The 142,596-nt window shown below is 44.5% G+C and overlaps 4 protein-coding genes and 1 long non-coding RNA gene across 11 annotated transcripts; 3 read left to right on the forward strand and 2 right to left on the reverse strand.

The window, feature by feature from the left end:
• Positions 1–1,010: 1,010 nt before the first annotated feature.
• G3bp1 (G3BP stress granule assembly factor 1) lies at positions 1,011–30,558 on the reverse strand. 2 transcript variants are annotated; one of them, XM_020181102.2, is made up of 12 exons: positions 30,403–30,558; positions 14,507–14,619; positions 12,083–12,164; positions 11,126–11,299; positions 8,409–8,499; positions 8,191–8,284; positions 6,128–6,329; positions 4,629–4,730; positions 4,084–4,195; positions 3,737–3,865; positions 3,001–3,110; positions 1,011–2,097 (listed from the first exon to the last, which is right to left on the reverse strand). In XM_020181102.2, the coding sequence occupies exons 2-12, from the start codon at positions 14,599–14,601 to the stop codon at positions 1,891–1,893; spliced, it is 1,398 nt and encodes a 465-aa protein (XP_020036691.1). In that variant the 5' UTR covers positions 14,602–14,619; positions 30,403–30,558; the 3' UTR covers positions 1,011–1,890. The 2 variants fall into 2 exon arrangements, with proteins under 2 accessions (XP_020036691.1, XP_020036693.1); XM_020181104.2 differs by lacking the exon at positions 30,403–30,558 and adding an exon at positions 29,797–30,141.
• A 1,903-nt stretch (positions 30,559–32,461) lies between these two features.
• Positions 32,462–42,023, reverse strand: LOC141417856 (uncharacterized). 4 transcript variants are annotated; one of them, XR_012442502.1, is made up of 5 exons: positions 41,645–42,023; positions 40,339–40,498; positions 36,993–37,195; positions 33,069–33,104; positions 32,462–32,778 (listed from the first exon to the last, which is right to left on the reverse strand). It is a non-coding gene; the product is annotated as an uncharacterized lncRNA (long non-coding RNA). The 4 variants fall into 4 exon arrangements; XR_012442504.1 differs by lacking the exon at positions 40,339–40,498; XR_012442501.1 differs by lacking the exon at positions 36,993–37,195.
• A 162-nt stretch (positions 42,024–42,185) lies between these two features.
• On the forward strand, positions 42,186–57,677 carry Atox1 (antioxidant 1 copper chaperone). 3 transcript variants are annotated; one of them, XM_074057155.1, is made up of 5 exons: positions 42,190–42,342; positions 49,026–49,160; positions 50,178–50,253; positions 53,959–54,127; positions 57,546–57,677. In XM_074057155.1, exons 2-4 carry the CDS (start codon positions 49,158–49,160, stop codon positions 54,081–54,083), a joined length of 204 nt encoding a protein of 67 aa, XP_073913256.1. In that variant the 5' UTR covers positions 42,190–42,342; positions 49,026–49,157; the 3' UTR covers positions 54,084–54,127; positions 57,546–57,677. The 3 variants fall into 3 exon arrangements, with proteins under 3 accessions (XP_020036689.1, XP_073913256.1, XP_073913257.1); XM_074057156.1 differs by lacking the exon at positions 42,190–42,342 and adding an exon at positions 43,558–43,575; XM_020181100.2 differs by lacking the exon at positions 49,026–49,160 and having other exon boundaries at positions 42,186–42,342.
• Positions 57,678–103,184: 45,507 nt separating this feature from the next.
• Sparc (secreted protein acidic and cysteine rich) lies at positions 103,185–126,034 on the forward strand. Its single transcript, XM_020181096.2, has 10 exons — positions 103,185–103,341; positions 112,691–112,760; positions 115,483–115,545; positions 116,159–116,246; positions 117,657–117,778; positions 119,751–119,871; positions 121,524–121,657; positions 122,240–122,388; positions 124,273–124,421; positions 124,880–126,034. The coding sequence occupies exons 2-10, from the start codon at positions 112,704–112,706 to the stop codon at positions 124,906–124,908; spliced, it is 912 nt and encodes a 303-aa protein (XP_020036685.1). The 5' UTR covers positions 103,185–103,341; positions 112,691–112,703; the 3' UTR covers positions 124,909–126,034.
• On the forward strand, positions 112,769–115,528 carry LOC109697472 (small integral membrane protein 12-like). The gene has a single exon (XM_020181098.2). The coding sequence runs from the start codon at positions 114,167–114,169 to the stop codon at positions 114,395–114,397; it is 231 nt and encodes a 76-aa protein (XP_020036687.1). The 5' UTR covers positions 112,769–114,166; the 3' UTR covers positions 114,398–115,528.
• Positions 126,035–142,596: the final 16,562 nt, after the last annotated feature.

The raw sequence follows: 142,596 nt of genomic DNA on the forward strand, positions 1-142,596 counted from the left end.
GACAGCTCCTGCTATCTTGCCTAGGATCTCCTTGAACTCTCAATTCTCCTGCCTCAGCTTCCCAAGTAACTGGAATTACAGATGTGCCCCACCATGCTTGGCTTAATTTATTTACAAGAGTAATTCAGGCTACCTTTTCTTTTCATGACAAGCTTAATATAAGCTACAAAAGTACAAGTTGAAATCCTTCTAATTATCAATGGCCTACACCCAATGAAGTGGCAACCAAAGAATTATTTACACTGAACCCAAAAAAAAAAAAAAAAAAAAAAAAACACCAAAACCAACCATGAGATTCAGTGATCTTCAAATATGTGAGGTATGGCCATCAAATTGGTAACACGACACACTTCATTTTAGTCTTCACTAACCCTTTCACAGCAAACCCACTTTTTCTCATTAACAGCAAAACAAAAACATTTCTATGCCTACTATCCCCAAAGGATCCCTAAAAATGAACAGCTAAAACACCTTAAATTTGACAACATGGTTGCCCAAGTTACTACACAAAGCTTGTTTTACACAGATGTAAACAAAATCTTCACCCACCTCACACACAGCATTCAACAAATAACATACTATATAAAATGAGTATTACTAGTCTATATTGCCAGATTAAATTTTCTTCCAGAAATATTTTAATAAAAATTGGCCAATTCCAAGAAACACCCTCTGCATGTCCGTCAATAAAAGAAAACCTTAACAAAATAGAAAATTTACCATATGGCTATGATTTAAAGAGAAAAAAGTTGCAGCTATTCAAGCACATCAGCGAAGTCCAATGTTGAAGTCACATTCCTTCCATGGGCTATGATTAGGAATCTGTTGGATACCAAAGTAAAACTTAGGACAAACGCTGAACGATTTAGGTCAAAAGACCCCTATGGTAGCATCTGTCCTCAAAGGCATTCCAGTTTGAGACTCGATTTTAGAATAAGGCATAACAAATGTTAACAGAAGACATACAAGGTGATGAAAGAGATTCTACAATTCCCCACATACTCTGAACCTGATAAAACAAATCTAGAATTTTTATTATTTTTCTTTAAACAATTGCCAAGACTGGAGTCAAAGATAAATAGAAGGCACAACAGTTTGCTCTGGTTTTTGTTATTCAGATTTGGAGTTTTTTTTTTTTTTGCTTATTTTCTTTTTCTTTTTACAAATACAAATGAAACATGAAAAAAACTACTTCAAAAAAATCTAACATTTCAAGAAAGTCTATCAGTTGCATTCTAAACATTTAAAACCTATCTCACAATTTAAATTTCAGTGGTAAAAACAGTAGGTTTTAGAATCATTTTGTGATCACATATCAAAAGAAAAAAGTACTATTAACACCTTTTATTCGGATAACTAACACCAGTGAGAATCAAACTTGTTAAATGTTCCAAATGGCATTTTTTTCCACATCAGAAGGTAGTCATGACTCAAGAAACAATTTGGATTATTCCTGCCTCCAAAATGTGTATCAAAGCCTGTATTTGTCACAGGATTTTGAAACATATAGAAAATAAGAAATATTCCAATGAATGAACATACCAAATGTCAGTAATAAACAAGACATATTCCTTTGGGGAAATGGCTATTTAAAAAAAAAAATCCAGTCTGTATATGCAAAGTAAGCAAGGAAATTCAGTCTTTTTTCTTCTTTAAAAATCCATTACTCCTAAAATATCATTCCACAAAATTGGAAGTGAAGGACTAAAAGGCCAGGAGAGGGAAGGGGCAGACACCAGTAACACAAAAAGAAATAAAATTGTACAAACTTAAGCAGTTTATAATTGACTAGAATCATCATACTCCAAGATAGCAAAGGCTGGTTGAAGAAATTCACCATTCTGCAGGAGCTGGGGTTTATATGCTACGTGAAGATCAGTGATAAGCAATTCACTGCCTTGGAGCAATCCCCCTTCCCACTCCAAATCCTGGTTTCTGCACCATGCCTCCGCGGGGAGGGCCTCTCATTCCACCACTCAGCCCACCTCGAGGGCCTCCAGGTCCCCGCAGGCGGTTATCTCGGCGGTCTCCTTCCCTGGCAGCTCGAGTCTTCTTCTCTTCCACATTTAGACGAACTTCACCTCTGAACATGATAGGCTGTAAGAAGATGATCAGACTTACTCAATGCTTTTCTTAAGACAAAGTTGTCATAAACAGTAACTTTCAAATCGGCTAAGTTCTCAGTCTACTTTTGTTTTGAACTCAGAAAACTTATTTTCCCATTAATTAATACCTGGAAATATGGTTAGGTATGTATGCTGGATCAAAAAAGTCACAATCAGCTGGGCACCCATGACTCACACCTGCAATTCTAGCTATTTAAGAGGCAGTGGTGGATTGAGGTTCAAAGCCAGCTCTGTCAAATAAGTATGAGACGCTATCTTAAAAATACCCAACACAAAAAAAGGAGTGGTAGAATAGCTCAAGTGGTAGAGCAACTGCCTAGCAATTGTAAGGCTAAGTTCAATACTCAGTACTGAAAAAAAAAGTACAGTAGACATACATCTCAAATAAAAATGTCGTTGAACTGACCTAAATAAAACTTCTACAAACTAGCAAATAAGACAAAAGTATCACAATACCAGTGAGTGAGGGAGAGCAATGTAAACCAGGGTTTGCAAGTGAAGAGTAAGCTCAGAAGCACTACGCTACACAACATATCATACACCATGGTGGTCAGTCTATGCAAGCTACTTCCATCCTCACAAAAACTACTGAAAGGAATACAGTATATATACACTTCCATCAGTAAAATGAAATGAAGGAAAGGCAAGGTACGTTTGAAGGACACAAGAGTACAAAAGGACTGATCTGAAAGTAGAACTCCCAGGCAGGTCCATCTTCTAGTAATAATGGTTAAACATACTGGAATAAATTTTACATAAAGATGACAGCTGTAAGGATGAATACATTCTAAAAACCTTCCCTCTCGAGTGCTGGGGATAAAACTCAGACTCTCTAGAATGCTAGACAAGACTCTTAATCAGTTCAAGCACTCACCCTGTTGCTGAGGACCTTCTGAACAGGCTCAGAATCATCAAACACAACAAAGCCGAAATTGGGTAACTTCCCGCCGCTGTTGATGCGCAGCTCCACCACATTCCCGTAACCTGCAAGCCAAGCAGTCTCAGGTAACTCAGCCAACTTTTCAATGACAGATGTGCGCTGCCAACACAATGACCTCCACACATGTGGAGACAGCACCTGAGATGTTGCCAAGTACCTCAGAAACTTTGTTTTTTAAAAAAAGGAAAGCACAGGTTGAATGTTTCTTGTCAAAGTATTTCAGGACATATTTTGTAACACTGGTCCATGTATGTAGACACCTTAGGGAAGAGACCCAAGTCTAAACACTTCATTTATGCCTCATACATACCCCTTATACACGTAAAAAAATACAGGGATTTTTTTTCTTTATACAAGACTGCATTTACAGTATGTCTGTGTTCACTCAGACAGTAAGATCAGATATAGAATTTTCCACGTGTGGTACTGCTGACACTCAAAGTTTCACAATTTGGAGCATTCAGTTGTTTGGACTATGGATGTTCAACCTTATCATAATAGTTTGATATGCTGAAAGGTTTTACCTACAGTGGGCTGTTTAAAATATTAAAAATTAAATTCTCCATTTACTTTTTCAACATGACTACTAGAAAACTTAAATCACAGTAGTTTGTCTTCTATTTCTACGGACAATGCTGATGTATTTAGTGTTTAAAATTCAATGACCTACTTTGGAAGAAATCCTTAAGTTCTGATTTGTCCACCTCATGAGGCAAGTTGCCAATGAAGAGTTGGTGACTGTCAGGGTATCTCACAATTCTTCGCGGTTCAACATCACCTTGCTCACCAGCCTCACGGACTTTAAAAAAAAAAAAAAGAGGCAAAAATACTGATGAAAGACTACAGAAGGTCTTCAGAGGACTATTCATATGCAAGATTGCCCTGTGCCCTAAATCAGAGAATTCCACTAACCCTACAGTTTAAGTATAAAATCATCAATCCCCTCCCCTCTCCCCACTCCCCAAAACTCAACTCAAAATCATCCAAATTAGGAAAGTCACCCTTGTGACCTCTTACTTGGCCTGGGTCCTCTCTGTGGAGGAATATTTATTCGTTGTTCTCGAACTCTTTGGTCTCTCTGAGGCCTCTGTGGTGGAGTCTGAGATTCAGGTTTAGACTCTGTACGGGGCTAAAAAAATTTACAAATTAACTTTTGTGTAAAAACAAACTAAATTTTTTTTTCTTGGGAAATTTCTTAATAATTAAGTTTTAAACTAGAAAATGGCAACTATATTACAAAAAAATACATTTAAAAAGCATCCAGGCCAGGCACCGGTGGCTCACACCTGTAATCCTAGCTAGTAGGAGGCAGAGATCAGGAGGATCAGTTTGAAGCCAGCCTGGGCAAATAGTTCAAAAGATCCTATCTCTAAAATACCCATCACAAAAAAAGGGCTGGTAGAGTGGCTCAAGGTACAGGCCCTGAGTTCAAACCCCTGTACCATAAAAATAACCAAAAATAACATTCGGTACCCTTTCCTCTGCCTTTATACACCAGTTCTCATTTTCTAAACCCCTGTTAAATCTCTATGCCTAAAGCACTAAACTCATCAGAACCTTACCTGTGAAGCTGGCACTTTAACAACGTGAGGTGGTATCCCAGTAACTGGAACGGCTCCACTTGGAGGAAGATTCTTACTGGTCACAGATGCCCAAGAAAATGTCTACAGGAAAACATTACACGATGATATTATACAATCAAAACAAAATAAAAGCTGATAAATTTGGTGGTACTTGTTTGAACTCATTCGAGCCACTCCACCAGCCCTTTCTTTCTGCATTGAGATAGTGTCTCACTTTTATTGATGGGGCTGGCCTTGAACCTCTGCCTCCTAAGTAACTGGAATTATAGGCATGAGCCACTAGCACCTGGCAAAAAGCTGTTAACTCTTGATTTCCTGCTCATACTACCTGCATCACTCATAGACAGGACACATTTATAAATATCTTGAGATTCCTTTATTTCACCTACTCACAGATATACTACTAAAATTCTTTGGGACTAGTTGGGCATGGTAGCACACACTTGTAACCTGGCAACTCAGGAGGTTATGGCAAGGAGGGTTAGTATTCAATGGCAGCCTGGACTACATAGCAAAACATGGTATGATAGTGGCTCATGCCTGTAATACTAACTACTCAGGAGGATTGTGGTTCAAAGCCAGCCCAGGCAAATAGTTCAAGAGACCCTATCTCAAAGACAAAAAAAGAAAGAAAACATCATAAAAAAGGGCTGGTAGAGTAGCTCAAGGTATAGGTCCTGAGTTCAAGCCCCAACACCACAAATAAAAAAAAAAATTGTAAAATCCCTGACATAACACTAAAAAAAATCTTCCCCAGAGCATTGAATGAAAAATGTTCTCTGCCTACAGCTAACAATACCCTTGATGAGTCTTAAAAGTAACCGAAAAGCTTCAAACTTTTGAAAATAGATATTCTACTTTTTTTTTGGGCAGTGCTGGGGTTTGAACTCAGGGCCTCATGCTGCTAGGCAGGCCCTCTACCACCTGAGGCACTCCGCCAGCCCGATATTCTACTTTTAAATGTAGTTATATTGAGTAGTTCGTTTCTACTTCTACTGTAAAGATACCCTCAGTGAGATTTCACCATGCTATTTTTCTAAAGGGGGTATGTTATGCAAAATTTATACTGTGTTAGAACCAGCAGATAATAACTTAGAAGTTAAGGGATCAACAGACTAGAGACTGAAGATATAGCAATAACGAGATTTGTAATTTCAGATCTAAGAAGTACCCAAGTTACCTTTGAAGGGAAAGGGGTCACAGGTTATTACTTTTGATGTTACAAAGCAATATGCATCATACCTCTTAGGACCTGAAATATGGTCCAATATATAAGAAATTTCCCTGAACTATCGATCATACAATACATCTGGAAATGTGAACTAAGCAATTATAAAGAGAAAGGAGATTTAAAAAACAAAACTAGAAAGGCTAAGTGATATAAGCATGCTTGCCTAGCATGTGCAAGGCCTTGGGATCAATCCCCAGCACTGCAATAAATAAACTACAGAGAGCAAAAATGAAGACATGTTCCATACCCTCAAATCTTCCTGCACAGTCTGAGCGATGTCTGTAGGTGCTGGAGAGGAACTCTTCTGAGCATCCTCAGGAGCAGTTTCTTCTAATACCGGCTCAGACTTTTCCTCTTGGATTTCAGATACAGGTTCCTGCTCTGGTTCTGGTTCAGGATCAGGCTCTGGCTCAGCAACAGGCTCCTCTATATGTTCTTCCAAGTCATTGCTTTAACAGGGAAATTTGAGAAATATCATTCTGTCTCCATGAATTTAGCAAGAAATTCTCAATCGTTTATTAACTAACTGGTTTACCTTAGCATGTCCAAGGCCCTGGGTTGGATCCCCAGAACCTCCCCCCGCACACAAAAAGTATTTCCTTCTTACCAAAAAAGGAGCTAAAAATTATGTACAGGTTTAAAAGATGTGATTTAAGAAAAAGCACCCAATAAGCAAATCTTAACAGGAATATATTTATTTACTAAACTCTGATAAGCTAATGAGTCAGATCAAAATGAATCAGTGACTTTTTTTCATTAAGTCAGAATTCCAAAACTATTATAATTTACTTATCCTACAACATCACAAAAACTGTCTTTCCTCAGACGCTGGGGAAACTAGAAAGAGGAAATAGCTCTTTTCATTAAGTACGGTGTGTTTTGTAAGATGGATAAAAAGTTCTAGAAATTGGTTGTGCATAGATGTATCATAATATATGGATAACACTACTGAACTACAGAGTTAGAATGGTTAAGACAGCAAGTTTTATGTGGATTTTAACTAAAATACAGCTCTCATAAAAACACAGGAGAGAATAAAGACATTATGATTGAGAACAGTTGTTAAACTTCCACATGAATCACCAGGAATGCTGTTAAAACTGCAGATGCTTTTCCCTCCTCAATTCTAATTCACTAGGTTTGTAGTTAGACCTCCAATGTTTATTTTCAACTAGCAACTCGGGTGAGTAATGTGTTTAAACCATCACTACACCTTGTCAAACACTTGAAAATACCTCTTAATACTGAGTGTTAACACTTAGGGTGTCATATGGTAATAACAACAAGCATTTCTTTTCCTATCTTTTTTTGGGGGGGTGAGGGGAGGAGAAGCAGGCAGGGAGCCAGTAATGGGGTTTGAACTCAGGGATTTGCGTGTCAGGCAGGTATTCTAAACCACCTAAGCCATACTTCCAGCCTTTTTGCTCTAGGTTAGTTTTCAGGCCTCTCAAGTAGCTGGGATAGAAACCCAAGGCCTTGCACATGCTTGGCAAGCATCCTACCACTAAGCTCCTCTAGTTTCTTTTCTTTTTAAATCTCCTTTCTCTTTTATAATTGCTTGGTTCACTTTTCTAGATGTATTTCATAACTGGTAGTTCAAGGAAATGTCTTACATATTGGACCATATCTCAGTGCAAGGCAATTAAAAAACCTAAAATACAAGTCATTCTCACTGTAGAGATGACTCATTTTCAGGTTACTGAAAGTATATTCCTTTCCTAATAAACTTTACTATCATTTTCACTAAAAAAGATGCAATGCCACACTCATTGTGTGAGGCAAGATCTTGCTAAGTAGCCCCAGGCTGGCCTTTTACTCAATTATCTTCCTGCTGGCCTCCCCAGGGCTGGGATTACATGCATACACCACTACACACAGCTATTAATTTTTATGTCTGATCTCTAACAAACACTTTAGCCAGGCATGGTGGTACATACACACCTGTAATCCAAGGTAAGAGACAGAAGCATCAAAGAGTTCATTCAAGGCCAGCTTAGTCTACATAGTGACACCTTGTGGGGTTTTTGTTTATTTTTGTGGTACGGGGCTTTGATTTTAGAGCCTTGCATTTGCGAAGCAGGTGCTCTACCACTTGAGCCATGCCCTCAAGTGTTTTTTTTTTTTTCATCTACCAAGAACACCACAAAACCAAAAAGCAACTGACAGATACCAAAAGCAAAACCTTTTTCTGGAAAATTATCATTACCTTTGAAGATTAATTCTCAGAAGTCTGTTCTCTAAAGAAGGGAAAGACCAGACAATGCAGGCTTTTACTACAGCCCTGTATATGTGAGCAAAATTTTTTCTCACCTGACATTCTGATCATAGAAAGTTCCAGAATCATCAGGTACCACTTCAGGCGTCTGCTGTCTCTCTTCAGGTTCTTCTACTTCTTCCTCAGACTCTTTAGAGGAAAAGACATTTAAAATTATTTGTGCTTACTGAATTCACAAACTCATTCTTTTAAACAAGTCAGATGTCATTTAAAAAATTGAGACAGGTAAGTACCATAGTGTTTCAATACTTACCTTCCTGAGGCTCAGTAACAAAGCCACCAAAGACCTCATCTTGGTATCTGAAGATATCATTATGAACATAGAATTTATTTGCAACAGAGCCCTGCAATGCCAACAAGAAGTTTTTATTCAGCAGACTTAAAAACCCAAATAACTCTACAAGCACTGGTTCTCAACTGTGGGAGATTGTGCCCCCAGCAGACCCTTGGCAATGTCTGGAGTAGCAAACAACAACTACTGAGTAGAAAGCAAGGGTGCTGCTAAATATCCTACAATGCATGTGAATTACCTCCCCCACCCAAAAAAACCAAGGAATTACTCAGCCCACAATGTCACTATCACTGTAAAGAAACTACACTGACACTGAAATGTTTGTTCAAAATATTTGTGCTTACCACCAGATAGGTTCCCAAACCCGTAAAACTCTGAAGTACGTTAAGATGCCAAAGCCAACACCTCAAATTGTTAAGAGGCAAGCAATATATTCCCAACCTCAGCAGACACTTAAAAGTCCCTAACTGTCCATGTCCAAGAATATGGATCCAAGCTCCCAAGACTGAGGCAGCTGAAAAATCTTGCTCACAGTAGGGCTGACAAAGTGGCTCAAGCACTAAGAATGCCTACCATCAAGCATGAGGCCCCTAGTTCAAACCCACAACTGCCCCCCATCCCAAAAAAGGGACATACCCAAGTCCAAGCCCAGCTATTTCCATTTATTTGATTTCTAAGGCTGTTTCCTCATGTGTAAAGAGAGACATTAACATATACCTCCATGCTTTGTATACTGAGATCATTTCCTGTCTAAGCCCCACAAATGCTGTAATTACAGGTGTATACCACCATGCTCTCCAAGTCTTCACACTTTAATAAATGAATGAATAAGATGACTACAGTAATTTCACGTAACTCTTCAAACAGACAAACTATTTTATACTCAAACAGTAAAAACTAGGGTTATTAGGTTTACGATCCAATAAAAAATTATATTTTAAGACTAATCCTAAAGAAGGCTGGAGGCATGGCTCAAGCAGTACAGCATTTGCCTACCAAGTGCAAAGCCATGAGGTTCAAACCCCAGTACTGAGAGAAAAGAAAAAAAAATTAATGCTAGAGAAATACTTCTTCAGCAAGTTTTTAATGAGCCACTTAAGCAGTCAGGTTTCTTGATCCTATTCTGCCTGGACCTGTCTGGCAGAAGGCACAAATGCATACACCTGTGGTCCTTTCATGGTAAACCTAACTACAAAGAACTAAATCTCCTTCAAGAAACAGCTACTTCCAAAACTGGGGATAGAGCAAGGCCAGCACAAGCTGAGCTTGGAACATCACTATGTCACAAAAGTGTCATTCCCCACCCCCCACTGTAAAGATACAAAAGAATTCTGGAAGGGGTTCACACTACTCAATCTGGAATGCTTCAAACATAAAATTAGTAATGGATTAAAATAATATTTTTTTTTCTGGTGGTACTACTAGGGGTTGAACTCAGGGGGTGCTCTACACTTGAGACATACCCCTAGCCTGTTTTTGTTTTGGTTCTTTTTAAGACAGGGTCTCACTTTATGCCTAGGCTGGCCTGGACCACAGTCTTCCTATTTATGTCTCCCTCATAGCGGGGATGACAGGCACATGCCACTGTGCCCAGCTTTTATTGGGTGAGAGGGAATCTTAGGAACTATTTCCCAGGCTGCACTGAACTACAATCTTCCTGATCTCCTTCTCCCATGTAGCTAGGATTACAGGTTTGAGCCACCATACCCAGCTAAAATTCTTTAAACAAACTTTAAAAATCCATAAATGATAAGACAGAAAGGAAAACTCTTTGTAGGAGAATGCAACTAATAAGTTTGTAGGAGAATGTTAAGATTAAATAATCTGCATTTGTTATTATCTGAATTAGTAAACTGACTTCAGCCAAAAATCATCAATGAACGCAGAACAGAAGATGTTCTAAGAATCTTCCACTATTGACATATCAGAAAAGGAAAAACATCTAACTTTACAGTGGCAAAACCTAGTAAACATTACCTTAACTAAGGTAATCAAAGTTAAGGACACACAGCATCATGTGTGTCCTTAATTGAAGTACTACTACTCAAAGACAACTACCATGTGAAGTGTGTACAAAATGTGACTATGCTCTTCAAAAAATGTCAATGCTATGTAAAACAAAAGATTGAAGAACTGCAAAATCAAGGAAACTGGAGCGAAATGATGGCTAAACGCAATGTCTAATCATGTATTGAAAGCCAGGCGTGGAAAAAAACCTATGAATGACATTAGCAGCACATTTTCTTAAATTTAAATATGGGCAACAGAATGAGTCATGGTGCATCTATATTTCCTGAATATACTGGTTACAGAAATCCTTATTCATAGGAAATGCAGACTTAAATATCTGAGCATGAGCAGACGCTTCTTTTCAAATGGTTTACAAGGAGAAAGATATTACCTAAATAGAGAAAGAACTACACGAATGTGGCCAAGTGCTGACAGTCTGTAGGTAAGAAGTACATAGAAGTTAAGTAAGTTTGAAATTTCAAAAAATCTTTTAAAAGACACAACTGGGCTGGAGGTGTGGCTCAAGCTGTGGAGAGCCAGCCATGTAAACCTGAAGCTGAGTTCAAACTCCACACAAAACCCCCAGAAGCCAGAAAGACACACACAACCTTTCACTGTTTTGTTTTTCATATATTCCATTACTGCAGCACCCACATTCCTACACATACCTCAGGAGCAAGGACAAATGTTTGCATGAATCTCCGCAGAGCCTGGTTATTGTTGGAGAGCAGTCCCATCACCTGGACCACCACGCCATCATTCAGAGTAGCGTGTGCATCAACATGGCGAATCTTGGTGTGGCAGTTGGTAAAGTTTTGTGACATCACTTTCCTATGAATTTCCTAAGGAAGCAAGGTAAGAGTTAATGCCTAAAAGGACTCACCACAGTACCTTAATTGCCAACATCAACAGATTCTGGCTGATCCTTTGGCTCCTTCCCAGCCCATACCTGGAAATTCAAGCTGCCAACAATAGGTGCCCTGACACATCCCCCTAATGTGTGTTCTGGGGCAAGTAACACTTGTGCTGCATTTCTCAAAGCAAGGCCCTCAAATGAGCAATAAAACAAATACACTATTATTTACAACCAAAGAATCCCATAATAAAATACTGCAATTACTACTCAAAAAAGTTAATGTCTTAAAATTTCCCAACACAACACAGATAAAAAGAATGTGTTTAAGTCACAATATATAGGTAGACTATTGTCTGTGCATACTCTATTTTGACTGACTACATGAGTCCTTAAAAATTGTCCCAAATTAAGTTGAGATGATACCCATGCTAAAATTAATTCACTTCTACCATACAAATCTTCAGAATGTCACACAAAATGAGTAAATGTGACATCACATAAGCATTTCAATAAACTATCATATTAACCAATAATAATTAATGCCTAAACCAAGAAGTAAATAAACTGGATCTTCAGGTATCAGCCAATCTATAAGCATGTATCCTCCCTCAATTTTATAGACTATTTTCTAATTGCTTTAAAGGTTTCCATTAAAATTTGGGCTGGAGACATGGCTCAAGCAGTACAGCACCTGCATCACAAGTGTGAAAGCCTGCATTTAAACCCCAGTACCATCAAAAGAAAAAAAATTTAAACTTGGTATGCTTACTTTCTGTCCATAGACTGCATCTGCTGGCTTTCCATTTGAATCCAGTCCCCCATGGACATAGGAAGAGTTCTTGCCATAAAATCTGTACAACAGGAAGACAATTTACTTGTCACCTTCAAAGACCCTAAGAGCAGGTATCTATTTTTCAAGTTTGGTACCTATCACCACACTGGTAGACTCTTGAAAGCAGAATGTCTCTCCTTGTGTCACTCGATCAATACTTGCTGAATGGAAATGGATATGGCAAAAGTTCCAAGATCAGGATGATCATGTTGGGACAGATCTTAAGGTTTGTCTCAGGAAAGTCAGTCATGTTAAAAAATAAAAGTAAAGTTCTTATTTTCACAAGGAAGAAAACAGACAGGCTGTGGATAACTGTACTCTCCAAAGACTTTAAGAAGAGTCCTTTTATATCTGAGAATGCATATGAGAAGTTCCCATCAAATGCTTAACTCATGCAGTTAGCATTAGGAGTAGTTTTAAACTATTTCTTGCTGATACAGAATCAACTTCAGACATTAATTCCTTATACCTTTCACCCATCTAAATCCTAAAATATTCCATTTTGTTTAAACAATATCCCAATAGACACACAACATACCCACACTCCAAAACACCCCAAACTAAGGATAATTACTACAAGCATTTCTTATATCTGTCTTCCAGATAAGCATTCTGTAAAGTAAATGAGCCCATACATATTATTGTATCTTCTTTTTTTGGAGGGGGAGATGGGGAGGCAGTACTGGGGTTTGAACTCAGGGCTTTGAATTTGCAAAGCAGGCACTCTACCACTTGAGCCATACCTCCATTCCATTTTGTTCATTATTTTGGAGATGGGGGGGTCTCACCAACTATTTGTATGGGCTGGCCTCAAACCACGACCCTCCTAATCTCAGCCTCCCAAGTAGGTAGGATTATAAGTATGACCACTACTGCCTGGTGTTGTTTTATATCTTCATTCTATCTTCTCTTACCCCGCTAAAAGGGGCAGATCTGGGTTTGCTGCTTTTAAAGCTGTTCAGAGGATACACATCACCTAAAGAATCCATTCACTACCAGCTAAGCCGCTTCATTTCATCTAAGTAAGATGCACCTATCCACCTCAAAAAACAAATGTGTGGAGGGATCTTAGAATACATCACAATACTGATGCTCATCTTTTCATGAGCAGGTTTTTTACACTCCAAATTCAACTTTTAAGAACAGACAATAAAACCTTGACATAAAAAAGAAAAAACAACAACAAAGATTTAAAATGTTTGGGGTAAATTTTTAAGCCCTCTGAGCTTCTAAATCTACAAAATGATGTTAACTCTTACAATGCTTTACCAAAAGGTTTTTATAGGGATGATAAACAGATTACATGTTTTGGAAATTATAAAGTCTACACATCCCCACCCCCACCCTCACCTCCACACACAAGGTATTCCTACTTGCAGAGTAAAGGCAAACCCTGTACTACAAACAAACTTGTAAGTTTTCTTCTATACCTCAGAATCATATAATATCCAAAGTGCCAACTGGTTAAAGTGTAAAGAAAAAAGTTATGGTCCGGCAAATACACATTTTAGAACTTGCACAAAATTCTAAGAAGTCCACATAGTTTTATTTCATGCAACATTATTTGTAAAAGGAAATACTGGAAGGAACTTACATCATTAGGGAACTAAATAATCTCTATAAAGTAAACTGTTGCCACTAAAATTAAGATGATACATGTACTATTTTGAAAGATAACCTCAGATTATCAAGTAAAAAAGATATGAAAGAAGATAGGTTAAAACATGTACATAGAAAAAATTTTTCGTGTGTTATTACCACATTTTTCCACAATTTTTATTCTTTTACAATGCTGAGGATCAAACCCAGAGTTCTTGGATACTAGTCAAGCACTCTACAACTAAGCTACAGTCCCAGTCCTTCATAATTTGTTTTATACTATTTAACTTACAACAAGCATACATTTCTACTGAAAAAAATACTTTTAAATTTTTTAAAGCACATCAGTACAATATAAAATTATGTTATAACAGAATCCTTAGATCTCAATACATTTTAACAAAATAATTTGTAACTGTATTTTTATGTTCAGATTTTACTTTCTGATAATATAGAAGTTTAGATAACACACTCTTTGTTTATAATACCCGTGTATTTCAAAAATTCTTAGCCAGGCATGGTGGCACACACTGCTAACCCAGTACTTGGGAAACTAAGGCAAAAGAATACTGAATTTGAGGCCAGTCTGGGTTACAAAGCAAGATCCTGTCTCAAAACAAAACAGAAACAAAACAAACAAAAAAATCCTTCTCTCATTAATAGTGATTATCTACAGGGTCTCATGTGCAAAGCACTACTATGCAACAAGCTTTCAAGGAATACGACAAATGGGAAAGATCTCCAGAATAAGCACCCACGTACCTATGGAGCATGTCAGGGGCCTGGTTCAGCAGTGTGTAATACTGTCTCACAAATTCCCGCCCGACCAGCAGGGGACTAGGCTTCTCCATAACCATTGCTTTGGTCAATTCAACCTAGGAAAACAAGCAAAAATAAAATTTAAAAAAAAGCATGTCAATCTGAAATAACCATGAAAGGAAAAAAGGCCAAATCCAACTTAAGAGACTCTTAGTTTTAGGGGAGAGTTTTTTTTTTTTTTTTTGTCTTTTCTTTTTTTTTTTGGTGCTGGGATCGAACCCAGGGCCTCAGGCATGCTAGGCAAGCGCTGTACCACCGAGCTACATCCCAGCCCAAGAGACTCTCAGTTTTAGAATGGGATAAACATTTTAGGAACAAACTAAAACCACACAGATCAGGTGAGATTCTGAACACACCAGATAAATATATAAGGAAAACAGATCTTTTTATCATCATCTCAAAAGTTCAATTTTCTTAAAATAGCTGTAAGAACCTCATAGGCATGTATGTATTTCCAACATGTGTCCTGGCTGGCAGCCTGTAGAGTGCCTGTCTAGCAAGTGCAAACCCGAGTTCAAACTCCCAGAATCACCAAAAAAAAAAAAAAAGTCCTATCATCATTTTCTTTACACATTTCCAATTGTAAAATTTTAAACATATTCTTATTTGTGGCCATATTAGATCCAAGGGCAATAATCTTAAAACTACATAGTTTTGACATCCATGTACAACTTACCATATTTCCCAGTTCCTCTAAATCAGATAAAGTTTTGGTATATTTTTAAAAAACAAACAACAAAAAACTAAAATGGCTGCATTCATGAGGCAGGAGAACTGTGAGTTAGAGATAAGGTTGACCCACATAATAATGATTCATAAAATGATTTTACTTAGCAAAATAACCCCTACTAACTAAAATTATGAAGATTTATATAGTTAATACTTTTGAATGCTTAAAGAGCTAGTGCCTTTTTACTGAAAAGAGAGAAAACCATCCTTAAGTTAAACATACAAGAAGACATTTATATAAAAATGTAATTACAGCTGGGTGACAGTGGTTCACACCTATAATTGTAGCTACTCAGGAGGCAGAGAGCAGGAGGATCGCAGTTGGAGCCAGCCCAGGCAAAATGTTCACAAACCCTATCTCAAAAAAACCCATCACAAAAAATAACTAAAATGAAAATAAGAAATCTACTTGAAGCATAAAAGGAGAGATTTCAGAGTTTTTTCCTTTTGAGGCGAGGTCTCCCTATGTTGCTCAGGCTGTCCTCAAACTCCTGGACCAAAACACTCCTTTTTCCTCAGTTTCACAAGTAGCTGGGATTGTAGGCACACACGACCATGTCTGGTTCTTCCAGTATTCTTGAATATCTGCCCACTTACTAACTGTTCCACAGAAACCTAAATCAGCTCAAGGTCTGTTCATTTTCCCAATTACAGTTCCTAGATCAATATGGAGTAGCTCCCCAGTCATGTTAGGAGAATTGTTTGCCTTTAGGCATGATTATGAAGACACCGTACCAAAAGACTAGATCCTAATTCCTAAACAAATGTACAAAAAGTAGACTAACCTGAAGCAGAATGAGAGTTAGATATCTCCCACCCAGCCCTTGGTCTAAAAGAAGATAACTGCAGATTTTCTTACTGGTCTCAGATTCTTGAGAAATTAAAGGTTAGTAAGTGGACACTGGAGATTCGTAGCAGTTTTGTTTTTTGTGGTACTGGGGTTTGAACTCAGGGCCCAACACCTTGAGCCACTCCACCAGCCCCTTTTTCTGAAGGATTTTTTTTGAGACAGGGTCTTGTGAACTATTTGCCCAGGCTGACTTCAAACCTCAATCCTCCAGATCCCTGCCTCCTGAGTAGCTACGATTACAGGCGTGAGCCACAAGTGCCTGCTGATTTCTAAGTTTTGAGACTTCCCATTAGTTCAATTAAACCACAGCAATCTCACATATATAGATGTTAGACAGATTAGATATTAGAATTCACAAACAAATTTTCCTTTCTTAAAAAAAGATTTGAGGAACTGGGGGATTGAGGCTCAAGAGGCAGAGTGCCTGCCTGCCTTAGCAAGTGTAAGGCCCCGAGTTCCACCCCAAGGTAACACCAAAAAAGAGGTAAAGCACTTGCCCAGCACACCCAAGGCCCTGGGTTCAACCCACTACCACAAAAGGGCAAGGAGAGGGGCAGGTTAGGGGCTAAGGGGTGTAATTAAGTGGTGGACCACACTGAAGGCCCTAGGCCAAAAACAAACCCTAATGCATTCAAATGCCTGCCTAGTGCCAGTGGCTCACACCTGTAATCCTAGCTACTCAGGAGACAGAGATGAGGAGGATCACAGTTCAAAGCCAACCATGAACAAACAGCTCCAGAGACCCTATCTAAAAAATACCCAACACAAAACAGGAATGGTGGAATGGCTCAAGTGGTAGAGCGCCTGCCTAGCAAGCATGAGGTTCAAACTCCACTGCCACCAAAAAGATAAATAAAATTTTAAAAGCAAGCTCTTTCCTTAAACAGTTAATTTTTTCAACAGCAGAGACTACATCTTATTTTTAGCCCCCAAAATTTAATGTGACACAGACTCCCAAAAAGTTTTACTTCATTCTCTCACATAAAATCAAGTTAGAATTTCCTAACAAGCAAAGTGATCCCTGACCATGTAATATCAAAACTGGATCATCAGCACTGGAGGTATGGCTCACGTGGTACAGCACTTGCCTAGCAAGTACAAGGCCCTGAGTTCAAACCCAGATACTGCCCCCCACCCAAAAAAAGAGAGAGATTGTCAGATTTTCCAGTGTTCACATTATGGAATAGGAACAAAAGAGAAAACTAGCCTAAGGTGATAGAAATCAAAAATGAAATGACAGGGAACTGATGGCTGGCTAGTTAAGGAATTTTTGTATTTGGCAATGGTTACCTGAATATGTAATTTAAAATTTTTTAAATTGAACTCTCAAATTCTGTATTTTGCTAAATATAATTATGCCTAAAAAACTCTAAAAATGTTCTACATTCAAAAAATCCTGAAGATATCATAACAAAAGCTTAAACAATTAAGGTTTGTTTGGTTTTTTTTTGCAGGGGGAGGAGTTTGGTGCTGGCTCATGAACTCAGCCTTGGCACTCTAATCAACAGAATTAAAAATGTTAAGCTACCCTATAGCACCAATGACTGCACAGTGTTTTAGGAAACTCTTCAGTGATCTAAGATCATATACTAAAAGTTTTGTGAATAACTTGAACATTCTCAGTTTTAGAAAAATAAGTCTATTTGATCATTCTCAATGAAAAATGAAAATGCACAAAATTTGGCAGTATAACCTCAAAAGACTTCAGTCTACACAAATAGTCTCTTATTCTAATTAGAAAAATGTGGTATATGGTGCACACTTGCAGTCCCAGCTACTTAGGAGGCAGAACAGGAGGATTGCTGGCTGGTCCCAGCAAAAACACAAGACTGTATGGGAAAAAACAAACTAAAAGCAAAAGGAAAACCTGGTGCTGGTGGTTCACACCTGTAATCCTAGCTACTTGGGAGGCTGAGACAAGGAGGATTGTGGTTGAAGGCCAGCCTGGGTAAAAAGTTCTTGAGACCCCATCTTCAAAACAACCAAAGCAGAATGGAGTGGGCTTAAACAGTAGAATGCCTGCTTTGTGAGCGCAAAGCCCTGAGTTCAAACCGTAGACCTACAAAAAAAAAAAAAAAAAAAAGGCAAAAGGACTCAAGAAGTAAAGGGGAACCTCTGAGCTCAAACCCCAGTACCAACAAAACCACAGAATGCTACATAAATCGCCTCTCTAGAATTTTTACCCTCTTTTCTGGCTCAAACATGAAATGTGTGGCTACTAAATAACTTCTAAGAAATCTTTAATCTCACTCTGAATTCATCAACTCTCAATTTATAAACAGAAACACACACACAATTTTTTCTCTTGAGACAGGATCTCACTATGGAGCCTGGCCTGGAATTCATGATGCTCCTCTCTTAGCTTCCCAAGTGCTGAGAATACAGGTATGCACATCATGCCCAGCTATCACCTGCCAATTCTAGTAAATCGAAAATAATGAAAGCTAGCAAATTCAAACGAATTTAATCACTGGAAGATGCTCTGCCAGCTACTTACCCACTATGACAATTGTTTTTACAGATGCTGTACATATCAAAGAAAATCTATCCACCCAAAACTATGAAACTACTAGAAGAAAACACAGGGAGAAGCATCTGATGAAAACATGCTAAAAAGTTCCAAAACTCTCCCTCACTTATCAAACACTCCAAAGTATACTGTGTCCTTTCTGAAGAGCTAAGAAAGGTCTTCAAGTATGAACACACTCTGGCCATTCCAAACATAACAACTACATCAATGGACACATTGCTGGGTAGAATATTAAGCATGTACCACAGTAAGGACTGGGAAATAACCTGTTTTTTTAAGGAATCACTTTACTGAGCTGTAACTCACACATGCAATATGAATTGCCATTTTTTAATCATGTGAGTTGTTTTTATTTGGTGGTACTGGGATTTGAACTCAAGGCCTCACACTTGCTTAGACAGGCACTCTACCACTTGAGCCACTCCACCAGCCACAAGCTGGGTTTCTTATTTCAACTGTAAACACCAACTCTCCCTCACGCTCATGTGATGGCCTGAGGAATTCTTAATGATAGGACGACTTTCCCCAACCTGACCACATTGACAAAGCGCCCCAAAAATTCTAATTTGGATATCACTTCTACCTTATTTACACTACTTTCCAAAAAAGAAAAACGTAAAAAAACATAAGCTTTGGGATAAGTTTTTATAAGTCATGCCAAAATAATATTCCAAAGAATGCTATGCACTGAACTGTTCTAGAAAAATCAGAAAAGAAAAGAATTAAGGAAAAATAAGGGGGAATAAAGTTACTTTCAAATAACTTTCTAACCACATTTACAATATTCCCAGTATTTGTGAATGCTATTATTATCTCAAAATTGTACTCTACAAAAGGGACAGGAAAAACTGATTTTGGGGGGGGGGCAGGGAAGGACATGACACTAGGATTTGAACTCAGGCCTTTGGTTTGCAAAACAGGCACTCTACAGCTTGAGCACACCTCCAGTCCATTTGTCCATTTTGATCTGGGAGATGGAGTCTCAAGAACTATTTGTCTGGGCTGCCCTCAAACCACAATACTCCTGATCTCAGCCTCCTAAGTACCTGGCATTACAGATACCACTGGCAGGTGCCTTTAAAAATTATGCTAGGTACCAGTGGCTCATGCTTCTAATCCTAGCTATTCAACGGGCACTTCAGGAGGATAACAGTTTGAGGCTAGCCCAGGCAAATAGTTCAAGAGACCCAGCCTTGAAATACCCAATACAAAAAAAGGCTGGAAAGAGTGGCTAAAATAGTAGAGTGCCTACTAACAAGAGTGAGGCCAAGTTCAAACCCCACTACCGCTCCCCAAAACAGTAAAATATGACAAATGAACCCTGAAACTGAGTGCTCTAGTTTAAAAATGAACATCTGAGAGTCAACAAAAGAAAACCTTCAAAAGTTTCTTCAACCAATTCTCCTTAGGGAAAATTCTGAAACATCCTTCATTAGCTATGACCTTGGGCTATTAACCTAATCTCTCTGCACTGCACTTTTCATCTGTAGGACTGTCCTAATTGTAGGGCTAATTGTGTAGAGCATGTGATTAGTATGAGCAAGGCCCTGCCCTGAGTTCATTCCCAGAGCCAAAAAATACTACTACTGATTGCAAGACTTAAGTTAGTGTCTGATAGCACAGTAAATGTCAGGGATGTTACTTCTTAGTATTAAAACATTTACTAGCCCAGCACCAGTGGCTCACACTTGTAGTCCTAGCTATTCAGGAGGCAGAGATCAGGAGGATCATGATTCAAAGCCAGCCACAGACAAATAGTTTGTGAGACCCTATTTAAAAAAAAACCATGACAAAAAAAGGGCTGGTTGAGTGGCTCAAGGGGTAAGTAAAGCCCTTAGTTCAAATCCCAGTACTGAGAAAAAAAAAAAAACAAAACAAAAACCCCATGTACTATATGAAGGAAAGCATTTCCATATCCCACCCTTTCCTATCACTAAGAATATTTCTTTAATTATTTTTCCAGTGAAAAACAAATGAAGGATCATTTCCTGTGAGAATTATTTGCAGAGAGAGTACCTTGGGCTACAGTAGACAAACACTTCATGTAGAACATTGAAGACTGACAATGTAGCACACAAATACTACATGGAAGACCTGTTCATGTGCCCAGATTCCAAAATGCCCACACCATAAAACCAACTCATTAAGTGCACATCTTAATGTCTTAACTCTTATAACAGATGAAGCAACAGCCTTAGATATGGTTACACTCTGTTATGTATGAAAGTTTCTGAACATGGAAGTCCAACAGTCTAGACTGGGTAGAGCAGTATAAAACTAACCCACTGGAGACTCTGTTTGAAAAATCGAAAAGGAAAACAAAATAAGCAGAGTAATGAGTCTTGATTTATTCATTTCATTCATTATTCATTTAAAAAACTGGGGTTTGGCCCTCACGCTTGCTAGGCAGGACTTTACCACTTGAACCACTCCCCCAATATCTTGTTTTAAAATAAGGAACTTGGGGTAGAGGCTTATCTCTGAAAGATGGGAGAAAGCTCCAGACATAGAATATTTTCTGCACCAAGAAGAAACTGAGGCCATCGTATAGTACCTTTAAAGATTCTCCCCCAGTAATTTTACTGAACAGTGAAGTGTGCTTTCTTTAACTAAGTCTAAAGAACTATAAGCATTTGTTTCAATTTTTATGAGACCAGTAGGCAGAGAAGCATGAAGGCCAACCACATTCCACCTGAATTAAAAATTAAGCTTACTTAGCTGAGCACTATGGCTCACACTTTGATCCTATTTGTAAGGCTGAGATCAGGAAGATTGTAGTTTGAGACCAGACCCCGACAAATAGTTCTTGAGACCTCACTTCCAAAAAGAAAAAACCAGAAACAAAATGGACTGGAGGTGTGGTTCAAGAGGCAGAGTGCCTGCTTTGCATATGTGAAGCCCTGAGTTCAAGCCTCGGTCCCACGTCCCTCCCTAAAAAACTGCATACAGAAGTGGAGTTGTAACTCAGTAGTGAAGAGCATGCCCAGCATGGACAGGTTGTAGGTCTGTTCCCCAGCACAAAAAAAAAAAAAAAAAAGAGAAAATCATACGAACCACTACACTAACCAACCAAGAGCTGAGGTGCAGTTCAGTGGACGGGACACAGTGCAAAGAAAGCTGGTAATTCAGTACTAAATGGATAAAGAAAGCACAGACTTAAATTACCAGTAAAATGCAGATTAACACCTACCACTTCTCAGGTGACACATTCAAATGCTAACACCTCAGTCAATACCAAACATCAAAGAAGACAGAGTGGCTGCAAGACCCATAACACAAAGTGTACTGTATACTAGTACCACCACACCAGAGAGCAAATGTGCAGTTAAACCATTGATGAATAATGGAACTCAGGAGTGTAAACTTCAACTTCGTTCTTTCACTTTCGAACTGAGATCTCAAAATCCCATAGTGTCCCCACTTCACAGATGAAGAAACCTGAGGCTCAGAAGTCACCTGGTTTAAGGTCACACAGCTAATTCTCTTCTAGGTCTTGTCCTCCAAATGAGAACGGACAAGCTCTGATTTACTCACACATGAAAACTTCTATATCTATGATATCTAGTAATAATTATATCAGGCAAACAGTGGATTAGGACTGTTCCTGGCAAATCAAGATAGTCACCCTGTTTATAGCTATCAGAAGGTCTGCATGGAATAGATCCACAAACAATGTTAAAATAAAACGGTAATTGCCAAATACGTACCATATGATACCCTGAAATACACCTATAAATGTAATACATGCAAAGCAGTACCAGATGTTTTCCATTTACATATGTAAATATATTTTGAATAGGATGAACAACAAAATAGACAAATGAATCCATAGAACTTCTTAGGAACAGTTCAGCAATGCACTCATATATATACAACTTATTTCCAACCAAAGTAGAAACATTATTCACAGTAAAAGGATACTCAAGTCCCTAGCTACTTGGGAAACTGACATGGGGAAGGTTACAATTTGAGGATGATGTGGGCAAATAGTTTGAGAGACCCACCTCCAAAATTCCCAGAGCAAAGTGGATTGGAGGTATGGCTTAAGCTGTAGAGGATCTGCTTTACCAGCATGAAGCCCTGAGTTCAAAACCTCAGTACCTCTACCCTCCCCCCCTCCACAAAAAAACACCTCAACTCATTCTTCATATTATAAAGTTTAACTTATAATTAAAGTTAAAGTATAACTTAAGAGCCAGGCATTGTGGTGCATACCTATAATACTATCTATTATTCAGGAGAGGGAGGGAGGAAGATGAAAAGCTCAAGGTCAGCATGGGCTACAATGGTTCAAATCCAAAATCTGGACAGGTGCCAGTGGCTCATGCCTGTAATCCTACCTACTTAGGAGGCAGAGATCAGGAGGATCAGAAGGCAGCCTGGGCAAATAGTTTGTGAGACTGTATCTCGAAAAAAATCCATCACAAAAAAGGCTGGTGGAGTGGCTTAAAGTGTAAGCCATGAGTTCAAAACCCAGTACCACCAAAAAAAAAAAAAAAAGGAAGAGAGAAAGAAAAGAAAATCTGCCTGACCTAGGTTAAGTAAGAATTTTAGGCTACATGCCTGTAATTCTAGCCACTGAGGGGAGGGAGGGAGAGATCAAGAGGACTGTGGTTCAAGACCAGGTTCCACCAAATAAAAGTAAAAAAGCAACCCCCTAAAGGTGGTAGAGCATCTGCTTAACAAGCAGGAGGCTCTGAGTTCAAACCACAGTACGGCCAAAGGAAAAAAAAAATTTTAGATACACCAAAAGTAGTATCCATCAAAGGTGGTAGCAGTCCTGTAATCCCGTCACTAGGGAAGGTGAAACAGGAGTATGGGGTGGAAGTCAAACTTGACTATGTAGGAGACCTTGTCATAAAAACATTTATCAGAGCAGGGCGCTGGTGGCTCACACCTGTAATCCTAGCTACTCAGGAGGCAGTGATCAGGAGGATCATGGTTTGAAGCTAGTCCTGACAAATAGTTCCATGAGACCCTGTCTCAAAAAAAAAACCTTCACAAAAAAGGGCTGGTGGAGTGGGTCATGGTGTAGGCCCTGAATTCAAGCCCCAGTACCACCAAAAAAACCCCGCATCTATCAGAGAACAAATTCATAACACAGACTATTAAAATTAAAGCCTACTCTGAAAAAAGACAGTTAAAATAAAAAGATAAGCCAAAAACTGGGAGTAAATATTTACAAAACACTTATCTAATTTAAAGTAAAAGACTGTATCTAGAACATACTGAGAACTCTCAAAACTGAGTAACAACTAACCACATAAAATATGAACAAAAGATTTAAAGACACTTGACCCATAACTTTCAATGTTAAATGATAATCATCAATAATTACATAAAAAAAAGCGCAGGGCTGGGAGTGTACCTCAGTACTAGAATACTTTCTTGCTAGATAGAGGCCCTAGGTTCAATCCCCAGCACCACATAAAAAGCCAACTCCTCGCAAAGACCTGTGCACACAGCTTTATTTATAATACCCCACCCCAAAAAAAGAGCTGGGAAAGGCACTTTTTGAATAGACAAATTGTGGTGTATCTGCACAGTGGACCAACACTCAGCAATAAAGGCATGTGCACATACCCTGTATGATTCTTCACAGAAAAATTCTAGGGTTGGAGGCATGGCTCAAGTGGTACAGTGCCTATCTAGCAAGCACAAAATGCTGATTTCAAACTCTAGTACCACCTAAAGAAATAACCCCAGTCCCTTAAAAAAAAAAATAGACTAGAAAATGCAAACTAAACTAACACTGGCAGAAATACCCTGGATTTCCTGACAGAGGGGAGGAGAGCAGGTAGTAAACAGAGAATGCAAAAAAGCAAAAAAAAAAAAAAAAAAGGGGGGGGGCCTGAGACTACTTTAGTGCTCATATCTTGATTATTATCACTCTCTTGATTATTGTTTCATGGGTAGATATGCCAAAAATTAGCAGATGACACACTTTAAACATGAGCACCTTACTGTGCAATTTTACCCCACCAATAAAATAGCCTGGAAAGATACAATAAATGCCTCACTGGAAGAAAGGAGTAGGAACCTGTATAGGTAAAAAAGAACTCTTAAATTTCAAAAAGCAATGCAAAAGGTTACCTATCAATTCTCAGTACAATGATATATAAATGGTCTTTTTACTGTTCTAAAAATGTGTATCAAAAACTTAGAAAAAAATATATGCCAAGTGTAGTAACAATGAAACAATATTGTCATAAATTGTTTCAAGGTATGGCATGTATTCAAATATTTAAAATTTGTTTCTTTAAACTGTAAAAGAAACAATGTTTCTCCAGGCCAGAGAAACTTTAATACAGGAGCCAAAATTTGTGCTCAGGACAAAAGTAGAAGCACCCACACCAGGCTTGGTGTCAATCAACTCCCGGAACTCCACACCTGTCACCCATCCTTCAAAACTCTCCTAATGGCTCCCAGGAAAATGGTTGATTCTAGGCCCAGGACAGGCAAAATACAAGATAAACCTGAAATGCCAATAATTAATGCAAGAAATAAATGCTTTAAAGAGATCCCAGTGCCACCAAAAAACAAAATAAAAAATAAAGGAAGGCACTTAAAAGGAAACAGGAGCCAGAAGCAATGCATGAGTAAGCAGAATCAGGATAATATTGGGTGCAATCAAAAGAATAAAAATTAATATCCATGATTCCATGTCGACATAACTAAATCACTAAATTAAAATATGAAGAGTCAGCTGGGCTCCAGTGGCTCACAACTGTAATCTGAGCTACTCAGGAGAACCGCGGTTCAAATTCAGCATTGGGCAAATAGTTCCTGAGACCCTATATCGAAAAAACAAGAAAGACCAGTGGGGTGGCTTAAGTGGTAGAGCCTAGAAAGCCTGAGGCCCTGAGTTCAAACTCCAGTGCCACAAAAAAAAAGAAAAAGAAATTACCACAATAACTTTTGACAAGATGTACTAATAAATGCTAAAACTAAGCTAAGCATAGTAGAGTATATCTACACTGGGGAGGCTGAGGCACAGGATCTTGAGTTGGAGGTCAGCCTCAGTACACAGGAAGACCCTATCTCAAAAGAACAAAGAAAACAAAAATAAATGCTAACAGAGAAAAACTCTAAAGATAAAATTAACTCCTTAAATTATTGATAGCTTTAATATTTGTCCACAAATTGAGATTCTCTTCCCTATAGAAGTCTTACTCCTCCCTACCCTAGTGGGAGCAGGACTTAATGGATACCTTCTAATAAATAGTATTGGAAAGGGAAACATCTAACCTGACAGATGTTACCTCAACCATGTGAACAAGGTTAGACTGGACCAATGATAACTATGTACCTCACAATGGAAATCAGGTAAGAAGCATATATCATCTCTATGGTTTTCTTCCCTAAAAGCCATAAACTTAATCATAGGACAAATCCAAATGAGAATAGTGTCAAGATCATGACAGACAATGGAAGGAAACTCACAGATCAAAGACTAAGGAAATAAGAGAACTAAATGCAAGGTAACATGTTGGAATAGATCCTATAATGGAAAAAGGACATGTATGTATTACAACTCTTCTATAAATCTGAAATTATCTCAAAATATTAGGTTTTCTTGAAAAATGCAAGTTATCAGCAAATTTAACAATTCACTTGTTTTTCTTGAGTATCTTTTCTCCATTCCCAAGTTAAAAAACTAGTCAGTTAAACCGGAATGGTGGCACACAGGCCTGTGATCTCAGCACTTGGGAGGCAAGGTGGAAGCAGGACCTCTGAGCTACATACCAAACTCTGTCTCAAAAACCCAAGACTGGTATGTAGCTCAGTGAAGAGTGCTTTTTGACCCCAGCACTGATGGAAACAAAAACTAGTTAGGTTCAGAATTCAGGTGGGACAAAATCTGTTTTTTTCTTATGAAGATGAAAAGACCAGGGCGGGGGTTGTGGCTCAAATGATGGGACTTCTGCCTAACATGCTAGAGGCCCTGAGTTCAATCTCCAATACCATTTAAAAAAAAAAAAAAAAGGATGTTACTAGTTTATACTGTCTACCTATGAAATCCCTTAAATAAAAAAAATTTAAAAAATAAAGGTAATTTCCTATCCTTTAGATCAAGTAAGATACAAATGGCCACACTCTAGAAAATTCTATGGGTAAGGTTAGAAAATCCATTCTAAGCTTGCATAAACAAATGATGGGAGAAGATTAGAAGGGCAGGCAGGTGCCACATTCAAGTCTTCCAGATTCTGGATCCTTCTTAAGTATTTCTAATAAGGAAATAGCTAGTTGTGGTACTCTAATCAGTATTACAAGTTTTTACAAAATACTTTATAGACAACTGTTTGGGCTTCACAGGTTCAGCATTCTTTTTAGTAAAAATGCAAGAATACCCAAGATTTGTGAAAGCATTTTAAAATATGCAAAGTGGCTGGGATTATGGCTCAGTAGTAGAGCATGTGCTTAGGCCCTGGGTTCAATTCCTAGCACCAAAAGAAAAAAAAAAAAGTCTAAAAAAAATACACACACACACACATATATAAAATTAAAGACTTCATCTACTAGGCCATAGCCTATGAAAGGGATTTATATTGGTCTCTGCTTTGTAATATAAACTCTTCATTCATAGCTCTCAAACCCTATGAACTGGCTTGGAATTCAGTCTTCAAGTAAGGCTGGACAAGGTATCCAAACATCTTTTTTTTTTTTAAAACAGGGCTGAGGGCATGGCTCAAGTGGCAGAGTGGTTTTAAGCCCCTGGTCCTGAATTCAATCCCCAGTACTGCAAAAATAAATAAATAAAATTCTTAAAAAGCTGGGCTGCAGGAATGACTCAAGCAATAGGTTCCAAGTTCAAACCTCAGAACTGCCAATAAATAATAGAAAACAACATTTCTGAGATATGAAAATAACCTAGTTTGGTGCCAGTGTGATGGCAAACTGTAAGTGGGATTACAGCTGCTGAATTTAAATTAAAATCCAGAGCACTGAACAGCAGTATAGGTTTTTCCTACTAACTTTACAAACTAATGGGAGAAGGGCCTTTTTTTGACAATTGTCCTGTTTTCCAGGCAGTGGAAAAGCACAATCTAATTGAATAAAGAGCATACATAAAATGCCCATTTGAATTCTGTGACCAAGTAGTCATTTTTATTAAGTTGGTTTTAGTCTCAAACTCATGCTTTACATTAAATTTCGTCCCTTTAAATGTTGGCCTCATTCATTCTAAGAACCATATACAATTATAAACCTATAAAACTAACCTGTGCCCTTTACTTTCTATGAAAAGTACCAAAAATTGCACAAAAATTCATAATGTAAATAACAACAAAAAGCCCTACTTTAAAGTAGGTCAAGAACACACCTTAGGAAAATCTCCTTATATTCCTGTTGTGGGCTGTCAACTGAGAACAGCAAATGGTGGGAGTTAAAGGACAAAAGACTGCCTACTTTTCTACCTGTTTGAAGCTAAGGTTGAAAGCACTGGGCTCCAGCAAAAAGTAATCTAGGACTTGGCTAGAAAGTAGGGAAGGCTGAGACTTCTATTACCCCCCAAGTTAAGTGCTTCAATTCACTTGTTTCTGACAAATGAACACACAAGTGACCAGAAACCAATTTATGAGATATTCACATTAATATTCCTGCCTTACTGATAACATCTGCCTAAAGCCAAAAACACCAAAGTACTTTTAAGTGTTTGAAGGTGAAATTAACAAAAATTTCCCCCAATTAAAGGGCAATTTCATTCTAATATATTTTACCTCAAGCAGTAATAAAACTAGCTGGACTCAACAATTTAAGTGTAGGTCATTATAATGTTTTAACAGTTGATAAATTACTCATCTTAAGTGAAAACACTAGCCAGCAATCTATCTCTAAATGCAGGTTAACTGGAACACAAGGCAAGTTCCAAGAACAATAGGTTATATCCTAAAGCAATCTATTGTTTATGGTAACATCAACAAAGGTAAGAACTTGTCCTTATGATATTTTGATCCTTTATCTATTTCTACTTCTATTGCTACATTCTGGTAATAAACAAGGGGAAAGTACTTGGTAAAAAGAAACAAACTTCCTCAGTTTTTAATTTTTTATAAAAGTGTACACTGCATTCACTGACTACAAAAAACAGATTGATCCTGAAATGAACAAAACCAGGCCAGAGTCTATGGTACATGTCTGTAATCCCAGCCTGGGCTACATAGAGGGGACTGTCTCAAAAAACCAAAACCAGGGATGAAAACATTCTTTAAACAATTCAGAAGACCTAGTTCCAAAATATTTCTTGTAGTCTTATGTCAAGCAGAAACACGTATGATGTAATGATTTGAATCTACAAACACCACTTATTTTATAAAGCTAAGAAGTGTATTGGGTTTTAAAATTTACAATATGTGAATACACTAGATAATTCAAAATCTTGAAGGTAAGGAAGACATCTTTGTATATACACATAAGTCTAACAGTGTAGATGCTAAAAAAAAAATTAAGTGAATATGGGCAGACTTCTCCACTGAAGAGCTACTGCTATTCAATGTGCTTTCCAGCAAATCTCAACCAATAAAGCTTGATCAAATCTAATACAGGAACTGGGCGCCATCCTTTCTATTCCCATTTCAAATTTTAACCCAGACTCTGAAATATGAAACATCAGTCTGTACTTCGTTTTCTTTTACTATAATTAATCTTCTCAAAGGTCTTTCTCCAAAAGTCTGTCCCGATTTAAAAAAGAAAAAAAAAAAAAAGGAGGCGGGGTGGGGGGGAATTCGAATTCTTCTTTCAGCCTAACTTCCTGCTGGCGGGAATTCACCATCATCACGCTGAGTTCCAAACCTGCTACTTCATTTGCACTCGCTCATTTTCTTCTCTACTTTTTCCAGAAGCTGGTTTGGAAGCACATCTATCAACTCTGTGGAAATTCGGGTAGGAAGGAAGCCCAAGCCCTTTCCCTTTGTCATAATCCCACCTCCAAGCCTGTGTCCCTGGAAGTCCTTACCAGCCTCTGCACAAATGCCACCGCCGTCTTGTCGGCGGTGGCCTTTCGGGCTAGCGCTGCCCCCCAGGGACAAGTACTCGGGGGGCAAAGGAGCTCTGATCCAAACAACCTGCCTCTACCGTCTGTCTGTGCGCCTTAGTCCGCCGGGAGCAGAGAATGATCGTACCTACCTCATCGGGTCGTTGTGCGACCTAAGTGAAGCCGCCAAGTAGCTCAGCACAGCGGCTGGCACGCAACGATGGCTTAGGAAGAATGTTAGCTGTTACTGTCACCAATTCTCCATGCACACGCTGCTCCCTCCTTGCTTACTCCCTGCACTTCTGGTTGGTGGGCTTTAAAGACTCCTCGCACTTCGATGCAGCCCCCATCCCAGATAAAAGCCTCCTCCAGGTCGGGACCAAGGTGCAGCTCCAGGGCCGGGGGAGATAGGAAAGACAGCCCGGCGCGTGACGTAGAGGGCGGGCGGGAAACGCTGGCCAGCAGGCTGCGCGAGGCCCCCAGGTCCCCGAGATCGCTTTGGGGCCCGGGCGGCGGCCAAGGCTCGCTCCCGCCCCGCGTGGCCGTTGGACGCGGCTCGCGCACGCGGCGGGCACGGCCACGCGCTCCGGGCGGCGGGGTGGGGGAGGCGCCGCGCGCCCGCCGCGCGCGCCGGCGGCCGTTGGGGTGGGGGTTGGGGGGACTCGGCTCGCGTGGTTTTCCTCGGACTTCTGTTCTCAGCTTCTCCCCAGCTAGGCCTAGTTCTGGGGCTGCCCTGCCCCGCCCACACCCCGGCGTACCTGCGCGGCTGACCGGGAGAGGAACAAGCTTTGCTCCACAGCACAGAGGGCAGCAAGAATCCCTCACGCAACTGCGTCCGCACACACGCGTGCTCCGCCGCCGGTCTATATAGCCGCACCTCAGCCTAACTTGCTGCGACCAGGTCGAGCAAGCAAATGACCAATCCCGACTACGTCCTTTGAGCTCTTCGAACAGCAATTGGGTACTAACTCAGGATAAAGGCGTGGCTCTTGATTGGCTTCGACTCATGCCTATGAGACTGTGAGAATCTCGCTTCCTAGTAGCGGATTGGCACTAAGAAAAACCAATAACTGGAAGGGACACTGGAAAGAAGGGTGGGAACTTTTTTGACCGATACTCATGGTAGCCAATAACTGTGAGACGTTGCTCTCATTGGTTAAATTCTCTTCTCCCGGGCGGAGATTCGTTTTCCAGGCAGGAGCGGTTGCTCCACAAGGTGGGGCCCGTGTACTTTGGGGAAGTAAACCCCAAGCAACTTGGAGGTGGGCGTCGTGAAGGCCAAGAAAGCGTCTGGCCAATCGCAACGTCGGAAGGAGCTGATTGACACGGGGGGTTGGACTGCTCCAAAGACACAGCCTCAGGGCCGCCGTGCCCTCTGGGGTGTTTTGGAAGCTGTCTTGGCTGCGGTTTCTGTCCGGTTGCCTTTCTTTCCTTCGTTAATCCGGGTCCCAGAGGCCCCTTCTCCACTTTCTCCGCTCAGTTTGGTACCCGGGAAGCAGTTGGCAAAGTTTCCCGGGTTTTTTTTTTCCTTTTTATTACAACTTTTTATTTCCACTCGCTGCCTAAGAGCACTTGCTGGATCTTACCATTAGTCAGCACTAATGTTGGGCGACTGTTAAAGGAAAGCCAAGGAAGAAAGTAGCTCGAGCTGTGTGCGCAAAGTCCTTAGAAAGGTCACACGGGGGAACTCCTGTCGCATTTGCAAACACGCATCGGCGTCCTGGCGGTGCTGCTGCAGGTTGGCCCGATGGCTGGCTCTTGGATGTTTTCGTGAATTCCCCTTTTCCTGGTTACTGAGGAACAGTACATCCTCCGGCCAAGTTTGGGCTCCGTGCAACATCCTGTGCGTCACCACCATTGTCGCTCCTTTTTCTAATCGCTGTGGGTGTGGGGGCTTCGTGTCGTTACGCCTTGAAAAGGTAACTTAGCCAAGTCCCCAAGATTTCCTTCGAAATGCTTTAGGGGCCAACTGGCACCCCAGCCTGCTTCTGTCCAGGACTCAGTGTTTCGTGGGCCCTCTGTTGGACACTACGAGCATTTTATATGGAAACAGGAAGAGACACGCCCCAGTCTTTTCTCATTGCAGGCGAGTGGCCCTGCGGGAGAGTAGCCTGTTAAATTTCGTTGCGGTTTTTGGAAAAGAAGCACGTGGAGCGTTCCTGCTGTGAAACACTGAGGACGAACTGGAAGAAGGGGGCGCCGGAAGCAGCCTGATGCGACCCGGGCAGCGCGTCCCTGCCGGGCCTGGCCAGGGGCTGGACCTCCCGCGGGGAGCCCAGGAGCCGTGTGAAAAGGCCCCGCTGACCCACCAAGTCCCCATTCCCGCCTCAGCCCCGCACACTTGGCCTTGACTGAGCCCCAAGGGCGGGAATCGGGGACGATCAAGGCGCTGTACCTGCTGTCACCCCCCTCAGTAGACAGGGGCGCTGAAAGAGCCAGGAGCTCCCACCTTGGGAAGACCTGGCATGCTCGAGATGCGAAGCTGCGGAAAGTGTCCCGGAGTCGAGGAGCCTCCAAAGACCAGTCAGCCGTGCGAAAGAACTTGGACTTGAATCTGAAGGCGGTGGGGGTGCCCCTGGGAAATTTTTTTTTTAATTTTATTTTATTGTAAGGATGGGCCAAGAGATTTGCAATTTGTTTTGGCAGAAAGATGGAAAACTTTATTCAGAGAACTTTAATAGTCAAATTTCCAGCATACAGACTGCATGCTTACCCTCCCTTAAACCTATGGCTGTACTTCGCTGCTTCTGGCATCTTGAGAGACTTCGGAGTGATAGAATCAGGGCCACGTTTGCCTGCGCTTTTTGTCTGAGCCAGTTTCTGGAGATCAGCTTTCAGATCAGACCCTTGAACCTCAGGTGCTCCCTAGCCACCTCTCTGTTGACCATGTGTCATATCCTGACTTTCAATTGGTGGAGCTTCTGGTTGAACTTGCTTGTCACTGGGCTTCTGGGCAACCAAAGACTCACCCGGACAGGAAGAACTTGGTTTTACTTCTCCACTCATTTTTCCCATAGCTGAGTCTGGGTTGACAGAAAGACAGAAGAACTACCCATCCTGGCACATCTCCCCTCAGCACTGCGTCTGAACGGTGCAGACTTGCATTTTCCAAGATGACTCTCCAAACTGTAACACTATTGACAGCAGAATGGCAAAAATTTTAATTTAGAGATTGGTCATTTTAACCCAGGTGGCCTGTGATGGGGGACAGGACTACTCTTAATCACATTTGGAGTGAATTTTAACGGATAACAGCTCATTTTGCAAGGCAAATTGGCAATGTCTATTAAAATTGTGAATATCTCCCAAAGCAATAATACTTCTTGGTTGACAGCCATATTTGGTTACAAAGGCATGTACTTCATGCTCATCACTTGACAAACTTTGGGGCTGGGGATGTAACTCAGCCATAAAGTATGTTTACCTGTCATGGGCAAAGCCCTGAGTTCAATCCCCAGCACTGTAAAAAAAAAAAAAAAGATATTTGTGAATATATATATATATATATATATATATATATATACATATATGTATGTATGACACATATATATATGACATATACAATATGCACACAAACTTTTTAATGGTAATAGACATGCAATGCAGCAGTTTTAAGAGTGAGGTAGAACTATAGTTAGAACTCTCTTGGTCAGTTGACTGTTGCTTTTGGGCCTGTGTTGAGGCAGAACATAATAGCAGGGAGCACATGGTAGAACAAAATGAGACGAGGACGAGCAGGGTCCCAATATACCCTACAAAAGCATGCCTCTAAGTACACCCTACTTCCTAAAGGTTCCACAACCTCATAATATAGCACCATCAAATGGGAACCAAGCCTTCTACATACGAGGTTTTGGGGACATTTAGGATCTATAGAATAACAGAGGGTCATTAAAAATTTGTATTTTTAGGGTCCAGCATGGTGGCTTGCTCCTGTAATCCCAGCTACTTGGAAGACAGAAGGTAGAGATTGAGAGGGTTTCTATTCAAGTTCAGCTCAAGCAAAAGGTTAGCAAGAACTGTCCTCCCTCCATCTCAACAATAAAGCTGGATATGAGAGCTGGGGCTGTGGCTCAAGTGATAGAGTTCTTGTCTAGCAAGGACAAGGCCCTGAGTTCAAATGTTGCTACCACCAAAAAAGAAAAATGCTGGGCATGGTGGTACATGTCTACAATCCCAGTAATGTGGGAATTGTAAGGAGGTCCAAACCCTCCCTCGGTAAAAAAATGCAAGACCTTACCTGAAAAATAAAGCAAAAAGGGCTAGGGGTAGCAGTAAAGGAAATGCAGATTAAAACCACACTAAGATTCCACCTCACCCCTGTTAGAATAGCCATCATTAGCAACACCACTAACAACAGGTGTTGGCGAGGATTCCGGGGAAAAGGAACCCTCTTACACCACTGATGGGAATGTAAACTAGTACAACCACTCTGGAAAAAAATTTGGAGGCTTCTTAAAAATCTAAACATAGATCTACCATATGATCCAGCAATACCACTCTTAGGGATGCAGCACTATTCAGAATAGCCAAGTTATGGAAACAGCCAAGATACCCCACTACTGATGAATGGATTAAGAAAACTTGGTATTTATACACAATGGAATTTTATGCAGCCATGAAGAAGAACGAAATGTATTCATTCGCAAGTAAATGGATGGAACTGGAGAACATGACTCTGAGTGAGGTTAGCCTGGCCCAAAAGACCAAAAATCGTATGTTCTCCCTCATATGCGGCCAATTAGATCAAGGGCAAACACAACAAGGGGATTGGACTTTGATCACATGATAAAGCGAGAGCACACAAGGGAGGTATGAGGATAGGTAAGACACCCAAAAAACTAGATATCCTTTGTTGCCCTCAATGCAGAGAAACTAATGCAGAGAGTTTAAAGTGACAGAGGCCAATAGGAGAAGGGAACCAGGAACTAGAGAAAAGGTTAGTTCGAGAAGAATTAACTTAGAAGGTAACACACATGTACAGGAAACCAATGTGAGTCAACTCCCTGTATAGCTATCCTTATCTCAACTAGCAAAAACCCTTGGTCCTTCCTATTATTGCTTATACTTGCTCTTCAACAAAACTAGAGATAAGGGCAAAATAGTTTGTCTGGTAGTGAGGGGTTGAGGGGGTAAGGAGGGGGTAAAGAAGGGGGTGGGGGGGGAAGGGGGGAGAAATGACCCAAACATTGTATGCATATATGAATAAAATAAAATAAAGAAAAAAGAAAACATTGTGTAAAAAAAAAGGGCTAGGGGTGTGACTGAAGTGGTAGAGCACCTGCTGACAAGTGTGAGACCCTGAGTTTAAACCCCAGTACCAATAAAAAACAAAAACAAAATCTGTATTTTTTTAAAAAGAGAGAAATATGTATGTCTCTTTAGCTATTAAACCTTGCTGTTATAGTTGTGTGTGCCCTTTTTTTCTGTATGTTTTTGCTGTACATGTGCAGGTTATGCCCAGAAGGGGTCAGAAGAAAGGATTAATGATTGCCAATAAGGAGGTGACCTTCAGCCAGGATGGAAGAAGGGCTTAGCTTTCACTTTGTGCTCTTTGCTACTGTAGGATTTATTTTTAATAATCCTGTGTTATTTTTCAAAAACATTAATGTTAATTATAAATTTTAAGAGTGACATGAGGAACTAAAATATAGAAATTTGGGGGAATATATAGCTCAGCATGTGCAAAGCCCTGGGTTCAATCTCCAGCACTGCAAAAAAGAAGAAGGAGAAGAAAAGAAGCCATCATAGTTCTTTTTCTTCCAGTACTGGGGTTTGAACTCAGGGCCTATGCCAGCTCTTTTTTAGATTGGGTTTTGTTGAGATAGGGTCTCAAGAACTATTTGCCCAGGCTGACTTCGATCTTTGCCTCCTGAATAGCTATGATTACAGGCATGAGCCACCAGTGCCAGGTGCCATCAAAGTTTTAATCCACTGCCTCAGACTTTTTCTTTTGCCCCTTACCATACAAAGATCCAATAGGAACTTTAAGCTAGGTGTGGTGGTTAACTCCTGTAGGCCAGCTGCTCAAAAGGCTGAGGTAGGAGGATCACCTGAGCCAGCCTGGGCAACATAGGGAGACCCTTTTATTTTTATTTTATTTTTTTGCAGTAGTGAAGATCGAATCCAGGACATCTTGCTCTACATCTTGCACTCTACCACAGAGTTACTTCTAGCCCTCCATCTCTTAATTTTTTTTTAAACAATGTGCTATCAAAGAGAACTTTATGGTGACCGTGCCTATAATCACCATGCTCAGGAGGTGCAGGCAGGAAGACTGAATTCAGGCAGCCTAGGCTACATAGTGAAAACCCTGTCTCAAAAACAAAGCCAGTTGCTGGCTCACGCCTGCAATTCTAGCTACTTAGGAGGCAGAAATCAGGAGGATCATGGTTCAAAGTCAGCTTAGGCAAATACTTTATGAGGCCCTATCTTGAAAAAACCCATCACAAAAAGGGCTGGTGGAGTGAGTTGAGGTGTAGGCCTTGAGTTCCAGCCCCAGTACGGCAAAATAGTAATAATAATAACAACTTTCCTGGCTTAGAATACACACATACACACATAATTGAATTCCACCCTTCCTGGGCATTGACTGCTCACAAACACATCATCTCCTCAAAGCCCCTGGGGCACTGTCCATGAACCAGGTACCATGCTTGTATTTTTTTTTTTTTTTTTGGTATGAGGGTTTGAAGAGGGCTTCATGCTTGCTATGCAGGTACTCTCCCACTTGAGCCATTCGCCAGCCCTTTTTTGATTTGGGAATTTTGGGGATAAGGTCACACGAACTATTTGCCCAGGTTGGCCTCAAACAACAATCTTCCTGATCTCAGCTTCTGGAGAAGCTAGGATTACAGGAGTAATCCACCAGTGCCTTGCCATGCTTGTATTTTTTTTTTATAAAGAAAATCTCATTTAATGTTCAAGACAACCTATTTCCCATTCCTCAAATACAGAAACAGGCTCAGAGAGGCTAAGTAAGTAATATACCTGAGGTTGTACAGCTAGGCCTCAAAACTAGGACTTTCCAAGTCCCCTATCTTTTACACACTTGCCAACACTGTCCAAGGAAGGAAGATGACACCCTGAGTACAGAAAAAGGGCAGCGTCTCCTCAGAAAGCCCAAAGCCAAGGATATTTTTCCTTCATTCTTTCAGGCATGACCTCAGATAATGTTGCAGAGTCAGATTTCTACATGGCTTGAGAGTTCTGGGATCCGTGGAAAATCACTGTCACCTGTGGCCAATGCTCTTTGCAACACATTCTGTTACTACATATGAACTAGCCATCTCACTCAAATAGGAGCAGAACTTCAAGTACAAATGACATACCACGTATCAACACCTACCATATTTCAGGCACAGTGCTAAGCAGTTTTTCTATTCATCCTCACAAAAACTGTAGAAAGTATTAACTCCATTTTACAGATGTAGAAACTCTGGCTCACAAAGATTAAGTGACTGGTCCAAAATCACATAGCTTGAAAGCTGTACAGCTGGGGAGCTGGGGTGCAGCTCGGTGGTAGAGCGCTTGCCTAGCACGCACAACACCCTGGGTTCCATCCCCAGCACCAGAAAAGAAAAGGAAGGAATGGAGGAAGGTGGGGGTAGGGGGAGAGAAAGAGAGAGAGAGAGAGAGAGAGAGAGAGAGAGAGAGAGAGAGAGAGAAAGTATTCAGCATCAGGTTTATAACACAATAAGCCCAAAGTCCAATATGAAAGAAAAAAATAAGAATAAAAAATATATAATAGCTCATCTAGACCCCAAACTACTCATTTCAACAGATGGAGAAACCAAGGCAAAAAGAAATTAAATAGGCCAGGAGCCAGTGCCTCATGCCTGTAATCCTAGCTACTCAGGAGGCAGAGAACAGGAGGATCGTGGTTTGAAGTCTGTTGGGGCAAATAGTTCTCGAGACCCTATCCCGAAAAAAATCCAACACAAACAGGGCACAGTGATTCAAGTGGTAGAGTGCCTTCCTAGGGAGCATGAAGCCCTGAGTTCAAACCCCAGTACCACCAAAAAAAAAAAAAAGTTAACTAATTGGTTGTTTTCTCATCAAATTATGAAAAATGAGACAAGCATGGTACTACAGGTCTGTAATCCCAGTACACAGAAGGCTGAGGATCTCAAGTTTGAGGCCAATCTGGTGACACAGCAAGTTCAAGGCCAGCCTGAGATGCATAAAGATCCTGTTTTAAAAACAAAACAAAAACAAGAACTAAGGATGTAGCTCAATGGTGGAGCAATTGCTTAGCAAGTGCAAGGTCCTAATTTCGATCATCACCACTGCAAAAAAAAAAGTGAAAAATGATACTTTGCTAATATCAAATATGGGCAAAGTTGTAGGAAAATAGTTATTCTCATATCTCTAGTATACAGTATAAATTAGCATAGCCTTTCCAAGGGTAATTTGAAAACATCTGTTAAGTTTTGTTGTTGTCTTGTGGTGCTGGGGATAGAACCCAAGACTCGAGTTTGCTAAGCTCACACTCTACCCACTAAGCTACACTCTCAGGCCTCTTAAAAATTTAAATCCACATACTATATAATGTAGCAATTCCACTTTTTCTCATTATGTTTGCTAGGCAAGTGCTTTGCCACCGAGCTACATCTCCAGCCTTTGTTTAACTGGGACAAAATCTCACTCTGTAGCCCAGGCTGGCCTTCACCTTGCAATCCTCCTGCCTCATCCTCCTGAGTGCTAGGATTTCAGGTGTGCACCACTACACCTGGCAGAGCAATTCTACTCTTAGGTGGTGTCCACTATAAAGGAATTCCCACATGCAGCGAACAAAGATGTTCAGTTTAGCATTGTGTATATTTTAAAATAATATCTGTCGGTAAAGAAATGCTAAATTTACTATATTAGTATTCTATGCAGCAGTGAAAAAAATTGAGCTAGTTTATATATATATATATATATGTGTGTGTGTGTGTTTATATATTTGAGAAAATAAGCAATAACATTAATATAAAACATAAATCTCCAGAACATATCACCACCAAAAAGAACATCTTCACTAACCATGGTGGCACGCACCTGTAGTTCCAGCACTCTGCAGCCTGAGGCAGAAGGATTGAACCTGAAGTTAACCAGATTTTTTCTATTGTTCTTTCCCCCTGTCTCCACTTACAAAGAAAGTGACTTTGAAATGGCCAATCTGCTACCTGTCTTTTGTTTGTGCCTTCTTCAGGCCTCCTTGTTGTTGTTTGAGACAACATTTTACTACATTGCCCAGGCTGGTCTAAACCCCAGGATCAAAGGATCTTCCTATCTCAGTCTCCCAAGTAGCTGGAACTACAGGCATAGGCCATCATGCCTGGCTCTTCAGCTCTTTTCTGTCTATAAAACCAACCTGTCCTGTTGTCTGCTCATGTGAACACTTACCTATTTTGGAACAAAGTGTCAACCAATTCTAGAGTTAGATCATTAAACTAAATTGTAAATTTGGTCTTTTATTTATTTATTTACTTATTTATTTTGCAATACTGCGGTTTGAATTCAGGGCTTACACCGTGAGCAACTCCACCAGCCCTTTTTTTGTGATGGGTTTTTTCAAGATAGCTCTCGAACTATTTGCCCGGGCTGGCCTCAAACTGCAATCCTCCTGAGTAGCTAGGATTATAGGCGTGATTCACCAGCACCCAGCTGTAAGTTTGTCCTTTGGCAGTAGTAAAATTACAGTAGGATGGATGCAAGGCAATCTGATGGCAGTTGCTACTTCTGTGGGAGATGTAAGTGATGCAAGGGTCTAAAGGAATTTTCACATTATGAGTATTGTTTTAAAAGTTTTTATATTAAGAAATGTTTCACATACTATACAATTTTTTTTTGTTGGGACTGGGGTTTGAACTCGGGACTTCATGATTACAAAGCAGGTGCTCTACCACTTGAGCCACACCTCCAGCCCATTTTGCTCTGGTAATTTTTGGAGACAGGGTCTCAAGAACTCTTTGCCCTAACTGGCCTCGAACCTCTATCCTCCCAATCTCAGCTTCCCAAGTAGCTAGGATTACAAGCATGAGCCACTGGCACCTGGCCATCTTAAGTGATTTTAAAAGTAAGTTGTCATAAACCTAAGAGTAGTTTCTGGGTGCTTAGTGTACACCAGTCACTGAGCCAAATATTTTATGAGTATTTTTATTTTATGAGTGTCTTTATTTTATAGGGGAAAAATAGGTTCAGGGAAGTGAGCTATATGAAACAGCCAAGAACTGAATTTGGGTTTGTCTGAGTTGTCTCATTAAACATACTTTTGAACCCTGGAGCCTAGAGTACCCTGACAGGGAATAAAGGAACAACAGTGCAGTGTGACAAATGTGCTCTGATCCTTGGCTGAGATATTGGGGGTCCACTAAGCAGTGTTGGGGACATGGCTTGTCTGAAGAGTCCTGTGGCAGTTGCTAGTGCTACCCCTTGAAAGAGCTGTTTCTCCTTCTTCTGGGTACTCAGCAGGATTATCACACTTTCCTGCCTCCTTTAAAAATAGGACTGACTCTGTGCCCTACCTTGGCCAGAAAAATGTGAGAAGTATTACAGGTCCTTCTAAACAGAAATTTTTAGGACCTGGTAATTGATTTGATAAGGCCTCCCCCACCCCAACCAAGTCCATGTCTTAGAGCTCATGCCTGCTGCCATAACAAAATACCGCAAAGTAGGGAATTTATAAATAATACAAATTCATTTCTCACAGTTCTGGAGACTGGGAAGTTTGAGATCAAGGCACTGGCAGGTTTGGTGACTAGTGAAGGCCGGTTCTCTGCTTCTGAGATGGTGCTCTAAGTACTGTGTCCTCAAATGGCAGCACCATACCGACAGTATTGGAATGGGTGAGGGCGAATATTTATTTACCTGGGGATATGAGAATGTAGTTGATAAAACTGGTTTTGAGCTGGGTGTGGTGGTACATGCCTGTAATCCCAGCACTCAGGAGGTCTGAGGCACAGAGATCAGCCTGGGCTAGATATCTCAAAAAACCAAAACCAAACCAAACAAAAAACAAAAACAGCTGGGCACTGGTGGCTCATGCCTATATAATCCTAGCTACTCAGGAGGCAGAGATCGGGAGGATCATGGTTCAAAGCCAGCCTAAGCAAATAGTTCTTAAGACCCTATCTCGAAAAAAACTCTTCACAAAAAAGTCTGCTGGAGTGTGAAGGCCATGAGTTCAAACCCCAGTACCGACAAGAAAGCAAAACCAAAATCCAGTTCTGTTCTATATGACACATCTATGGACCGAATCATGTCTCCCAAAATCCTTTTTTATTTTTGGCTGTACAGGGGCTTGAACTTAGGGCCTCAGGCTTCTTAGGCAGGTGCTCTACCACTTGAGCCACTCCACCAGCCCTAATTTTTTTTTTTTTTGACTGATACTTGATCATCAGCTCCAAGGAATTTTGTTTGTTGCTTTTGATACAGGGTCTCACTAGCCTTAGCCTTGAACTCATGATCCTCCCCAGTGCTGGGGTTAGGGATATGCCACCTTCCCCGGAGCCTTAACTGAATCTTCATTAAGCTCTCCAAGCAGTTACTTCTATAGATAAGAGCTCTTTAAAGCCACTAACTTAGACTGAGCCCTCTGGCAGAGTCCTGGCCGGGAGTATACAAGGACAGAACCACCTTGGTGCTGTGTGGAAGCTCCAAGTCTTCACCTGCCGGTGTGTAAGTGTCCTAGAGCAAGCCTCCTCTATCTGTCTCCACTCCAGCAGTGGGCCTCATTATCTTATCATTCCGTTTCGCATCTTCCTGAGTGCGCCTGCGTCAAGATGAATGAATATCTCTGCCTCCCCAAGCCTACTCTTGTCTTCCTACTTTTGCACATGCTGTTCCCTGCGCCTAAAACATTATTCTCTGCCCCACTCCCATTCATTCATAGCACAAACTTCTCCCTGTTAACTCAGACTTCTACCTGCTCTGCAAGCTTCCCTTATTCAAGAACTGTCCCACAACGCCTCTAGTATGAATCAGGGGCTCTTTCCGTGTCTTCAGGACACTAACCTGGCATTGTCATCGACTGCTTCCTGCGCGCACTGCTAGCTAGGTTTTTCCCAACAGTGCATTCTGGATGCCCAGCACACCCCGGGCCCAGGGCTGGCAGGCATACGTACTGACTAAGCGAATACACAAGTGAGACTGGTCCAGTTAGAGAAGGCCGGACTCTGTCCTTCCGCGGTGTCTGAATCTTGTACACGCTAATGCAAGAATACGCGAGGCAGGCGTCTTAAAAAATGGCCAACAGTCGATGGAGGCTAGCTTAGCAACTGCTCCACCTCCCCTCTCTGACGTGGCTGGTAGACCTCGGGCCTTGCCAGCCGGAAGGAGGCGGCTTGACGGACTGTGAGTCCAGGCCTCTCGCTGACCAGCGGGCACGGAGGGGGCGTGGCCCGGTCAGAGACCAGTCCAGAGAGGCGGGGCCTGACCTACAGCCGAGCCTGAAGGGGGCGTGGCCTAACCAGAGACCCGGCCGGAGGGGCGGAGCCTAATCGGCGGCCGGGTCCGGAAAGGGCGGGGACTAACCAGAGGCCAGCCCAGAGGGGCGGGGCCTAACATACTGCAGGGTTTCTCCCCACCAAAGGGCGGAGCTTTCCGGCGCGCACTGCTGGGTGCGCAACCCGGTCCGCCCTCCGGTCCCGAAGAGGCGTCGCTGTTGTCGCCGCAGCCACCGCCGCCTCCAGCACCGCGTCTCAGTCATGCCGGTAAGTAGCCACGCCGCCCCGCCCGCGCAAACCTGCGGTCCCCGGCTTGCACCTCAGTGGCCGCTGCTTGGCCAGATGTTCCTGTAGGAGGACCTCAGGCCGCTGCCCGAGCTACTATTGTCCCTCTGCTTTCCCATCCCCATCCACCCTTCAGCTTGTGCGATCGTCCAGAAAATCGAATCCGAAAGCAGTTTAATGCAAAAGCCAGGCTTCTGAACTCGAGCTGCAGGGTCTCCAGCGATTGCAAGCCCAAGCCTTCCCTGCATATATGGGAAGGCTGAGCTCCAGAGGGAGGGCAGAGAGCCAACTTAGGGACGCCAGTCCCTCCACCTTCCACGTGGATGCCCCTGCCCGCGGAGCTGGCCTGAGAGACAGCGGTAGTGTGGCGCCCAGCCAGTGGCCATTGCCTCACGGATAGGGCAGGCTTTCAGAGATTCACTTTTTTTTCTTTTTCTTTTTTTTTTTTTTTCACTTCCTTTGCTCACTGTGGCCTACTTCCAGGTCAGCGCTGGGCAACACTGAATGGACACGATTGTTTTCACCTTCCCAACCAGTCACTTTCACAACCTGAAGCCCTGAGTTCCAGAGAGGCTCAGAAACCTGTCCGAAGTTGGGAGGTGCTCAGAGCAGAGTTTGGGGGGAATGTGTAGGGCTTGTCTCGCCTTTGCAACCCATTCAGTCATATGACATGGCTGCTTATGCTTATAACCTCATTTCTTAGATAAGAAATTAAAACCTTGGACAGACTTTGTGGGTTTTGTTGTTTTTCTTTTCTTTCTTTTTTTTTTTGAGACAGGGTCTTGCAATGTAGCCCATTCCAGGTTGGCCTGGAATTCACAAGCATACTGCCTCAGCCTCCCAAGTGCTGGGATTACAGACATTCACTACCACATCTGACTTTTGACAACTTTTTAATAATAATTTTAAAAAGACAAAAGGTATAGTAATTTCTTGAGAGAGCTTTGTTGCTGGGAGTTGGGTAGAACCAGGATTAAGCCCTTTATTTTCAGGCTCCCAGTCTCTCTTGGCCCAGCCACATGGGAAGTGCTGGACAAAACCAGTCCTACTGGCTTGGGAGGGAGCTCTGATCCCATTTGCATTCTTTAGATACTGGTTGGAGTCATGAAGTGTTAATTTTTCTCCAGGGTGCTTAGTTCATGGCTCTGCTCCAAGTGGGTACTCAATCCCGCAGCTGCCCTGTGTCTTAGCAGCCTGTCTTTTGGGATCTGACAGGTGAGTCTGAGGCTCTCTGGGCAGGCAGATCCTTAAACATATCAGGTGTCATCTCTTTTGGGTTTTGCCTGTTGTTTTGAGACAAATCCTCAGCTAATACTAAGTGTAGACAAAGAACCTGATAGAATCAGCCCTACCAGTTGAGCAATCCCTCCTGTGTTGGTGTTAAAGGAGAATATTAATCACCCTGAGACTAGAAGAGTAAACCCCAGCAGGGTTTTTGTGGGGGGGTAGCAGTGAGGGAAAGGCAGCTTGAGGACCACTCTATGCTATGTCCACTTCTGGGGACATTGAGCAGATTGAGAATGGAGAATGCAGTTGGCAGAGTTGAAGGGAGGAGAGTAATTCAAAGCTGGATGGGGAAGAGTGGGTTACCTGAGAGGAGTTTCAGACAAAAGCTTAACAGGACAGGGTTTGGAATCCCAGAAACCTCTGAAAATCTGTTCTGGCTTGCCAGCTGGGTGGCCTCAGGCCAGGTGTTTCACCAATCTGTGCCTTCATTTATTTGTGTGTAAAATAGGGCTAAAAACTGACCTCCCAGGACTGTCGTTAGTATTAACTGGGAAAATGCCAGTGAAATATAGCATAGCCACCAACCTAACCTATCTAATCCCCAAGAATGGTAGTGCCCCATTCCCCTAGGGATCCAATGAAAGGAGAAATGGGATACAACTATAGGTAGCCAGGTTTCAGCCCCATCTTAACAAGGACCTCAGTGGTTAAACATTGAGGTGCAGGTGACTGTGTCCAGCCCAGGCCCTGCTACTTATGAGTTGTATCACCCTGAGTGAGTGATCTAACCCTGAAATCTCAGCTTCCTCATTGTCAAGAAAGGATAATAATACCAACCTTATGGGATCGGTATGAAAATTAGATCAGATACTGCACATAAAGTGTTTAGGATAACACTTGACACAAAGTAGGTACTCATGGATTGGTGCTAGATGTTCTAGGATCCAATATCCTGGATATCTGAAAAAGAATTCCTTCTTTAGAGGGGACTGGACAAAGTGACCCTCTTCCATCTCACCCTTCTTTTTAAAAACTACACAGTTCTTTTTAAAAACTATACAACTTTCATATTTGTTCTAGCTATTTTTTTTTTTCCTTTTTCTTTTTTGGTGATACTGGGGTTTGAATTCAGGCCCTTGTGCTTGCCAGGCCAGTGCTCTGCCACTTGAGCCACAGCCCAAGCAAGAATTGTACAGTTTTCTAAATCTGTTTTAAAGGACCTATATGATATGTGACAAAGCAGAGGCTCTTTGTCAAGAAGGGCTGGGACTGCCCAAAGTCAAGCATCTGGTGGGAGAGAGGGTCTTGAGATTCTCCTGTTAGGAATGGATGAGCGTGCCCATTAGGCCACTCCAAGGCCAGCATGGAATTGTAATATTGGCCTGCTTTCATAAGCTGCTTTCTACTTCTGACCTTTGTACAGTGGATGGTGAAAGGAGTAGTCAGCAGTATCTATTGACCTTATTCATTTATTGGCGGTACTGGGACTTGAACTCAGGGCCTCACACTTGCTAGGCAGGCACTCTACCACTTGAGCCACGCCACCAGCTCTTTTTTATGTTAGGTATTTTCGAGATAGAGTCTTGCAAACTATTTGCCTGGAGCTGGCTTTGAACTTCGATCCTCCTGATATCTGCCTTCTGAGTAGCTAGGATTATAGCTGTGAGCCACCGGCGTCGGGCCTAGTATCTGTTGACTTTAGATCTTTGAACAGCAAAAACTTGTGCTCTTTACTAAAGGTGTTCCTCTTTTCAGAGCTTCCTCTGAAAGGTCAGGGTTATACCAGCAAGATTTCCCTGGCATGAAGAAAGCCTGAGTTGACATCCCCTCCTCAGTGCTTCCTCACTTGTGACTGTCAGGACCTTAGTGAACCCTTGGGAACTTAGCTTTCCTCCTGAGTAAAATAAAATGAATAGCTCCCTTTTCAGGCTGGAATGATACTTTATAAAGAGAATTTGATACACAGTAGCCATGCAGTAGGTTTAGCTCTTATGTAAAAGCTTCAAAGCTTGTTCAACATACAGTTGCAAATCATTGATGAATCTTGATTGCTGGTTTTTCTAGGGCAAGACTCGGCAAATTTTCTAAAGGACGAGATAGTATATACTTGAGGTTTCACAAACGATATGGTCTGTCTAGTGCAAAGGTGATGAAACAAGCTTGGCTATGAGCCAACAGAACTTTATTTGTAAAACCAGGTTGCAGGCAGGTTATGTTGTAGAGCATCATCTCAAACTGTAATGTTAGCAAGATCAACTAGGGTATCTTGTTAAAATAAAGACCAATTCAAGAAGTCTGGGGTGAGCTGGGCACTGGTGTCTTATGCCTGTAATCCTAGTTACTGAGGCAGAGATCAGGAGGATCAACATTCAAAACCAGTCTGGGTAAGTAGTCCTTGAGATCCTATCTTGAAAATACCCAACACAAAAAGGGCTAGCAAAGTGACTCAAGAGGTAGAGTGCCTGCCTAGTAAGCATGAAGCCTGGCCCCTTCCAAAAAAAGTCTGGGGTAGACATGAGGATCTGCAATTCTAAATTCTTCACGGTGTTAGGTGATGTTGATGCTTAGGACAACACTTTATTTATTTATTTATTTACGGCAATACTAGAGCTTGGCCTCATGCCTTTGAGCTATGCCCCAGTCCCAAGACCAGCTTTGAACACAAGATTTTGGGATACCCACTACCAATCTTTCCTTCCAGAATTTATTTGCTTTTGTTTGGTGTTTTCTTTTTTGGGGGGCAGAACTTGGGTTTGCACTCAGGTCCTTATGCTTACAAGGCTCTACCACTTGAGCTATTTGCCAGCCCTCATTTGGTTTTTTCAACTTTTCTTTTTTGGTGGTATTGGGGTTTGAACTCAGGGCTTTGCACTTACAAAGCAGGCATTCTACCACTTGTGCCATACCTCCAGTCCCCTTGTTTGTTTTTTCAAACAAGGTCTCAATAGTCCAGGTTGGCCTTGAATTCACTAATGATCCTCCTATCTCAGCCTCCTGAGTGCTGGTATTATAGAAATGTACAACCACACCTGACTTTAAGGCAGGTTTTACAAATTTTGCCTCAATAAAAGTAGTAGTCTCCTAGTCATAAAAGTTAAATAGTCCAGCACTAGAAAACCAAGCTGAAATCTTAGTTGGTATCAGTTTCCTCTGTAGAGCATGATAATCTATACTGAAAGGTGTCTAGAGACTTGGGAAGTGTTCCAGAAGCCACTGGGACCCATTTTTCTCAGGTGTATAGTTTTGCTCCTATCTGTCCCCACAAGGTTAAAAATGGAGAGTCTACAAAAGTCGTATGTTCTCCCTCATATGTGGACATTAGATCAAGGGCAAACACAACAAGGGGATTGGACTTTGAGTACATGATAAAAGCGAGAGCACACAAGGGAGGGGTGAGGATAGGTAAGACACCTAAAAAATTAACTAGCATTTGTTGCCCTTAATGCGGAGAAACCAAAGCAGATACCTTAAAAGCAACTGAAGCCACTAGGAAAAGGGGACCAGGAACTAGAGAAAAGGTGAGATCAAAAAGAATTAACCTAGAACGTAACACACACACACAGGAAATTAATGTGAGTCAACTCACTTTATAGCTATTCTTATCTCAACCAGCAAAAACCCTTGTTCCTTCCTATTATTGCTTATACTCTCTCTACAACAAAATTAGAAATAAGGGCAAAATAGTTTCTGCTGGGTATTGAGGGAGTGGAGGGGAGAGGGAGTGGCCGGAGTGGGTGGTAAGGGAGGGGGTGGGGGTAGGGGGGGAGAAATGACCCAAGCCTTGTATGCACATATGAATAATAAAAGAAAAAAAAATGGAGAGGCTAAGGCCCCTCCATTTCCACAGAGCTGGCAGAGGCAGGTCTCTGGAAACCTTCACTTTCATGATTCTTACACTGTTGGGAAAATTGGGTTGACTAAAACCTTTTGGTATCCATAAGGTAATTGGGGTCTGTTGGTAGGTTTTCTACCTGAGGTCTTTCATCAAGATACATTGATAAGTCCAGAATTCCAACTGAGTTACAAGTTATGTATCCCTAATCTGAAAATTTGAAATCTGCAATGCTCCAAAACCCAAAGTTTTGTTTTGTTTAGTTTTGTTTTGGTGGTACTGGAGTTTGAACTTGGGGCTTCATGCTTGTGAGGTATGCAGTCTACTGCTCGAGCCACATCTCCAGCCCTAGATGTTGTTTGTTTGTTTTTGAAGGGAAAGAAAAGAGTGAAATGGATGAAGGTAATCAAAATAATCCAATAGTGAACTTTTTATCCAGAAGAACCTAGCACTAGGCTCTAATGTCTTTAATGTATTAGTTACCTGTTGCTCTTTGGTAATTATCTTACAACATAGCAGTTTTAAACAACAAACATTACTCATCAAGTTTCTGAGAGTCAAGACTAGGAGCAGCTTAGCTGGGTGGTTCAGGCTCAGGGACTCTTGGCATTGCAGTGAGGTTGTTGTCTGAGGCTACAGTCCTCTGAAGGCTTAACATGGCTGTTACATGGAGGATCCAGTTTGTCACCATGTGGACCTTTCCAAATAGTTTCTTTAGTGATCATATAACATGGTAGCTGCCTTCCTGTAGCATGAGTGATCCTATAAAGAAAGGAAGGCAGAAGCTACTGTGTCTCTTAGGACATTGTGATAGGCTCAGAAGTCATATTTCCTCAGCTGAATTTTTCTATTGGACATATAGATCAACCCTGGGACATTGTGCAATGGAACTGCTTAAGAGCATAAATACCAGGAGGCAGAGATGATTGAGGCCATCATGAATGCTTCCTGCCATGCTTAAAATCCTGTGTCTATCTCATTCACCATCCTGGAGAAGGGACTGTGATTTGCAGACATGGATACCAAGCACAAAGTCATTAAGTTAGTTATGGTGGTATAGTTAGTAAGTGCCAGAGTTCATATCTGAAGCCAGATCCATCTGACCCCATATATTCTCATTTCCAGAGATTTTTAAAGGTAAGAAGTGTTAGTATACGTAATCCTTATCTGTAAACAAAGAAAAGGACCCAGAAGTTGTCAACCAGCTGTGCCAATCATCCATTCACTCATAAGATATACAGGTAGCTACTGTGCCAGGCACTGTTGCGGTTTTAGGATTGCAGCAGGAAACCATCTTGTGAGAACTTGCCTGCAGACCCTTGATTTGTTAGATATCCTGGAGATTGTAGGATGTCCAGGAGCCCGGGGTCTCTTCCTGCCCAACCTCCAACTCACTCTGCCTGGCAAATCCGTTTCCTGCCCTGGACTCAAGTGCTGCCTTTGAAAATGAGGTGGTTGGATGAGAACAGTAGTCACCACATATCAGAATCACCTGGGATGCCACCAGACATAGTAGTAGATGCTACAAGATGAGAACTTGTAGTCTTTGTAAACTTCCAAGTGATTCTAATGCAGAAAATGTTTCTTTTCCTTTTTTTGGAGATAGGTTTTTGCTGTGCACTATACAGCCCAGTCTGGCCTCCCACTCAAGGATCCTCCTGCCTCTACCTTCTAAGTGCTGAGATTACAGATGTGAGTCACCAGGCCTGGCTAAAAAAGGAGCTCTTATGCACTATTGATGGTAAGTTAGTCTTGCCATTTAGGCACTGTGGAAATCAGTATAGAGGTTCCTCAGGAAACTAAAAATAGTGTGATCCTGCTATACCACTTCTAGTTATGTACCTGAAGGAATCAAGGTCAGCATACAGTAGAGATACCTGCACACCCATGCTTTTATTGGGGCACTATTCACAACACCCAATTATGGAATCAGCCTAGGTGCCTGCCCATCAACCAATGAATGGATAAAGAAAATGTGGTATGTATTCACAGTAGCATTTTAGTCAGCCATTAAGAACAAAATTATGGCCAGGCACTGGTGGCTCATGCCCGTAATCGTGATCTCAGGAGGCAGAGATCAGGAGGATTGAGGTTCGAAGCCAGCCCTAGCAAATGGTTCTGTGAGACCCTATCTTGAAAAACCCTTCACAAAAATAGGGCTTGAGTGGCTCAAAGTGAAGGCCCTGAGTGCAAGCCCCAGTACCACACACACAAAAAAAAGAACAAAATTATGAGCTGGGTGCCAGTGGCTCATGCCTGTAATCCTAGCTATTCAGAAGGCTGAGATCAGGAGGATAGTGGTTCAAAGCAAGCCCAGGCGAATAGTTTGAAAACCCATCACAAAAAAGGGCTGGTGAGGTGGCTCAGGGTATAGGCCCTGAGTTCAAACCCTAGTACCAACCAAAAAAAAAAGAGAGAGAGAGAGAAAAGAAAATTAATGAATGAATGGGCCTGAGTTTGGGGCCCCATATCTGCTAGAGTTCTTGGTGGTCCTGAGACAGAGCCCCCATAATTTGAAGGTATGACTGGGAAAAACCTTTGAAACTAGCTAAATGAACCTATTCATTGCATGCCAGATTCTGCTTTGAGGATTATCTTATTTAGTGCCACTTTTGAGATATGGAAACCTTTAGTTCTGTCACTTTACAGTAGAAAAGACTGGAGCTCAGAAACAGGCCCCCAAGTCTCTGCCCTCTGTGTGGCCCCTGGCACAGCATGTGGGTCACTGCAGGGCTTGGCTTACATCCTTCTCTTTCAGAAGCACGAGTTCTCCGTGGAGATGACCTGTGAAGGCTGTGCCGAAGCTGTCTCTCGAGTCCTCAACAAGCTGGGAGGTGAGTGTGGCCCTCAGTTGGGGGTGGGATGGAGAGGCAGGTATACTGATGTCATGTCTAAATGCCTGCAGCAGAGCAGGGGAAGCTTCAGTTTAGCGTGATAGGGACAGTAAAACTGAAATGTATTGAACACTTAATGTGCACTGAGAACTCTGCCTAGTGGTAGAAGTGGATCACATCACTGAATCCTTACTATGGCAATTTCAGGTAGCTTGTTTGACTATCTTCATTTTAAACAGGAGGGAACTCAAATGCAGAGGGGTTCAGTCACTTGGCCTGAACTGTGGAGCCAGTAAGAAGCAGAGCTGGTATTTGGCACACAGTCTAGCTCTGGAGCCCTGGTAGTGTTAGTTAATATGTTTGTGATCTCCAGTGTGACAACCTGGCTGTATAACATGTATGTCATTTTCCACTAAGACTTTTTTTAAATAATAATAATTTGTGGGTTTTTGTTTGTTTGTTTTTGTACTGTTGGGGATAGATCTCCTGAATACTAGGCAAGTGGTCTACCACTGAGCTACACCCCTGGCCCTAAAATGGTAACTGTTTAGAAAATTAATTTGGAATCAGTTGTATGCAAACCTCTCAAAGCCCCTTTTTTGGACATACTCAGAAAATCATTCTCACCCAGTCCCCATGTCACAGCTGGAGAAACAGAGCCCAGAGAAGGCTAGGGTCCAACCTTATGGCTCAATGAGGTGATAACCTAGTTGTGATCAGAGTTCTGCTTTGCCAGGGCTCAGTCTTGTAACATTTTCTTTTTTTAAAATGGAATAATGAAAACACCCAGTTTTCAGATGGCTCCCACATCAGTCATCCTCAGAGTGGAATTTTACATTTATGGAATGGGGATGTTGATGCTAGTGCCCGGGAGAGGAAGTGACTTGTCTAGAGTCTCACAGTGAGTCAGTGGCTGGCTTGGAGTCCTGCAAACTAGAATCTCAAGTTGAAAGAATCGGAAACCCTGGAAAGAACCTGACTGCTGACTTGCCACATGACCATGGTCCTTCCTCCTAGAACTTGGGTTTCCCTGTGAGTAGTATGACAATGTCAGTCACCTTTTGGTGTGGATACTTAAAAATGAAATTCTGAACCAGGTGCCGGTGGCTCACGCCTGTAATCCTAGCTACTCAGGAGGCAGAGATCAGGAAGATCATGATTCAAGGCCAGTCTGAGCAAATAGTTCCAGAGACCCTATCTCAAAAAAACCCATCACAAAAAAAGGCTGGTGGAATGGCTCAAGGTGTAGACCCTGAGTTCAAACCCCAGTACTGCAAAAAAAAAAAAAAGAAAGAAACTCCGAAACTGGAGGTGTAGCTCAGTAGTAGAGCACTTGCCTAACATGCATGAAGCTGGGTTTCATCCCCACCTACACAAAAAAGCAAAAGAAAAAAGGAAACTGTACACTCATATACACAGTCACATGCTATGGAACAAGCTGGGGGTGGGTCTACTTTTCCTTCTTGATAGCTCAAGGACATTATTGGACTCCCACCCCTCCAGCCTAGGTGTCAAGAAACACAGTTTGAAATCCACTGTATTCAGTGATCCCAGAGTTTCTTCCAGCTCTTGATGCTACTGAAATATTTATTTCTAAGAAAATATTTATTTATCCAGACTGGGGGGGTGTAGCTCAGTGGTAGAGCACTTGCCTAGCATGCACAAGGCCCTGGGTTTGATCCCCAACACCACAGACAAAATTTTCTGAATGAAGATACAAAAACCTAAAGTGTAGCAAGGGCCACATAGCACTTTTCCTCCCTTGGTGTCCATTACATACAGATTCAGGGGTGGTGACTACACCCCTGTATTGTGCTTACGGCCCCTTGACTGGTGCTTGAGGATCTGACTTTACCTTTGGTGGTTTTTCCCCATCTCTCTATTGTCCTTACTTGGCTGGTCTGTTGAGAAAGGTCAGAAGGTTTTCTGAGTTGCTTAGGGCCCTAGAAAAGCAATGCTGGGCCTGAGGAATCAGATGAAAGGTATACTTGGGCCAGAAAAACCATTGAGGCTGACCAACCCCAGCCCCTTCATGTAAAGATGAGGGATCTGAGGCCTGTAATAGGCAGGACCTGACCATAGTCACCTACCAAGTCAGTAGTGAAGCTGGCCTAGTCCCCAAAGGACTTTTCCCTCTGCATTCTTTTGTCAATAAGACTTTCTAGGTCCTCCCATGTGCTGCTGGAGCTTTGAAACAGCATAGCTTTACGGTAGGGCACTGGTTTTGTTGTTGTTGGGGTGGTTTTTGGTAGGGCTAGAGAGTAAAGGAGGGCAGTTTTGTGAAATCTGTTAACATTCAATATATGCCGATCTGTTGCCCAACAGTTTCCATTCTGTGAACTCATGCTATGGAAATATTTGCACAAGTTTGCTAAGAAGGTTCAAGTATGTTTACTGTAGCATCATTGTGATAGCAGTGAAAAAGAAGCAACCTAATGTCCTCCAACAGAGGATTGAGTAATGAAGTAGCTGTTTGGTGCATCCACACCACGGAAGTCTGTAGAATTTGGGAGGTAAAACTCGGGTAGAACCCATGTGTGTGAGATCCTGGGTTTGACCTACAACACTGAATTTTTAAAATTTAGATAAGAAGGTTAGACACAGTGGCTCAAGCCTGTAGTCCTATCTACATGGGAGGCAGAGATCAGGAGGCTTGAGGTTTGAGACCAACCTAGGCAAAAGTTAGCAAGACCCCATCTCAACCAATGACTGGGCATGTGCCTGTCATCTTAGCTATGCGATAGGAGATAGGAGACTGTGGTCCAGGCCATCCCAGGCTTAAAGCAAGACCCTATCAAAAATAACCAGCACAAGCCAGGCTCCAGTGACTCACTCCTGTAATCCTAGCTAGTTGAGTGGCTAAGATCGGGAAGATCAAGGCCAGCCTGGGCAAATAGTTTGCAAGACCCTATCTCCAAAATAACCAGAGCAAAATGGATTTGAGGTGTGGCTCAAGCAGGAGAGTGCCTGCTTTGCAAGCTTAAAGCCCTGAGTTCAAACCCCAGCCTCACCAAAATAAAACAACCACACACACACAAACAAGGGCTAAAGATATGACTCAAGGTGTAGGCCCTGAGTTCAAGCCAAAAGAAGCCTTAGCTAGAATAGGAATTAGCAAACTTCAGCTTGTGGGCCAAATCCAGCCCAACACCTTTTTTCCCTTTTTTTTCTAAACAGCTAAGAATGGTTTATTACATTTTTAAAAGATTGTCATTAATCATATACAGAAGGCAGAAGCAAGAGAATCGTGAGTTTGAAGCCAGCCTGGGTTACATGGTGAGACTCTGAGGGAGGTGTGGCTTAAGTGGTTGAGTGCCTGTCTAGCAAGCACAAGGCCCTGAGTTAGAGCGCCAGCACCACAATAAGACAAAACAAAACAAAACCCAAACTATAGTGAGACCCTGTCTTAAGAAGAAAAAGCAACAAAAATACACAGAGGGTTGAGGACATAGCTCAGTGATAGAGTGCCTGCCTAGCATGCACAAGGCCCTGAGTCCTATCCTTAGCAACGTGCATACAATGTGGAGCAGATTCTGTGTGTGGCTCACAATGCCTAAAACTCTCCCTATACAAAACAAGTTTGCTGATCCTGGCCTTGAGGAAGGGGCAGGGTGATTATGAATAATTTAGGAGCCTGATGTCTTTCTTGCTGTATATGGGAGGGTCTCTGCTTCCTGCCTCACGCCCCATTTCCTCTTCCTGCAGGAGTTGAGTTTAACATCGACCTGCCCAACAAGAAAGTTTGCATCAAGTCTGAGCACAGCATGGACACCCTGCTGGCAACCCTGAACAAAACAGGAAAGACCGTTTCCTACCTTGGTCCCAAGTAGCATGGGCCTGGACCCTGGCCTGCAGGACGGAGTGCAGAGGGCAGGTGGGTGAGGCTCCAGCACTTGAGCAATCCTACTGCTCATAGTTCTTTCCAGGGCAGCACAGGCTGAGTATCCCTTATCTAAAATCCCAGGGACCAGACGCACTTCAGATTTTAATTTCCCAGGTTTCAGAATATTTGCATAGGCTTTACCAGTTGAGCACCTGTAATACAAAAATCCAAAAGCCAAACCTTTTTGACCATTGTGTCATCACTCAAAAGGTCTGCTGTTTTGGAGCATCCCGGAGTTTGGATTTTTAGTCAGCCTTTAGAGCTTGAGTGGGAGAGGGGAGCACCCTGATTTATTTCTCACCCTGTCTACCTTCTTTGGAGTGCTTCATTATTATCTAATGAAAATCACAAGGGCAAGCAACCTTTACAGCCCCCTTTGAGCAGACAGGATGTTATATTCGCAGAATTCCCTTTAGACTTGAGGGGTGCATTACATGGGGTTTAAGTTTAAAGTGCATGACCCTGAGCAGTCAGCCAATCAGAGTTCATACCTGCACCCTGGACCTCACACTCCTATGCTCAAGTTAATTCAGACTCTGCCTTTCTCCCCACATGGGACTGCTGTCACCCTCCTGACTGTGCCCTCTGCACAGATTAGCGCAAAAACAATAGCACACCTAAGCCAGATCTTCGATTTTACATAACCCAAAGGGTCAGGAAGTGTTATTGTGCCACTCAGCATGTCTCAGTAGGGTAGTGCTTGCCACCACTGCCCCTGTCATTCATTTGATTGGCAAATTACAATCAGTCACTTCCCTGATTTGGTCCGGTGCTCTCCCTGTAATGGAGAAAAGTGAGGCCTGGAGAAGGGAAGTAACTTGAGCAGAGCCTCACACAGTTAAGCGCAGAAGCAGGAAGAAAGTCAGGCATCCTGAATTGGAGCTTCAGTGGGCCCACGGATAGTTCCTTAGGCTAAGAGACCAGCTGTGATCACTGGGGGTCCTGAGACCCCCTTGTGAATGCAGCTTTCTTACTTCCTACAGGTGAGCATTTGGAGCCCGAGTCACACATTCTGTGTATCAAGTCCAAAAACATCAGGAACATTGTTTTCTTTGTGCCCTTTCCATCTGTGGGCACAACCCACATTCAGGAACGAGCCAGCATGGATAGTGAGGAGTCTGAGTTTCAGATTTCAGCTATGCTCCCATTTCACACTGTGACTTTGGCAAGTTCAGCATGCCTGGGATTTGGTCCTCCCATCTGTGAAATGGGCTCAAGCTCTACTCTGCTTCCCTGCCTTGCAATCCCCTCACTATGGGGATTCCTGTGGGAATCAGATGCCAGCAGTTTCCACCACATTGAGGAACAGTGTTCCCCATCCTTGGGGTTTTGTGAGGAGGGTGAGCAGGAGGAGCTCAGCCTCCATCTCTCCCAAACAGCCCTGTTTCATGTTGAGCCTCCATGAGGAGCTAGGGATATAGCTCAGTGGTTGTGTGTTTGTCTAGCATGCACGAGGCACTGAGATCCATCCTCAGTACCACCAAAAAAAAAAAAAAAAAGGACAACCGCGTTCTGTCAGGAATGAATAGGAGGGAAGAGGAAAAATCCTCTTCCTGAGCTGAGCTGTTTACTCGGGGGAGCTCTAGTGCAGACATCTTGGTCTGGAAATGTGGCCTGGAGGTGTGAACTTTTTTTTGTACTGAGGTTTGAACTCAGGACCTATGCCTTGAGCCACTCCGCCAGCCCTTTTTTGTGATGGGTTTTTTTGAGACAGGTCTATTTGCCGCGAACTATTTCCCCAGGCTGGCTTGCAACCACAATCCTCCTGATCTCTGCCCTCTGAGTAGCTAGGATTCAGACATGAGCCACCGGCACCTGGCTGGGTATGTGAACTTTTTAAACTAGAAATGTAGTGCTGGCTATCTGTAAACCGTGGATAGCTTCCTGTGTCGTTTTCTCATAGCAGCTTTTTTAGGGAGGTGAAAAGGACAGGACATGCATCTTACCATTTCGAAATACACCAATGGCATTTTGTGCACACAATATTGTACAGCCACCACCAAGGTCTGGTTTTAAAACTTATCATCATTCTAGAAACACACCCCATGCCCATGAAGTACTGACTCCCCACGGCCCTCTGGCAGCCACTCGGAATTTGCCTATTCTGGACATTTCACATAAAAGGCATTATGCAATGTGTGACCTTGTGCCCACCTTTCACTCAGCAAAATGTTTGCAAGGTTCAGCCAAGTTGTAGCTTCTGTCTGTTCTTCATTGCTTCTATGGCTGAGCAAGTCTCCTGGTGGTTTTTATTTACATTACCTTTTTCTTAGAGGAGGTTTCAGACATCTCTAAGTAGTGCAATAATGAATCCCCGGTATCCCTCAACAAATCCAGTAGTTATTAGATCTCTGCCATCACTGTTTTATCTGTGCCCTTCCCCATTCAGTTATTTTGAAGCGAATTCTACCCATCACACAATTTTTTTTTTTGGCGATACTGATGCTTGAACTTAGGGCCTTCACCCTGAGCCACTCCAGTAGCCCAATTTTTTGTGGTAGGGTTTTTCAAGATAGGGTCTTGCAAACTATTTGCCTGGGCTGGTTTTGAACTGTGATCTTCCTGATCTCTGCCTCTTGAGTAGCTAAGGATTACAAGTGTGAGCCACCAGCACTCTGCTCATCAGCCCTTTCTTGTGTTGGGTATTTTTGAGATAGAGTCTCTCAAACTATTTGCTCAGGCTGGCTTTCTACTACAATCCTTCTGATTGCTGCCTCTTGACTTAGCTAAGATTACAGGCGTGAACCACTGGTGCCCAGCCTATCACATAATTTTATCTGTACATAGTTCAGTAACCATGTGTAGTGCTTCAGGAGATTCCAATGCACAGACTCAATTATAGTCACCCAACAAGCACTCAGGTGACACCTGTCTTTAACTTTTTTTTTTTTTCTCAGTACTGGGGTTTGAACTCAGGGCCTTGTGCTTGCTAGGCAGGTGCTCTACCACTTGAGCCATACTCCTAGCCCATTTCATATTGTGTTTTAAGAGGCTCCCCAGTGACCAAATCACAGGGTAGCTTTTATTGGTTATAAAGTCACCTTGTTCATCTTTTGTTTTTACTTTATTGTTGTGGGGGTACACTGTGGCATTTACAAAGGTTCTTACAGTGTATCAACTATATCATTCTTGAATTCACCCCCTCCTTGTGCATCTTGGCACATTATTTGCTTGTAGTTTGCTCATTGCCTTTCCATCATAAACTGATACATGATGGAGGCTATGGGCCGGACATCCTCCAGGCAGCCATGGAGTGCCCCAGAAGAGGGCCTCAGTCATCCTGCTCTTTCCTCCTGGTTTCCCACTTCACCCCTCCACTGCCTCCTGTGCAGCCTTTACTGTGCCTGCAATGTTTCCATGTCCACAGTAGGTGGCGCCAGTGTTTCACTTAACTTTTCATCTCTTCTAGGATGCTGATGTGGCTTCCAGACAAACCTGGGACCTGACAGTGCTGCTCAGCAATGGAGCTCCTGCAGAGACCCTCATTGCCCGTGCCCTCCTAGCTTTCCTGCAATAAAGTCGAGCTGCTTTTGATGGAGAAGCCGTGTCTTGCCTGGTCTTGGTGTTGCTCACTGCTGAATGTTGCTATGCGGCACCCCGTAGATTTTTTTCTTTTTTTTGGTGGCACTGGAGGCCTTGTGCGTGCTAGGCAGGCGCTCTTAATGCTTGAGCCCCTCCACCAATCCTTTTTTTTTTTTTTTTTGTGATGGGTTTTTTTGAGGTAGGGTCTTGCAACTTATTTGCTCAGGGCTGGCTTTGAACTGTGATCCTCCTGATCTCTGCCTTCTGAGTAGTTAGGATTACAGGTGTGAGTCACCAGCACCTGCTTACCTTGCAGATTCTGAATCTTTAGCACTTCCCCTCTCTAGACTTTATTTTTTCTCATCTATAAAGGGAAGGCATTGGGCCAAGTGAATGACTTCCCTTTTTACTACTTTCTTAGACTCCACAATTCAAAAAACAAGTTTATCAAGTGAATTGCATTGGAAAGATATCAAAGGTTAGGGCACTTAGAACAATGGGATGAGCTAGTGTGCAGGCTCCAATACCTCTCAGCTTGGCCACTTAATGTCTCAGTGTCCACAGACAGAAGATGTGATAATAGCATTTGTGCCATGGTGGTTGTGGGGATTAAATGAAGTGGTACGTGTGAGTCACTTGGAGTAGTGCCAGCCAGTTAGAATCACCCAGCACACATTCTCTGTTCACTTCTTTTTGTATATTTTGTTGATCAAAGATTAAATGGCAGTTAGACTTCCAGTCAACCTAAGAATTAGTGCCTTACAGAGTTGTTTCAGCATGTCAAAATAAAGGGAGTGTTTTAGTTTGTGTAGCTTTCTTTTTTTTAAGTATTTGAACCGGCACCTCTCAAACTTTTGCATCTTCTATACTCTCAAAAATTATTGAGAGTCTCAAACAGCGTTTGGTTATGTGGCTTATACCATATTAGACATTGAAACAGGAACTTTTAAAACACATGAAAATCCAGGCACATATCAGGACTAGATGATGTCTAGGTCACTGCATGTTGTTTAGACACTGGACAGCTTTACCGTGCAACTATTATGAGAAAGAGGAAAGTATCTTACAGAAATAGTTTTTATCTGGTGTACCTTCTAGAAGGGTTTTGGGAACCATACAATGAAAATGACTGTTCTAACTACTACTGGAGACCCAATGCTGATGGACCTGGGATAAGACCCAGCTCTGCATTTGGCCAGCTGTGACCTTGGACTAGTCACCTGATCTCTCCCGGAGGCTGTCTCTTCATCACACAATGCATAATACCTGCACCTCAGGGAACTTGGTAGGTAGAATAAGACATTATTTTCACTCTAAACTGGTGTTCTGGCATAATTTTGGTCTTGTTTTGAAACTACTAAACAAGTCTCAGATCCACTTTTGCCTTTGTGGTCCCTTGGGGGCACAGGGACTTCTTCCTTGTGGTATATGGGTTTATTGGCCACTAGATGGCAGTGTGGTTTGATTTTGGCTATCCACAGAGAAGTTTCTGTGGGTTCTGAGGTCAAACTTGAAGATTTTTTTTTCCATTTTCAGTTTTCCCAAGAGACGTGGTTCAGGCTGGCTGGTCCATTGGGAAGCCCAAGTCTTGAGACGTGGATGCCTTTTAAAGGGAGTGGTCCTCGGTGGAGTGGGGGTTGTTCATTTCCTTTGCCTCATATCAGCCCAATTCCTGCCCAGGCTGGAATCTGAGTGCCCAACTGAAGGCTCAGTTCTCTTCTGCAAAGCCCCAAAAGGGCTGGGAAGACTTCACTTCTGTCAGGAGCTCCATGGATATCCATGGGGCAAATGAGATCACACAGCAGAGTGCTGATAGGGTGGGAGCAGTGTGCCAGGACATTATTCATGTCGCCCAGCCCCTGGCCTGGCCACTGCTCCAGGCTTCCCCACTTCTCCTTGCAGCCAGACACTCCCCAGTGCATTCCCAGATGTCTTGCTTTTGCTATTCTGCCGCCTGTCAATGAAATGATCTCTCCAGCCTCCTACCACCTCCTCACCTCCATCCACAAATTCCTTCCTCCCTGGCATACCACAGCCTCCAGAAACCCTGTCCGCATCTGCAAGGCATTCATTTCTGCTCTTGGTCTTCAACTTTATCCCACATGTTTTAGTGTTGTGGCAAAGCTTTCCGTCCAGTGTCTTTCCCGTCCTCAAGGAGCAGGCCAGTGTGTACAAGCGCTTAGGGAACAGTTGATGGATGAGTAACACCTGCCCCTCGGGGAGCCTGTTTAGTACATTCTGCCATTGAACCTCTCACTCCAGCCTTACTTGGTCTCCGTGAGATAGTGGACTGTGACAGCTCCTGACACATGGTAGGGATCAATAAGTGTTTACTGAGTTAGTCTTCCAGAGAAGATACTGGTTTAACCTTTTTCATAGGTTCATGTTTTCATCCCCACCTCCATGCTAGAAGTCAAACCCAGGGCCTTGCACATTATAGGCAAGCGCTGTACCACTGAGCTATATCCCCAGCAGTTTATATTTCTGTCAGATCCCTGCTTGTGAGTTCAGTAGCCTGAGTAGTTCCCAGTAACGGTCCATGTTTTCTGGGCCTGGTGAACAAAGCACCCCCACAGCTTGGCCTTTGTTTGCCTACCCATGTACCCTGGGACCAAAGCCTTGTCCAGTACCAGAGTCAGCAGACTGTAGTGAAGCTGCCCCCACCCTGCCCTGCTCTTTAGGGGCTGGACTCCAGGGATGCTGTACTTCTCACAGTGGTATGGCGTCCTGAGGGAGTCTGGCCTGGCCCAGCTCTCCATCATGCAGAGTAAGCTCAAGCAAGTCTTTGAGTTTTAAGGGGTTTAATTTTTTTATTTTTGGCAGACCTGGGATTTGAACTCAGGGCTTCACACTTGCAAAGCAGGTGCTCTTCCTCTTGAGCCACACCTCCAATCCATTTTGCTCTGGTTATTTTGGAGATAGGGGGGGTCTCATGACATATTTGCCTAGGCTGGCCTTCAACCATGATCCTCCTGATCTCTGCTCCCAAGTAGCTGGAATTATAGGCCACTGGCACCTGGCTCTCTCTTATTTCTCTAACAGCTTTTTTTGAGATATAACTTCTTTCAAAACACTGCACATATTTAAATTGTATTTTTTTTTTTTGAAGTACTGGGGCTTGAACTCAAAGCCTTCACCTTGAGCCACTCCACCAGCCCTTTTTTCTGATGGGTATTTTCGAGATAGGATCTCTCAAACTATTTGCCCCGGCTGGCTTTGAACCGTAATCCTCCTGATCTCTGCCTCCTGAGTAGCTAGGATTACAGGCGTGAGCCACTGGCCCCAGCTAAAATGTATAATTTTTAAGACATAATGTATATCTTTTTTCTCTTCCCCTCCCTCTGCCTCCATAATGTGTATTTTAAACATGCACTCAAGAACCCATCACAACAATCAATATACAGTAATGATCTATTTATCACCACAAAAAGCTTTCTTTTGTCTCCTGACAGTTGCCCGCCCAGTTCCCAGCAACCACTGGCCTGCTTTCTGTCACTAGTGATTACTTAGCATTTTCAAAACTTTTGTATAAATGCAATCAGACTATGTACTCATTTTTGTCTAGTTGGTTTTTTTTTTCATGTGTGTTTGTGTGTGTGTATGTGTGCATGTGGTTTTTGAGACAGGGTCTTGGTATGTAGCTGAGGCTGGCCTTTAACTTCCAATCCTGAGTTAGCCTCTCTACTGCTGGGAGGGTAGGTGTCCACCACCACACTCAGCTTCGATTCAGTTTTATAAACTGGGCTTCTACCCACAGCCAAGTTCTGAACTTCAGCAAACCTAGATTCAAATCACTGCCCTGCTACTTGATAGCTGTGACCTTAGGAAAGGCACCATTTCTTTTGTAAAACTCAGTTTTCTCATCTGTAAATGAGATCTTAATAGTAGCTACCATGACTACTGAATGAAGTAAGATCATCGTGTGCCTAAGTTTTCATAATGGTGATTCCACCATTTGAATAGAAGGAAAATGGTTAGGCCATTTGAAGGCTGAAAAACCTTCACCTTGGGTGATTATTAAAATGGAACCTGGAGGATTGTGCCATGTGGGAAGGGAACGGTTGCTCAGGTCACCACCTCTCTGTGTCATTCTCCTTTAATTAGTGCCAGTCTCTTAAAAAACCCCTCAGTCTGTAATTTCTTGGGAGTGTCCATCAGAGCTGTTTTTAGACTTCCTTTAGGGAAGTTTTTCAGGGGCTGTGGCCGGTGAGTTTAAGTGTACAAAGACAAGTTTCCTAATCTGCTTTTTAAGAGGGCAAGCTCTGTGTATCCCTGTACAAATCTCATGACTACTGACTGCAGCCCTAGAATAAAATATCAGATCCTCTAGGAATAGGCTCCCCTTCCCATGGGCCTCCTAGCCAGAACTATAGATCCCCAGAAGCGTAAAAGCAGGCTTAGATAAAAACAGGCATAGCAAAGTGATTGTTTATCAGCTGTGTGAACTTGAGCACATTGCTAAACTGTCCAGCATCACCTCAGTTTTCTCATCTGCAAAGTGGGAATAAAAAAAATACCTTTTCCCCCTCTTTTTGGTGCTGGAGATTGAACCAGGGCCTCACGTGTCCTGAGCATATACCCTATGGTTTAGCTACATCCTCAACCCCAACAAATCCTCCTTAGAGTGATATGAGCCCTCCATTTGGCTATTGCAATTGTCACTGTAGGAGTTCAGGATTGGAGAAGATCTGGCTGCTGACCTGGCCCTGCCTCTGGTGGCTGGTCCCCAAGACTCAGCCTGCACACTGCCCCTAAGAAGCAGTGCTATGAGCAGTTTGCCCTGCTTTGCACAGTTCTGCCAGGGGAGTTCTGTGTTGAGCCCACCTTTATCTCCCCAGCCTTTCTCACACTGGGGACTGGTTTGCCCTGACATGGGGACATCAGTCTAGCCCTTCCCCCATTGTGGTCCCTCAGAGGCAAAGGCTCTTTTCTTATCCCTGCCCATCCCCCTCCTTCTCTACCTCACACAGAATATTCCAAAGTAGAGAGTTTTGAGTTGACAAGAGCACTGTGTCACTAGTATACTTTGAATGTTCTTTTTTGATGGTGATACTGGGGTTTGAAGTCAGGACCTCACACTTACTAGGCAAGTGCTCTACCACTTTGCCAGTCTTTTTATGTGTTGGGTATTTTGAAGTTAGGATCTCACAAACTATTTTCCTGGGCTGCCCTCAAACCTCAATTTGCCTGATCTCTGCCACCTGAGTAGCTAGGATTACAGGCATGAGCCATCAGTGCCCAGCATGGTTGTATTTTTTTTAATTAATTTATTCATATATGCATATATTGTTTGGGTCATTTCTCCACCCTGCCCCCTTCCTCCACCCTATCCTCCCTTCCCCCATGGATGTATTTTTGATAATGGAAGCTAAGAAAACATGGGAGAGGCCAAGTGGTTCTGGGTCCTCACCTAAACCAGCTTCCCGGGTTCCCATAGAGTAGGGAGAGAGCTGCACTGCGATATGAGAGCTCAAGTTCACTCAATCTGTCCTCACCTGGCAATGTGACTCTGGTGGCATCTATCACACAGGTTATAGCAAGCAGCACCCAGTGTGATGAGCGCTCAGTCAAGGGTGGCATCTAGATTTTACACTTTTGAGGACATATCCCCCAAATCTTTCTAACTGAGCTGGCTGGACCAAGCTTCTCCCAACACAGGCCTGCACCTCCTCTCTCAGTCAGGGACCAGTTTGGAAACAGTTCTCATGGAGGCTGTTGTTTGTGGGTACATGGTTTTACCTAAACAGAACAGAAGCTGTGGTTCCCTGTAACTTCCCAGTAATTGCAGAGGCCAGAAAAGCCATGGAGGACTGGAGGGACAGATTGGAGGCTGAAGCTGGACCAGTAGTCTGAGCCTGTAAAGCTCTGCATTCTCTCCCAGGACTGAGACCCTCCCACAACCACCTCGGCCTCAGCCTCTCCTGCAGCCCACACCTTCCAAGATGGCAGGTGCCTCAAGCAAGTTCACCAGTTTTCCCATTATAGAAGGGAGGAGGATCAGAAGAAAACAAACTAGGCCTGAGTCCTGATAAAGTAGCGGGGGGAAGGGACGGCATAGGAGAGACAAAACCTAAAGAATTCAAAGGTGGAGAAGGTCACTCAGCACTGGGGTAGAAGGTCACTTAGCACTAGGCTGAAGTAGCCTATAGAATCGCATGCAAGCATGTATAGGTTAAACCTTGTTTTTTAATTTTATTGCCTCTGTAACCTGCTTGCAAGAGTACATAAGGTGAGACCCCTTTGTTCTCGGGACTCAGCCTTTGGACACGAGTCCGCTGGGTCTGTGCTGCACAATAAAACATTGCTTCCTGCTAAACTGCCTCAGAATCGCATATCTCAACTCCTGCAACATTTCTTGGGGGCTCATTATCTGGGATTGCGGAGACACAGTGAGTTATCACCTTAGTAACTTCCTGGAACTTTTCCACTAGCCCCCTATATCTAGCCCAAGCCTGTGTATGGCAATAGTCTCTAGCTCTCTTGCTGGGGTCTCCCTCCCTCCCTCCTGCCTAAACAATAAACCCTGTACCAGTGTTTGAGCTGTCTGTCTGCCTATTCCATGTCTCTTATTTTCTAACAGTTTATATAAAACGTTCTAGATGACCTCATGGTTAAACAACTGTTGTCTTAGGTGATTCTAATACAGTTGTACCCTATGTGTGTCTGTGACTGGCCTATTTTAGTTTACTAAAACTGTTCTTTCCCCCTACAACTGATAAAAATCTAAGGTTTTACTTCAAAAATAACTAAACTAATATGTATATATAACCTCTATAGAGTTATAGAGGTTACTGTAAACTGTTGCTAATTCCGATATATTAAATATATTTTTCTCAAGTATATCAAGCCTTCCAAAATACAAAATTTAGATAAACATGGTAACAAAAAGTTAGTGGTACTGATATACTGTTCTGTTAGTTGCTAAATTGTCCATCAAAATTTTAACCATGACTCTTGAGTTTTTGTCATTATAGTTATGATCCTTCTGGGGCATTTACAATCAAGTCCATAAAAAAAGACTAATAACTACCTATGTGTCAACCAGGTTAGCTTTTTAGACATCTGCTTTTGTTAGATTTTGTTTTGTATTGTCCTTGTCTAGAAGTCTGCTGGCTAAAAGCCACTCCTTCTCAGCCTCTTTTTTGCTTAAATTTGGCCAAAAGGGTCTATTTGGCACTGACTCCCACCTGATCTGTTTGTTATTCCCCCCTCCCTCCCAACGTGGGACCAAACAGGCAAAATCCAGAAAAAAGCAACCAATCAAGAAAGATCTTCAGTCAAGCCATATCACCCTGAATACACCCAATCTCGTCTGATCTCAAAAGCTAAGCAGGTTCAGGCCTGGTTAGTACTTGGACAAATCTTCAGAAAGACTGCTCAGAGACAAGCAGTTTGGAGGCAAGGGGGAATGCCATCAAAGTTCAGATGGAGTCACTGGTGCCAGACCTCTCAAAAATAACCAAGGTCAAGAGGATTAAAGAAATGGTTCTTATGCATGTGTGTCTGACATTAAAGCCCTTCCAGACACAAACTCATATTTTTAGACAGGGTTTTCTACTTAGATAGAGACAAAATAACTATTTTTACTGGCTCTAAACATGTCCTTTGATGCTTAAAGATGGTGGTTTTAACTTTTTTTAAAACAATGCATTTTCTTGGACATATATACTGATAATATATTGTTGCCATGGTAATTCTACTCAGTTAAAAAAAAAAGACATTGGGTAAAATAAATAAGTAAATAAAATGTCCACCAATTAAAACCCCATTGGAGGACTGGTGGAGTGGCTCAAGCTATAGAGTGCCTGTCTGGCAAACATGGGACCCTGAGTTCAAACCCCAGTACCACCAAAAAATAAATAAATAAAATAAACCCCCATTGGAGGGGCTATTTTGTTGTTATCTTGTCTACTATTCCCACTGTAGTTAAAGTATCAGAGATTGTTCCTTGGATCCACCACAGTTGAATCAGCCAGCTTCTCTCGAACGGGAATGCATCCCTGATCGGCTTCACCATGAGAGATCACCCTCTGGAACCTGAGCACCCTCCCTCAGCAGGACTCCACTTCCCAGGAAACAACAGGGGACCAAGAACAATGGGACGACAGCCCTGCTCTAGTCACTCCTAACTCTCCAATAGGACAAACGGGTTGTTTTTCACACCAGTTATCTCACTGTAATGCATGTCACTCCTTGTCTGTATCTGTTGCTGTAGTTCTCACCCTAGTCTTCACCATAGGCTTGGCAGAAACTGCCCTGCTGATTGGTCTCACGGTGAAAGGTTTTTATTCGCTCTCTTCTACCTCTTTTGGGCAGGATGCGTAATTACTATTTATTGTTACTGATTTGGTTTAACAAAGACCAAAATACGAAGCCCTTCTTCACAAGGGGAAAGCTGCCCCTAACTACACCCGTGGCACTGTAACCCTGTAAGCCATCGGTTAAACACAGGGAAAAGTAATTAGTGTAAACATAGATAAACAGGGTCTTGACCCTGAGAGTCTGCTACACCTCAAATTAGTAACAGTTACCCATGAGAGTTCCTCACACCAAGTTTTTCACTCCTTTTATAAGGAGTTGAGGAGTGAATTTTCCATCTCTGCCAAAGCTAAAAACTTGTTCCCCTCATTGGCTGAGTCTATAGCCCAGACACTGAATGTTACTTCATGTTATGTTTGTGGGGGGGGCCAACATGAGAGACCATTGGGCTTGGGAAAAAGATTGCAAATGGCCTCCTAAGTAAATCATCCACTACTATGGTCCTGCCAACTGGGCAAAAGACAGCCCTGGGGCTATCGCACCCTATATATATGCTCAACCGCATCATCAGGCTGTAGGCTGTTGTTAAAATTATAACTAATGAAACTGCAAGAGCTCTCAATTTGCTGGTAAAACAAAGCACTAAGATGCGCAATGCCAGCTATCAGAACCGCTTGGTTTTAGACTATTTGCTGGGTTCTGAGGAAGAAGTTTGTAAAAATTTAGCCTAAACAACTGCTGCTTACAGATTAATGATAAAAAAAAAAAAAGGTCATAAAAGAGATCACAGACAGAATGAGAAACTTGCCCATGTCCCCGTCCAGACTTGGAAAGGATGGGATCCCAGTGACCTGTTTGGAGGATGGTTTTGCCTTAGGTGGATTCAAAACCCTGATAGGGAAAATAGGCCTAATCCTAGGAGTATGCTTAATACTGCCCTGCCTGGTTCCCCTGGTGCTGTGGTTTATCAAGACTATTATTAAGGCTTTTAAAGAAAAAAAATTGGCTGCACATGTAATGATGCTATAAAAATACAAACCCCTAAATTAAGATGATGCTTTTTGACACTAGGTGCATCCGAGCATCAAAGGGGGGAATAATGTAGCAGGGAGGAGGACCAGAAGAGAAACAGACTAGGACTGAGTCCTGATAAAGTAGCAGGGGAGAAGGGACGGCATAAGAGAGACAAAACCTAAAGAATTCAAAGGTGAAGAAGGTCACACAGCACTGGGGTAGAAGGGCACTTAGCACTAGGCTGAAGTAGCCTATAGAATCGCATGTAAGCATGTATGGGTTAAACCTTGCTTTTTAATTTTATTGCCTCTGTAACCTGCTTGCAAGGGTACATAGGGTGAGACCCCTTTGTTCTCGGGACTCAGCCTTTGGACAGAGTCTGCTGGGTCTGTGCTGCACAATGAAACATTAGTTCCTGCTAATCTGCCTCAGTCTCAGCTAGCAACCTCCCGCAACACCATCACTGTCTTCTTTCTGTCCAAGGATCCAACTCAGGATACCAAGTTGCATTTAGTCATCAAACTTCTTAATCTCCTCTGATCTTTACAGTTCATCAATCATTCCCCAGTTTTCAGGGTTTTTTTTTTTTTTCTTGGTACTGGACCTACACCGTGTGCCACTCCACCACCAGTAGCCATCTTTTTGTGATGGGTTTTTTTTAAGATAGGGTCTCGTGAACTATTTGCCCAAGATGGCTTTGAACTGCAATCCTCCTAATTTCTGCCTCTTGAGTAGGATTACAGGTGTGAGCCACTTGCGCCTGGCTCCAGTTTTCAGTTTTGAAGAATACTGACCAAGTATTTTCACAGATTGTCTTGTTAATTGGATTAGATAATGTTTTTCTTGTGATTAGATTCAACTTGGGGAATGACGCGTACTTCTTACCACATCTTCTCAGCAGTACCTGCTGTCCACATGACCTGTCCCTGGCAACGTTAACTTTGATCATCTTGGATGGAAGTACTTAATGGGTGGAAAACATTCCACCATGAGAACATACCTTAATCTGTGGAGTGAGGCAGAGAAAGTTCATTAGGACTCCACATCCATTCCCATATCTTCTCCAGGTCATAAGGCTGAAAAGCCAAACACCATATTCACCTAATTTCCTTGTAGCTAAGGTTCTCTTTGAAAATTAGGTTTTGCTGGGTCCCAGTGGCTCAAACCTATAATCCTAGCTACTTAGGAGGCAGAGATCAGGAGGATAGTGGTTTAAAGCCAGCATAGGTAAACAGTGAGACCCTATCTTGGGAAAAAAAAAATCACAAAAAAGAACTGGTAGAGTAGCTCAAGGTGTAGGCCCTGAGTTCAAACCCCAGTACTGCAAAGAAGGAAGAAGGAAGAAGAAGAAGGAGGGGAAGAAGAAGAAGGAGGAGAAGGAGAAGAAGAAAAGAAAATTAGGTTTTATCAACTAGATTCACTCCTGCTGAATTTGAAAGGTAGGGCTTGAGAAGGGTCATGCTCCCTCAGGCTTTGGCTGTTCCATCCCAGGCATGGAAACTCAGTAGGAATGTTGTCCTGTCCAGTGACCAGCTTTGTAGGTGTCAAGAGACAGTTTGCAGTTTTGGCTTCCAGAGCCCTTGGATCACAGCAATAGCAGTGCAGCAGTGACCTCCTGCCTTTCTGACAGTAGTGAGGTGGCTGCTGTCCTTTAGGGCTAGTTCATCTCAACCTCTCTGAGATTCTTTCTTGGGAGTCCAGCCTCAGCCCCTTACTCCAGCCCTTCTGACCCTTTTGGAAGCACTGCATGAAGTTTCTTTCTGAGCTCAACTGATGCCCTTTTCCTGCAACTAAACTGAGCTGGATAGAACAGTTTAGGTTGTTTTCAGAATTTATTAAAACATACACTGCTGGGTATCAGGTATCCAGTTTTTAATTTGGGATAAAATCCTAAAGCAAAATTATTGGAAGAGGCTACTCATTGTGCATACGGGTAAAGAGAAGCACCACAGGAGTGAAGGAACTTATCTGAGATCACACAGGAAGTGGGGGTAGCTAGGTACTTTTCCTTCTTTCCTTCCTCCCTTCCTCCATCCCTCCCTCTAGGATTATAGACACGAGCTATCAGCACCCAGGCCCTTTGTTTTTTGAGACAGGGTCTTGTTATGTAGCCCAGGTGGGGTCTTGAACTCTTGATCCTCCTGCTTCAGCCTCCTGGGTGCTGGGATTGTATGTGTGCACTACCATGTCTGGCTGGGTGTTCTTTCTATTAATCCATGCTTCTTTTTCATGGTCACTAAATGCCCCAAGCCTAAAGTTTATCAGATGAAAAGTCTCAACTCACATTCATCCAAACAATTTGTGAGAGACTAATTTGCCTGTTCAGTAAGGCTTCCATCTCTTTTTCCTTAGTAGAAGAACCCATTTTATAGCTGAACCTGTTGTAACCTAAAACAAAGACTACATTTCCCAGGCTCCTTTTTCTCTAAGTGTGACATATGACTAAGGATGCTAAGGAGATGCAAGGACATTCTGTGGTGACTCTTTAAAGTGAGTTGGTGCAGATAGAAAGCCCTCCCCCTCTATCTCCTTCCTGCTGCCTCGCTGGAACTCCAGTAGCCGAATGGGACCATGATGTGACCTAGAGGATGGTGCCTGGACCTCTGAAGATGATGGCTCCTATCCAGAGGACTAGGCTGCCTCCCTCTAGACTTAATTCCTATGGGAGGGTGAAATGACCTTGTTTTTTTGTCACAGCTGGTTACTGCGGACTCACTGACATAACACCCTGAGCCTAACACTAACTGATACCCTTCGCTTCCCTAATTTCCCTCCCACAGTCACCTTCATTTGCCCAGCACACTAAAGGTGCCAAAGGCCTGAAGCCAGCTTTTGAAATCTGCAGCAGTTGCCCTCACAAGGTCCTGTCTTCTTGTGGAAACTTGAGTCACAGTAACCCTCTGAGTCTCAGTTTCTCCATCTGGAAAAGGAAGACGTTGATCTAAGTCAAGGGTTGGCAAACTATGGCTTATAGACCAAGTCCAGTTTTTAGAGGCGAAGTTTTATGGGACCACAGTCATCCTCATCTGTGTTTTATTTACAATGGCTGAGCTGGGGAGTTGCAGATGGCACCCTGACTATCTTGTCCCTTACAGGAAAAGGCCATGTTTAGATCATTGATACCAAACTGTGTTCTGTGTTAGGAGACCTAAGGATTGCAGGAGGCACCTCAGGGGACAGAGGGGAGCTGATGGTGGGGCTCTCAGCCCCCAACAGCTTTCTACCAAGAAGGCTTTTCTTACTCATTAAAATCAACTATCAGATGGAGCTGGGTGCCGGTGGCTCATGCCTATAATCCTAGGTCTCAGGAGGCAAAGATCAGGAGGACCACAGTTCTAGGCCAGTCTGGGTAAAATGAAAGCAAGACCCTATCTCAAAAGTACCCACCACAAAAAAGGGCTTGGTGGAATGGCTCAAGTGGTAAGGCACCTGCCTAGCAAGTGTGAGGCCCTGAGTTCAAACCCCAGTATTGCCCAAAAAAATCAACTAGGTGGATTTTGCTTAAACATTTTTTATGGAAGTTTCCAAAAATATACTAACATCAAGTGAATAATATCATGAAAGCCATATGTTTATCACCCAGCTTCAGTAATTATACCTCATACCCACTTTTGGTGTGTCTTCTACTGCCTGTTTCCCCCTTGGATTGTTCTTTTGTAAAACAATAATTTATTAGCATAACTTAATTGTACAAAGGGTTTTCATTGTGATATTTACATACGTGTATGTAGTGTACTTTGGTCAAATTCACACCGTCTATTAACCCCTTCCCCCCTTTTTTAATGATACTGGGGTTTGAACTCAAGGCCTCATGCTTGCTAGGGAGGCACTCTGCCACTTGAGACACTCCACCAGCCCTTTTTTGTGTGTTGGGGATTTTTGAGAGCAGGTCTTGATTTTTGCCTGGGCTGGCCTCAAACCTTGAGCCTCCTGATCTCTGCCTCTTGAGTAGTTAGTATTACAGGGATGAGCCACTGGCACCTGGCTTTTTAACAGTTTTTAGTGGGTTTCCTTGTGTCCACTAGATTATTCTGAAACAAACACCAGGCTTCATATTATTTCACTATTATATTTCTAAAAGATAAGGAGTTTGTTTAAAAAATGCAAAATCTATCCATCATAACACTAAAAACTATTGTAAATTTGAACGGGGGTTTGAACTCAGGACTTCATCTTTGCAAAGCAGGCACTCTACCACTTGAGCCACACCTCTAGTCCATTTTGCTCTGGTTATTTTTGGAGATGGGGATCTTGAGAACTATTTGCCCAGGCTGTCTTCCAATCACAATCCTCGAAATCTCAGCCTCCCAAGTAGCTAGGTGTGAGCCAGCTGGTGAATTTCTTAATATCATAAAATATCCATTCAGCATTCAAATTTACTCTATTATTTTTATTAGTTATTATTTATTCATTTTATTTATTTTGTATGATGGAACTGATTGAACTGGGGTCTCTAGCTTGCAAAGCAGGTACTCCACTGCTTTAGGCACACCTCTAGTTCCTAGTAGTTATTTTTTAACCTGTGTTTTGCTCAAATTAGCATGTAACATCCATCCATTGCTTTTGGTTATTATGTTTCTCAAGTCTGTCTGCAGCACCCCAACCCTGTATATTTTTTTTCTTGCAAACTATTTGCTCAGAAAGTTAGGTCTTTTTTTTTTTTTTGCAGTACTGGGGTTTGAGCTTAAGGCCTACAGCTTGAGCCACTCCACCAGCCCTTTTTTGTGCTGGGCATTTTAGAGATAGGTTCTCAAGTAGTATTTGCCCAGGCTGGCTTCGAACCGAGAGCCTTCTGATCTCTGCCTCCTGAGTAGCTGCTAGCCGTGAGCCACCAGGCTCAGGATCTCCCACTATTCTAGATTTTACTGAGTAAATCCATGGTGCAATATGTTCCTCAGTCCCCTGAATTTCCTATAAATTATGGTTAGGTTTAGGGTGTTTTTGTTATTGTGGTGGTGGTGGCGTTTTTTTGTTTGTCTGGTTTTTCGAGACTGGGTCTTGATATATAGCCCAGCTGACCTTGAATTTGAGATCCTCCTGCCTTGGTTTATTGGCACTCACCTTTGGTTTAGGTTTGAGCAGAGCCATGTTTGATTTTTTTTTTTTTTTCTTTGCTTAGAACCCTTCTTCTTATATCACATCAGGAGGCAGGTAACATCTGCTCATCTTTTTTTTTTTTTCTTTTTGTCTTTCTTTTTGTAATGTCAAAATTGATATTGTCAGCCTAATCTACTCACTTTAAAGGTCCCCATCAGTTCCTTACCTTCTGGCTTTAAGCTTTTTCTCCACCTCCTCCTCCCCCCCACCCCCTTCCCCTTCCCCTCCCCTTCCCATCCTCCTCCTCCTCGTCCCAAAAGTTATCCTTAAAATGTGATGAAAATCAGCCCAGTCCATCCATTTTCTTATGATGAGGTACATAAATACATAAATAGATAAGAATTCACAAATTTCATTTTATTGTGTATGGATATATCCCCCACTGCACTCTTGATCTGATCTGAGGTGGGAGGTGGGGGGCGGGGGGGAGAGAGAGAGAGAGAGAGAGACCTTTCCCTTTTCCCTTTCCCCGACTATATCTTGACACAATTTCGCATCAGTCCCTATAGTTTCACCCTTTTATTTAAATTATAATTTATAATTACTGGTTTAATTTCACTTTCAAATATATTGGGTTAACATGGGCTAAAAACCATTTGTTTGTTTTTTCTGAAATACAGTGTTGATTTCTGTTAAGTATATGCTAATCAATTTATCCCTTTGCCTGGGATTTTCTGTTTTGCTCTTAAAGTCTAGTATCTCAGGAAACCCTTCAGTTTGGGGCAAACCAGGATATTTGTTCGCCATATTTAAATACCAATTAAACATTAGACAACTTTAAATAGAAGGTGGTAAGTTTTACAGAAATAAGACATGATCTTAGTTTTTGCTTTAAAATGGATCCATGAACCAAATATTGTGCGTGTGAAATAAGGAACTGCCCAGGGTGTCTGCTGTTATTGCTGGGACATGCCTCGTGCTAGTGGATGGCTGAATAGTATTCCATTGTATAACTTCACTATGGTTTTATTTACCTTGGTCTCTACTAATGGACATTTAGTTTCTTTCCAATGTTTTCCTATAATAAACAAATCTGCCATAAATGTACTCATTTATCTGTTCTGTAAACCGGCAAATTCTGCGTAATAATTTGTTTTGAAAATAAGGTTTTCCTGCTAAAAACAAAACTCAGAAAGCCACAGGATTAAAGGCTCTTTCATCTTGGGCCTTGTGTGAGTTTCTTTTCCTTCAGGTGATTGGGCTGGGGATGAGTTTAAAATGGGAAGGCAGCCAACGCCCTGGGAAGGGAGCCAGGCAAAGGGTAGAGGCTTCCTGGGGTGCATGAGGGAGAAAACAGCTCGTGCTGTGGTTCCCAGGGCAGAGGGGCTTGTTTGTCAAGGTGGGTGGGAGAGGAGTTGGCCGGACTTGGAGGGGTGCAGTGTTGGCTGGGACAGAACAGAGAGACTGGGGCCATTCAGCTGTGCTCTGAAAGAAGCAGGGAAAGGGAGGAAAAACAAGCCCAGACACACACTGGGTGGCTGCTGGCTGGCCAGGGCTCTGGTACAATAAGTCTGGTGCCAGGCTGTGGGGCCCAGCCAGCTCTCCCCCGGGGAACCCACCCCAGATTGGGTGGGTTGTTTCTTGGAGCTACAAGGAATGGATTTTTACAGAGTTTGGGATAAGTCAGTATTTTTCCAAAGTGATGGGCTTCCTGGGGCAGAAAAGTGACTTTCCACCAGCCATGTTGCCTATCCTGTGTGTACATTCTTCATCCCTTAAAGGGGTGCAGGGTCACTTGCCAGCTATTCTGTGCAGAATGTCGTTAGCGAAACACAAGGTCCCAGAGTCAAAAAAGTTTGAGAAATGCAAGTCCAACAAAGTCCAACAAAGTAAAATTGTTTACTGAGAGAATTCTCAGAGCCTTCGATGTGCTAATACTGTGCTTAAGAATTTTCACAAAAGGCAACGTGTGCATCATTTCCTAAGCTTTTCATCCCTGGAACACAGAACACATAATAACATCTTTGCTCATGGTGATTGTTAATTTTAACACATAGGATAAGGCGGAAGCCAGCAGACCTGTCCTTAAACATCCAAGGATCTAGGATAGAGAGGGCTATGGGATCTGGCCAGCAAGAGGTCTTAACTCTGCCATGTCCCACACAAATGTACAATGGGCATCCTTGACAATGTGAAATAGTTGGCTTTCAGGAGCATGAGCGATTCTCGAGAAACTGAGTCAAAAGCAACTGCATACTTGTGAGGACGGTACAGTGAATATGGCGGGAGAGCTTGGGCCAGCTCCAGGTCACCTATGCATCATACTTCTGATCTCCAGAGATTTGGAGACTCTCAGCCCATTGATCTCTGGGGGCCTCTGCATGTCAGGCCCAGTGCACATAGCATGATGAGGGAGAGGCTCCCATGCTGGCTTCCAGGGAGGCCTGAGAAAGTCACTTCATCCGGCTGGCATCCCCTTGCTGAAGCCTTAGTTTGGGTAAAAATGCAAAGCCATCTGGGAAGAACCATTGCCAAGGTCCTTGGCAACCTCCTTCCTCTGAGATCTGTATGGAAAGAGCCAGGTTCCATGTTGGTTGAGGATGGAGTGCCCTATACTACAGGCTGTATTTGTAAGTCTTTCCTATCCTGGGATCATTGGACAAGGCTGATACCTTGTATCTGGGCCCCTTCCCCTGAGATGAATTGGAAGATGAAATGCTAAGAGAGAATCTCAGTCCCAGTTGACTGCCACTAATTTGTTGATTGATCTTAGAAAGTCTTTCTCCATGTATAAATATATCAAACACCATCTTATACAAACTAAATATATACAATTTTTAAATGTCAGTTAAAAAAGAAAGTTCAAACTGGGCATAGTGGCACATGCCCATAATCCCAGCACTCAGGAGGCTGAGGCAGGAGGCTGTAGAGTTTGAGACCAGCCTGAGCTACATAGAGACCCTGTCAAAGAAGAGAGACAGAGATAGAGATAGAGAGAGAGAAGAAAGAAAGAAAGAAAGAAAGAAAGAAAGAAAGAAAGAAAGAAAGAAAGAAAGAAAGAAAAAGAAAGAAAGAAAAGAGAGAGGGAGGGAAGGAAGGTAGGGGGAGGGAGAAAGGGAGGGAAGAAAGGAAGGAAAAAAAGAAAGTCCTTTTCCCTCTTGGAGCTTCACTTTCTTTGTCTGTAAAATAAAGATCCCAGACTATTTGTTATTTGCTGACTCTTTGATCAGAGGAAGCATGCCATATAAAACAGATGAAAGTGGTCTTTGATCACAATGTTTTGAAGGGAATGTTCCATCATTCCCTTCCCATGTGAAGTGTTTACAAGTCAGGACGGGAGTTAGCTGTGCTTGGGGAAGGGCACGCGAGAGCTTCTGGGTGTCTGTGCAATTCTATTTCTTGACCCGAGTGGCAGTTACAAGGCTGTCCTTAGAGTTATTCAGGATGCTATAAAAGCATTACATTACCAAAGCATCATAAAGTCACCCACTGAAACGCAGTGTGTCAGTTAAGTTTGGCTGCAAGAAGCAGAAAACGTCTCTTGGATGTAAACAAAGTCTGGAGGTGAGCAATCCAGGGCACTTCATGTGAATAAGGAAGTCTGGTACCTTAAGGGCCATCACGGACCCAAGTCTCATTCCGTCTTTGTCCACCATCCTCAATGTGAGACTTCCAGTTCAAAGTCCAAGATGGGGATTTGAGTTCCACCACTGTGTCTACCATCAGAGCCAACAAGAAGAGGGATAAGAGGGACAACACGTCAAGGAAACCCCCAGAAGTCACATTCACAACCTTTACTTACATCCTGTTGACATGGATGACATGTCAAAACCTAATGGCATGGCCTTACCTAGCTGTAAGAAAGGGGCAGGGAGGCTGGAGATTAGTCCTTAAACTGAGGGGCCCTGGGCCCACCCAGTGGTAACTTTTACAAGAAAGGAAAATTGGAAGTGTAGATTTAGGGAACATCCGGTCAAATCTGATGCAATGTAGGACTGGATTTTGGTCTCTGATGTTTCAAAATTTGATGGGTGACTTTTTTTTTTTTTGAGATAAGTTCTTGTTACGTAGCCAAGTCTGGCCTTGAACTCAAGACCCTACTGCTTCAGCTTCCTGAGTGCTGGGATTACAGGCATGTACCCCACACTGGATTCAGTCACAATTTTAAGCAGGTTTTTTTTTTTTTGGCCACACCGGGGTTTGAATTCAGGGCCTCACACTTGCCAGGCAAGCACTCTACTACTTCAGCCAGTCCACCAGCCCAGTCACAATTTTAAATATAGCTTCAAGCATACAAAATGAGATGACTTATAATAGTTTGGGGCCCTGTTGAAGTACTCCTTGAATGTGGTTTTAAAATTCCTGCACTAGAAACTTCCTAAGAACACTTCCAGCTTTGACATTCTGGAATTCTATGGCTGTCTTGCCCCCAACCTTGAGCCTCCAGAGAGCTTTCTCTTAGGGGATCAGCAGGCCTTTTAACTTCAGGCTCGTTGTTTGCCTCAAAGAAGCTCCAGCCAAGTACCTTGAAAAGCTCTCTGTCATTTGGCTGGTTCTTCCCCCTTGAGCTGGGAGGTTCCCTAAGGAGATATAGCTTAAAGATGCATTGAAAACTCAGTTTCCCAGCAGTGGCCCCTTCTCAGGGGATGGTTAGCTTTCCCTCCAGACTCTCAGAGATTGTTACAGCAGAAGTCTCCTCTTGGTTCAGCCCTTTCAGTTTTCAGAGGTAAGCATGAATTCAGAGAGGCACAAATTTACTGGAAGTGGCCAACACCTTAGAAGGAGGCTGGGTCTGTACTTTCTGGCAGTACTGTTGAACTCAGGGCCTCATGCTTGCTAGGCAGGCTCTCTACCACTTGAGCTGTATCTCTAGCTCTCTGGCACTTCCTGTTACAGAATTATCACAGCTTGAATTTAATATACACTTAATGTGTGCCAGGCCCTGGGCTAAGTATTTCACAGGCATTATCTCATCAAACTCTCACAACAACCTAAAGAAATAGGTACTTCCCCCCCCTCTATTTTATAATTGTACAGATGAGGAAATTGCAACCCAGAGAAGCAAGTTGTTCAAAGTCATCTCCCATTGTTAATGGCACTGGTGGAGTCTGAGATCAGAAGACTTCCAAATTCTTTGTGTCCCGCCAGGAAGAATCCATGGCAGGACATGTGGGTGTAAATGGAGTTTATTAAAAGTTAGGGAAGGGAAATACAAAAGAGAGCATGGTGGGCGCAGATGGAATCTGCAGGCAGAGAGCGTCCTTCTCTTTCCCTGGTGCTTTTAAAACTTAGGCTAATCTATGGGAAGGGAGGAACGAGGTGATTCCATCCAATAATCAATGAGCGGGAGGGGCATAGGTGGCCCCCGGCCAGGTGAGGGTGGTCTGGGCCTTTCCTGAGTCAGGTGTGGGCAACCTACATACACATAGCATATTAAGTCATATATAATGTTTTTTAAGAGTCCAGAACTTTCCCTAACTCTAGCCTGTTTGGCCATTACTTGAAGTGTACAGAACTCGAGCACAGACTGTGGTCCTGCAGGGCCTCTGTGCTGTAGACAACTGGCTCCCGTGGTGTGAAAAGGACAGATGTTACTGTGCGGTAAGAACATGACCCGATTCCGTGCCCTGCCGCGAACTCCCGGAGAGCTCGTTCAGCCCTTGGCACAGGGCAAGTGCCCAAGGCATAGATCTAAAACTTCCCCAAGGCAAAAGCCCACCCACGGTGAGGTAGGCAGGGTGAGCTGGTGTTTAGGAGCCATCTGCCTCACCCTGTGTGTGGGGATCAATCCTCCAGCACCGCAATCCCACCAGATGGGTGAAGGAGCTTGCCTAGCAGAGCTGGGACCATGACTTCCCCAAAGACAGTGTCCTCTCCGGGCTGTGCCCAAGCATCAGCCTCAGGTCTCCCTGAGGCTTCTGGAAGCCCTTTGTGCCATATCCAATGTGGCACAGCAGGAGGACTCTGCCACGTGCCACCCCTTGCCATTCCCTAGGCAAAGGAGCCCAGGAAACCATTTACCTGGACGCTGGGACAGTAGGAAGATGTAAGGGTGGGCCACACTGCGGGAGCCACTGTGGCCCTTCAGGCTTCTCCTTGTCCTTCTGCAGTCATGGGAGGTGGACGAAGGATGGAGTGAGGAAATGGATCTGAGAAGAGACTGCATCTTGAAGGAAGTTTTAAAAAGATCTAGGAGCAGAGGGTGCTGACTTTGCCCTTATTCTGACAACCCTTTGGAGAGAAATATTGGGTTGGGGGTGCTGGGTAGCCAGTCCAGAGGGGGCAGGGAGATTGGAGCAGCAAAAAGGGGCTAGTATAGCTGACCTTCTGCTCTGTCACAAGCATGATGCTGGAAGAACCCACAGCAGAGCAGCGTTGAAGAGAGTAGTCTCACCATCACAAATTACTGAAAAGCTCCTACAGGGGGAGGAGGGGGAGAGATGAAGGAGAATTGTTGAGGAGGTGAATTCATGTATGAAATATTTGACACCTTGTAAGAACCTGTGTAAATGCCACAATGTCCCCCACCCAGCACAACAATAAAGGGGGAAAAGAAAAAAGCCCTCACTTTCATATCTCTAAGAGCATAAAAGGAATCTAATTAATAATTCATAGGAAAATCCATTTCCTTTCAGTCTCCTTTTCTCTCGTCCTCTCATACCTGTTGCCTAACTGCTAGAAAACTCCACAAAACACCAGGATGTAGGGATGTCTCTTCCCTTCTTCTTACTAAATTAAAAAAAAAAAAACTTGTTTAAAAATTTTAATTTCAAGCCAGGTGCTGGGGGCTCACGCCTGTAATCCTAGCTACACAAGAGGCAGAGATCAGGAGGATTGTGATTCGAATCCAGCCTGGGCAAATAATCCTCGAGTCCCTATCTCAAAAATAACTAACACAAAAAAGGCTGGCAGAGTGGCTCAAGGTGAAGGCCCTGAGTTCAAACCCCAGTATAGGAAAAAAAACTAATTTCAAAATAATTACAGATTGTCAAGAAGTTGAAAAGCTTGTAGAACACAAAGGCTCTTACCTTGTTTTCTCTAGTGGTTAAATCTTACATCATTTTCTCCTAGGTTTTTTTTTTTTTTTTTTTTTTGTGGTACTGAGGTTTGACCTCAGGGCCTCAAGCATACTAGGCAGGTGTTCTACCACGTGAGTCATGCCTCCAGCTCTTCTTGCTTTAGCTAGTTTTAAAAGAGGGTCTTGCATTTATGCCAGGGCCGGCCTAAACCACCATCCTCCTGGTAACTTCCCGCATAGTAGGAATGAAGATGCATCACCAGGCTCAGCTTTTGTTGTTTGAGACAGGGTCTTGAGAATTCTTTGCCTGGGCTGGCCTCTAACCAGGATCCTTCTGATCTCTGCTTCTGAGTAGTGGGGATTACAGATGTGAGCCACCAAGCCCGGCTCCTCCTAGTAAATGTTAATAGCTTATCTACTCCTTGCAACAACCCTGTGAGTATACTATTGTTGTCATTTTATGTTTGGAGAAATTGGTGCAGAATCAGGACTGACATTCAAATCTTACTGACTCCAAAGTTTTCTCATGCTCAAATTAAGTCTCATTCCTTTTCCCCAGCCCAGCCCTGGTGCCCTCCAGGAAAGAAGAAAACTGAAGAGGCCCAGCCCCAAAACTTACGCAGTTTTTCAAATTCCTGAGAAGAGTAAGGGCCAAATCCAGCTTGCTAACATTGGAGGAGTCTCCCCTGCATAGCTGGACTGTAGAGTCATCACAATTATTTCTCTGACCCAGACAGCAGCCCTAGACCCTGCCTGGGCTTCTTTCTGAAGCCAGAACAAACTTTCTGCTCCACTCAGGCTCCTCTTTGTCCCCTCCCATGGCTTCCCTCCTCTTTCTGCCTCCTACTTTGACGTTCCTCTTCAGCCACAGGTGACTTCACCCCTGCTTCACATGAGGAATAACATCCCCTTTCTCAAGGAATCAATCAGAAATCAGATTTCTAGCTGTGTGTGGTAGTGCATGTCTGTAATCCCAGCACTGAGGCCAGCTTGGGTTACATAGAATGACTCTGTCTCAAAACCAGAAAATAAAAAAGGTCATGGTAGAAGTTGAGGACAGATGTTACAGAGGAAGGGAGGGAAGGAGAGAGGGAAAAAGGAAAGAAGGGAAGGAACTGAGGACTTGAGGGGGATAGCTCAAGAAGTAGCCTGGTAAGTGTGAGACCCTGGGTTCAATTGCCAGTATCACAAAAAAATTGAATTTTTTACTGAAAGTGACAAACTATATGTCACATAGGAACTGTGCACTGTCATGTGTCACAGAAACTTGTTCTCAGCAGTTGTTCTCTCACTTTGACACAATCTGGATGCTGAGGAGATGTCAAGTACATCATGGGACAGTGACTCCTTGTGGCTTTCTGTGTCTGCCATCTGAGAGGGCAGGAGAGGGATAAAGGGTGACCTCCCTCTTTTCACGGTTTCCCTGAGCTCCGTGCACTGGTTTCTGCTCGCAAGTTGTTGACACCGCTCTGGTGCTGTACATGGAGCTCTCTGAGCAGCACCGGCGGGGGTGCTGAGTAGGCAGAAGAGGAGAAAGGATGGAAGAATGGTGAGCAGGTCAAGCGCCAAGCCCAGGCCAGTGAGGACCAGTCTCTCTCTCTCTCCCTATCTATCCCTCTCTCCCTCTGTCTGTCTCTCTCTCTCTGCTCTGTTCTCCTTGCTGGTGGTGGCTCTGTCCACACAACCTCCCCCCTGAGGTCTCAGGAAAACCCCTCCACTCTGGCTCTTGTACCCACTCCTTGTCAGGCCCGGGAGGAACCAGTTGGGTTCTTCCTTCAGTCCTAATTCCAGCCCGTCTTGGCCCCTGAAAGAGTTATCATGGCCAGAAAAGGGATGGTGCAGTCTAGACACATGCTTTCTCTAGCTGGTCTAAAAGTACGGGAGAGGGTATTGCCCTTTAAGGGGGAAATTGAGGCACAGTTCTCAAAGAAGAGCATATGGTTGCCGGTGGCCCAAACCCAAACTAAATAAATATCTGCTGCAGAACCATTGGCACTGTCACTCTCAGAGAGTTTTAAATTGCTGAAGATCTTCCTTAAATATTTGTTTAAAATTTTATTTTCAGTGGGTTGGTGGTATAGCTCAGTGGTGGAGTGCTTGACTAGCAGGTGCACGGTCTTGAGGTCCATCTACAGCACTGGGGGAAAACAACCATGACCTAAATTTATATAACAAATCAACATTCTCAAGTGTAGTCTGAGGTCATGGGAAGTGGGTAGGGGGCTTTTAAGAGTTGTCAAAAGGCAAAATGAGTTGTTTAATCAAATTGGCTTTTATGAGAGATTCATGAATGGAGAGTATCTTATCTGAAGATGGTTGGGAACCTGTGCAGAGGAGCCTGTACAGGCAGAAAGGACAGAGAGACAGTCACAGCACAAACTGTGGTGGTGCACGTTAAGCACGTGGACAATTAGCAAAGCCACTGGTGTTTTATTCCTACGTGATTTAACACACTAACATATCAAAACAATTATTCCTCTGTTTTTAGATGCATGATGCATCCAGACAGAACTCTTGTGACATCTGTAAATACAATGGGATACAGTTTGAGCTGTACAGTAGCAGTGCTTTTGTGTTTTATTGAATGTAGGTGGTGTAAGTTCACATCAGGAACATTAGCGGTATGACTTTAGGAAGTCGGATGGAACCCTCATGGTCACCATAAGGAAATAACTACAGAGGACACACAAAAGGAAATGGAGAGGGGATGTCAGTGGGTGTCACCTACGTGGCAGGCAGGAGCAGGAGTAGGAGGGAAGCTTGGCTAGGGACCTTTCAGTACTTTCTTTTTTTCAAATACACTTTTTTTTTTTTTTTAGAACACTTTCAAGTTCACAGAAGAACTGAGCAGGAGGGAGGGGGGAAGAGAGAGAGAAAGGGGAGAGAGAGAAAAAGAAAGAGAGAGAGAGAGAGAGAGAGAGAGAGAGGCTCTCCTGGTGATGGGATTTCCCTGGGATTAGGGTTTGCTAGGAACTGGAGACCTGGCCTGCCTTGGGGCCCCAAAACTCTACTCCTCACTTCCTTATTTATGCCAACTAAGGTAGGCCAGGCCCTAGTTATTGGTTACTGTGACTCCCTGTGTCTGAGGGAGAAACTGGCTCATTTTAAAGTTCATTTTATTTCATGCATCTGGCAGGAATTACTCCATTCTGGTTTAGCCCAATCTGTAAGATTAGTGCAGGAGCTCCAGCTGAATCAGTGGCCTCCTGTAAATTTTACTTAACAGAGTTTTCAAGGTCTACCCTATTTTTGTAATACTACTAAGAAGTTATATGCCTTTTTGTTTGTTTGTTTTGGTGGTTTTGGTGGATTGGGGTTTAGACTCTGGGCTTCATGCTTGCAAAGCAGGTGCTCTACTGCTTGAGTCACACCTCCAGTCCATTTTGCTCTGCTTATTTTGGAGATGGGGGTCTCATGAACTATTTGCCCAGGCTGGCCTCCAACCAAGATCGTCCTGATCTCAGCCTCCCAAGTAGCTAGGATTGTGTCTTTTTCACGCTCATTCACTCCTAAATGTGTGGAGGAGTTTTCCAGAGGTTATGTGACGTTTGCCTACATAGGGTGACAGTATTGCCCTAGCAACTAATGAAACATATATTTGTATATTCCTGGGATTTTAAAGGGCCTTAGTTTTAATTTCTGATACAGTAAATATAGATCTGTATAACCCACTAAGTAAAAATTCACTGGGGTTCATAATAATTTTTAAGAAAATAAAATGGTCCTCAAGAACCTCTGTTTTAGATACTAGATTTACTTGAAAATCTCCGATGGTGACCAATTGGTATAACTTTGAACAGATAAGAGTTTGGATGCAGCTGTAAGTGACAGAAGACAAAGTAGCAATGTCATGAACAATATAGAAATTTGTTTTGCTACATATAAACAGAATTTGTTCACAAGTAATCAAGGGCTAGGATTATGACCCCATGATCATAAGAGGCCTACATTCTTCCTATTTTGTTGCTCTGCCACATTGAACATGGGGTTTAAGCCTCACAATTCAAAATGACTGCTCAAACTCCAACCACCCTAATTATTATCTGTCAGTGGACATTTGCCAGAAATTGCACGTAAAGCTATTGCTCTTATTTTTTTTGTTCAGAGCGTAGTTAAATCTCTACACTTAACTGCAAAGGAAATGCAGTGTTAAAGTTTTGTTTGTCATGCATCCAATTAAAATGCATTATTTTCTTCTTGAGAGAAAAGAATATAAAATATGAGGGGGTCAACTAATCTGTCACCTTTGTGCCGTCAAGTTAAGTCATTTCTTGCAGACCTTGGAATAAAACTGTGACATTGTTCTGTAGAATTGCAAGATAACCTGTATTTTGAGGTGCGCTGTTTACAAAGACTATAACTGTGCAGCTGCAGGCTAGTGTTTTCGCAGGATTGTGCAGTGAATTGGCTGCTGAAGTGAAGTGAATTGGATAAGTGTCTCCATCCCCAGTTTCAGTTTCAAGTTTTTGTGATCATCTATACTATTCTTTACATAGGCTGATCTTAAGCACATGTGAAACATACGCTATATCTGCATACACACATAAATATAAATATTGTGGTGCTGGGGATTGACGCCAGTGCCTTGCGCATGCTCCATTTGTGCTCTATGACTGGTCTCATCCCCCTGCCCATAAAATATGTTACGTATAAAATCATGTAAGGCAGGTACTCTGCCTGAGCTACATTCCAGCCCCTCCACTGTGTGTGTATTTTTTTTTCCCAGTGGTGCTGGGATTTGAACTCGGGGTCTCACCCTTGCTCAGACAGGCACTCTACCACTTGAGCCAGTCTGCCAGCTGTTTTTCATGGTAGGTCTTTTTAAGATAGGTTCTCGTAAACTATTGCCCCAGGATGGCTTTGAACTGTGATCCTCCTGATCTCTGCCTCCTGAGTAGCGAGGATTATAGGCGTGAGCTACCAGTGCCCAACCCAGTGTGGTTTTTCATACACATATGCAGTGTGTACTGCTCAAATCCGTGTAATGAGAATTTCCATCTCCTGTTACAGAGCCAGGCCCATTTTGCCCACTATACGGAAATGCTGCCAATCACTCAACCGAGGAGGCTCGCAAAAAAAGTAAGAGTTAATTTGCAAGGTGGCAGAATGTGGAGGGAGTGCCAAGTCCCAAATCCACCTCTTGGGGGAAAGGGTCTGAGGTTATTTGTGGGGCAGAGAAGCAGGGTGGCCTGAGTCTGCAGGAAGGTGGCTGATGCTGAAGGAATCGGTGGTCTGTGCATATGTAATCAAATGCCATGACTGCTTGGGATGCATCTTCAGAAAACAGTGGCCTTAGCCTCATCTGAGGATGGAGTTTCATTCTCCTGATGTCAAAAGGTCACCTAACAGACCCATGCACAGGTCCAAGTGATGAGGCAGTGCTTTCTTTTTCTTTTTTTCTTTCTGAGACTGTTCTAGAGATGAGATTAAGGTAGGTGGTAGAGCACCTGCCTAGCAAGCATGGGGCCCTGAGTTCAAATCCCAGTGCCAAACAAAAAAATATTTCAGAACTAGAGCAGGTTAAAACAAGGCAGGTAAGGCAACCTGGGGTTAGTATTAATGTGGAGAAGGGTGTGTCTGTCAAAGGAGTTTGGGAAAGTCCTCAAGAAAATGATGGTCAGATGAATCCCAACATGTGTGTGTATGTGCGTGCATGTGTGTGTGTGTGTGTGTGTGTGTGTGTATTACAGCCATTAGTACACCAAAGAACATTCATAAGCAAGAATTTGGTTGGTTCTGGGCTGGAGGCCCATTTGGTTCGAATAGTACAGCATCTGTCTAGCAAGCACAAAGCCTTACGTTCAAACTTCAGTTCCAGAAAAAAAAGTTATTGGACTGGCAAAATGCCTCAAGTGATAAAGAGCATGTCCAGCAAATGCAAGGCCCTGAGTTCAAACACCAGTACCAAAAAAAAGAAAAAAAAAATTTGGCTGATTCCAAGCAAAGCTGCTCAGGCCATTCAGAGAATGACGCATGGCCTGTAAGCAAAGGACCTGAGCCCCAGTTGGGAAGATGGAAGTGGGGCCTGTAGATAACCAACTAGGTCACGTTCTGGGGCAGGAAATGGCTTCTGGCTGGTAAACTGAAGTGAGTGGACAAGAAGTAATGAAATAACTTCTGTTTATTGAGAGAGAGAGAGCGAGAAAGAGAGAGAGAATATGTCTGTGTTAAACATTTTACATGAATTCTCTCAGTGCCTAATAGAAACAGGAACCGTTGTCCCCATTTTTCAGAGAAAACTGAGATAAAGGTTGAGCCAATGTGTTCTTTGGACTGATTCCTATGGATGGGATGAGTTGAAAAGTATAATTGGATTTTTAAATTATTAATTATTATTATTATTTATTTTAAAAGTATTTGGAATTGAGAAAGTTTACTTATTTAGGTGGCACTGGGGTTTGAACTTACTTAGCAGGAACTCTTACCACTTGAGCCACTCTACCAGCCCCTTTTTTTGTGGAGGGTTTTTCAAGATAGGGTGTCGAGTACTATTTGCTTGGGCTGACTTCGAGCCCCAGTGCTCCCGATCTCTGCCTCCTGAGTCACTAGGGTTACAAGTCATGGGCCCCCAGCGCCAGCTGGCAATGAGGAGGTCTGATTGGTTTATTCTAGTAGTTGCAGTGAGATAAGAAGGGATAGGCTGGTGCATTTTGCCACTCGGTGTTCAGAGACCCTTTCTTCAGTAGCAGCACCTGCTTTGCCTCTGCAGGCCCCGCCTCTCGTGCTCAGCACCTGTGCTTGTGTGCAGTGACTTTACCACTGCCCTGCAGTTATCCAATCAGAGTATTGCATTCCCTGGTCCCAGGGAAGCAACAGCTGCTTCCCAGGCTATTCAAAAATGCAGATGGAGAGGATGGCTGGCAGATTGGTTCAACTGGTAGAGTCCCTGCCTAGCAAGCATGAGGCCCTGAGTTCAAACCCCAGTGCCACCCAGCTGGGCACCAAGGGCTCAGGCTTATAATCCTAACTACTTGGGAAGCTGAGATTGGGAGGATCAAGGTTCAAGGCCAGCTCAGGCAAATAGTTCATGAGACCCCCATCTCCAAAATAACCAGAACGAAATGGACCCAAGGTGTGGCTCAAGCAATAGAGTGCCTGCTTTGCAAGTGTGAAGTCCTGAGTTCAAACCCCAGTACCTCTAAATGCAAAAACAAAATAAAAAAACTAAACCCCAGTTCTACCCCCCCCCAAAAAAATGCAGATGAGGAGCTGGAGTTGTAGCTCAGAGATAGAGCCCTTGCCTAGAATGTGTAAGGCCCTGGAATCCATCCCCAGCACCACAAAAAATAAATGAATAAATAGACAAACTAAAACACATGGTCTGGGGAGGAAGCAAGGGTTCAGACATTTGAGCAGGAAGGAGCCCTAGAAATGGCTCTATCTTCCTTGCAAAATAGGCCATGAACTATTTTTTAGGATAACTAGCATTCTCTCCAAAATGATAAATTACAGCTCTATGAACTTGGGGCACCATGTCTGCCACATTCCAGTAGTAAACAGTAGGTGCTTCATAAATGATTGTTGAAATAACTACATGAGTTCAACACTTGTTGATCTCACAAGCTTGAGATCATCGAAGGGACCAGGAAGTCTTTTAGTCTGACTGCTCCCATTTCACAGAGAAAGAAGCCAAGGCCGGGAGACTCCAAGGAGAGGGTAAATAGGGGGAATTAGATTCCTGATCTCCTTCCCCAGGTCCAGGGTCACTTCAGAGTACCACTTTCTGTTCTGAAGAACGTTTTAAGAATCCACAAATAAACAAATTACCTCCTTTTGCTGGGGGGCAGCACTGGGGTTTGAACTCAGAGCCTCACACTTGTTAGGCAGGGGCTCTTACCACTCGAGCCACCCTGCCAGCCCATTTTTGTGAAGGATTTTTTTTTGAGATAGGGTCTCTCGAACTGTTTTCCCAGGCTGGCTTCAAACCTTGATCCTCCTGATCTCTGCTTCCTGAGTAGCTAGGAGTGAGTTCCACACCAGCTACATTACTTCTTTTTAAAGTCTTTCCCAAGCTTTCTGATCCCATCAAGGAGAAAGTCTCCATTTGGAGCTAATAAGTTGCTCTCAGCTTTCCAGTACTTGCTAATTTTTCTTTTTTTAAATAATGAAGGAGCTGGTTTTAGGCTCAATGCCTTCACTAGTAACAGCACTAATTTAATTTAATGTTGCTAGCAATGTTTCATGGAAACTTTCCATGTTTTGTCAACCGTATTTACATACCTGCCCTCATCACACACTATTTTTAGGAGTAATTCAAAATAAAACTCTTGTATTATATCATGATACCCCTAATATTTCAATATGTGTACCTAACAGATAAGCATTTTCTTTTCAACCTTTTTCATTATCTCATTCAAAAAATTAAAATAAATTCCTTAATATTATCCCATACCAGTCTATGTTCAGATTTTCCAAACTATCTCAAAAATGTCTATTTGGTTGATCTAAATCAGGATGCAAAGAAGTATTGTTCTTTTTTTCAGTACTGGGACTTGAACTCAGGGGTTCACAGTTACTAGGTAGGCACTGTGCACACCTCTAGTTCATTTTGGTCTAGTTATTTTGGAGATGGTGTCCCACAAACTGTTTGCACAGGCTGACTTCAAACTGCAGTCCTCCCTATCCCAGACTCCCAAATTACTAGGATTACAGAAGTGTGCCACCATAACTGGTGTACTTTTTTCTTATGTCTCATTTAATCTGTCAGAGTTCCTTCCTCCACTCCTTGCCACTTATTGAAGAAACGATGTTATTTGTTTTACAGAATTTTCCATGTTTGGTATAACTGGTTTAATTCTTCTGGTGTTTTTAGATATGTGCTTTTGTATTCCTTTGTATTCCCTATAAACTGGTAGCTAGATTCAGATCCAGATTAATTTCTCTTGCCCTAAATACTTCTTAGGTCATGGAGGTATACACAACATGAAGAACATAATAACTAATATCTGACTGTTCCCTTCTCAGTTAAGATTGAGTTGGTTCAAGCACTGTTGGCCTGACCCGTCCATTATATATGTCCCTGTCACCCTTCCTTCCCGATCATTGTTCTGATCATTATCACTAGGGGTTGTAAAATGATGGTCTTCAATTTCTAACAATTCTCTCTCTCTCTCTCAATACACTTCTCCCTATTAATGATTTGGTTACCCAGGCTGAGGATGGAGCTCAGTGGTAGAGTGCGTGCTTAGCATGCAGGAGGTCCTAGGTTTCATCTCAGCACCACAAAAAGCAAACACATAGGCAAGAGCCAATTTGGTTACTCTAAAACACAGGTATTCTTGGGTAGGCACAATCAACATTTTTTTCCTTCTAGGTAGCCATTTTCAGAATTGTTCAGTATATCTTTATGGGTTCCAGTTAATGCTTTAAGGGTCCCAGTTTCCCCTTACTGGTCTCCACATCCATCTTCCCTTACCAGCTTCCTGCCCTACAAACACCAAGCTCCAGGACAAGATGTGAAGATGGCAGCTCACCACCCAGTGTGTATGCAATTAGGCTCATTTCCATCTTTATCTTATTATCATTATTTATTATTTATTTATTTATTTATGACACTGAGCATTGAACCCAGGGCCTTTCAGATGCTAGGCTACATTCCTAGCCCTGTTCCTATTATGTTTAATTATATGAAACATTTAATAGTTCCAAAATTAAAACTATGTAACAAGTTGTATACTCAGAGAATTCTAGTCTTTATCAACAATCTCTTCTTTTGCTCCATAAGGTAACCATTGCTACAAATTATATGTTTTATTTTTTAATCATTTCTTTTTTGGACATATGAGCAAACACATGCACAGTAGTCTTCCTTTATTTTATTATTATTACTATTTATTTATTTATTTTGGTGGTACTGGGGTTTGAACTCAGGGCTTCATGCTTGCTAGGCAGCCACTCTACCACTCTACCAGCAGTAGTTCTTTAGCCACAGATTTGCTTTCAGCAATTTCAGTCACATGATCAACCACTGTCTGAAAGTATTAAATGGAAAATTCAGGAGATAAACAACTCATAAGATTTAAATTGCACACTGTTTTTTATAGTGTAGTGCAATCTCACAACATCACAATCCAACCTGCCTGGGACAGGCATCATCCCTTGGTCCAGTGTATACACGCTGTATATGCTACCTGCTCATTAGTCACTTTGTAGCATTCTTAAGTATCAGGTCAGTAGTCTTGGTATCATAGTGTTTGTGTTCAAGTAACCCCTATTTTGCTTAATAATAGATTAGTAATGCTGGTAATTTTGTTTAAGTACTCTGCTGTAATTGTTCTATTTCTTCATTCATTCTTTTGGTTAATCTCTTATTGTGCCTAATTTATAAATTAAAATTTAAAAGTGTGTATGCACAGGAAAAAAATTTTATGTGTAAGTTTCAGTACTCTGCAGTGTCAGGAACTCACTAGGATTCTTGGAATGTGTCCCCTGTGGATAAGGGGAGGCTACTGTCCATATTTTTATTTTCCCATCCTTTTCACTCTAAACTTTGTTCTGCACCTTGAGGTTTTTTTTCCTTCAAAAATTGTTTTTCACTTAATCTGTTCTAGAAATCACTCTCTAGTATTGCATAGACATTCTTCTTTGTTCCTTTTGACATTTAGTCAGAACTTAAAGGCATAATTTTATTATGAGAATATCAATTACTTTCTGTTTATAACAAGTATATCAGCTAGGTTCCTGGCTGGAAACAAATGACACTTTCAAAATGAGTAATCTGAGCATTTAATCAAGGAACTATTGCTAAGGACATGGGCCTGTGTAAGTGAGCCTTGGGGCTAGCGCAATCCTCAGGACTGATTACTGCAAGGTGCCTGGAGTGGGGGGAGCAAGGGAGCGTGGTTACTAGAACCAAAGACGAGGCTGCCTCTTGGGTGCTGGGACCCTGGGTGGGGAACACAGCCAGCCTGTCATCAACCTCCCAGGGAAGGAGCTGGGGAAATGTTCCAACTCGCTCCTTCTTTTCTTTCCAGTCTCCTTGTGATGTTCCCCACTGGACAACCCCAAAGAGGTAGAGACCATGAGAACCCATGGATGCTGGCCATAAGTGTTTCCCTGGAGCAGATGGCAGCAGATGGGACTGGGAGAAGACTGCACTCTAGGGCACTGGACACATTCAGCATGTTAAGGGTACACTTTTCCCCACTCATATAGTGACATAAGTTTTCCTTTAAGTTACACATATTTAGGTTTTTATTTTTTTATTTTGTGGTACTAGGGTTTGAACTCAGGGCTTATACCTTGAGCGACTCCACCAGCCCATTTTTGCAATGGGTTTTTTTCAAGATAGGACCTCTCGAACTATTTGCCTGGGGTTGGCTTTACACCATGATCCTCTTAATCTCTGCCTCCTGAGTAGCTAAGATTACAGGCATGAGCCACTGGCGCCCTGTGCCATATTTAGGTTTTAAAAGAGAAGATGAAATAAGGCAAATGAGTCTATGGGTGTGATGAGGATGGACAAAGAAGGTGAAGTTGGTTCAGGATGACTGAAGTCTGGGAGCCCTGCTCAGGACCACTGTCTTTGTAGTTAAGTTTTTGGTAGCCCCTCCCTCCTGGCCCCACCAGGCTGCCTTTCCTTGGATCTTTGGGAGTCTCTGAGAAACATTAGGAAAATGATATTTTAATTGTAAAGCACAGGAGAGGCCCCAGAGTTCCCTGGGTGAAGGGGTTGAGAGCCCCTGAAACAGACCCCTTTCCCCTGGGCCTTCTACAGTGCAGCTCCCCCTCCTAGCAGCCAGCCCCACTCTCTTCCTCCTTGGCCTCCTGAGCAGCAGAGGGAGGCTGGGCACTGCTGTCCTATCTGTGAGGCTGAGACTCTAGGCTGGAAACTTGAGAAGGGTCATAAGAGTTGGAAGGTACAAGGCCTGGCTCTGTCTAGCCACACCTGGCCCTCACAAGCCAGCATGGTCCCGGGTTAAGACGACCCCAGAGAGGCTGGGGTTTCTCTCTGGGGAACAGGGTGACTGAAAGCTATGTGACTAGGGGGGAGGGATCAAAGAGGTCTAATGGGAGGCAACCCTCCTGCTTTTTCCTTGGCTTCCATCTCTATATATAATTTCATCCACTCAAATGATATGTGTGTCCTTGTGACATGACACTCCATTATAATGATGACGCAGCTAGGGAGGAACTATTGGGGCTGTACCTACTCCAACCTTAGCAGGGGGGCAGAGAAGTTTTCCAAAGAAAGTGGCATTTAAGCTAAGCATTGAAGGCCAGAAGGAATGAGCTGTCTCGCTAGATCCACCAAGGGTTCTTCAGAAGTTGAGAGCAGCATGTCCACATGCAGCTGAAATCCTGGTCTGAGAGAGCAATTGCAAGTGAATGTGGGGTGTGTGTGCAAGGGGTGGAGGCGCTGAGAGATGAGGCTAGAGGTACAGGTGGGGCCAGGATGTGTAGGGACTTGCAAGCTACCTTTGGGAACTTGAAGGTTCCCCTAGCAGGAAGGAGGTGTTTGGGCAGGGTAGTGACACAGTCACTCTGTTTAAAAAGTCTGTTTCTACTGCCCTAGAGGCAGCTCTCAACTGTGTCCCCACATTGCTTTTCTCACTGTCATCTCTAGACCCCAGCAATAGCAGTTTCTCCCTCCTGTGTCTGCAGCTCGCCACGAGTCTAGAAAAAAAAATTTCCCTCCTTAAAATAAAATTAACAGCTTTATTGAGATATAGTTTACATACCATATGTTATAAGCTGAAATTTTATCCCTCCAAAAATTCATGCTCAAGTCCTAACCTCCCAGTGCCTCAGAATGTGATCTTTTGGAGCCTTTAAAAAGGTATTGAATTCAAATGACATTATTAGAATGGCCCCAATCCAATATGACTGGTGTCCTTATAACAGGAAGTCTGTACACAGACATACATAGAGGAAGACTGTGGGAAAACACAGAGAAAAAACGGCCATCTACAAGCCAAGGAGACTTCCAATATCCAGAACTGTGAAAACATAAATTTCAGTTATTTAAGCCTCCCAGTCTGGGCTACATTGTTTTTCAGCCCCAAAAAAGGAATACACTCTGCAATTAAAGTATACAATCCTCACTGGGCATGGTGGTGCACACCTGTAATCCCAACTACTCCAGAAACTGAGGTTAGAAGGGTTGTTTGAATCCAGGAGTTTGAGGTTAGCCTAGCAAAAAAAAAGTATGCAATCCATAGTTTTAATATATTCCAAGTTGTGCAACCATCGCCATAATCAGCTTTAGATTATGCTTATCTACCAAGAGCCATGTCCTGTGTCTATAGTCCCAGTTACTCAGGAGGCTGAGCCAGGAAGATTACTTGAGCCAGGAGTTTGAAGCCAAAGTGGACTATAGTGAACCTCATCTCTTAAGCAGAATATGTTTATCACTCCAAAAAGAAACCTCACACCCATTAGCACTAATTTCTCATTCCTCCTACATCCCTCTTCCCAGCTCTACCCAAGCATTAACCTACTTTATGTCTCTGTAAGTTTGCCTATTCTGGAAATTTCAGATAAATGATGTCTTTGTCCCTTTCCTGTTGCTATAACAAAATAACTTACACCAGGTAGTTTATAAAGAATAGAGTTTACTTGGCTCAGGATCCTGGAGGCTGGGAAGTCCAGGAGCATGGCGCTGACATCTGCTCAGATTTGGCAGGGCCAGATCTGTCACATGCAGAAGGCCTCCCATGGCAACACAGAGCAAGTTGCCAGAGAGTGATAGATACTGGATCGTTGTTCCCTGGGTTCGTGTTGATCATTGAAGGTGCCATTCCAGGAGTTAAAAGTTAAAGCAAGCACAAAGTTTATTGAAAGGATAACAAAGCACCCTAAGGGGGGGGACTTGAGCTAAGCCAAAGGATGGCTGAAATTCATGAGACTAAATAGGGACTGACTTTAGGCGCCCCCCTCACACACACACACTTTGTAGCTATAGTTGGCTGTCTAATTAACTTCTGGCCAAACCCAGCCATCTGGCTGCCCCCACCCCCAATCCTTATCCAACTGGACATTCCTGGAGGGTCTGGTCAGCTCAGTCTTGGAAGTTTGCTCAACTCCTGGCCTTGGGGCCCACTCCCCACTTTGTGCAGCTGCATCTTGTTACTTTGGTGAGAGGCTTGTTACTTCTCTGAGAAGCACGTTGTTCTTTTACCTGTCTGCTTCTAAAGTCCTCCCTCATCCCAAATGGAATCATCTCTGTCATTGCTCCACTTACAAGAGCCCACTTTTATAACAAAGCCACTCCCTCAACAATCAGCTATTCTATCAGTCCTCGAGTTAATGGATTAATAAATTCATGGGGGCAGACCTCTCAAAAGCCTGGCCGTCAAATATCACCCACACATGAATTTGAGGATCAGGTTTCCAGCACATGAGCTTGGGGGACATGTGTCGTGCACATGTGGTCCTTCATGACAGCTTTTTCACTTAGTGTGACGTCTTGTTTCCCAAGAAAAATTCTGGAAGTCACCCAGGGCACATAGCATGTTGTCTTCAGGCCTTATTGCTGCTGCTTCTGCCTGGAATATGGAGTTCTTTTGCTTTTTTTTTTCTTTGTGGAAAAGCAAATACAATCCCCATGGTAAATTCTTGATAAGGGTACAATCGTTGCTGTCATACAGATGCATGCATTAGTGAGACACAAGCGTAGAGCAATCCTTAAATAAACACAAGAGATAAGTTTTATTGTGACCAGCACTATAAGGACAATAGCCCAGGGCTAGGACAGCAAGTGAGAAGGCTTGGGGTTGGTTGCAACTCTTTTGAGATTAGGTAGTTAGTGAAGGCACAGGGAAGAGTTAGAGCTGAATACCATTCCTTGGCATATCTCTGCAGGCATGAAGGAATGTAAATCTGCACACAAGAAAGACACCTGCACACCATGTTTATGGTGACACAGCTCGAAATAGCCACACTGTGAATCAGCCCATGTGTCTAGCAACTAATAAGTGGATAACACAGGATTATATGCGCATAAGAAACTCAATATAGATGTGTAAAGAAGTAAATATAAGTCCCCTCATCTCCGCCTTCCACTCTAATCTACCTCTCCCTAGAGGCTGCCAGTATCTAGGGGTTCCTGTGTGTGTGCATGGCTGGTCTCTCTCTCTCTCTCTCTCTCTCTCTCTCTCTCTCTTTTTCTCTCCCTTCTTCCCTCCCTCCATTTGTATATGGGGTTGACTGGATCTTCATCCCTCGAACTTTATCTCCTTTGATTTCTCCGTGTCTCTGACTTCTCTCAGTGTCTTTGTCTCTTTCTCTTTATCCCTCTGTCCTCTGCATCTTACTTTCTTTATTCACCTCCTTCTCTTTCTAATTCTTCTTCTTTTCCCAACATATAGTTTAAGGGTTTTTGTTGGCAGTACTGGGGATTGAACTCAGGGCCTCACACTCCACCACTTGAGCCACTCCACCAGCCCCTTTCTGTGTTGTGTATTTTTAAGATAGGGTCTCTCTCTCTCTTTTTTTTTTTTTTTTTTTTGTTGCCCAGACTGGCCTGGAACCACAATCTTGATCTCTGCCTCCTAAGTAGCCAGTATTACAGGCATAAGCCAGCAGTGCCTAGCTAAAAAAATATATAGTTTTTGGTAGTTCAAACCATGACTCACACAAACAAAAAAATGCCATGTCAATGAATAAGCAGGCTAATAAATGTCCCTCAAAGGGAGATTATGTAGATAGTGAAAGAATGCTGGAGAAAGGCTACTATGCCATAGACAATAGTGAGTGGTTCGTGTCCTATCAGGCAATGCAACTGTAAGTTCTGGGGGTCTTTTGTGTCACTGGGCAGAAATCTAAGGGTTAATGCTTAACTTCAGTCGGGACTCTTATCAATAGTAAACAGTGAGCTCCTGAGCAGAGATAATACCCCAGAGAAGACAATCCTTGGGTGGGTTTGGGGACCATGATCCAGTCCAAAAATGAGAGGACACAGGGTCATTCTTTTGTCATACTGCTGTCTCAGTAAGTTTTCTTCACGTTTGTCTTCTGTCTCTTCCTTTCTCTATGTCTTCATCTCTCTCTCTCTTAGTCATGACAGCATTTCTGTGTCTCTCTCCTTTTTTTGTTGGATCTGACTTTCTTCCTTGGACTGTCCCTTTCTCTGTCTTGATTTAACAAATTCCTTTAATCAACTTTCCCTGGGGGTTGACCCTGAGCAAGACTGCTCCAGGAGCTTTGGGGAAAGGATAGAGCAGAATGTGACTTGCCCTGGCCACTCTGTCTGCACTTCTTTGCAGAACTGGAAGTAAATCAAGTGGAAAGTTTGCCGTGGGACGTGGCAAGAAAGGGAGGGCCCTGGGCTGCAGTGGGCTGGGGCGAGAGCCCGGCTTCAGCTGGCTGGGGCGGAGATGATTTCACACCACAAAAATGTCTGAATCAGGAGAATAACCCAGCTTGGGATGGGGTTAGGACTGTTAATTCAGTGGGGGTAGGGAGGAGCTGGAGACCTCAGTATTGGGACAGATAGAGTGGCTGGCTAGGATTTGTCATGCCCTTGGGTCTTGCCCATTTTTCTGGGACCTCAGGAAAGACACAACTCTTTTCCCACGTGGCAGGTGAAAGGGCAGAGGCCGGATCCTAGAAAGATAGTGAGATAGGCCTGGAGTGCAGTGTGAGGAATCCTGAGGCTCTGCCAGCAAACCCAAGCATCTGAGCATCGCCTCCATCCCAGCACTGCACCAAGTGAGGAACCCCGGGAAGGAGAGAGGAGGCTGAAGAGAAAGAGAGGAGGCAGACACTGAATTCAAAGGTGTGAGGCCTTTATGGTATAGGACCTGGTCATTTTCAAGCATTTATTAGCTGTAGAACTCTTGCTTACAATTAATATAGCAAAATGACAGCTACCTCCAGAGTTACAAAGAGTGGGGCGACCTAAGTCCATCACCATGGCCCTTGTTTCCCACTGTTTGAAAACTCTGACCAAACCTAATGTCCTTATTTTACACAAGAGCAAATTAAGGCTCTGAGAGAAAGAGAGAGATGTCACCCACTGGCTCAGGGTGACTTCTTGTCCAGTGCTCTTTTTAAAAAGGTTCAGAAGAACAGAAGAGGAAGAGAAGAGAGATGAAGGAGATGAACAGATTTGGAGGGAGAAGGGAGCACGAGGCTGGATCACTGTAGAGTTTTCAAAGCCTGGAGGTCACAGTTGACTGAAATGTATGAGAGAGGATTACTGAGTTCCCTTTAAAAAGGGAAAATCCAGCCACAATCAGTGCAGGTCCCAAAGGGTGGCCCAAGAGGAAATTTCTCCTGCAAATGGGCTTTGTTTGGAAGAGAAAACCTTTCAAAGGGAAGGGAAAGGACTCAAAGTGGGCTCTGGATGGGCACTGCTCTCTGGGTTGTAAAGCCCCCACTTCTGGTGTGTGATTGGGGAGGGCTGCTCACCTGTTACCTGCCTGTGTGGAAAACACTTTATCTGTCTCCTGTACCCCTGGTTTCTTCTCCAGGGAATGGTGACCAACTTGTGGGTATAGCTTATCTTCCTGCCCTGAGAGGAGGAAGGAAGCGGGTCCACATCTGTCTTCCATGGCTTCTTCTTGGAACTCTCCCCACCTTGTGCACACCTACAGAGCCAGTGGGCTCAAAAATAAACCAGTGAGTTACAAACTTTTTAAAAATAAGTAGTGAAGTCACTTTTAGATGTGAAATCTTGGGCAAAAACTTGATGTCCAACAGGTCAAAGCCATTCTGAGGTTGAAGCCAGAATGGGCTAGAGGCCTGGAGACCACCCCCTGGTCTCCTTTAGCTCTGTGAGGCTCCTGCACGCAACTTCCACGACACAGGGACCACTACAGGATGCTCCCGCCTGAAGAGCCATGGGTGGGAGAGATGACAGGATGGGACAGCGAGGCTAGCCTGGTCTGGGGAAGTGGAGGAGGAAAAGGGACAGGGCAGGGAAAGGGAGGGGCCCAGCTGCTTAATCCAATCTCCCTTCTCATCTACATCCATCCCTGCCAGAGACTCCAGAAGACACAGGGAGCCTCCAGGCCATGCCTTGGGGAGGTCAGCTGGCTGAGTCACTGGCTGGGGTTACCACGTCCCTGGCTTCTGCTGCTGAGGCTGAGCAGAGGTTTGGTTTGCAGGCCACGTCAGGGGCCATGTGAGCACTGCCACGTTGTCAGGGTTGGGTTGTTGGTCTCTCCTCCTTCCTTCAGAAAAGATTTCCAGGCCTGTGGGTTTTCAGAAGAAAATTGCTGCCTGCGTGTGAGTGTTCCCTGGACCTGGACCAGCATCTGGGATATTACAGACAGGGATTGGGAGAGGCAGAACCAATCCACTGCCGAGCTTCTCCAACACAGCCTAGGGCAGCAGGAGTCAGGCCAGAGGGAGTCCTGGACCATCACACTCATGGAGGCACGGCCCTGGGGAAAGGGTGAAGGGCTGTGGAACCACCAGTGTGAATCTGTAACCCTTATTTTATTTATTATTGTTACTATTATTACTATCATCGATGGTACTAGGGATTAAACTCAGAGCCTCACACATGCTAAGCAAATGCTCTACCACTTGAGCTACACCCCAAGCCCTTTTTATTTAGTTATTTTTCAAATAGGGTCTTGCTTTTGCCTGAGGCTTGTCTGAGATGGTGATCCTTCTACCTTCACCTATTATATAACTGGAATTATAAGCACGAAACACTATGCCCAGCTTGTTTTTTGAGATAGGGTCTTGCTAAGTTTTTTTTTTTTTTTTTTTTTGCAGGAGCTAGCTTCGAATTACAGTCTGCCCTCTTAATCTCCCCAGTAACTGGTATTATAGACATGAGCCTCTAAGGCATTTTCTTAGTGTGGTTTAATAGAGCAATAGGCCAAAGAATTAGTTAGCTTGAGTCAAGTCTTAGCTCTGTTATTTACTGGCTGGGTGACCTAGGACAGGTCACACTGTACCTTCCTGAACCTCAGTTTTTGTTTTCAAATAAGGGCATCAGATCAAATAAAGATTTCCCAAAGAGTTTGTCACAAGCTCTGTGAGAAGCATCTAGAAATTCATGAAAAAGAGATCTCTGAGATGGGTTAAGCAGAATTAAAAGTTTTCTTTTTCTGCAGACTTTTTCAGAGCCTTTAATGTTTTAATGTGCTCAGGAATATCCATGAGGAATTTGATAAAGGCTCCCTTTCCCAAATTTATTTGACTCCAGGGTTCATCTTTCCTTCTGGAATATACTATAGGACTAACATCTGGGGAATGTTGAATTAGATGAGCTCATCTTAAGGCTGTTAACATTTATGGAGAGCTTGGGGCACAAAACACTGAGCCAAATACATTACATATGTTACCTCATTTTTTCCTCACAAGAACCTCAGAAAATGTGTGCGGAGTACACTTTACACTGGAGCTTCGCGTTTGCTAGGGTTAAATAACATGGTCCAGAGCTCAAGCTCAGGGATTTGACTCCAAAGCTGGGTTCCTTAACCACTCTTGCGTTGCTTGACTCTCCAAGCCCTGTGTTCCCTTGACTCCTGCACTGACTGCACGCAGTAGGTCAGGGGTTATAGCTATGCTCACTTTGCAGGGAAAGGAAAGCTGGGAGGGGGAGGAAAGGAGAGCTGTCAGGAACAGACCGTAGGCAGTGCCCAGGTCACAGGTCCATCGGGGAGAACTCAGGGAACACTTTTCCTTGGGCAGCTTTGGGACAGAAAGTGCAGCCTCATGTGTTAAGCACTCACCCCTCAGATGAGGGGGCCAGCAACTCACCAGGGCCCTGGCTGGAAGTGGTTGGTCTAGTGGGAAGAATTTGAGATTGTCCCTTTAGCTCCTCCATGGGCCAGCTGCATGACCTTGGGCAGGTCCCTCTATCTGCCAAGCCCAAGATGTGCTTAGCAAATCCTGGCTCTTCTACCTCGTAGGCTAAATAAATGTGCCACTCAACAAGATTAGCAGGAGAAGAGTGTTTTGTGAACTGCAGAGAGCTGAGGGAGGAAGTCTCAGCGGCTTGGTGGGAGCTGAAGTTCAATTTCATCCCATCCTCCTCTTGGCCTTGCCCTGGTCACCGTCTGCCCAGGGACCAGATGACAATGGGGTCTTTGTGTCCTGCAGCCAATGGGAGGGCCTGCCGGTGGAAAGATACAGTTAAGGAGGCAACGGCTGAGTCAGTTTCCAATGGACCAGGCTCCCCGGCAGCCTTGACTGTGAGCCAGACACACAAAGCATTGAGGGTTGTGATACATAATCCTTGGTCCTGACTCTAGAGAGCTGGATCAGGCCAAGCTAGCATGAGCTTGGGTCTGGAATGGGGAGATGAAGGCCTCCAAGCCTAGCTGACCACACTGCAACATCAGGCTCTGTGAAACATCCAAGGAGAGTGTGGGATTGGATAGGGCTCAGGGCCCATCAGCCTAAGCTCTAAAAGAACAGGAGACTTTGGCATGAGCTCCAAGGATGGGTGGGTTTGGAGCAAATTGGGGGAGGGAAGCAGCCTCAGCCAGGAGAGAACAAGAGGCAGAGATGTGTAGGGAAGCCATGGAGAGTAGGGTCTAGAGCTGAGCTATTTGCCTGGCTTCCTGGCTTTATCACTGTGAGTCCTTGGGCAGGTTATTCAGTTCTTTGATCTTTTGTTTCCTCATCTTTAAAATGGGAATGGGCCTACCACTGGTGGCTCACACTTGTAATCCTAGCTACTGAGGAGGCAGAGATCAGGAGGATCGCAGTTCAAAGGCAGCCTGGACTCAAGGTGGGTGGTCACTCATCCCATGACCACTGCACTGGAGCTCAGTGAGCCTGGGAAGGGGGAGCCCTTTAAGTTCCTAGGAATTTTAAGGCTTGAAAACATTCCCTGTGCTTGGGATTTTATATCATATGTTTCATTAGGATCTGTTGTGGCTGAACTTGGATGTTCTTTTGTCATTTGGTAGAACTGAATGATCATGGGATGAAGGAATAGGAGGATTTATCTTGGTGACATTAGGATACTGTTTCCATTTTGGGTGTAATTATGCAAAGCAAGAAATCCAGAAAAGAATGGCCAAAGAAGGAATTAAGAGTAATATTTGTGCCAGGCACAGTGGCTTACACCTGTAACCTGGGATCTTTGGGAGGCAGAGATCTGGCGGACTGAGATTCCAGACCAGAATAGGGAAAAAGTCAATGAGACCCCATCTCAACCAACAAGCCAGGCATGGTGTTATGTACCTGTTATTTCAGATACACGAGAGGCAGAAGAAGGAGTATCACAATCTGAGGCCAGGCCAAGGACAGAAATGAGATACCTTATCTGAAAAAAATAACTAAAGCAAACAAGGGCTGGGGGTGTGGTTCCATTGGTAGAATGCCTGTGTAACAAGCAATAGGCCCTGAGTTCAAACCCCAGTACCTCCAAAAAAATTTAAAAAGAATAAGATTTTGTATGGAAGCATCCCACCTAAATCCTGCAAGAAAACAAACTATTCACAACAGCAACTGACCATCTTAAGCACTCCCGGAAGGTAGTGTGAACAAAGTTGAGATCAACCACATGAAACCGTCTCCGTCCAATAAGAAAGCTCTTGATCAAGTAAGATATGTGTGGACTGTGGAAGTAAAAAGGCTGTGTGGCCTGGAGTCCATGAATGCCAGAGGTGGAGGAGAACTGGGAAAGGCAGGGTATGGGGTCAAGTGTGTGGGCTAGGGCGGCAAGCCTTGGTTTGCATCCCTGATTTGCCACAGTCTTGGGCACATCATTTTCCACATGTGCATAATGGGAGAATAATAGTTCCTGCTTCACAAGGACTAATCAGAAAAATCTATGCAAAGGGCTTGGCTCAGTACTGGGCACAAAGCACGTGTTTAAGAAATGCTGGCTCTTCTAGTTACTATTCAGTTATCCAATCCATTCTATTCAAAAACAAAAAAGGTATAGCTCAGACAGGGGCAGGGTTGAGCCCAAAGTTACCCAATGGCTCAATGGTGGGGAGGGACTCGCACCCAGGTCTAGCGCATCTAGCTGGGTTATGCTTCTCCTGTCCTGTAAAGCTGTGGGTGATGGCAGGAGGACCAGTCTTAGTCCTAGTGGTGCCTGGTCTAGGTCCGTGTCATCTGCTTCCTAGATTCCTGCTGCCCCAGCATACTCCTGTCTTAGACACAAAGCCTACCAAAAGTTTTCCTTCTCTCAGGGGTTTGGCTCAGGGTACCCCACAGGGGCCCTGAGTGTCTGTCCCAGAGCTTCAGCCTAGCCTCAGTCAGGTTTCCAATTCCTGAACCAAAGGACACCTGGGACCCCCAGCTAGAAGTTGGAATAGTTCCCTATGCTCAGGTACAATAGATTCATCATCTTAGTTCATGAAGAAAAATGCAAGGCTACAGACAGTTTTACTTCCCACACTGCCTGAGAGCTATAGCAACAAATCCTATAAAAATACACATCTGTCCCAGTGACACAATAGATATCTGAGACGTCTACTGGCACCCTGTGTTCAACAGTCAGGAGCTCCTGGCTGTTGGGCCAGGAAGAGGCCTTGGGGCCTCTGGAGGCAAGTTTCTTCTTAAGGAAGAACACAAACCTTCTCTGAAGAAGAGCACAGATGCCCAAGCACTTAGTCAATTGTAGGGCGATCTGGGGGTCTCTTGAGAGCCCGTGTTGGACACTGCTCTAAGCTGGAACCCTCTTTTTCCAGATGGGGCATTGGAAGTCCATTCATCTGTTAAAAGGAAAAGAGCTGTCAAAACTATTCTAGGAATGGGGGGAGGGAGATAAAGGATGATAGAGGGGGTGAGTTCAACTATGATATATGGTAATCACTTTTGGAAATGTCAAAGTGTACCCCCAGTACAATAATAAAGAAAAGAAAAAACACTGACAGAAAGCCAAGTTTTTGTGGGGGCACAGTTCATACACTGCAATGAGCGAGATACATGAACTCTTGTTCCTGGAGCTTATGACAGATGACTGTGATGGTGGCAAGTGTGGAAAGGAACTAAGACAATTCAAGGGGATGCACTGTGCCTGTGAGAGCGGCAAGAAGATATTTAAGTTTGGTGGTCAAGGAGGGCCTATCTGAGGAGGTGACATTAGAACACAGACATGAAGAAGAGGGAGGAAGAATGAGATAGGTCCAGGCACAGGAAAATCACATGGAAATGAATCTATGGCAAAGGCATAGCATGTGCAAAGAGCCTGGGGTGGGAACAGCTTTGGAGCAGTTGAGGAACTGAGGGGCAGCTGGTCTGGCTGGGGATGAATAGGTGAGGAGGAAAATGGTAAGAGACGGGATTGCAGGTGAAATGGAATCCATGTCTTGTACAAGTTGATCACGAGAATGTTCTCTGCCTTCTCCCTCTCTGTGTTATTGGAGCTCCATTTATGTCACAATGTCCACCTCTTCCAAGGAGCCTCACTGAGCTGAAGCCCCAGATAGTCTGTAGAGTCCACATCACTGAGTAAGTGGTTGTATGCCTAAGGCACATTCATCCAGTAAGCCCTAAAACTTCTTGAGGATGAGTACCAGGTATTAATGCTTGTGCCTCCCAAAGGGCTAGGCATGCAACAAATATTCAACCAAGACCTGTTGCATGAAGCAATTTATGTACCCTGAGAATGAACCAAATCGAAATGTAGGATCAGCTGGCTTAAAGTGCTTATGGCCAGGTGATCTTAGGCAAACAACTTAGTCTCTGTGAGTATGTGTGTCCTCATTATTAAAATGGCATAAGAACAATCCCTAAGTCAAGGGGTTGTTGTGAAGATTAGAGTCCCCCTAAACCCTGGCTGTTGTTATGATTGTTACAATTATCAGTATTATTAACCATCACATTTGCTCTAACTGATGACAGGGCGCCCAGCTGGAAGTTTATCTGTGCCGCAGCTAGTGTTTAGCGTGGACTCTTAGAACACACACGTCATGAAGAATGATGCCATCAGTGGCAGCTTGCTTCATCTGTACTGAGGAAAAGTCTTGGCCTTCAATTGCTTTGCCTTTCTTGGCATTGCCTAATGTAAGAGAAGAATCTTACAAGGCTGGCTGTCCCTAAAGTCAGGACATTGGGCCTGGCTCTAATCCCAGGGGGCTCTTGGGTAATTCCTCACACTCTGCAGGCCTCAGTCCCCGCTGAACAAGGACAAGGCTGTTCTAGGTGTTTCCTGTGATCCATCCAGCCCTGGCACTCTTGAGTCTGTTTAGGCAGCAGCCCCAGAACAGATGAGGCAGGCAGGTCAGGGTGTCTGGTCAGGACGGCCCTCCACAAGGAGAGGAAGAAAGAAATAAAAGACAGAGATAGCTTTGGCTCTGGGGAGAAGGGGGAGGCAGGCCGGGGGAAGGAGGAGACAGAAAAGGAGGAGGGATCATGGGTGGAGGGCGAGTCAGACCCAGCCCAGAGCTCTGAGTGGCTTCCTGTTGCCTGTCTCTAAACCCCTCCACATTCCTGCAAACCTTCAGACTGTCCGGAGCGCTCTGCCTGCTGCCTGCCTACCACTGAGGTACGTAAACCCCTTCCTGGCCTTGCCCTTCTGCAGCTGCATCTGCCCAACAACCCCAGTCCACATCTCCAGCAGAGAGGAGAGCTGTGCTGGGATGCACACCCCATTAGCTCCACCAGGGCTGCCCTCTGAAGTGCGTGGTCCCCATCCACTGCCTGTTGTTCAGAAGGCGACCCCAAGCCTAATGGCGTTTAGCTTTTAGTTCTGCAGAAAATGATCATGCCAGATCTTTGGGGCAATGTTTTTTCTCTGTTTCCCTCTGTATCTGTCTGCTGTCAGAGGCTGTCTGCCTTTGCCCTTTATGAGTGTGGCAGCTGCCTCCTGTACTGGGAATCTGATCCAGTCACAGCCACCACAGGGCCGACAGCTAAGTTGGTCTTGCTCTCTATTCCAGAACAAATCTCTTAGATTTGTTTCAGAGTCAGGCACATTGTTTCCAAAGGGACTTTGCGCAATCATAAATTGATCTCTGAACAGCAAAGGAGAGGCTTCACCTTTAACCAGCACCTTTGGGAAGGTGCCTTTCCCTCTAATTCACACACACACACACACACACACACACACACACACACACACCATTCAGCCTGAAATGACTCACAGGCCAGTCTTGAGGTGGCCATTGTTCCCATCCTGGGCCCCTAAGATGGTCAACACAGGAACTCACCAGAAGTCACCTTCACCATATGAGATACCAACCAGGCCCAGGGTGTAGTGGGGGCCAGGGACAGAGGGGAGGCACTGGAAAGAGGGAAGGGAGAGGGAAGGCTGAGAGGGTTCCAGGCACCCTTCTGCACCTCGCAGTGTAGAGAAGCACAAGGAATAATATAGCCTGTCGGGTGTTAGGTCATCTTCAAATGGCAACTCCAGTGAATTTCCTGTGTCCTGAAGGAAGGGACCCTGGGATGAGTCTCTCCAAAAGGGGCACAGGGAGACATGCATTTTCCTCAGGGAAGGACAGCATGTTTGCATTAGAGACAATGTTTCCATCAGCAGTTCTGCAGGGTTTTCTGTAAACTCCCAGTGCTGAATGCTGGTGGTCTGGCGAGAAGCAAACCCCAAGTAGCACAGCAGGCTTCAGGTGCACAGTTTATGGGAGACACAAGTGAGACTTCCTTCACTTTAGCCTCGCAATCTGTAAAGTAAGAGAACTGGTCTTTGGGATGCTGGAGGTCTACTGGAACTTTCCAAGGAAGGTCTTATTAGTCCACAAATTGGCCTTTGAATCAGTATCAAGCTGTCTGCAAGTCATTTAATATCAGGTGTACAGTGGCGTGTGTGTGTGTGTGTGTGTGTGTGTGTTGCAGAGACAACAGATGTTGTCTTTCAAGCTTAAGGTATTCTCAAATCCATGCCTGATCCCCTGAATGGCCAAGTGCAGGATGTCGGGAGAAGGAAACAAACACATATTTGCAGGAGGTTGAAACATTGCAATGGCAGTGGTTGGGGAAAGAGAGAGTTAACTCATGGTCATTAGCTGCCACATCGACAAAGCCTGGAGTGGAGGGGGAGGGAAGATGGGAGGGGGCTGTCCAGAGAAGGAATCAACTTTTAAAACTTTCCCCAAGTCCCACCCACCAAAAGGCTCCTCTCTGCGCTGACTCACTCTCTGAGGAATGTGAGTTGCCACGGTAACCCTTTTTTTTTTTTTCAGGGACTCAGCCTGCTGGCTGGGTGGGTACACTGGAGACATTAGGCTTCCTCTGAATGTGCCCCACTCCACCCTGCCCCCAAATACAGGGGCAACAGCAAACTCCAGGCCCTGTCCTGATCTCCCAGTGTCCCAGGGAAGCCAGGGCTGTGATAAGCTCCCAGAACTGGCTGCTGGAAGACCCAGGTTTTTGTTCTAGCTGTGCTCAGAAGGTGCTGTTCGATCTTGAACTAATGGGTCTTCTCCTGAGCTTGCTTCCTCCCAGGAGGAATGAGAGGATGCTGCAGATGGAATGGCTAACACACTTTATAGACCGCGGCGATGGGATTTTTAGAACAGATGGATTTATGCATCCCAAGAGCACCTGAAATCATCCCCCTCTTTTTCCCTCTGGTAGCGCCATTACTTGGGGTTTGTATAGAACTTCTCTTTACTGAAAGTGCCAACAGGCATACTTTTAAAACAATCATATTTTCTAAATTCATTTGGATTTGGGGACGTTGTATATTTCCCAAGAACGTCACTCCTTCCACTGTAAAAAGAGCATTGGCCAAGGGTGTAGAAATACATGGATTGTAATTCAGGGTGCAGTGTTGGGAAGGATACTACCCATCTCCGGGCCTCAGTTTCCCAATCTGCTAAAGGGAGTAATCTGAGCTAGCGGGCTCCAAAGCACCCTCCCAACCCTGATCTCCTGTGAACCTGAATCCTAAGTGCTGTTTCCTGAAAAGGAATGGCTGGCCTGCAGTTTTTACAGCCCTCTGCCTCTCCTCCCCTTCACAAAGGAAACAAGAGAGGAAGGCCAGGGTCTTGGGGTGGTACAATCTTCTGTAAAACCCTTATTCATCTGTAAAGACTCCATAACCAGCATCGTTGGGACCTACTTTTCACAACAGTAGCTTTCTCTGCTGAAAATAAGCTGTAAGGAGCAAAGGAAAGTGGAAGAAAGGGAAGAACTGAAGCAAACAGTTGAACATTATCTGTTGAGGTTATTTAGGTTGGTAGATAAGTCTGCAAGCCTATGGAAACGCAGAGTATGAACATATAAACATTGATTTTTACCAACAGGCACCCACAGCCAGCTAAAAATAAGTGCCTAGAGACACACAGTCAGTCCTCACGTGCCTCTCCCTGAGAGAAGCCTGGCTTGCACGCACACACAAATTCCCCACGTACATCTGATGGGTACAAAAGCCTTGACTTTAACCTGCTGCTGCAGGTTAAAACAGATGGATGCCCAAGTCAGGCCATATGTCACCTATACAAACGCACCATCAGGTGCAAACACACACAGTCAAACAAAACCAATCATAACAAGGAGACAGGTAACACACACACACACACACACACACACACACACACACCCCGACCTTATTCCAGACCACATGACTTTGTCATTAGGCTCAATGCCCATCAAGTGTGGCTAGCAAGTGGTTGCTCATTTGCTTCTGTCTGGCTTCCTTCCCAACCTCTCTCTTAAAATGAGAGATGGGAAGGCTGGCAATGAACTTCCAGCCAACCTTGGGGACTAATGAAACCACCTTTCCTCTATAATGCAGAACTTGGATCCTCCCCTCTTTCCCTCCCTTCCACACTCAGAAGCAAACCCCGGGGCCATGCACGGTCAGAACCAGCAGGTAAAGACCCAACAGAATCACTCAGAAAACAGCCTCCTCCTTAGCCGGGGGATGTCTTAGCCAGTGGGTCAGCTCTGCTCTCACCCCTCCAGCCATGGAGGAAATGAACAGGCACCAATCCAAACCAGTGCCGGGTCTCTCCAGAAACTTGGTGTTAACCCGTCATTTAGGGATTCCTAAATGCTAGTCATGCCTTTAGGATTTCAGACTTAGATGGGTTAAAGAAAACAAAAGCAAGTTGATTGCCACTGGCTCACGCCTATAATCCTAGCTACTCGGGAGGGTAGAGATCAGGCAGATCATGGTTCAAAGCCAACCTTGGGTAAATAGTTTTCAAGACTCTATCTCAAAAATACTCAACACAAAAAAGGAGTGGTAGAGTGCCTGCCTAGTAAGCACGAGGGCCTGAATTCAAACCGTAGTACAATTCAAAAAAAAAAAAAAAATCCAAAGCAAACAAAGCACGGTAAACATCTAGACATTTCTGAACATTTGGAAGTGTGGCTCAGAACAGCAACTTGCTATGTGACCTTGAATGAGTTATTTTTCCTCCCTGAGCCTCAAGTTCTCTATCTCTAAAATTAGAGGCACAGCAAAGAACTTCCACATGGCCAGACAACAGCAATCCCCTGGTAGTGGCTGCCAGAAGAGCTGTGTTCAGGATGTGATGCCACTTTTGACTGGGCAAAAAGGTAGTATGATTGGTCAGTAACGTCTGCCACATGCACAGAAGCGGTAGTGGAGGCATACTGCCACGCGGCGCACATGCTGTCTTTGGGATCTCTTAGGCCTCGCGGACGCGACAGCCTGGGCATTTTGAGGTTATTTCTTATTCCCTGCATTTGTGGTCACGCCTATGCAGCAACAGTCCCCTAGAGGGTGCCAAGGAGGATGTTGAAACTCCACCCTGAGTCTGGGCTAGCCACAGCAAAACGTGGCATCTTAGGAACCTTTGTGCAATCTCTGTTGGGTGAAGTCCAGCCTTAAACTCTGGAGCCTCTGAATGGCTCCAGAACCTCACCCATCCTAGGTTTTAAAACCCCTTATGTCTTCACAGCTTCCCTTAGCTTCCTCCTTTCCAGCAAGAAATACTAGAAGTGGAAGCAGGGAGTCAAGGGGCAAGTATGGAGAGGTGGTAGTCCAAAAAGCTTCTGCTCAAGTTGATTCAGGAAGTCAGAGTTGAAAGGAATTTTAGGGACCACCTTGCCCAAGGCTTTTAGCTATTTCTAGGAGAACCTCGGATGCTCCAAGGTGTCTCAGGAGCTGTAAGAGTGTGTAGAACTCCTTGTCCCCAACTCCAATCTAGTTTTACCTGCCCTTATTTTTTTTAAATCTGGACTCGTTTACTGAATAGACACATTCATATGTTCCAACAAACTCAGGAGTTTTCAGCTGTTTAAGACACCAAACTTCTGCAGAAAACTTCTTTGACAGAGAGGATTTTCTGCCTTACAAAATTGAACACCACTGATCTAAAACAGCCTTCTTACTGTATAGAAGGTCAGGGTAGCTTAAGTCTAGAGAGCAGAAGACTTTCCTGTTTGCACAGTGAGCTGGGAGCAAGTCTCAGGACCCCTGACTTCCACATCGTGAGGCCTCCTCTAAAGTGACAGTGTCTGACCCAGGGCATAAGTGGGAACACCAGTGTAGACACATCAGCCACAGTGCCACTTCTCTGGCTTAGCTGGCAGAGCCCTCCTCCCTGCCTCTGAGTCCTGGCTCTGGGAGAGCCTGGCACATGACTTTCTCTGTTAGCCTCCAGACTTGTTTTCCTCCCTTTGGGCTTGTGTGATTTTTGAAGCCCTTGTTTCCAAGTCCAACTGTGGGAATGAGGTGCTTGGCTTGGGTCAGCAACCCTCTCACTAACAGGCCATCCTGGGATCTGGTCTTCATCACGCTGTCCTCTAGAGGCTGAGCTGGTATCTCCCAAACCGACAGGGGCAGTGTCTCCCTTGCTCCTCTCCAACATTCCTTTCCTCTAGACCTGCAGACTAAAAGCACTGGATTCTTTCTTCTCCCTCTCCTCTTCCTCCTCCTCCTCCTCTTCCTCCTTTTGGCAGTACTGGGGTTTGAACTCAGGGCCTTGCTCTTGCTAGGCAGACACTACCACTTCAGCCATACCTCCAGCCCTTTAGTACTAGATTCTTGAGAGGGATGGAGATTCTGGGATCCTTGGATGCTAAGATGCTCTTCCAAATGGCATGGTTTACCTCTTCACTTGTGTTCTGTCATGTAGATCACCCCTAACCATTTCAAGGTAGGTATGTTGTGATTTCCATTTTACAGATGGGGAACTGATTCAGGACCAGAGAGGCAGTCAGTTTCTGAAAGTCACACAGATGTTAAGTGGCAAAGTCAGGACTTGAACCTGTACATTTAGGCTCCAGAGCCCATGAGCTTACCTTTATGCCTTACTGTCCATAACCACTCAGTCTACTATGGCAGCCAATTGCCACATATGGTAATCTAAGTTAAAAAGAGATAAAATTAATTAAAAGTTCTGCTGCTCATTCACACCGGCTGCATTTCAAGTGTTCAGTAAGCACGTAGCTAGTAGCTGCCATACCAGACAAGGCCAGTCTTGAAGACTTTTGTTGTTTCAGGAAGTTTCTTTGGGTTGTGCTCCTCCGTAAACTCTTTCCACTTAAATGAGAAGAAATGACTGAACTCGGATTCTGCAGTTCACTTCTAAGGTCTATGGATTCCAAGTCACACAGTCTACGATTCTATAATTCTGAGATTTCCCCCCGTTTGTGACAATCAGTGATTTCCCGATGTCAAGGGGGAGCCTGAAGGAGGCCCTTTATGTTTGGAGGGAGGCGAGCTTGGGGGGCTGGCTGTACTTTTCCATCTCCAGAGTCTTTCCAAAAAGAGAGAACTGACCTTAGCTTCAGGTCCTGCTGGCAGCCAAGGCTGGGTTTTCAGCCCTCTCCAGAGCAAATAAAGGCAAAAGGAAGGGACTTGGTGTACGGAACAGGAGGGGGTAGCGGCAGGGTGGGAAAAGGGGTGTCTGCGTTCTTTATTCTTTCCTGCACCTCAGGCCAGTTCAGTCCACTGGGCCCCACTCAGGTGACTACCTGAGAAGGAGTGACCGCCAAGGGAAACAACATGCCCAGGGAGAGAACACATCAGTGTGGCCTGTGTCCTTATCCTAGCGCTGCTACTCATGCCCTATTGGCTATCTCAGCAGATTTCTTCCTCTTTCTAGGTCTCAGTCTTCTCATCTGTACTATGGGGCAGAAAGACCTACTAGAGCCATCCGTGGAATGCTGGATTATGGGAACACTCTGAAAAGGATAAATATACACCATCATACACTGAAAAGATAGCAAGAGGACATTTTCATATCACTGGTTTACATGGTCACTGGGCATGCTAGGCCTAGCTGTGACTGGAGAAGATCACAGCTGATCAGTCCTAAATGCTGGACTTGAATGGGGTGACTGTTGCACCTCACAAGCTTGGCAGCATAGACCCTGGCCTCTTGGGCCTGTGGTGTGCTAGAGAACCTCAGAGGTGTCTCATGCACATGTAGGGAGCGTGGGTAGGCATTCAGACTGTTCAGCTGCCCCTGCCCTCTGTCCCCATCATCTGGAGGAAAAGGGCCAGGGACTGGAGATGTAGAACTGGGCAAAACTCAACCATGTTAAAGAATTCCTTCTCCAAGATTTGTGCTCTGTTCTGAACAGTCTGTCTGTACTTCTCCCTGTCCCCACCCCAGCCTCTGGGCCTGGCCCCAACTGGGCAAAACCTATCTCTAGAAAGGGCCTGGGTGCTGTGTGACCATGCCAGTGCTTCCTCTGTCTCAGGTTCACATACATCATGGGAAAGTAACACTCAGAACCCTCCATGCTTCCTGGTGTTGGTCACAAAGCTCCCAGGGACAATGTGCACGTGAAAGGGCTTTAGAAGTTACAAAGCTCCAAGACTTAGGCCCAGGGATGGGTGGCAGAGGGTGCTGTGCAGCTGGGAAAGGCCCAGGAAGTTGGGGGGCAGGACAGCCAGAGAGCCAGCCCTCACGCGCCAAGAGGAATGGCTTCCTCTGCCCGGATGAGAGACAGACTTGGGAAGCTTCGGTGTTCCTGACCCTCTAACCTGAAGCTTATTTCATGCCCACTCCTAGCTGGGCTTTCCCCAGTGACATGACTTCTCTGTCATTATAGCCTGGACTGAGGGACAGAGTGACTTCTTTTGTTCTAGTTGCCACTCTCACTTTGACTCTTCAACCTCCAACAATCTCCAAAAGTCCTTCCTTGGTGTTTTCTCTTCTGTTCCATTTGTCCAAAGCCACTTGTATCTTCCAGATGGGTAAGCAAGAAGGGAGCTTTTTTCCATATAAGCCTGGGGAAACAAGTGTGTGAGAGGCGGGAACATTCTAGAAACTGCCAGCAAAGGGAAGACTGGACTCTTCTGGTGTTGGGACCATTGTGAAGCTCCCATTTCCTTTAAATTGTTGTTAGTTTTATTTCACGCACACTCCATGAAACTGGGAGGTTAGGTTTTTGTCTTGTTTAGCACAGTAAAGGATTGTTCTAAGCCTGCTCTCCCTCTGCCTGTTCCTGCTACTCAAATCCAAAGGAAAATGGGTGATACCAGAGGAGGGGTATGTCAAAATCAGCGTGTGCTGCTTGTGATCTTTTTCTTTTTCAGTGCTGGAGATCAAACCCAGGGTCTTGCACGTGCTAAGCACACACTACCACTGAGCTATACCCCCAGCATCACCCGTGATTGTAAGAACATTTTAAGGACCCAATCTTCACCCTCAAAATTCACTTACTTAACCCTCTCAATTAATGGATGGGGGAATCAAGGTCTAGACAGGACATTGGACTTAACCAATACATCAGGGCAGTTTTGAGGTTGAATGAGAACTCCTGGTATTGAATTTCAAGTCCAGTGGGTTTTTTCCCCCGTAATGCCTGGGTACTCTCTAGCACCATGCTTGGTCAGTGGAGAAGTCTTGCAAGGGACTAAGGATGATGAGCCTGATATGGAAGTTTTGGGGAACAAAAGAGAGAAGACAAGGCCACTCCTGTCCTTAATTACAAGATTGTTTGGGGGCAGAGCAAGCAGTCTGTTCTGTGTGGCTGCAGAGAAAGTCAGTATAGACTAGGAGAAGTTTGAGGGAGGCAGATTTAGGTCAGAATAAGGAGGAACTTTCTAAAGCGATTTGGAAATGGAAGTCCATTTAGTTAGCATATGAGGTAAAATGTCCCCATGCTGGATGGCCTGTTAGGGATGACATTTTGGTACTGAGTATTAGAGTCTAGATCTTGGCTGTGAGCAGTGACCAGAGAAGGCAGGGGAACTTTCTAGGTGTCAGCTGACATCTTGCCATCATATGGAAGCATCTGGGTACTTTCCCTGGAGGATCCAGAGAAGTAAAGTCCCTTCCGGGTAGAATGCAGAAAAATGTGGCCACCTTCAGGTTTCCATGGGTCACACTTCAATTCTATTGTTCTTTGTTTTAAAATGCAGTTCTCATTGTCTCCAACTGGCAAGAGGCCAGCTGCCCATTAACTTCTCCCATTGCAGAGAGAGTAAGGAGGAGGAGGGAGAGGAACAAAAGGAGAAGGAGAAAGAAGAGGAGAAGAGACCCAGGAGTAGGAAGAAAAATAATCTTAGAATATTCTAGATCAAAGGACCCCTAGGACTATCATTGCCCAAACTAAACTGAGTTTTTTAAAAAAACTTACATAAACGTATTTAGGAAGGAGACTTCATGTCATTACCATAAATGGAGAACTCTGGGTACCTTCGTCATCAACAGAAGGAAACTGTAAAAATGAACAAAGAAAACAACTTCATTCCGTTCCAGCTGCATATCGTTTCCTGTGGAGGCTCTGAGCCAGAGGCTGGTCTTGAATGCTGGTGATGTTAGAGGCATCTTAGCACTCAACTGGAACTTTCTCCTCATGTAATCAGGATCAAGAGGGTATTGAATGGAAATACCTTGCTCCCCCATCTTTCATCACTGTTTAAAACACACCATCTAAATCACCTTGCCTATCTCAGGAGCTCACATGTTGACTTCCTCACTACTCTTATTCTCTTCTTCCTGCAGAGTCCCCAGCACTATGAGGGCCTGGATCTTCTTTCTCCTCTGCCTGGCCGGGAGGGCCTTAGCAGCCTCTGTAAGTATCTAAACATCCCATCATTGGCTGGGCTTGGTGGCTATTCCTATAATCCCAACTCCATGAGAGGTGTACATAGAAGAATCCCAGTCTGAGGCCAACCCTAGGCAAAAAATGGCAAGATTTGATCTGAAAAATAGCTAAAGCAAAAAAAGGGCTGGGTGCTTGGTTTGAGTGGTAGAGCACTTGTCTAGCAAATCGTGAAGTCCAGAGTTCAAACCCTGGTGGTGCCAAAAAAAAAAAAAAAATCCGATCTTCTTGGTATTACCTCCTACCACCCAAACCAAGGCTTCTGAATCTGGCAGCTCAGGGGAGGAGGAGGCAGAGGATCGTTTTTTTAAACATACTTTTTTCTTAAGCTCAAGAGAAAAATTGGGATAAGAACCACTAGGTTCCAGAGAAGACAGAACTCTATTAACTTTTTTTTCTTTTCTTTTCTTTTTTTTTTTCTTTTTTTGATGTGACTGGGGTTTGAACTCAGGACTCCACACTTGCAAAGTAGACATTCTACCACTTGAGCCACACCTTCAATCCATTTTGCTCTGGTTATTTTGGAGATGGGGGTCTTGAGAACTATTTGCCTAAGCTAGCCTGGAACTGCAATCCTCCTGATCTCAGCCTTCCCAGTAGCTAGGATTACAGGTGTAAGTCACCGGTGCCTGGCCCTCTAGGTAACTTGAAGACCAACTTTTTAGCACTCAGAGCTTCTGGCTGCAGAATTGCTGTAGAAGGAATTGGCCTTTTTCATATGAAGAATTCATATAGTGAGGATGATGTTTGTTAGAAGAGAATCAAGCAACAAGAGAGAGGGATGGGTTAGTTTCTGAGGTTATTTGGTTGCAAGCAAAGACTCCAATCCAAATAAACTGGTGGAGGGAGACGCAGGCATAGACTAACATCAAAGGCCTTGGGGAGGACTTGAACAGGGCAGCCCCAGGTCTTGGGCCTGCTTCTGGGCCAAGGGAGAGTGGGAATCCTTGACTGACAGACAGTAGCTACAGAGGGCCAAGATGGCTAACCTAAACTAATCTGGGAGCCAGCACCAGAACAGGGAGAAGGAACTGTGGGGCAGGCAACAGGAGCAGTTTCTTTCAATCTGGTATTCCCTCCTGCCTTCTCTAGGAAGAGGGAGCAATGGTAGACAATGGCCAGATTGATCAGGCTGGTAGATTTTGGCAAAAGATTTGGCAAGGTTGGCATTAATTTTAGAAGCAGCTCCAGCCAGCCAGGTCCTCAAAGTTACCTCACTCCTTCCTACTCTGAGTTGATATGGCAAGAAAGAATTGTCTAATAGTGGTCATGAGGTGCTGCCCCATGGGCCGCTGGGAACTGTGTTGTCTATGCTCCCTGGCTAGTGGGTGAAGAGCAGGCCCAGGCAGAGGAGGGCCAGCTGGGCCACAGATGTCATGTGGCCTGTGTTTTGGACCATGGTGCATACCTATGCTCCCTATGTCACATTTCCTGTGGCCTTCGTGGTCGGGGCTGTGGGTTACCACCTGGAATGGTTCATCAGGGGAAAGTCTCCCCAGCGTGTGGAGGAGGAAAAACTCATCTTACAGCGCCAGGAGGATTGCAAGCTGGATGAGCTGCTAGGCAAGGACCATACCCAAGTGGTGAGCCTTAAGGACAAGCTGTAATTTGCCCCTAAAGCTGTCCTGAACAGAAACCACACGGAGAAGAATTGGTGGAGGACATAGGGCCCTGTGGCCGACAGGGCTGCGAGTGGTCCTGCACATGGCATCTCAGCCCCAGAACACACATCTGATTCACTTTGCTGCTTATTCTGGCCCCTCGCACACCCCACAGCCACACACGAACTGGCTGCTCCTTTATGTCCAGGCAGACAGCAGCAGCTGAGGGCCCGCAGAGGAAGGCTGCTGTTGTCATGCAAGGGCCACAACTGCTCAGACTTCGAGATTTGTGGGTGCACTACAGGAGGAGTGTTATGAAATGAACTTTGGCCTTCAGTCTCCCTGCGGGGGGGCCGTGCAGTCTCGAGTGGGAGTGGCTGGATCTGGGTGTTTCCTTTAGGAGGGGTACCTACATGTCTAGTTGCAATTTGCACTGGGAAGAATTTAAACGTCAGCCTGGCTCCCTTGCCTAGTCCTTTTCCTCATCCTCGTTCTAACTGAAATCCTGTTGTCAGCCCAGGAATGGGCTTCCCTGGAAATCAAAAGCATTTTTTTGTTGTCGGAAGCTCAGGCTATTCACATTGGAGCAGGGAAGAAGGGTGCCTGGTGAATTTACTTGAAAAGAGTCATTGTCACCCTTCAAGTACTGAAAACCATGATTAAACAGCTCTGAGAATCCAAAAAACCAAACAATTGCCTAATAGCAGTAAGAATAAGGTCACACAGTGGGGAAGATTTAAAAGATTCAATTTAATATCCATTATAACTCCCAGTGTGCATCCCTGCTGGGTGTCATGAAATGAGGAGAGTTGTCTGAATCCATGCTTGTCACACGTTATAGTTGCAAGCTACAGAAATGCTTCTGCAAGTTAAATCTTGGATAGCCTTGGATATAAATGATATAAAAGGGGCGGGGGGCTGCCCCTGTACCTGTGGCTTCTTTGTCCTGCCTCCATGCGGTGGTCCCTGAGGCACAGCCAGGACTCTCCAGTGGGCTGTGCTCTGAGCTCCCCCAGCTTGTGTTCCACTAGAGCCACTTTGGAGGTGAAGCTGGCCTTGACCTCTCTGAACCCACTTTCTCTTTTTAACAGCAGCAGGAAGCTCTGCCTGACGAGACAGAGGTCGTGGAGGAAACCGTGGCTGAGGTGGCCGAGGTACGTGATACAGGCCATGGTAACCTAGGGCCGCAGTCCCTCTCTGGCCAGTCCCTTCCCTGGGCAATACAGACAGGTGCAGTGGACCTCCATGCTGGAATGGGGCATTCATTCCCTTCCTGTGTGCACACACAGCACAGATGGAAATCCTGAGTATCACCCAAATACTCCCGAATGCTTCCCATGCCTTCTATAGCTCCTGAAGTCGGGAACCATGACTTTGAAAGTTTTCATCCTTCTTTTTTTTTTTTTTTCCAAATCACCCATAGGCTTCCCTTGCACAATCAGGTGGAGTTGCTCGGGTGTGCCTGGCGTGTGGAGGGGGCTTGGTATTCCTTCTTGCCCTAACGCCCTTGGTGGCCTCCCAATCTCAACAGAATTCCAGGGCATTATAAGACATTTCATAAAATGTCTTATAATTATAATACATAAAAGATTAAATCTAAATTCTCCACCCTGGCATTTGTGGTGTGACTTGGATTCAGTTCACCTTCCCAGCTTGTCCCTCACCATCCCCTGTGAGTAGCTGAAGCTCTAGGCATTTCCCTCTCTGTCTTCCAGACCTGGGGCAGGGGTGGGGACCATTTGACTCATTCTTTCCCTTCCATCCCAGGTGCCTGTGGGAGCCAACCCTGTCCAGGTGGAAGTGGGAGAATTTGAGGATGGTGCCGAGGAAACTGTAGAGGAGGTGGTGGCTGAAAGTAGGTCCCTCCCCTGTGACTTGGTACATCCAATCTGCCCTTGATTGCCTGGGACTGGGCCTAAGAACAGCCCACATGTGGTTTTTGCCCCAGGACATGCAGGGTGGGACCCTCTGTGACTATGGAGAGATGGCTGGGAACATTCTGGCATACAACCCCTGGAAGCTGGACTCCGGGAAAGATCTATTTATAGTGAGGCCATTCATGCTGTGACTGTCAGGAAGGAAAGTTCCCTAGCCGGAAATGGCCTTCTCCCCTCACAGCTCTTTGCCCTGATTCCACAGTTGGGTTTCACATGCCACTGAGGTCACCGGTCACATTTGGTCACTAAGATCCCCCATGGTTTCTGTATCAGATCAAGCTCCACACAAGAGCAGATCTGAGAATAGAGGTCAAGAACTTCCACACTCACTGGACTATTTGATTTTCACCCAATGGAACTGCCAAAACTCATAATGCCCCCCATGGAGATAGTACCAGAGGGAAAGACATGGCCTAGGACCTCTGGGGTGAGCCCACAGGCAGAGGTATTGGTACCCAAGGAGTCCAGAGCATTGACTTTGGGAGTCAACCAACCAAGGTTTGCATCTCAGCTTCTCCACAACAGTTTGCTCGGCCTGGCCTTTCTCTTCTTAATATGGGAGTGGTGAAGATGGCCGGCCCTTGCTCCAGAGTACTGGGAGAGCCGTGACACAAAGTATGAGAGGACTTGGCTCAGTACCTGCAGACGAGGAATCCAAATCAAGATGGTGAAAATATCCAATAATAAGTGTCAGGAGAAAATGGATGGAGTAAGCTTGTCCCAAGGGGACAACTAAGGAGTTGGACAGAGCTGGGCAAAGAGTTTTTTGTTGGAGCAGAGGGGCGTCTGCTGAGTCATGTTCCTTCCTTCCTCTGTGCCCACCTCCTCCAGTGTTTACAGACACAGCTGGGCCCCATTGTTCAGCCTGGCCCTCCCCTGCTTTCCCTTTTCCCTTACAGACACTTAAGTATGTTTTGTTGGAGTTTCTTGGCTCCAACAATTGACAACAGCTGACTTTCCCAGCCCTTCTAGAAGTCTGTTCTAGAATTGAGAAATGCCTCATTGGAACTGTTTGACTGAAAGCTGAGAACACAGTCATTGCTTCAGTTGTCAGGGCAGCCATATGTATCTTGTGTTTCTGAGTCCCAGACTGAGCCTCTGGGCTCCCAAGGTGCCTGGTCCTAACTTTGGACTATACCTCTAATCCCCAGTCTGAGCCAACTGTGCCCCTAAATTCAGATTCTAGGCTCAATACAAGAGCAGGTAGGACTTGTGGATGCCCAAAGCTCAGATTGGGGGCCAAAGCCAAGAACTATGCTGAAAGCTCTGATGGTCTGAGGTGGATGTGTAGCCTGGGTGGGCTGACTCTATACCCTTGTGCCTTCCAGACCCCTGCCAGAACCACCACTGCAAACATGGCAAGGTGTGCGAGCTAGATGAGAGCAATACCCCCATGTGCGTGTGTCAGGACCCCACCAGCTGCCCTGCTCCCATCGGCGAGTTTGAGAAGGTAAACACTGAGGAACTGAGCCCACAGCACACAGCATCTGCCGGGAAAACTGGGGACTTGGGGGTTCTGCAGGGCAGCTCTGGTCTCAGAGGTCCACAGGCTAGATCCAGTCATGGCAGGAAAGTGGGGCTGAGTCAGAGGTGAGGCTCTGCCTGGCCCTGAATCTCCCTGGCAATTAATGAGAATTGAATCATCACCTCGAGGTCCAAGCTCTGTGCCAGACTCTGTATAATCTCAGGTAAGAATGTGTTCTCCGGAGCAAAACAGAACATCACATCCAAAAACGTGGGCTCTGCAGTCAGACCAAAGGTTGACTTCAGACCTCATCCCCATCATTTGTCAGCTCTAAGACCTTAGCTAAGGTCTCAGCTCTGTTGTGTCTATAGAGCTATAAAAATGGTCTTTAACACCTATGGTTCTTATGGGTATTTATTAGATAATGCCTGGTACATAACAAGAACCCAGTAAGTGCTACTAGTTTTTTGTTTTATTCCTCAAACCTATCTGATCTATCTCCAACATCCAACTATCCATCCACCCATCCATCCACCCACCCATCCATCCACCCATCTGTCCATCTATCCACCCACTCATCCATCCATACATACATCCATTTGTCTACTCATCCATCTATCATCCATCCATCCATCCATCCATCCAAGTAAGTATTTTTTGAAATACCCCTCTTGACAACCATTGTGCTAGTTGAAATCTAGCCAAGGGTAGCAAATCTTTTGCTAGCACCATCCCCACAATCTTCCACACAGCTTCTCCTTCATTCTCCCCCCCTAGGCAACTGTATCCTCTGGGCTCCAAATTTGAGCATCATTAACTCTTTCTTCCCACTAACTCCCACCTCCACTTCCCACTGGTCACTAATGCCCAGAAATTCTCCCACTATCATGATGTGTAAGCATCACTAAATACTCACCTGTGGGATTTTCAACAAGACCCCTCTCCTTCTGTTCTCACTCAGCCTTCTCTGCTAGGCCCCCCATGGCTATAGTTTCACTAGCAGGACTCAAATGACTCAGTTGTAGTCCCCGCTAAGGTTTACTATAGGGACATTAAGGATTACATGGGGAAAAGACAGGCAGGGACTGGAGGCATCCATGCAGAGAACTGTGTACTCTTCCTCTGTTGAGGGAGAGTGCGTTTCTACCCCAGTTACCAACTAAAGTCACATGTGAGTGATACTTCTGCCCAGAAGAAGAGACTAGAGACTCAGCATTCAAAGTTTTAACTCAGGACTGGTCACATGGACACCCCGTGTCGAGCATGTACCAAAATGCCAGACTCCAGCTGGAGATTAGGTGTTCAGCATGAAGTATATTGCTTGTTCGGGCAGTCTAGACACAGAGGGGCACCTTTATCTAGGCACCCTTACGAGTGCGGGAAGATTTACAACAGCAGGGAACTGTTTATGGTTCCTAGACCTAGCCAAGGGATTAACCTTACAAGCAGGCCTTTCTAAAGATAGTAATCTCTGCCCTTCTAGTGTGTGAGTGTGTGTGTCTGTGAGTGAGTGTGTGAGTGTGTGTCTGTGAGTGAGTGTGTGAGTGTGTGTCTGTGAGTGAGTGAGTGTGTGTGAGTGTGTGTGTCTGTGAGTGAGTGAGTGTGTGGTGCTGGGGATGGAACCCAAGATCTTGGGCATGCTAGGCAAGAGCTCTACCGCTGAGCTACATCTCCAGCCTTACATTCCCATCTTTAACTGGTCCTTGAAGTGTTTTTCAGCCCTGAATCAGTTATGCCTGTGTCCCGAGATCATGGTGGCTAACTCTACATGGGCTGAACACTGGAGGCCAAAAAGTGGGTTCTTGTCCCAGTATCACCAGTAACTCACTGCGTGACCTTGAGCTAATCACATACCTTGCTTGGCCCTCAGTATCTCCATCTCTGAAATGGGCAAGGAAGGTGGTACCAGTGAAGGGCTTTGGGAATGAAGGAGGGGTGCTCTGTGCTTGGCCAACAGGTGTGCAGCAATGACAACAAGACCTTCGACTCTTCCTGCCACTTCTTTGCCACAAAGTGCACCCTGGAGGGCACCAAGAAGGGCCACAAGCTCCACCTGGACTACATTGGGCCTTGCAAGTGTGAGTGTATTCGTGGATCCTTGCAGCTTCCCAGCCCTAGCCCCAGCCCTCTGCTGTGTAATCTGGGACAAATCTCTTCCCCTCTCTGAGTCTCAGGGTTCCCATTTGTAAAGTGAGATGATTTATGAGTTGGTTCCCTCGTTCTCTCTCTGAGTTCAGGACACCTCCCAGGAAAGGTCTGAGCCATTGTGGGAGCACAAGATCAAGGAAGATTCCAGGAACCTCCTGCTAACCCTCAAGACAGTCACATTTCTTTTCCCTAATGATGAGGAAGTGCTCCTATAAGACTAACAAGGCTAACTCAAATCTTTCCTGCTCCTATACTGTAAAGCAAAAGTAATGTTTGACCTGGGCCTACCAAGTATTTAAAAAATATTTGGATTTGAATGCCTTAAAATAGGGACCTGCCCATTGGTTTCCTTTATGCTCTTTTCTACACTATTGTCGTATACTTAGCTCTTTACCCCGTTATGTTCCTATCTGCCTTCTTACAACATTTGATCACTGCCTTCTTCTAGAAACCTGGGAGTCCAGTGTTTGGAGAAGTGATGTCAGGGTGTGGTCTGCCCTTAGTGATCCCAGCAGCCTCATTCGGCACCCTCCCTAATATTGGAGACTCCCAAGACCAGGCCCATTCCCTCTCCAAGATAACATCTACATGCTGTCTCTGGCATATTATGGCACAGGTGGCACTGAGGAGAGCCACTCCTCTGCTTCAGCATGGAGGCTGGAGTAAAGTGGGGAGGACAAGAAAGAAGGTTCTCTTTGTGGTTTCGGTCTCTTCTTTTAATTATGGAGCCCAGGATGTGAAAAGGGAAGGTACAGATTAGAGGAGGAGGGTTGGGGGAGGAACAGCTGGTAGGAAATTCTTGGGCAGTGAGATAAGGAGTTATCCAAGAGCCTGTACCAAATGGCCTTTGCTGTTCTGTGAGGCACGTTGTCCACATGCCCCAACTCCTATACAGATGGTCTCTCCCCCCTCCAGCTGACGGTGGTCCCAACCCACAAAGGGCTTCCCACAAGTCCATGCATAGGGAAAAGCAGGCCTCGAGCCCCTGGGCCCTAAATGCTGGAACGGTATGAACGGGAGCCTTCTCTCCACACTGACCTCTCGTGAGTTCAGTCAAGGGTAGACTTGGATGAAAGTGCAAGGTCTGACATTTAAGGGTTCTAAGTTCCAAAGATAAGGACAAGATCTTTAAGAAAGTTCTGGTGGTTAAGCATTCCTGAGCCCTCGTATCCCCAATGCATACCAAGCTGGACCTGTACACAAATGTTAAGTCTAAGTCTGGCAGCTTCAGACACCCCCTAATATTTGACCTCAGTGCATGGCTCGACCTTTGCCAGGATCACACCTAGGCCTATCACCCAGAATTAGGGGTGGGGGGAGCCACCAGGGTGAACTGTGCCCCTCAGCAGGTAAGATCAAGGATGGGCAAGCCACAGACATGCCTTTATACTTCCCAAACAGTTCCCTTTGCTCATGGACTTGGGAAGAGACTGGCTTAGAGAGGCAGGTCCATTGTGCCAAGGTCACCGATTGAAGTGGCCTTGGGAGCTGGCATGGAGTGGGGAAAGCTGCAGGGCAGCACGCCAGCCCTTGGATGGGGAGAGTCTGGGTCTAGGCTGACCATCTGTGTTCTGGACCCTAGATATCCCCCCCTGCCTGGATTCTGAGCTGACCGAATTCCCCCTGCGCATGCGGGATTGGCTCAAGAACGTCCTGGTCACCATGTATGAGAGGGATGAGGACAACAACCTTCTGACCGAGAAGCAGAAGCTGAGAGTAAGTGGGCTCTTTCCAGCCCAGCCCAGGGCACCTGCTGGCCGAGATCCCTAGAACTAGGCCCCAACTGTAAGCTATACCCTGCCCCGCACAGGGCATGCCTCCCTGCGCCCAGGACACTACTTTCTCACCGTAGTATTTCACAGGCTCTGAGAAGTCCTGCAGTAAAGAGACCTCACAGTTTTTTAGCCCAGGGTTAAACAAAAGAGACACAAACAACACTACTCCTTTGTTCTCCTGAGCCTGTGGCTGTTAAACTTAAATGGGCATATCAGCACCTCAAGGTGCTGATAAAATGCAGTTCCCAAGTACTGAATCAGTGTCCCTGTGAAACAAGGTCCAGGAAGCCACATGTCATACTCTCCAGGTGGCTCTTATGGTCTATGGAGAACCATTTGACAGTATCCCAAGTCTGTGAATGAGGTGCCAGCCCCCATCTGTGCCACTTCCTTCCACTCATTGGAAGCTTCAGCCTTGGCTGTTATCTGCCTTCTCTGGCCTCCTGTCACAGGTGGGATGGGCCTGACTGGCCCAAGGGGCCTCCCCTGGACCCCTTGTCACCCAGTGTCTCTGTTCCCACAGGTGAAGAAGATTCACGAGAATGAGAAGCGCCTGGAGGCCGGGGACCACCCCGTGGAGCTGCTGGCCCGGGACTTTGAGAAGAACTACAATATGTACATCTTCCCAGTGCACTGGCAATTCGGCCAACTAGACCAGCACCCCATTGATGGGTAAGACTGGCCTCAGGACCACAGGGGTATGCTCTGGTCTGGCCCTGGGTGGATGGAGTAAAGGGCCAAGGCTGGTAGGGTCACTAGGTGTGGCCAGAAAGCTTCTTGGTAACCTCTGCTGCTCCACAGTCTGCCTGGGAGTTGGGCAGAATGGCACTGGGGAAAGGATGAGGATGTGATAAGAAAAATGCTGTAAGATCCTTTCGTGCCAGAGGCAGAAGTCAATGGGAACCGGAAACACCTTAGGTCTGTGAGGGCTGGGGATGGGGTTCCCAAGAGTGTGGGGGGAGAGTAAGGTAGGAGGGTACACAGACTCTAAGGGGTGCAGGGCCAGGGGAGACAAAATGTTGGGGAGCCATGAACAGTTACCCCATCTGAAGCTAAATCCCAACAGGGCCCGCCTTGCCCTGGATGTTTCTAAAAAATTCCAAATCAGTTACATTGACTTTGCAAGCCCCTGGCTTGAGGGTTCCTGCCCCTTGTCCAGGTGAGTTATGGAGCACTAAGTAGCTGCACTGCAGGTAGGCAGGCATGCTGAGTGTCTGCTTTGTGCCCAGCACATCCCTAGGAGGGAATTTCACAGTGATACAAGCTGACACTGTTCTTACACTCACTAATACCTTCTCTTGTGGAGATGGGAGTAAGAACCCTGCTCAGCCCAGGGGAAGCCCACCACCTTCCTGGAGCCCTTTTCACTCTTTCCTTTGATCATGAGAAGCGGATGGTCACACAGAGGGGAGCACACCGAGCTGAGCCCAGGCAGCAGCTCTCTGGGATACTTATTGCTCACTCTGTCTCCAGGCTGTATGCCGGCAGCCTGGGTGCCCGGCTCTCCTTGGCTCTGGGAAGCTCCCAGCTGCTTTTCTCCCAGGCTCTTACTGTGGCTGGGATCCAACTGAGTCACACTGTGGAGGAGAGGGGAAAGTCAGGGGGGAACATCTGGCTCCCACAGCCCCACAGAAGTTTGGAGGGAGGTTTCCAGATGGGGCTAAGGAACTTGCACATATGGAAAAGCACTCCACCCTGGTTAGGGGAGTCACCTCCTCCTCCTCCTCCTCCTGTCCCAGAGCCATGGATGGCCTTGCCTGTGCCCCTGCCTCTCCCTGAACCCGTTTTCTCACCAGTATGACAAAGGAGGGGAGTGTCCAGTTCAAACATTGTGCAGTGCCTCCCATGAGCTGGATGGGGTTGAGAGTTCTGGAAGTTAGAGAGATAATTGGAGTCACAATATTCCCTTGGAATCCCTTGGGGAGAAGAGTCTTGAGGAAAACGTCTGGGAAATGTGAGAAAACAAACGTCCATGTGCTCTGGAGGCCAAGGCCAGCAGCGAGGATGGGGGACAGAAGGCAGTGGGAGACCAGAAGGGCTTCCCTTGCAGATGCTGTATGATTCACAGAAAGGAAAACTCAGAAGGTCAGAGCTCCCATAGAGCTCGGTCCCACACCCTCCCGGGAAGTCAGCACTATCACATGTGGGGCTCTCTTCAGAGCCTTTCCTAGCATTTGCAGCTGTTTCAGTGTGTGTTCACAGAAAACTCTAGTGTTGTTTCCTGCCAGACTTTGCCTTACCCCTAACTGATGATCTTAAGTTTCTGTGTCCCCTGACTCTTCTGCCAATAGGAAATGGGCTATCAAGCCCTTTAGACATCAGAACTGGAAGGGTCCTTAGAAATGATGGCCAACTTCTTCCCCTCTCTGATGGATGGGGAAACTGAGCTCAGAGTGGGGCAGTAGCACTGAACCCTGTGTTCCACTGCAGGTCTGGCAGAGCTGGGTATAGATAGACCCAGGGTCTTGACACTGACCATGTTTCCTTCCATGCACACTGCCACCTGCCCACACTGGGGTGTGTAACTCTCCAAGCTCAGGCCCTTCTCCCCTGCAGGTACCTGTCCCACACCGAGCTGGCTCCACTGCGTGCTCCTCTCATCCCCATGGAGCACTGCACCACCCGCTTTTTCGAGACCTGTGACCTGGACAATGACAAGTACATCGCTCTGGAAGAGTGGGCCGGCTGCTTCGGCATCAAGGAGCGTGAGTGTCTAAAATGGGGGCGTGGGAGACACACCATTCCCTGAGTGGTGGGCTGCTCACTGTGGGTCTGTCTGTCCTCTCACCTGTCTTTACTCTGCCTATTTGACTCCTGTGTGCTCTCCTTGTTGGGGAGGGCCTTGCTCACTCACCTAGACCTTTCTCTGTCCATCCAAATGTCTCTTTCTCTACCTCAAGCACCAGGCTTCGCTCTGTGCAGCCCTATTTTGGGAACTCCTCTTTCATGGAGAGGAAACAGGAAGTTTACTTGGCAGCCTGTGTAAGAAACCGGGCCAAGCCAGAGATAGGAAACCAAGATTCCTGTCACCAACTTCCTGATGACCTTGGGCTGGTCACTGGCCCCTGTCCCTGGGATGGAGGGAATCCAGCAACTCCCTGGACACATATCTTCATGGCTATGGGGTCTCATTTTGAACAACGTTTCTTTTCTTGCTTTGCAGAGGATATCGACAAAGATCTTGTGATCTAAAGTACAGTCTCGTCTGAAGGTCCTGGATTCTCTCTATTTGACCTCTCCCTTCCTGTTTCCCCCAAAGTTTAAAATGTTTGGATGGTTTGTTGTTCTGCCTGGGGATAAGGTGCTAACATAGATTTAAATGACTACATTAACGGTGCTAAAAATGGAAATTGTAACCCAAGTCATGACATTTTCAGTTGTAACTTGACTCTCAAGGCTTTGACTCACCCATTCACAGCTCCACCTCTCTCCTGTCATTTGCAACACTGCCTGCCCATCATCTTTCTGGCTATGGTGGAACCAAGCCTGCCTTAGACACACACACAGCATCTTTGGATTTTCTATTTTTCTACTTCAATCTCATACTCACCAAGTTAGACTTTGTGTTAATTTTATTTCAGGGTATCTTCCCGGTGTGGCCTGGAGGAGGGCAAAGGGACATAGACATATGGTGTGGACAAGGGTTTTCTGGGACTGGAGGACCAGTGGTGGGAGAGATCCCTGTGGAATCCACCAGCCAGAACCACAGATAGCAAGTTTTGGTTGCCTGGGGCTGTGACTAAGAGAAAGATTCTGGAGCTGTTATGGAACTCTGTAAACTCAAAGGCTGGGTTCCTGCCATCAACTCCTTCACTCTCCAGTGAAGTTTCTTTTGACATCAAACTCTGGGAGTTATGGCCATCAGTGCCGGGGTGGGGGTGGGGGCAGGAAATTGAGGGGTGGATCAGCACATATCAGGGGGCTTCTCCCTCCTAACTTCTTGTGAGGACTGCAGGCTTCTCGGAGGCTCTGGGGACGGGGAGGCTGTTTCAGGCAGGAAAGCCAGAATCAAGAGCGAGACATAGAAAGTTGTAAGGCAGAAAAAGTGGAGTTGGTGAATTGGTTGTAGTTTTTCCACATCTAGATGATTGTCATAAGGCTTCTAGCATGTTCTTCTTTTTAATGACCCCTCCCACTTTTCATCTTCTATTAACCAAGAGAAACTTCAAAGTCAATGGATGGTCGGATCTCACAGGCTGAGAACTTGTTCACCTCCAAGCATTTCATGAAAAAGCTGCTTCTTATTAATCGGACAGGCTCTCACCATGATGTGCAGAGTTTGAAAAATCTTTCAAAATAAAAATGACTTAGAAACTGCCTTCCTGGGTGATTGTGCATATGTTTTACTCTTAGGTACCTTGTTGCCCCAACACACAGAACTGTGGACATGTACATGTACACACAACTGCACAAAGACAAACCCTCGTGGGTATACACACTTGCACATTCAGTGTATGTACACTCGGGGAATGGCAGTTCCCATGAGCGCTAATTTAACTTACAAATTTCATGACTTATGGGCTGGCCTTTCCTTCATTATCAGCAGAGGCTAAGAAACCATTTCTTTTCATTATTCTTTCATTTGTTCATTCCTAAATTCAACAAATATTTATGAATTATCTAAGTATATCAGATACCCTGCCAGGCACTGGGGACAGGGTCATGGCAAAGCAGACAGTCTTTGCTCTTTTGGAGCGTATAATTCGATAAGAGATACAATAAATCATTGCACAATTTAATAAAACTTGCAAGACATGATAGGTGCAATGAAGGATGAGTAAGAGGGGCCGTGTGTGTCGGGGGACAGCATTCTAGTGTCATTATTCTAGTGTTATTCTGTTAGTTCTATTCATTATAATTAATTAGTTACATTAGTTATACTATAATAATACTGTATCAAGTAGTATTATCCTAGCAACGTGTTTGATAGCCACTCATGTCTGGTGGTTACCCTGCAGAATAGGGCAGCTCTGGAACATTCCCATCATCACAGAAAGTTCTAGGTCATCAAAAGTCCTTTCCAAAGCTCAAGCACATTTGTGGTGCTAGTGTGATATTTTAGGTTAATGTTCTGAGGCTCCCCATAGAGATGGAGAATCAGACCCAAGAAATGTGTTCCATTGCAGTGTGCTACATAGCCAGGTCTTGAGATGTCAAGCCTAGAAATTGTTTACTCTCATCTTACTTTGAGTGATTTTAAGATTACTGAAATACAGCCTGGCGCTGGTGGCTCACGCCTGTAATCCTAGCTACTCAGGAGGCAGAGATCAGGAGGATGGCGGTTCAAAGCCAGCCCAGGCAAATAGTTCATGAGATCCTATCTCGAAAAACCCATCACAAGAAAAGGCAGGTGGCTCAAGATGAAGGCCCTGAGTTTGAACCCCTGTACCTCAAAAAAAAAACCAGTAACAACAAAAAAGATTACTGAAATACTATAAGCTCCTTAGAGAAGAGAACACCCTGTATTTTGGTTTCTATATAAAGGGAAGGACCAGCAATTAGTCCTGACTGAGGAATGCAAGCCCAGCATGTCTCATAATCTCTAGGAATCTGGGCAGAGAAATGGATGAGAGTAAATTTCAGTATTGGCTCATTCATTCCCTGGACATTTGTCAGGTACCTATAATACCTTGAGCACTGTCATCCTATAGTCCCATGAGCAAGGCAGGCACAGCCCTGGTCTCCCTGGAGCTTTCCTTCTAGCTTGGCAGGTGACAGGAAAGTTAACAATAGCATTTCAGACAGCAACAGAAAAGAAACAAAGTTTACACTGAAACCTAGGGCTCTCTCCCCCATACCTACAGAGAGCTTCTCAGAGTCTGCAAAGAGTTTGTATCAAAGAGACCTGTAGTAAGACTCAGTCCAGTGACCTGGGAAGGCAGTGGGCCTGCAAAACCAACCAGCAGCCTCAGAATCCAGAATCCTTAAAGGCAGTGCTTCTACCCCTCCCCTCTCTGTCCTTTCCTTCCTTGAAAAGAAATCACTTAAAAGCACAAAACACACACAAAAACCCTTAACACTCAAAAGAATTGTATTATTATGCTCGGAAGAGATAGTTCTATTTGCCATAAATAGAGATAGAGCTTAAAGAAAAAATAATAAAATCCAAACACAATGAAAAATCATGTTTCTTCATTGTCAACCAGATGAAGAAAAAACATGGGGCTGAGAAGTGGCTCAGGTGGTGGAGCATCTGCCTAGCAATCATGAAGCCCCAAGTTCAAACCCCAGTGCCAAGAGAGAGGAAGGGAGAGAGAGAGAGAGAGAGAGAGAGAGGGAGAGAGGGAGAGAGAGAGAGAGAGGGAGGGAGGGAGGGAGGGAGAGAGAGAGAAAGAAAAAGAATTTGCCTAAATTAGTGAAGCATACCTCTGGGTGGGACTTGTTTCCAGAGACCATCAGGTGTAAGGACTCTGACTTAATCAATGGATGAATTCCTCCATGGATTGATTATGGGCGGAGCCTCATTGGAGGAGGTAAGCCTTGCCCTGGCCTCTTCCTGTATTTCCTGTTCTGTGTTTCCTGATCTCCATGAAGTGAGCAGCTTTTCTCTGCCAGACACTCCAACCATCATAATGTCTTCCCTAAGTCCATGGGGCCAAACAACCTTGGACTGAGCCCTCTGAAGCCAAACAACCTTGGACTGAGCCCTCTGAAACCATGATTTCCTTTTTAAGTTGTTTATGTCAAGCATGATACCATAGGAACAAGAAAACTAATACGATGGATGAACCCCATGCTCTTCTTCTGGCTAAAAGAAGAAATCTTAGAGCTTTTCTTCTTTTTAGAAAAAATTTACTAGCATAAATTAATTATACAAAGGGTTTTCATTATGATATTTACTGATAATATACCTTGATCAAATTCACCCCATCTGAATTGCACCTTTCTCCTTGATTAACAGTTCAGAGGAGAATTGAATCACAACTAATTAGACATGAATTAATGCCAAATGTGTAATTCTCTTAAATCATCTCCTGAGCCAAAGTGGTGGTCACCCCTCCCTTCCAGCAGTTCCTCTTCACATGAAGGTAAGGCAGGTTAGACTTAAGGAAAGTTCAGGACTCTTGGAATATCTGACTTGATATTGTATTTCAGTTTGAACATTCCTCTCTTTCTCTAGGCCTTCTTTTCAATTGCAAATGTGTTAGCTCAGAGACAACTCAAACCACCTTCACCTGGCCCAGGGGCCCTCCCATGGCACTCTCCACTCATCAATTATTGGTGGTTCTTCCCTTCCCATAGGTTAGCATAAGTTTTAAAAACACCTGGAAAAGAGAAAGACACTGTCTCTGCTTCCAGTTTCCACCTGGTCCCACCATGCCCCTTTTGTAGTTCCTAACTTTTAATAACTCCATTACACCCATGTGTCCTGCCTGGATACTTCCACTTGGGACACAAAGAATTTGGGAATCTTCTGATCAGAGACTTCATCATTGCTGTCAAAGATATGGGTGCTTTGGGGACCATCTAGGTCCCTGTACCGCTCACTGGTGAGGAGTCTGTGCTGTACAGCTGCATAGAAACTTTGTTAGCCTCAGCTGTTTCCCTCACCTGTGAAAACCCAGTGATGACGGACCTTTCCTCAGGGGCTATTATGTCTGGCAGAGGCAGGCAGAAGTTACCACTGCGAGCAGCATGAACCACTCTCGGCTGAGGGCAAGGGGCATGCTTTTTCCCACTGCTTAGACTACTTCTGGATCCTTGGTCCTGCACAAGTCACGTGCCCTTTGTGAAGGAGCTAGAGGTCTGAGTTCTAGTGGACTGACTGGTGTCTGCGTTAGCTTTGGCTATTAGGACGGCAAGGATTAAACATACCAACTGGAAACGAAACATAAGGGTTCTATAAGGAGGTAAAGGAGCCCCATACAGAGTTGGGAATCTAATGTCCAAGACGGCTATGTGAACATGGACAAGCACCTTCCCCGCTGTGTGTTCAGTTTAGTCTCCTCCATAATGGTGGATGGGTAGCTGGCAGAGATGGTCCTGCCTTCAGAGACTCTGAAATCGCCCCCTTTTCCCTTTTCAATAGGCTGTCCTAAGGATGGGTACCTCTGAATCCTTCCAGGTCTTACAACCTGATCTCCAGATGGCCCCTCCAGAGCCAGTGGGACCAAGCTGAGTCCTCCTTGCTGAGTCACCAGCTGAAGAGGGTTCAGGGCGCCCCTTAGTGGGGATGTAGAGAAAGGCTCCTAGGGAAATGGGATGCATGCATCACAGCCTCCAAACCATAGGGGGCACAGACAAGTCATCTGGTCAGTCCAGCCCCCTCATTTTCCAGATAGGGAAACTGAGGCTCAGAGATGTGGAAGACACCCCCTCAAGTAGGATTGCCAGATAAAACACAAGACTCTCACTTAAACTTGAATTTCAGATAAATAACAAATATGTACCATGCAGTTCCAGACATACTTCTACTAAAAATGATTTTCTGGGCATCTGAAATTCGTTTGACTGGGCATACTGTTTCTTCGCTAGATCTGGGAACACTGTTTCCAAATCCACCCACTGTGTGAGCTCAGATCACAGCTCATCACAGAGGGCCAGCACTGAATGGGGACACACGGGACATGTCTGTTGTCATCATTTTAGGGGAAAGTGGGTGAGGACATACAAATGCTGACTTTGACCATCATCAGGAGTGTATCTGACAGAATGATGGAAGTGAGTCCTCCCTGTGACTTCTGCTACCATGGAAAACCCACCAGTAAGGCTTTACAATAGAGCCTTACGACTCTGCTCCAGCCAGAGCTGCTGGATTAGGAAGGAGCCTGGGCCTCTGCATTTCTAAAAATCCCCAGGTGATTCTGATGGGAACTCCTTAGTTAGCAATACAGAACTGTAGGGCACTTAGGACAGATTTTTAATTGACATTTAATAGTTATTGTTCATTTTCACCATGCAGAAGAATCAAGGTGGGATATACATCATTTTTCATAGCGTAGCTTTCTTATTTTAGTGCTACACAATTTTTTAAACTTAGCACTATTTACTTCTTCATCTGTTAAAAAAAAAAAAAAACCCTCAGATTCCTTTGTCCAGGGCTAAAACTACTAATGCAGATGGATACAAGTGGGTTGAATAGGTGGCCCACACACAAGTGGCGCTGGTGACAAGATTTTATGAGATGGTGAACAACTCTTGGTAAAGTTCTGGGACAAAGCTAGGTTCAAGCATCCCTTGATCTGCAAGGTCATCACAATTCAGTATATCTTGAAGCAGAGCAAAACAAGAAAGAAACAAAGGAGCACCCAAACCACTTGGTCAATGTTTGCGGAGGAATTAGGCACACGATTCACTGCGCAGGACCATCTTGCTCACTGAAGATTGTCTAGTTTCTCCCTGCCCTGCTACTAAATGTCAGTCGTGCCCCCACCCACAAACACCTCCATAGTTTCTCCAAGGGAGCCCTAGTCACCAGTCCTTATGGGAAGTTTCCTGAATGCTACCTGTGCAGACCAGTAGGGGGCAGCGTGACCTAAGGAATGGAGCCTCCTGGGCAGTGTTGGCCCCGGCCGGGAGAAGCGGCCTGGACTGTGGGTTCTCAGGGTTCTGCTCCACCACACCAGTCCGAACCCCATTTCACAGCTGGAGAAAGTCTCAGAAGGATTTGTGATACGCTTCGTATCTGCCCTCCATGGCGCAGTCAGAAAAGAAATCCAGAAGCAGAACTCCAAAGACCGAGCGTGTCATCACCTGTGGCCCTGAGAGATTTTCCCATCTCTAGTTCTCAGTTAGGACAGACAGACAGACAGGAGGCAGAGCCTTCATGAATCCCATGCCTGGCAGCTGGCCTCAGAAGAGAAGGCAGTGTGCTGAAGTGGAGAGAAACTGGGAGCCTCAGTTCTGGCAGTTTTTCCCAATCCAGGCAAAAACTGGAAGATTTCACAACCACAACCAAGCAACCCCCATCTCTGAGCCTCCAATTATCTTTTGGTAATGAAAGTAATAGACACATGGTAAAAACTACCAAACAAAAACCTTCAATTTGTGCAGACAATATGAAATGAAGTAAACTAGCGGTCAGTGGTTCTTACCTCTATACACTATATATATATTTCTGAAAATATATGTATCATACAATAACACTAAAATAATACATAAGCACCCATATCTCTACCTACTCACTCTTACACAAATGGGATTATACACTACGCTTTGTGTGCTTATTTTTAAGCCTGAAATGTCAGTCTTTCCATAGCAATGATATCTATTTGTTTCCTTCCTTCAGTGGCTGTACAGTATTTTGGAATAAGCGTGTGTCAGGTTAATGTTGCATCTTCTGGTAGTCACACATACACCATGCTGTCAAGGCACACTCCAGAGACCACCATGTCCACACATTTACACACACACACACACACACACACACACCAGGCTTTCCAGAGGGTGAGTTCCTGCCAGTGCACTTGCTGGTTCTCACAATATATGTGTGTCTAAAACATTTAGCCTGTGTTGCCAAAATGTTCTCCAAAATGCATCAATGGTTCAGGGGAAAGCTGTCTCCTCTCCTGGCCAGCATAGGGAAGGATTCATCTTTGAGACTGTGGTCTTTTCATCCATGATAAGGAGGGTTGAACTGGTTGAAAGCCAAGTTTCCTTGTAGCCCTAACTTTCCAGGTCTGTGATTTTGCCCTCAAGATGTCCACCTTCGGAAGCAGCTGATCTCCCCTCCCCTCACCTCACCTCCAATCCCCTCCATTTCTTCTCCCCCTCTGGTCCCAGGAGAGTGGAAAACACAGGAGGCCTTGGTTGGGAGACCCTGTGCAGAGGCAGCCCTGCAACCTGAACCTCTGAGGAAGTCTGCCCAAGCCCTTCCCCTAACCCAGTCCATTCTCCCACCTGGTTGAGCAACTTCTGCCGCCCCTCTCCTCCCCTTCCCCCAGGCTCCATGCTGGTCTCGAGATAACATCTTATAAGTCCTTTGCCAAAAGCACGCCTTTTTCTGCCCCTGGAAGGAATTAGTTTCCCTTGTTCTGGAGAAGAGTCTCTGCATGTCCTCCTTCCTCCTGCCAAGAAACCTGAGAGGCCTTGAATTCCTCAGCACCTAGATCCAGAGTGGCTTAATCTGGCCCTTCCAAGGAGCCTGAGATGATGGAGGTACAAGGTGCTTAAAAGCTTAGGAAGCATCAGCTTGGAGCAATGAGGGAGCATCTGCCTCCACTTGGCCTGGCCTCTCAGTTGAAAGGCTGGGGAGAAGGGAGTACTTCCAGGGATTAGCACAGACAGCCCGGAGGGGCTAAAACTCCCCTCAGGCTGCTCAAAGATGACTTAAGAGCCACATCACCAAAAATTCCCCCCAGGAAAACTCTTTCCACCCCGAAGTTCTAAAAAGCCTGAAGTCACATGGGGTTTAGGGAGGTCAATCAGGACTGCTCCACATCACACACTTCCAGGGGTGATGATGACAATACACAGCAGCTAGCAGGATCATTTTAAAGTCCCCACCCAAAATGTAAATGGCTTTGTTTACGCTCAAAGTCTATAAAGCTCTTCATGATTCCTTGCCAAACTTATATCCTCTGTATAAGGTCCGAATGTATCCATATTTTGATTCCCAAGCAAGCCTCCCAATGGTCTAGATGGTTCCTGCCTCAGGGCCTTTGCACAAGCTCCCCTTCCTTCCCAAGGTTGACTACTTCTTATTGATCAATGCCCATCTCAAATACCAGCTCCCCAGAGACATCTGTACCTTGCAGCCTCCTTCTCCCTCATGCACTTCAGCCCTGGCCATCTAGCAACCTCTGACTTGAACAAATCCGCAAGGTTTCTGTAAAACCTTCTGTAAAATGGAAGCAAAAAAAGATCCTCATCTTATATTTCTCTCTGGGCTTTTTCTATGCATTTGTACCTTACATTCTAAATTCCACCTACAGGGAGCTTGTGGATCCTTTTGAATGCATCATTCTTTTTATTTTTTCCAGCCACTTTTCCAAGCCACTTAACTCTCTCATGATTATCTACAGAGCCAGCACTTCATAGATGGTGAACAAACACCAAATTGAGTCAGGACAGTGACAACACCTTGCAAATGAGAAGGAACCCTGCCTTGGCAAAGCCACTAAAACAGGAAAGAACCAAAGAGGGGAGTCAGGTTCTGGCTTCATGAGGGAAACACTACCTCTTCTGTGTCAACTATGTCTTTTTTTCTTTTTAAAAACTGGTTCTTGCTCTGTAGCCCAGGCTAGTCTTGAACTCATGATCCTCCTTCCTCAGCCTCCTCAGTGCTGGGATTCCAAGAGTACACCACCATGCCCAGCTCTGCCATGTCTTTTTAAAAAAGGTCTCCCTGCCTCCAGAGGTTTATTGATGATAAAGGCTGTAGTAATAACTCAGTGCAACCCCTTTGTTTGGGAAAATGACCCCCCCACCCGGGGGAAAGGTGACACAGCCTGGGCACGGGGTCTCATTCCTGCGAGGTCAGCAGCCCAGTGTGCATACTAGAGACAATGAGTAGATGCGACATTACCCTTCAAGGGACACTGTTACAGAATAGCTGCAGGATTGTGGCGAGAACAGAGAGGTGACATACTGTGGCTGCCTTACAAAGCTGTCACAGAGCCTGAGATTGTCAGCCGTCGTTCTTTCTCAGAGGCAAGGTATTCCGTCCTTGTCTCCAGAGTACTCCTGCTAGGACAGAGAAGTTCTGTCAAAATCTCACCCCTTAGAAGAGGCCTGCTTCTCACATATGAACCCTAAAAGCAGAGAATGGGACGTGAAGGAAAAGGAAATCTGAGGTTAAGGGGTCTCGGCTTGGGCAGCAGAGTAGGAGGGAGGTGTGGCATTCATGCCAACCTCTGCCAGTCTCACTTTGCCTCAGGCCAACCTCAAACCTGAACCACAGGGAACTGTTCAAATGCCAACAAACAAATGTGTTCAGCAAACAAAGAGCTGTGTGTGTAGGGCAACCGGTCCCACGGGGGGCTGAGGTGCAGCGGAAAGAAATGTCAGGTTTGGAACAGATGGCATCTGGAAAGCACAAGGTGGGTGCCCGGCCCCCCCCCATGCCACCTTCCTCCACCCCTGTGGGGAGGGCCAGTTACCATGGTCAGTCTGTGTCAGAGGCAGGTGGGGGGCTGGAACACACAACCTGAGCCCCTGGCCATTCACCTTGGGTGGGGTGGGGAGGATCCCAGGGCTGCCTAGGGTGCTTGGTCAGCTGGCCAAAAATGGGCAAGGTCAGCAGGACTCTGAAATTCTAGCTAAGAGCTGGCCGTGCCCTGCTCCCTGCAGTCAGTAATCTTGAACACCTGCAAGAAAGTGTGTCACCAGTGTGTCTGGACCAGGTCCCCAAGTTTCTGTCAGTAAGAGTTTCAAATCCTAGTCAGCTGGGAGCCTGTGGCTCACACCTGTAATCCTAGCTACTTGGTAGGCTGAGATCAGGGGGACTGTGGTTCAAGACCAGCACAGGGAAAAGAGTTCATAAGATTCCCCATCTCTAAAATATCCAAAACAAAAGAGACTGGAAATGTGGCTCAAGTGGTAAAGCACCTGTTGTACAAGTTTGAAGCCCTGAGTTCAAATCCCAGTTCTACCAAACAAATAAATAAACAAACAAAGCCTAGCTATTCCTCAAAGCTCAGCTATGATCCTTTTTGGTCACCAGCAACGTTCTCCCTCTGAGTGCTGGAGGCTGTTTGCCTTGCCTGACACTTTGCATAAGCAGACCTGTGTCACCACCATTCAAGGGATGCCTGACATCTGTCTCCAACTTTATGAAGACAGGGACCACAGCGCCATCTCTTATACCCAACGCTGAGCACACTGTAGGAGACAGAGACCCTGTCACAAGCCTGGAGCTGTATGGAAACTGAGTCACCGTCAATAACCTGTGCTCACATTAGAAGGGGAGAAACTGAGGTGTGTCCACAGTGCTAGACATGGACGATGGAGGTTCAGTGGATGAGTATGAAATGTCTTGGAATCTCCGAACCATTTGCATTTTCAGAAATTGAATTCTGTTCCAGTTGTAGGAGGTTCAAGAAAGCACATCTTTCCTTTAAAGTCAACGAAGGGCTGGGGGCATGGCTCAAGTGATAAGAGAGCCTGCCTAGCAAATGCAAGGCCCTGGGTTCAAGCCCCAATATTGCAAAAAACAAAAAGTGAATGAGCTGTCAGTGTTCTTTGGTTTTAAACCTCAGAGGCTGGCAGGAAGAAAACACATTGGAAGGATGGAAAAAGACTTGAGACCCCAGGTTTGGAGAGGGTGGCAACTGTGTAGCTCTGGATCCAGGAACCTGTCCACAGAATCCCCATGGACACAGACTTGGACAGCACCAACCATCTTATCCATGCACCAAGTCAGAGAAGCGCAGCTTGAGTCCTGGGTCCCTCTCCACCAACAGTTCTACCAGGATCACACACTCTGGGATGGCAGGCAATTCAACAAAAGTAAGTCAGGGTGCCATCATCAGAAGAGGGAGAAAGTGAGCAAAACTCCTATACCTGCTTCCACGACTCTGTATTGGGTTAGCACAGGGGCTCAACAAACAGCAGCCCACAGCCCATTTCTGTAAATACAAATTTCCTGGAGCATGGCGCGCCTGTCTGGTTGTACGCTCTGTCTGTGGTTGCTTCTATTCTACAGGAGCTGAGTTGCAGAGTTGCAACAGAGACCGTAAGGGTGGCAAAGGCTTTAGGGACAGATACTTTACTGTCTGTCTTTTAAAAAGGGAGGAAATTCCTACACATGCTATATAACATGGATGAACTTGCTATGAACATGAATCAGTCACAAAAAGGTAAATACTGTATGATCCTACTTTGTGTGGTCAAAGTCATAGATACAGTAGATAGGATTGGTGGCTACCAGGGGCTGAAGGAGGGAGCCAAGGGTGGTTGAAACATGGAAAAGTTTCAGTTCTGCAAGGTGATAAAGCTCTAGACAGATCTGTTTCAGAAAAACATAGATATATTTAGGACTGCTGAACTGAACAGTCAATGGTATTTAAAACTGTAAACTTTGTGTTGTGTATATTTTATCATAATTAAAAATTTGGATGCTGGGGTGTGGTTCAAGTGGTACAGTGCCTGCCTAGCAAGTGTGAGCCCCTGAGTTCAAACCCCAGTATGGCCAATTCCCCCAAAACACCCTACTGTACCCTATAAATATATACAAGTATTGTTTGCCAGTTAAATAAATAAGTAAATAACAAAAACAAATGTGATTTTTGTTTTTAAGTCTTTAAGGTTGCTATGTGAGCTACAGAATCCTGGATGCACCCTGAGGATGGGAAGTCTGTCTGTTTTGTGTAGTACTATCTTCCTAGTCCCTAGAATGGTTCCTGGAAGGCACAGGTGCTTCGAATGTATTTGTGGCATAAGTAAACCCCAACCACTTTGCAGTGAGGTTTCACAGCCCCTGTAATTGTGAGGATGACATCGTAACCACTGTCTGAAGGGCAAGTCAAATCCTCCAGAGGCCACTTTACGGGACTTGCCCTTTTCCCAGCCTCTTGCCAACAGCTGCATGGCCCAGCCCAAGCCAGGAAAGGGAGACAGCTAGGCACAGACACAGGCCAAGAAACAACGATCAGAAACAGCCATCAGAAATTGCTCACTGATTTCTGATCCTGTGTTTTCATTTTGCAATTAACTAAGGCCCAACAGAGATGACTTTCCCAAGAAAATAAAGTTCAAGTCCCCAAGGCTACTTTACAAATAGACCTGATAGTGTAATGACTCCCCCGAAGAAGCACATCTTTCTGGCAAGTACTGGTGGAGCGGGGCCTGCCTTTTGTGCCATATTCCTGCACCTGGACTGGTCCCAGGTTCTGTCCTACCCTCTCCCAAGAAGCTTAACCAGCCTAGAAGGTCAATCATCTTATAATTTGTTTTAAAAACCAGAAAAAATTACAAAACTTCATTCCTAAATTATTGAGTTTGTTACTGCAAAAATAAATTCTAAAAGCAGAGAAATACACCTAGGAATTGTTGAGTGAATTAGTCAAGGGTACAGATGGCTTTATGTATATGTGTGTTATATTGATTTATTTATCTCTGTCTATGAGAAACTCTATTTGTTTGTTTATTTATTCAAGACAGGGTCTCAATATGTACCCCAGGCTGGCCTTGAACACTTGATCCTCTGTCTCAGCCTCCTGAGTGCTATGTATTTAAAGATTTTTATTACTGTATGTTACAGAATAATGGGTTCTATCATGACATTTTCATACACGTCTATAATATACTTTTATCATATTCACCCCTCCATTACCCTCTCTTGTCGCCCCTTCCTCCAGGATTCTTTGTGTGTCTTATTATTATTGCTATTATTGTTACTATTAGCATTGGATCAGAGAGCTGCTTTTTTTCCTTCCCTCCACTCTGGCTTTCTGTCAAAGCCACTGTGCCTCTGCCAAAAGCTTCATGAGAAAGAAATGGGCCAGGGGTGGGGTGATTGCTCCTGATCGTGCCCGCCAAAGCTCAGTTTTCTCATGAAATCTTTTGTACAATAGAAACACACATAAACCGGGGCTTTCCCAGCACTGTGAGGCTTTACAAACAGAGTTGTGTACCAGAAAATAGAACACCACAGTGGGACATGACCTTAATGTTCAACCAAGTAGTATATACCTGGTTGTACGCCGAGGCAACGACAGGGTTTCTGGGATCCCGTCACCAGAGTCCAGATGCGACCAAAATCTCCTGGTCCTCAGGAGTGCCCTTTGGTGCTCTTTGTACTATCCTTCCCTGAACCACTGAGGACAAGCTCGGTTTTTCTGCTCAGACCTGTTGCTTTGAACACACACGTGCATTTGTTGTGCCGTAGGTGTCAACTTTGTGTTTGTGAACATAGACATTATGGCAGAGAACATGTCCTTTGAAAAGCCCAGTCTGGCTAGGGGAAATCCAGCCCAGTAAGCATGCATGGCAAGCACAATTAATTGGGTTGCAAGTGACAGAAACCGAAATCAAATTAGCAAAAAGGGATTCACTGCTCATGCAACCACCAGTTATAGAATCCCCTTCTTGGGCAGTTGGGTCTCAGCTCTGCTCTCCCTGCTCTTGATTTCTCTCTCTTGCTGCTAATGAGTTTTCTCCACATGGGTGGGGGGCATCTGATAATGGCCCCATCTTAATGGTCCCCAAAGATGTCCAGGTCTGGATGCCCAAACTTTGGATATTTTACCTTACAGGGCAAAGGTGTTCAGTGAAGTATCATTGGATTATCCAGATGAACGCAATGTAATTACAAGGATCCTAATAAGAGGAGGTCAGGAGATGTAATAACACGAGAGAGAGAGAGAGGAAAAGAGGGAGAGAGAAAGCGCTTTGGAGATGCTACCTTGCTAGCCTTGAGGATGGAGGAAGGAGCCATGAGCTAAGGAATGGAGGTGACCTCTAGAAGCTGAAAAAGTCAAGGAAATAGATTCCCCCATTGTATTAGTCACCTTTCTGTCACTGTGACAAAATACCTGAGATAATCAACTTAAGAGGAGAGGTTTATTTGGCTCATGATTTTGGAGATTTCAGTCCCTGGTCATTTGACACTGTTGCCTTTGGTCCTGTAGCGAGGGAGCACACCACAAGGGGAGTGAGTGGTGGAGGAACTGCTCACCCCATGGCAGCTGGGAAGTAAAGAGAAGCAGAGGAGGGTCCAGGGCCCCGATATGTATGTCATCAAGGGCACACCTCCATGTGCCTGGATCCCACTCTTAACACTCCCAACAGTGCCACAGCCTGGGGATCAAGCCTTCAACATATGTGCCTTTGGGCACACTTATCCAAACCATTGTATCCGTAGAGCTTCCAGAAGGAACATGGCCCTGCCAGCCCCTAAATTTGAAAACACTTGACTTGTGAGAATATAAGACAGTAACTTCATGTTGTTTTAAGCCACTGGTAATTCCTTACTGCAGCAAGAGGAGACTGATACCCTGGCCTCACATCTCTGGTTTCTATCTTCTCATTTACTAGTCTGTGGGGTGGAAGAAGTTTCTTTCTCTCAAAGGCCCCACAGGACTTTCAGAGAAAGATTCTCCTTGGCCAGAGCCTGCTCCCTTGTGCCAAAACAGGGGTGTAAGGAAGCCAGCCAGGCCTGGGTCAGTTTGGGTGAGGCACTGCAGTCGACAGCCCCTCATTCACTTGGGATGAGGAGAGGAAGGGCTGCAGGGCAGACAAAATGCCCATTGCCCCAAGATGGGAACACATGGAGAGCAAACTATGGAGCCAAAACCAAGCATGAGGCATTGCTAAGAGTTAGGGAGAGGTGACCACACTGGAAGAGGGTTTGGCAGAATTGCCTAGAAGGTTCTGGGCCCCCTCAGAACTTTGTGGAAATTTTTGTTACTGCATTGCTGCGTTTCCAGTGTGGATTTTGCTGGAGAATGGTGAGGTGTGTGTGTGTGCATGGGTGTGCATGTATGAGTGTGTGTGGTGTGTGGGAGGTGTGCATAGGAGTAGCAGAGTGTAGTGGCGAAGGTTGGAGGTTTTAGAACATGGAAAGTCTGGATTCCATCTCTCGGCTCTGCCACTTGCTAACTGAGCATTTTGGGTTAGGTCTTTATCTCTCTTTAGACTTAGAGACATCATGTATAAAAGGGGACAATATTAATACCTTTGTCATTGGACCATAGTGGAATGAAATGAGATCTTGGATGTGAATTGTCTTGTGCCAGTAAGTCCTGCTTTAGTGGGAGCGATTGTTATGATTATTTTAATGAAGGAGAAACACCTACTAGTGAAAGATTTTGAGGGGGCATGTTAATCAACTTTCCATTGCTGTGACAAAACAACTTGAAGGAGGAAAGGTTTCCGTCCGTGGTCACTTGGCTCCATTGCTTCTGGGCCTGTGGCGAGGCAGAGCATCATGGTGGGGAGAATGTGGTGGATCAGAGCTGCTCACCTCCAGGTGGCCAGGAAGCAGAGAAAGAGGGAGATGGGACAAGGGGGGGGGTGGGGACTATACCTTGTCCCCACCAGTGCACTCTGCTACTCCTATGCACACCTCCCCACACACTCATATGCACACACATGCCCCCCCACACAAACACACACACATGCCTGAAATACTCCCTTCAATAAGGCCTTACCGCCTAAGTTTCTATCACCTCCCAATAACGCATTGACTGATGAACCAATCAGCCCATTGATGAGGTCAGAGCTTTCATGATCCCTACCACTCCCAAAAGCCCATAGGCTGGCAACCAAGCCTATAGCTATAGCACATGACCTTTGGGTAACACTCTAGATCCAAATCATAATGGGGGTGGTGTCCTTTCTTTGTGTGATCCTTGAGGGTAGACTGGAGTCAAAGGGTGGAAGCCATAGTTTGACATAAGGAAGACCTTTTCTCTTAAGCCATTTGAAGAAAGAACAGGCTGCCTGTTCCAGGAAGCAGTGAGCCTCCACCCCTGGATGCTCAGGGAGAGATGGGAGGGTCTCCTGGAGGAGGATGCCATGGAGAGAATGTGAGGTGAGCAGCTGTGATTGCAGCATCTCCCTGGGACCCATCAAGGCCTTGTGTGTTTGGGTTCTGACATGCCCGGCCTGGGATCTCTGCCAGGCATTAAGCCTCCAGCCTCAGAGCCTGACTGTCTCTAACCCTTTTGGCTGGAGCCTAGGAAGTCAAGGCATTGGTTTGTGTTCAGTGCCACCCCAGACTCCTGTGGGGACCCTGGGGAAGCAGTGCTATAGAGCATGAGATCCTGCCACACCACCAGAGCACTAAAAATGACAGCAAGGAACCGCGTCTGACCACTGTGTCAGTGCCTAACTCTGTGAAGCTCCAGTACGATCTAGAATTTAGTTCACCTGCACTGCTAGAAGCCGAGTGCCTTAGCTTACACACATAGGCCTGCTTCTGTGCATAAGAGAAGTTTGATGTAAACAGTTTGGGGCTGATGTGGCTAGGGATCCAAGTTCCATCTATATTTTTTTCTTTAGAGCCACATTTCCCCAAAGGGTCTTTAGTCAGAAAAGTTGGGGTGCACTATATACTGGAACCCCTCTTCAGAGAGTCACAAATCAGCCCTGGAGGGTTCTGGTGAGCACTAGAAGCTTTTGTTTTGTTCTTTTGGCAAGGAATGCTGGGGATGGAACCCAGGGTCTTGTGTGAACTAGGCAAGTGCTTCATGACTGAGCTACAACCCCTGGCCCTCCTTTGGAACTTCTTATTGATATTTTTAAAGTATTTGCTTATTCACCCAAGCAGTTCATATTTGCTATGAAAAACATTTTTAAGTATGAAGCATAAATGAGTAAAAAATGTATTATCTTTATTTTTTCACCCAAGAGAACCTTTGCTAGAATGGCAATAGGTTCTTTCAAACTAGATATAAAAATAAGAACATAAATATTTACAAAACTGGGGTCTTACCTGCTATTGTATAACCTGCTGATTTCATTTAGCAAGATATAAACCTCTTTCCATATCAAGAAATATACTGACAGCATTAAATTAATTCATTTATTCAGTACCTACAAAGTGGCAGACGGGAACTACTCCAGTGGGTGGGACAAAGCCAGCCGTGTCCCTTCCTCTTGGCCTCCCAGCTTTCCTCTAGTGCCTTGTGTTCCACATTGTGGATTCTTGGCCACACATGAACACATACACACAAACAGGATTTGTATGGCTCTGTATAGATTGTTTATGGGGATGTACAGAGTGAAGGGTGACATCTGTGAAGTTCAGCTGGATGGATTTGTACATATGTTTACATCCATGGAATACCACTCATATCTAGAACAGTTCTAGCATCTCAGACGGTTCCCTCTTGTCCTTTCCCAGTCAGGGATCCCTCATAACCCAAACACCTGGGGGGGGTGTGTATCCCTCTTACCACTGGAGCACAGTGGACATTATAGAGGGCTGTCAGGCATGCTTGTGGGAATTTTCACCACCTCCCTGGTCTGAGTATGCAGAGGCAGAGGCTAAGGTGT

This window comes from Castor canadensis, chromosome 16 (genome assembly GCF_047511655.1).
Source record: "Castor canadensis chromosome 16, mCasCan1.hap1v2, whole genome shotgun sequence".
NCBI classification, from domain to species: domain Eukaryota; kingdom Metazoa; phylum Chordata; class Mammalia; order Rodentia; family Castoridae; genus Castor; species Castor canadensis.

Bases quoted from the DNA above. Each gene is read 5' to 3' on its own strand.
- G3bp1 (XM_020181102.2), bottom strand. From the start codon at position 14,601: ATGGTTATGGAGAAGCCTAGTCCCCTGCTGGTCGGGCGGGAATTTGTG. The intron at 8,285-8,408 runs GTAAGTATTGAA...TTTCCTCTAAAG, and splicing joins TGTTACTGAGCCTCAGGAAG to AGTCTGAGGAAGAAGTAGAA. The intron at 6,330-8,190 runs GTGAGAAAAAAT...TCCCTGTTAAAG, and splicing joins TTCTATGATCAGAATGTCAG to CAATGACTTGGAAGAACATA.
- Atox1 (XM_020181100.2), top strand. The intron at 50,254-53,958 runs GTGAGTGTGGCC...CTCTTCCTGCAG, and splicing joins AGTCCTCAACAAGCTGGGAG to GAGTTGAGTTTAACATCGAC.
- Sparc (XM_020181096.2), top strand. From the start codon at position 112,704: ATGAGGGCCTGGATCTTCTTTCTCCTCTGCCTGGCCGGGAGGGCCTTA. The intron at 119,872-121,523 runs GTGAGTGTATTC...TCTGGACCCTAG, and splicing joins CTACATTGGGCCTTGCAAGT to ATATCCCCCCCTGCCTGGAT. The intron at 124,422-124,879 runs GTGAGTGTCTAA...CTTGCTTTGCAG, and splicing joins CTGCTTCGGCATCAAGGAGC to AGGATATCGACAAAGATCTT.
- LOC109697472 (XM_020181098.2), top strand. From the start codon at position 114,167: ATGTGGCCTGTGTTTTGGACCATGGTGCATACCTATGCTCCCTATGTC.